Here is a 144,179-nt window from a genome sequence, read left to right as displayed (position 1 = left end):
GTTGCTTCCATCTTTTTACTATTGTAAACAGTCCTGCTATGAACATAGGTGTGCGTATATCTGTGCAAGGGCTCTTATTTCTCTAGGATATATTCCAAAAAGTGGGATTGCTGGATTGTATGGTACTTCTATATCTGGGGCCTCTGTCTCTTCCATGTGAAGTTGGTGATTTATTTCTCCATCTTATTTTTAAAAAGCCATTGGTATTTGGATAGGGATCGCATTGTATCTATAGATCACTTTGGGTAGAATAGAAATTTTTACGATGTTGAGTCTTCCTATCCATGAGCCAGGTATGTTTTTCCACTTATGTAGGTCTCTTTTGTTTTTTTTGCAGTGGTGTCTTGTAGTTTTCTTTGTACAAGTCTTTTACATCTCTGGTTAGATTTATTCCTAAGTATTCTATCTTCTTGGGGGCTATTGTAAATGGTACTGATTTGGTTATTTCCTTTTTGACATTTTCTTTGTTGGTGTAGAGGAACCCAACTGATTTTTGTATGTTTATCTTGTATGGTGATACAAGATATGTTTATCTTGAATCCTGATACAAGATATGTTTATCTTGTATCCTGAACTCTTCTATTAGTTTCAGTAGTTTACTTGAGGATTCTTTAGAGTTTTCTGTGTATAAGATCATGTTATCTGAAAATAGAGATACTTTTATTTCTTCTTTGCCAATTTCAATGCCTTTTATTTCTTTATCTAGCCTAATTGCTCTGGCTGGGACCTCCAGCACAATGTTGAATAAGAGTGGTGATAAAGGGCATCTTTGTCTGGTTCCCGTTCTCAAGGGGAATGCTTTCAGACTCTCTCCGTTTAGGGTGATGTTGGCTGTTGGCTTTGTATAAATGCCCTTTATTATGTTGAGGAATTTTCCTTCTATTCCTATTTTGCTGAGAATTTTTATAATGAATGGGTGTTGGACTTTGTCAAATGCCTTTTCTGCACCAATTGATAAGATCATGTGGTTCTTGTCTTTTGTTTTATTTATATGATGGGTTACACTGATTGTTTTTCTAGTGTTGAACCATCCCTGTATACCTAGTATGAATCCCACTTGGTCATGGTGAATTACTTTTTTGATACATTGTTGAATTCTATTGGCTAGAATTTTGTTAAGGGTTTTTGCGTTTAAGTTCATGAGGGATATAGGTCTGTAATTTTCTTTTTTTGTGGTGTGGTTAACTGGCTTTGGTATCAGGGATATGCTGGCTTCATAGAACAAGTTGAGGAGTAGTCCCTCCTTTTCTATGCTCTGAAATACCTTTAATAGTAGTGGTGTTACCTCTTCTCTGAAAGCTTGGTAGAAATCTCCAGTGAAGCCATCAGGGCCAGGGATTTTTTTTTGCTGGGAGTTTTTAAATTACCTTTCCTATCTCTTCTTTTGTTATAGCTGTATTTAGTTGTTCTACCTCTGTTTGTGTTAGTTTAGGTAGGTAGTGTGTTTCTAGAAATTCATCCATTTCTTCTAGGTTTTCAAATTTGTTAGAGTACAATTTTTCATAGTAATCTGATATGATTCTTTTCATTTCAGTTGGTTCTGTTATGATATTGCCCATTTCATTCCTTATTTGGGTTATTTGCTTCCTCTCCTGTTTTTCTTTTGTCAGCCTGGCCAGTGGTTTATAGATTTTGTTAATCTTTTCAAAGAATCAGCTTTAGGCCTTGTTAACTCTTAAACAATTGTTTTTCTATTCTCTATTTCACTTAATTCTGCTCTAATTTTTATTATTTGCTTTCTTCTGGTGCCTGAGGGTTTCTTTTTTTGCTCTCTTTCTATTTGTTCATGTTGTAGGGATAATTCTTGTATTTTGGCCCTTTCTTCTTTTTGGATGTGTGTATTTATTGCTATAAATTGACCTCTCACCACTACTTTAGCTGTATCCCAAAGGTTCTGATAGGAAGCGTTTTCATTCTCATTGGATTCTGTGAATTTCTTTATCCCGTCTTTAATTTCTTCTGTGACCCAGTCATTTTCGAACAAGGTGTTGTCCAGTTTCCAAGTGTTTGATTTCTTTTCCCTGCTTTTTATGTTACTGATTTCTACTTTTATGGCTATATGGTCAGAGAAGATGCTTTGTAGTATTTTAATGTTTTGGATTCTGTTAAGGCTTGGTTTTTTGACCTAATATGTGGTCTATTCTGGAGAATGTTCCATGTGCACTGGAAAAGAAAGTATACTTTGTCTGCTTCTGGGTGGTGTCTTAGTCATCTAGTGCTTCTATAACAGAAATACGACAAGTGGATGGCTTTAACAAAGCAAAATTTATTTTCTCATGTTTTAGTAGATTACAAGCCTAAATTCAGGGTGTCGGCTCCAGGGGAATGCTTTCTCTCTCTGTTGGCTCTGGAGGAAGGTCCTTGTCCTCAATCTTCCCCTGGTTGAGGAGCTTCTCAGGTGCAGGGACCCCCTGTCCAAAGGGCGTTCTGTGCTCCTGGTGCTGATTTCTTGGTATTATGAGGTCCCATACTCTCTGCTTGCTTTCCTATCCTGTCATCTCTTGAGAGACAAACAGTGGTGAAGGCCACATCCCAGGGAAACCCCTTTACATTGGATCAGAGAGATGACCTGAGTAAGGGTGGTTTTACAATCCCACCCTAATCCTCTTAACATAAAATTACAATCACAAAATGGAGGACAATGACAGAATACTGGGAATCATGTCCTAACCAACTTGATACACACATTTTTGGGGGGACATAATTCAATCCATGACAGGTGGAGTATTCTGTACATGTCTTTGAGGTCAAGTTGGTTGATTGTGGCATTTAGATCTTCAGTGTCTTTACTGAGCTTCTTTCTGGATGTTCTGTCCATCACCGAAAGTGGTGTGTTGAAGTCTCCTACTATTATTGTGGAGCCGCCTATCTTGCTTTTCAGTGCTGTTAGAGTTTATTTTATGTATCTTGAAGCCCTGTTGTTGGCTGCGTAAATATTTAATATGGGTATATCCTCCTGGTACATTCTCCCTTTAATCATTATATAGTGGCCTTCCTTATCTTTTGTGGTGGATTTTACTTTAAAGTCTATTTTATCAGAAATTAATATTGCCACTCCTTTTTTATTGTTGTTCATTTGATATATTTTTTCCATCCTTTGAATTTTAGTTTGTTTGTGTCTTTAAGTCTCAGGTATGTCTCTTTTAGGCAGTACATAGACGGACCTTTTTTTTCTTTAAATCCATTCTGCCACTCTCTGTCTCTTTATTGGTGCGTTTAGTCCATTTACATTCAGCATAATTATGGATAGGTATGAGTTTAGTGCTGTCATTTTGATGTGTTTTTTTTTTTTTTTTTTTGCGTGTTGTTGACAGTTTCTTTTTTCTACTTAATTTTTTGTGCTGAGTACTTTTTCTTTATAAATTGTCTTTTCCTCTTTTTCATTGTTGTTAATTTTGTTTTTGCTGGGTCTTTATGTTTTTACTGTATTTTATTTTGAAGTGTAGGATTGTTAGTCTCCTTTGTGGTTACCTTAATATTTACCCCTATTTTTCTAAGATTAAACCAAACTTTTATCTCTCTACATCACCTTGACTTCCTCTCCATATGAAAGATCTATGACTACATTTTTTATCCCTCTTTATTGATTTAATTTTGTCATCTTTTACATAATGATATCACTGTTTCCCTGTTTTGAGCGTGTTTTTCATCTTGATTTATTTTTGTGATTTCCCTGTCTGAGTTGATATCTGGCTGCTCTGTCCTGTGTTCTAATCTTGGGTTGTTACCTGAAGTTATTGATTTTCTAACCAGAGGACTCCGTTTAGTATTTCTTTTAGTTTTAGTTTGGTTTTTACAAATTCCCTAAATTTCTGTTTATCTGGAAATGTCCTAATTTTGCCTTCATATTTAGAGACAGTTTTGTTGGATATATGATTTTTGGTTGGCAATTTTTTTCCTTCAAGGCTTTGTATATGTCATCCCATTGGCTTCTTGCTTGCATGGTTTCTGCTGAGTAGTCTGAGTTTATTCTTATAGACTCTGATTTGTAGGTGACTTTTCGTTTATATCTAAAAAAAAAAAAAGTTTATATCTAGCCACTCTTAAAATTCTCTCTTTATCTTTGGTTTTGGCAAGTATGATTATAATATGTCTTGGTGACTTTCTTTAGGGATCTACCTTGCATGGGGTTTGATGAGCTTCTTGAATTGATATCTTCTCATCTTTCATGATTTCAGGGAAGTTTTCTGCCAGCAAATCTTCAACTATTCTCTCTGTATTTTCTGTTTTTCCTCCCTGTTCTGGTACTCAATCACACGTAGGTTATTTCTCTTGATAGAGTCTCACATGATTCTCAGAGATTCTTCATTTTTTAAAAAATTCTTTTATCTGATTTTTCTTTGACTATATTGGTGCCAAGTGTTTTATCTTCTATCTCACTAATTCTGACTTCCACTTCCTCAATTCTGCTCCTCTCATTTTCTATTGAGTTGTCTAATTCTGTAATTTTAGTGTTAATCTTCTGAATTCCTCATTGTGATCTCTCTATGGATTCTTGCAGCCTATTAAACTTTTCATTGTACCCTTGAGTAACCTTCTTAATTTCGTTGACTGCTTTATCTGTGTGTTCCTTGGCTTGTTCTGCATTTTGCCTAATTTCCTTCCTGATCTCTTGAAGAGTTCTGTATATTAATCTTTTGTATTCTACCTCTGGTAATGCCCAGAATATCTGTTTGTCCGGAAGATTCCTTGATCCTTTGATGGCTTGTTGAAGCCATCATGGTTTGCTTCCTTATGTGATGTGATATTGACTGTTGTCTCTGAGCCATCTATAAGTTATTGTATTAATTTATTTTATGTTTGCTTACTGTGTCCTAGCTTGTTGCTTTGTTTGGTGTGATATACCCAAATAGGCTGCTCGAGTGACCTAGCTGGATTATTAGTGCCTCTGAAGCTCTAATGTCCTGTCACCAGATGGCTAGAGCTGTTACCAGGTGTATGAGCCTAGGAGTCCATTCACTTTTCTTGTATGGATTCAGTGCAGGTGTCCAGGTAGTCACTCACCAAGTGTGTGGTGCAGGCTCTCACCTATGGTCTTAGAGGAGCAGTGGTGATTGGTGTAGGCACAGGTATCTGGTTGCATCACAGGGTCACACTTTGGGCAAGGCAGGGGGCTGACAACTGACCCCCGAATGTCTGTGAGAAATGTGCATCTCTGTTTCCTAGAGCACACAGGTGGGTGGGCTCTGCAGCCAGACCATGGGCACCCAATGCTTTTAGCTGTGAGGGCTGGGAGGCACCACTTATCCGTGGACCCCTGCTGTGGGTGGCTAGGTGGCATGGGTGGTGCCACCAGCCCCCAGGCCCCTGATGTGAGTAGGTGAGGACCCTGCTTAATAGGCAGCATGTTGTCAAATGTCAAAAACCCACCTCTCCACTGCACAGCTAAAACAGCTCAAGACAGACCTCAGGCACATCCTTGCACCTTGCCAACAAAGGCCTAGCTGCTGAAATGGGCCCGCACAGGTCCATGCGGGATGAAGGGCATTCAAAGCCCGTGGACCGCTTATGTCTGGACTGCAGCCACTTGTGCCCTGAGTTCTCAGGTTAGGGGACCCAGCAGATTATTTTTTCCCCTTTTGTTAATTTGGTCCTTCTCCAAGGCCAGGAGAATGGCTCAGAGCGTGCAGTAGAACCTGTCTCAGGCCCAGGGATATTGACTTCCACTGAAGCTGGCTCAGGGCCTAGGGCAGATGGAGGGGGGATCAGATAAATGGGGGAGAGTTCTTTCGAAAGGGGTGCTTTTAGATCCACATGGTAAATTAGACGCAAGCACCTAACTTTTGCTGAGAGCGCTGTTCTTCGCTGATTCTGGAGGTGTGAGTAGACTCTGCCACTCTCTCTCTGTGGCTGAGAAAACCACATCCAGAACGCTACTGTCAGCCCTGCCACGGTTGCACCAGAGAATTGTGGCTGTGGGGCACCAGTCCCTGCTGAGTCAGGTCCAGCGACTCCTCGCTGCTTCCAAACTGTCTCTTCCTACCCTGCCACTCAGTCTGGTTTCTTAACATTGCCTTTGTTGTTCAGGGCTCCTAGCTTGTCATATACATAATTGATTCACTTGTTTTTTCAGGTCTTTGTTGTAAGAGGGACCACCAGAAGCATCTGACTACTCTGCCGTCTTGGCCCTGCCTCCATGGTGGTCAATCTTATGTGTCAGCTTGGCTGAGCTATGGTGCTGGTTGCGAGTCAAACACCAGTCAGACTGTTGCTGTGAAGGTATTTTGCAGATGTGATTGCGGATGCAATCAGCTGACTCTAAGTAAAGGACACTACCCTCAGTGACGTGGATGGGGAGCCCTGGTGGCACACTGGTTAAGAGCTCACCTGCTGACCAAAAGATCAACAGTTTGAATCTACCAGCCACTCCTTGGAAACTTTATGGGGCAGTTCTACTCTTTCCTACAGGGTCGTTATGAGTCAGAATAGGCCCAACAGCAATGGAGATTTTTTTTTTTTCTTTTAATGTGGGTGGAAGGAGCCTTGGTGGTGCCATGGTTAAGCACACTGCTGCTAATGTAAAAGTGGGCGGTTCAAATCCACCAGCTGCTCCATGGGAGAAAGGTATGGCCGTCTGCTTCTGTAAAGATTTGAAACCTTATGGGGCAGTTCCACCCTGTCCTATAGGATCACTATGTGTTGGAATTGATTTGAAAGCAGTGGGTTTGGTTCTGGAATGTTGGTAGACCTCATCTAATCAGTTGCAGTCCTTAAGAGCAAAAACTTTGGGAGAAATTCTTAGAAATTCTGCCTGTGTTTCCAGCCTACTGGCCTGCCCTACAAGTTTCGGACTTAAGACTACAACATTAACTCTTGACTGAGTTTCCAGTCCTGGCCTGCCCTATGGATTTTGGATTTGCCAGCCCCACAGTCACATATGCCAATTCCTTAGCATAAATCACGTTTGTATGCTTATAGATACATCGATCTGTTTCTCTGGAGCACCCTGACTGACACAGCCAGCCAGTCAGTCCACCAGCATTCTGCCAGCACCTCCCATATGCACCCTGCCTGGGGCACTGAGGATACAGTGATAAGCAAGCACACCATGTCCCTGCCCTCCCAGAGCTTACAGTCTTGTGAAGAGACACCAATAAATAGGCTGTGTTACATGGTGGGACAGGAACAGAACAGGTAACTTGGGGACACATAGCTAGAACCCCTCCTCTAGCATCCCTTCCATGATCCCCCAAGACTCCATTCAGTGTCCATCGCCCTCATCACAGTCCTCATATCATCATTCTCGCTTGCTTGCCTGTCCCTTCCACTAGACTGTAAGCTCCTTGATGTGTTCACAGTGCAGTTAACACCTTGCTCTGGAGTCAAACCAACAAGGTTAACATCGTGACTCTCCTACTTTTAGCTGTATACCTGTGCAAGTTTCTTTACCACCCTGCATCTCAGTTTTCTCATCTGTGAAAGGGGATAGTAACAGTACCTCCAGCCTCACAGGAATGCTGTGAGGATTAAATGAGTACGTGTAAAGTGCTCGGTGCCATGCTGGCACGCAGTAGATCTTCAGACAGTAGCCTCTGTTACCACCACTCACTGTGGAAGCTCCAGGGCTGAGCATACTTCTGGGCACGTGGCAGGCTCTCGTGAATGCGAACTGGGTATCCCAGGGCCTCTGGACTCTATGACTTCTACTATACCACCCTGAGTCCTGTTTCCTGTCCTGCCGGTAGCTGGATTTGTCTGTGCCCAACAGCGTCTCAGGACCCTGCCCTTCCAGAACCTTCCTAGTATTGCGCAGTCCCATCAGCAGACTTATTGGGGAGGGAAAGTGCCGACCATCTCAGAAAGAAGGTGTGACAAGGTAGGTAGATATTGTGGAAAGCTGTGGAGTGTCCAGAGCAGGTGGACCAAGACCTATTCCCAACAGGTAATGAATATCTTAGGAGTCCCTCGATGGCTCAAGTGGTTAAGTGCTCAGTTACTAACCACAAGTTTGACTGTTTGAACCCACCCAGACACACCTCAGAAGAAAGACTTGCCAATCTGCTTCCAAAAGATCACAGACTGCTCTATGGAGCAGTTCTACTCTGCACACACGGGGTCACCATGAGTCGGAATTGACTTGACCCTCAACAGGTAACGCGCACCTTATCTTTAGTGGTCCACACAGTCTGTTTGACATTAGTTAATGATAAGACCGACTTCAATCAAGGAATTGATTTTGGGCCAGTCAATTTTAAAAGGAGGAGACCTCCAGGCAACTCATTATTAACGCTTCCATATTCATTTCAAGAAGAAACAGTCCCCAGCGGATGAACTGCCATTGGGCAATTTCATTCTTTACCATCTTAAGAGTTTTCCGGTCTTCTCTGTGCAACTTTAGGGGCAGTTCATCGTGCAGTCTGAGCTCAGACATGAAAGGGTCTCATCGTTCTCCTTCCGAGGGCTTCCACCTGAGGCCATGGAATGAGCCCTGCAGTGGGATTTCTGTTCTACCTCCCTGTATCTTACTCACCTCACTTGTAAAGTAGTGACAATCACCTTCCCTGTAGACTTGATGAGGATCACAGAGGTGATACTGGTGAAACTGTATGGGAGAGTATGCACAGCAGTGAAATTAAAAAGCGAAAAGAAAAAAAAAAAAAAGCCTTTGAGCCAATTCTGATTTATAGCGACCCTATAAGATATAGTAGAACTCCCCATGGTGTTTCCAAGGCTGTAAATCTTTGGGGCAAGAGACTGCCACATCTTTCTCCCACAGACTGGCTGGTGAGTTCAACCTACCAATCTTTCTGTTAGCAGTCAAGCACTGCACCACCAGGGCTCTTTTTTTTGAATTTTGGTAGGATGTCTATTTATAGTCTGGAGACAGAATCCTCCCTCAGGGAACCTTTTTTTTTTTTTTTTTTGCTCATAAGGCCTTAAGGCTTCAATGGATTGGATGAGGCCCACTAATCTGCTTTACTTAAAAAGGCCAGCTAATTTAAATGCTAATCATATGTAAATACTTCATAGCAGCGGCGTCTAGACTAGCATTTGACCAACCAACTGGACAAGTTGGAATAACAAATTGACTCTCATAGCCTTGTATAACCCCAAACAATGCGAAGTGGGTGGATGTCTTCTCAGAGCATCTAAATCCACAACCAGGTAATAATCCTTTCAAAATTATGTCAGCATGGTCTCTCCTATTTCACTGAGTTCTTTCTCCTCTGAAGTTCATAGCATGGCGTATCATGGTGTTTATCTTTTGTTTCTGTTTTTCATTCTACACAATTGATGTGGGCACACCTTTCAGCACTAACACCACCAACTAAAATGAGTGCTTATTGTAAGATAGAAGAAAGGTGTTAAAATAGAATCAAACCAAAAAACCAAAACCGTTGCCATAAAGTTAATTCTGACTTGTAGCAACCCTATAGGACAGGGTAGAACTGCTCCATAAGGCTTTCAAGGCTATAAATCTTTATGAAAGCAGACTGCCACATCTTTCTCCCACTGAGGGGCTGGTGGGTTCTAACTGCCAACCTTCTGGTTAGTAGCTGAGCAGTTAACCACTGTACCACCAGGGCTTCTTAAAATACAACCACCAACCAAAAAAAGCAAACCCATCACCGCTGAGTCAAGTCCCACTCATAGTGTAACCTGACCCTATGAATGCCAGTAAATTTCCATTAGTCCTTAAACTAGCCCAAGCCAGATTTGGCCCACCCACATGCACAGAAGGGCCAGCCGTGACCACTAATTGACTTCAACAGAGGACGCAGCAACAGATGGAATGAATCAGAAGGAAGTTCATCACCTGCACCCTATTCTGAAGCAAGAGGTGCGACAAGAACCACACCACCTCCTGTTTCCTGGCTGCCTTCTAGGATCCTCCCTCCACCCACCACCCCCCCGACCCTCCACCCCCCCCACAATTGGCAAGCCTGAGTTGGAATCAACTTGACAACAAAGGCTTTTTTTGTTTGTTTTTTATGGAGAAGGGTCCCAACTAGGATGTCAACATAAGCCCTACTTTCCTGTAGCTCGGGGAGTCGGATCTGAAGAACTTACTCCCAGCTCCTTATTCTGCGCATTGCAATAAAATTACTTTCTCTTTCTCAAAGACTGGTGTCCAGATAATTGGCAAGCCTGACTATGCCAGACAAGGACCCACCTTCCCGGGTTCTGTAGCAATAGCAACACTATAAGACAAAATAGAACTGCCCACAAGGTTTCCAGACTACAAACTTTAAGGAAGCAGACTGCCACATCTTTTTCCTGTGGAGCGGTTGGTGGGTTCAAGCCTCCAACCTTTCAATTAGCGGCTGAGCGTTTACCCACTGCGCTGTCAGGGTTCCTTTAAAATGCAACCACTGCGAATGTTAAAATCGCAGCACAACAACCCACAGGATCCTGCTGAGATTGCCCTGCACCCGACCACGGTGTGGTTTGGAATGGGGTATTTGCTTGTCAGCTGAGGGGCACTGACACATAAGTATGAACACTGGGCTCCTCCTGATTGTTTTTAATTGGGGGAATTCTCTGTCATACAGTAACATCTGACTGACGGCTTAGATACCACACTGCCTCCAATAGGCACAATTCATATTTCTGTAACATGCACTCTGCAAGCATAGCAGAGTATTTTGGCCTGAAAGGAAAGAACACAGACATTCCTAGACAGAGGATCATGAGAACTAGTCCATTTGCCCTCGGGGTTGGGGTTTTGCATAAAGGAGAGGTTGGATGGTGCCCCCTAAACACACATGCTTGTACATGCACACACTCACATACACACCCCTACGGACCTGCAGCTACAGATTTACATAGGGGCTGAGGAATCCCTTTTCAAATCCCATCCCCACCTTTATCCCCTAAAAGGATGAAACTCTAACTGCCAATGAAGTTTAAGGAGGAAAAAAAAAAAGGCCTGGAGGGGTCCCAGAGCCCTGACGGCACACTGGTTAAGAGCTTGGCTACGAACCAAAAGTCGACAGTTTGAGTCCACCAGCCACTGCTCAGATATCCTAGGGGCAGTTCTACTCTGTCCTGTAGGGTCACTATGAGTCAGAATCAACTCGACAGCAATGGTGTTTTTTGGAGCCCTAGTGGCACAGTGGTTAAGAGCTTGGCTGTTATCCAAAACGTAGACAATTTGAATCCACCAGCTACTCCTTGGAAACCCCATGGGGCAGTTCTACTGTCTTACAGGGTCATTGTGAGTTGGAATCAACTTGACAACAAAGGCTTTTTTTGTTTGTTTTTTATGGAGAAGGGTCCCATCTAGGATGTCAACATCTAGGAGGGGATGCCTGGCCCACTTAGTCTATGGCTGAGGGCATTGCAAACCATCCAGCATATTCTCATGCCTATGTGTGCACGTGCGTATGTGTGTTGTGTGTGTGTGCACATGTACATGTCTGTGCATGTTCATGTGTACGTGTGTGTGCATGTGTGTGAATGGGAAGAGCTATAACCACTGGATATCAGGGACTGGCTGAGGCACTCTCCTATTGCAACATGCACGGGGAGGGGGCATTCTCCCTCACATTCCACCAGAGCATCATTGTCTGGGGAACTCGGGGGAGGCCGTGCAAAAGCCAGCAGGAGCAGCTGGTTCCCTGAGTCTGAGAGGATATGGGCTACCAAATCCTGGTGTTGCTACAGAAATGACAGAATGGCCTGCATTCTCCAACCAGCTCATCTCCAGGTCCCAGGCAACAGTATTAGCATTGGTGATGGAGGAGTCTAGGAAATGTTTGAGGAAGAAGAATCTGCAGAAGTCTGGACTTTCTACAGGTGAACAATGTGGGGCTCAGAGCCAAAGAATTAAGGGCATATGTGTAACACTAACAGAAGTAAAAAAAAAAAAAAATTAATAGCTAGTATTTATTGGGAATTTCTATGTGCCAGGCATGGAATTAAACCTTTCACATGCATTAGCTCATTTAATCCACACAACAACCTTTACAGTAATTACAATTTTCAAACGAGGAAAATGGGGCACAGAGAGATTTGGCTACTTGCCTATGGTGGCACAGCTAGTGGGGGGCGGGGGGAGAAAGCTGTGCTTTAATCTCAGGAAGTCAGGCGTCAGAGTTCAATTCCTATGGCTGGAAAGACCTGGAATCTACCAGCTTTACAAGTTTAATCCCATGATCAGCATCTCTGAGCTAAGGAGGTTGGCTCACATACATACCTTCAACACATACTTACTGATGACCTGCTGGGATGGTTTGTTTTATGTCCAATCACTAGTCTAGTTGCTGTCATGGGGTGCCTTGGGTAGCGCAAGTTATCTTCTGTAATATAATCCAGTCTAATGTAATCTACTTACCTTGCAGCTAATGTAACGTAATTTAATCACCTTCCTACTACAATCTAATGTAATGGAATCAGTCCATCAGCTGAGCTGGGACCAGTGTAAGGTGGATCCTAAACCTAATCACTTCTAAGTTATAAAAAAGACCAGAACAGACAAAGGAAGGATCTCCAGCAAACAGCAAAACTAGGAGAGAGGTCCACAGAAGGAATCGACTCAGCCAAGACCCTGGTTTGGACTTCTAGCATCCAGAACTGTGAGAAAATCAATATCTGTATGTTAAAGCCGCCCATCTGTGGCGTTTCTGTTACAGCAGCCCCTACCATTCCCAGGCATTGTGCTCAGGACCCAGAGCTGAACTGGAGGCAGACCTTGCCTTTACAGGACACATGGTATGTGAACACAAGGTCATTATGGAATTCTTCAGTTTCCTGTGCATCCCTCTATGTGCCAGTTTTCAGCTCCGCCTGTCACAAGACTAAGACTTGTATTAGTGGCATTTCTAGGACACAGCCCAGCCGAAAGATCACAGGACTGAGTTGAAGATTTGGGTGTGAGCCCCAGATCCATCATGTACCAGCTCTGGGAGCTTCAGAAATCCTCTCCAAACTTTAAATTCCTCGTCTATAAAGTGACGGTAAAAAAAAAAAAAATTGAGAAATAACAATACTCAACTGCTTCATAGAGTTGCGTATGTTCACATCAAACAACACAGATGAAAAAACTTTAAAATGCCACACTGATATCAGTTATTACATTCCAAGCATGTGTTTCTTACATATGAGAACCAACTATTCCCTTTTTTTTTTCCAGGAGTTTCAAAACTGGCTTCAAGGCTGCACAGTTGAAAGAGGGTGCTCCCACTGCAGCACTGTTCACAACAGCCAAGAGGTAAAAAACCAAACTCACTGCCGCCAAGTTGATTCCGACTCACAGCGACCCTATAGGACAGAGTAGAACTGCCCCATAGGGTTTCCAAGGCTGTAATCTATAGAAGCCGACTCCCACATCTTTATTCCGAGGAGTGGCTGGTGGGTCCGAATCACCAACCTTTTGGTTAGCAGCTGAGTGCTTAACCAGTGTACCGCCAGGGCTCTAGCCAAGAGGTGAAAACAGCCTAAAAGTCCATCAACAGATGAACGGATAAACAAAATGTGGTATATACATACAATGGAGCATTACTCAGCCATGAAGAGAAACGAAGTCCTGGTACAGGCTGTAACATGGATAAACCTTGAAAACATGATGCTGAGTGAAGTATTTCAGTCATAAAAGGGCAAATAATGTATGATCTCACTTATATGAAATATCTAGATTAGGTAAATACATAGAGAACCAAGTTTGTCAGCAGTTACCTGGGTCAGAAGGAAGGGACCACCGGGGCTCATTCTTTGGAGGGCACTGAGCTCCCACTAAGGGTGATGAAAATTAGGAAATTGACAGTAGTGATGGTGACACGGCGTGATGGGCGTAATTAATGTCATGGAATTGTATGTGTAAAAAGTGCTGAAATGGTAACTTTTTGTTATTTATATTTTTGCTACAATTATTATTTAAAGAAGGTGCTCAGCTTCACTGGAATGATTAAAAACCAACCCCAGGCTTGAGGTCACCACAAATCAGTTCAAGGAGATAATCGATACACTGCCACCACAGGCTGTCCTTGCCCTGGGCACGTGGGAGCCGAGGAAGGTAGATGCGGAGCTTGTTTCTATAAGCTCACTGTTGGCATGGAGACAAAGAAGGAAGGTGTTTGCCCTCCATCCGCCTTGCAATCTCCGTAGGAGATGTGTGAGGCCAGGGAAATGAATAGCAGCGTGGCCAGCCCTCAGCTCTGCGGGGCATCTGCTGTCCCGCAGCCTGGCTCAGCAGAACTTGGTCTGGGCCATCCCTAAGCACAGACTGAGTGGCCACTGTGTGATTTGGGACGCAAGAGGGAACCACCTGACCTTCCCCTGACACAGGCCTTCCAAAGATAGGCGTGCCGTTTGTGCACTTAGGCACGATGTCACCTGAGAGGAGTGACACCTCAGCTGGTGCCTCCTTGCCGACCAGCAGAAGTGGGAAAGGCAGAGACAGATCCAAGCGTGGAACGGCAGCAGAACCAGGGGGTGCGCTGTGGCAGGGCTAGGGTTGCAGAAAGCAGCTGTGACATGTCAAACAGCCCCCCTCAAGGCTGAGTCTGGGGCTGGCTCCAGTTATCTCCCTGTTTGCAGGATGTGGTGGCCCAACACGGTTGTCCTGAATTCCTGCAGGTCCTCGAGGTGACTTTCTTCTATTACATTCAGGACTGGGAGCTCAGCAGTTGTCACCTCTCTGAAGGGTTCCTGGCCAGCAGCCTCCACCCTTCTCTTCATACATCCTTAATGAAGCCAACAAGTCCCCAGGTGGTGCAAAAGGTTAACATGCTCAGTTGCCAACAGGAAAGTTGGAAGTACAAGTTCACCCAGAGGCACCTCACAAGGAAGTCCTCGTGATCTACTCCTGAAAAGTCCGCCACCGAAAACCCTGTAGAGCGCAGTTCTGCTCTGGCATACGTGAGGTCATCATGAGTCAGAACTGTCTGGATGGCAACTGGCTGATGAAGCCAAATGATGTACCTCCAGGACCACTGAGTCTGTATCGTTTCCCTCCTCTTCCAGGATGCCAGGTTTTATCCAAGCCAACAAATTCATTCTGGTAACAAAATGCTTTCTTCTTAAACCCAGGCAGAACTAATTTATTCCTCTAATCTTAGAATTCTACCTTAAAACATTATCAAGTGTGACCAGCATTAGCTTGTTCGAAAGCCCACACCCACAACCTGGGATCCCCTAATGCTGCAAAACCCCCTTACCACATGATTGTCATTTCATACGCACCCTCTCACTTTTCTTTTGTATTTTCAAGACTGTCCTAGGTTAAGATTTTCTTTGTCTTCCAGGATTACCTCCATTCCCATATTTTTTCCTCTCAGATAATCATAAAAAATCAAATGCCTTGCTTAGTACCCACCATTAAATATCCCAAGAAATTCAAGCGTATCAGTGGTACGTGTGTAATGAGAACTACTTATCATATTTGTCCCCATTAGTGGTGTCTGTTCTACAGCTCAAGCTCCTGGGACAGGAAACAGGTGCCACACTGTACCGCTAGACTAGGCCACACACGTTCTAGAACTGGGGATAAGCCTCGTTCTATACGAATTGTATATAACTAGAGTGACTGGCACTCTGCTCCTCAAATGTAATCAATAGCCAGCTGAGTTCAAGCCAGGAGTCCTTGTACTATAAAGAAGCGATCAATAGAATGTGCAAGGTGCCCCCAGTAGATATTCCAGAAAGCCAAATTCTTTTGGAGTTGATATGTGGATCACGAGGAACCCTGGTGCACAGTGGTTAAAGCACTCGGCTGCTAACCAGAGGTTGGCAGTTCAAACACACCAACCGCTCGTGGGAGAAAGGTGTGACAGTCTGCTCATGTAAAGATTTACAGCCTTGGAAACTTTGTGGGCAGTTCTACTCCACCCTGTAGGGTCGCTGTGAGTCAGAATTGACTCAACAGCAATGGGTTGGATGTGGATCATGTGAAAAAAAATCCCATTTTCTGGTCCTTTTAAAATAATTAATTTGCCAAGTGATAGAGATTTTAAAAATCCACCCATTCCCTCAGCACTTGAGGGGAAAGGGTAAGCAGGGAGATGTCAGGTGCAGGAGGCTCCTCCGCACCTTCTCCTGGATGTCCTTGAACGCTTCAGCTCCTCTGGCTGCAGGTGGGACCTCTGCCTCCACAAGCTTCTTTCTGAAAGCTGCAGGGAAATGCTGGCCAGCATCTTTATTAAAATACTGTGGACGGGTGGAGACAGAGTCAGAAAAAGCTGGTGTTGCCAGTGGGGTGGTTATCTGCAGGGAGGGTGGTTTAGGAGATGGAGCAGGCTCTGCCCTGAGCCGCACTCACAACAACAAAGACACGTTGGGAAAGAAAAAGAACAACAGACGATGCTTCCAGGGAGAAGCAAAAAGACTGGAGCAATCAGAGAACGGCCAGACCTGCAAATAGAGCCCAAGGCTAGGAGGAAGGATTCTGTTAATTGGAATGTATAATTTAAAAGGTGAACGCAGCGTAAAACCTGGGGGACCGTCTGCAGGTTTAATTAAAAACGAACTTCCATAGCATCGAACTTCCATAGCCTCGTCCTTGATTCAGAAAACATCGGCCCTGAGAAAAGCTTGAAAAAACTTCTGTGTCATTTAGGTGGATTTCTTGTTCTTGATTCGTAGATAGACAGGCCATTTTTCCCACCTGTAGTTTGGCCCACTGGGATGGCTGTTGGATATAGGATTCTTGCTCAGCTGACAACCTCCCACCCCAGCCAAACAGGACCTCAAGGGGGAAAAAGTGATACAAATAGCATTTCAAAAGTAAAAAGTGTAACAGAGAAAACAAAGATCAGTTGTTGTTTTCAGATCCTCCAAGCTTCTAACTATGGAATTTAAGAGCTTAAAAACTCTGGGGTGCAGACACTTGTCCCTCGGGGCAAGGGCTCCAGTCCAGCTTCCAGAGGCATCTTCTGTTGATTGTGAACTCACAGACTCAAGCCGTGCTGTCGGCCTCACTGAGCTTCCCCAATTTCCCACTTCTGGCTTAGCAGAGACAGGCAGGGGAGAGCAACAGACCAAGAGGGAAGAAGGAGGAGAAAAATTATTACTTTTAAAACTGGAAATGAGCAAGATAAGTGTGATGGGTTAATGTTGTTGTTGTTAGGTGCCATCGAATTGGTTCTGATTCATAGCAACCTTACGTACAACAGAACGAAACGCTGCGCCATCCCTACCATTGTTGTTATGCTTGAGCCCATTGTTGTAGCCACTGCGTCAGTCCGTCTCAGTGAGGGTCTTCCTCTTTTTCGATAACCCTCTACCAAGCATGGTATCCTTCTCCAGGGACTGATCCCTCCTGACAACATGTCCCACCATCCTTGCTTCTAAGGAGCATTCTGGTTGTACTTCTTCCGAGACAGATTATTGAAAACCCTATGGAGCGCATGGGGCCACCATGAGTCAGGGTCAACTTGACAGCAACTGGTCTATACATGGCTTAGCAGAATTGGCTTTGTTATTAGACAGCCTGCCTTGAAATGGAAGCTTTATCATTTACTGGCTGTATGACCTCAGGCTAGTTAATCTATATAATGGGGACACAACAAGCTCGTGAAGTCTGTGAGGAGTCCGTGGGTAATGCATTCAAATTCATGACACTTGGCATGGTAAGCACTTAATAAAAGGGAACTGACATCCTCACGACTTGCTCAGGGATGATGACAGCAACCCTGAGTGACAGCAACTCAAGCTTAGGAAGGATTTCTCTACAAGCACAGGCATAGCCAGGTCAGGGACAGGCAGAGCACACGGAAGCTGGGTGGAGGCTGCATGGGCTCATCCAAGATTAACAGTTGACAGGAGAACATCCTGGGTCTGTTCTCACCACGAGGCTTTGAATTATCCCTGGGGAAAAATAAACCTACCCTTAAAAAAAAAAAAAAAACTCTTATAGGAGGAAATCCTCTTAATTGTTTATGGGTATATTATTCTCCTATCTTTATGGGATATGGTTGCCACCCTGTACTTTCCAGAAGTTCTACCCTGGTCCCGCCTGCTGGAGTTGGATACTATTTTTGTCCTGTTTTAGTCACATTTCCCACAGTGCCCTTTGAGGACCTGGGCACGGAGCACCCATTGACTGCCAGCCTTTTCTCCCCGAGGGACAAGTCCTCTGGCTAACCCTCCTCTGCCAGGCCCCCTTGGAAATCTTCCTGACTTCTCAGTGTGCTCACCTGGGCCCAAATGCACAGGCTGGCTGAGCTGACCACCCTCCACCGGCCTTGGACACAGTGTGAAGTTAACAGAGCCACAGACTCGTGAGCTGTGTGAGCTTCAGCAAAGGTGTCCTGTTTTTAAAACTTTGCTTCCTTGTTAAAAGGGTAAATATATTCTTATTGTAAAAGAATTCTAATACACACAAATGTAATAGACAATGAATAGCCACCAGACTCCCAACCCCATATTCTCACCCCAAGATAATTGCTGATGACCACTAGGAGACTGTTCTTTGAGATTCTTTTGAATGTATATAATCGTATGTATATGTTATCATTGTTATACACCGTGGAGTCTGCCCCAGCTAAATGCTACAGGGCTCTGGACTATGCCCAGGATCAATGATGGACTGGGTCAGACTGTTGTGATCCATAGGGTTTTCGCTGGCTGATTTTCCCAAGTAGATCCTAGTCCATCCTAGTCTGGAAGCTTCGTGAAACATGTTCGGCATCATAACAACACACCAGCCTGAACTGACGGACGGCTGGTGGCTGTGTAGGATGTGTACTGGCTGGAAGTAGAACCTGGGTCTCCCACATGGAAGGCAAGAATTCTACCACTGAAGCACCACTGCCCCCTGAATGGATCTACTTTTCTTTTTTAAATACGATTACATGAAATCCTCCCCTGTAATTTCCTTTTCTGACTTAATAATGTACCATGTTAGTACCTCCTTCTTTTAATGGGTGTGGGTTGTTTTACGTCATAGTATTCTATTGGTGGGCACGGGTTGCTTCCATTTTTTCCTGTTATAAACAATGCTGAAATAAAGAGCCTTTTACGTACGTATATATTTGCACAATCACACAACTACCGGGTACATTTTTAAAAGTGTAATTGCTGGATCATAGGGTATTCACATTTACATTTTAATAGATATTTCCAAGTTGCCCTCCAAAAATACGGCTCCAATATATGCACCTACTCTGTTCTGTCTTCGGGCAAAGGGTTCAGTCTTTTCCAGTTTCAGCTCCTAATTGTAAATGGAGATATTATGCTGCCCACATCACAAGGTTGACGTAAATGATAACCTAAGTGTTTTGCTAACAGTCTAGTGCCATTCACTAGCCCCAGCCCTCATGGCCCTCAGACCTGCCCTCTGAATAAGGAATTTGTCAAAGGCAAAACTGATCAGACTTAAGACTTCTAGCAGGAGTACGCGCAGGTGAACCTGAAGGAGAATGGGTGTCTGATTGTGGGATTTCAGCCACTAATATGCTAGGGAAAGGAAGGCAGGAAGGCAAGAAACCTCCTGTGGCTGCTGAAATTTCACCCTAGGTGTTTTTGTGAGTTGCTGTTGAGTCAGCTCCAAGTCCTGGTGACCTTTTGTATAACAGAATGGAACCTTGCACAGTCCTGTGCCATCTTCGTGATCGTCGGCGTATGCGAATCCATTGTCGCTGCTATTGTGTCAATCCATTTCATGGAAGGTTTCCCTTGTTTTCACAGACCCTCTGCTTTGCCCAACCCTGATGTCCTTTTCTAGCGATTGGTTTTTCCTGGTGATGTGCCTGATGTCAGAGAGTCCAAGTCTCATCACCCTCACTTCTAAGGAGCATTTTGGTTGCTTGCTAACTCCACCACTCGTAATAACCTCAGCCAATTTCATGAGATTCTTTTCTTTTAAAATTGGTGGCACTATAGTTGGCAGGGAAACCTTGGTGGGGTAGTGGTTAAGTGCTACAGCTGCTAACCAATGGGCTGGCAGTTCAAATCTGCCAGGTGCTCCACGGAGACTTTATGGGGGCAGTTCTACTCTGTCCTATAGGGTGGCTATGAGTCGGAATTGACTTGATGGCAAAGGGTTTGGGTTTTTTTGTTTGTTTTTTATAGTTGGCAGGGGCATTGATGTTTCTGTGGTAGAATCTTCGCCTTCCATGCGGGAGACCCAGGTTTGATTTCCAGCCAATGCACCGCAAGCCCAGCCACCAGCCATCTGCCAGTGGAGGCTGTGTGTTGCTATGACGCCGAACATGTTTCATGGAGCTTCCAGACTAAGATGGACTAGGAAAATAAGCCTGGCGATCTGTTTCCAAAAATCAGCCAGTGAAAAGCCTATGGGTCTCAATGGTCTGATCCAATCCTCAACCAACCATGGGGATGGACAGGACGTGGCAGTGTTTTGTTACATTGTGCATGGGGTCACCATGAGTCAGGGGCCAACTAGACGGCAACTAATAACGACAACATAGTTGGCTTCAAGCCACAATTTAAAAAGAAGGAGCAGGGGAATGTAGCAAAATTACTTTAAAAACCTGAACTGCAGTATAGTGGGTAAGCTTCATCCACTTTCTTGAGGCAACTATTCCCTGTCATAGCTGCAGGTAATTTAAAACACTTTATGAAGTCTTGGGTGGAAAACCAATGAAATTTCCAAATTCAGGCAATTCAATATGACCATCTGAACAGCTAGTCATAAAACATTCTTTCCTAATCCACAGCGGATATTAACACGTACTTTCCCAATTATCAGTCAATTACCCCCAAGAACTTCCCCCTAAAACTCTGACAACACAAAAATAATTACCCCTTTAATAACGAAGTGGGTATCTGAGGGAAGTGATTGGATTTATGCTTGGTTATGATTTTAAACCCCCTTCGCTTCTGCCTGGTTTTCCCTGGACAATCATAATGGAATGAACGTTAAGTTTTATATTTGTTGTTGACAACAAAATGGGAATTTCAACTCTTAAAGAGTTTCTGCCTTCAGGCTCTGGAGCTTATTAGAAATATGGTTTTGCTTCTGTTCTACCTCCTGCATCATTGCATAGTGCTTGAGGTCTTAAAAGCTTGCAAGCAGCCACTCAAGGCACAACAATTGGTCTCTATTCACCTGGAGTCAGGAATAGAGGGGGGATATGGTATGTGTGGTTAATTGCCTCCATGAACAACTAACTGCCTCCTTTGCCATGAGATCAGAACTTGATTGTACCTGGCTAACATTACTCAACATTTTGATTAAAAATTCCATAGGTGAATCCTGATCAAAAGGGGTAAAATTTAGAACAGAATCTCAAATTCTTATGGACTCTAGACTTTCTGGAACCATGGAGGGTGGATGAACCCCTGAAACTATTGCCCTGAGACAATCTTTGAACCTTAAACCAAAAATATCCGCTGAAATCTCCTTAAAACCAAATAATAGTTTATCTTAACTAGTAACAAAGGTCTGTCTTGAGTATTATGCTCTTTTAAGAGCTATCTATATGGGATCAAATTGACAGCAACAATGCAAAAGATTAGACAGGAACCTTAGGGTGCAGCGAGTTTTTGTTAATGAAGCAGGAACAATTCAGGAAAGAAGGGTGAGTGGCTGTATAACTTGAATGTAATCAATGTCACTGAATTGTTCCTGCAGAAACTGTTGGAATGGTTTGTTTTGCTGTGTATATTCTCAACAACAAAATAAATAAAATTTAGAAAAAAAAGGAAAACAAAAAAATGAATGAGACAAATTTCATGCGGTGATAGGGAACAATTTCTAAGATAGGGATTTTTAACTCAAAAAAAGCAAGGTGCAGAACTGTGCATGTAGTTTGCTATTTTCTTTTTAATACTATTATACATATGCATAGAATATCTCTGAAGTAATAACAAGCAGCTAGTAACAGTGGTTGCCTCTGGGTTGCTGGAGGACCAAGGGGAAAGAGACTTAAATTTCACTGTACAGGCAGTCCCCGAATTATGAATGAGTTCTGTTCCTACGTCTGTCTTTAAGCTGAATTTAACAGAGTTTAGAATAGTTAGGTATGGTTCGTATCTAACGTCACTTAGCCAAATGTTTATCTTAATATGTATATAGTGTACCTTTCTGTGCATGAATAAAAACATCGGAAAAAAAACTTCCAGGTACAATAAAGTATCTTTAATACAGTAATAATAATAATAATGCTTTGGTGTGAGTCCAAAGAAAAGCCCATTTGTTATTAGGAACCATTGTCTGTACCTCAGATTTTTAATACAATAGACTTTACAGGGGTTGGCTCATAACTACGGGTTGTACGTAAAGTTGGACCTTCGTAACCGAGGGACTGCCTGTATATATTTTTGCCACTCTTGTAACTCTTATAATATTTTTCCTCTTAAATTTTCACCTTCTGAGTATTCTGTACAATGTGTATGAATTAGCTGTTCCATAACAAATTAAAAAATTAGATATGGCCAAAAAAGAAGTACAGTTTTGTCTGGTTGATCACACAGTTGAGTCCTTCTTAATCTCAGGTGGTAGAAGGGTAAGCAAGCTGTCTAAGCAAGGGAAGTTTCTCTTTCTAACATTGCATGTACAGCCTATTTTCTCTGCACAACAGCACTAAAAGGATTCTTTAGCATCTCTTCCACAAAAAGTCATAAATTAATTAGCAGTACTGTCGATTAAATAAGACTTGTGATAAAACCTGAGCAAAAACAGCAATTAAGGGCTTGCTTCCCCCTAGAAGTTATAGTTCATGGAATTTAAATTCCCAGACCTAATATAATGCAGAGCTTTGTTTCATTGTACAGCCACGAAAGAACAAAAGAATACAGGAAAAAGTGGTTTGTCAAGTGACAAACCACTCATTTTTCCCAAGGACAAGTTGACAAAGTGTGAACTTTTCTTCCATCCACTGCTCTGTATCGTACACCAGTATTCACACTTCTGCCTTCATTTTTCTGTTTGTTTGCTTGATAACCTAACAAGATGATGGAAGGGGATGGGGGTAGGGGGTGGGGTAAATAAAGCTATTTCTACAGATGGTTTATCAGCACTCACTGTGCACTGGGTACTGGCAATGGAAGTGGACATGTGAAGCTGAGTGTGTTGGTGGTGAATATGCACCAAGAGCTTATAGTCATGAGAAGCAATAGGCCATGATGGAACAAAGAAGAGGAAAGAGAGACCTGGAACCCACCGCATGGAACAAGCGTGTGAGGGGTTGTGGGATGAGCCACTTCCCAGGGCTCTTTGCCAGGCAGGCTATTACTGGGATGTGGTGGCATCATGGGGGAGGAGCCATAATCTATGGAAGGGATTCAGCAGACTGGATCATATGGGTATAAAGTCGGACAGAAGGAGACCAGGAAATCCAATCAGGGAGAGGTCTGAAGATGAGAAATGAGAGGGAGAGCCTGACAACAGCTATTCCTGGCATGCCCAGCAGCCCTGGCTTCCTCTGTGGCTATGGCCTCAGGTGGGCCTGGGCTCCAAGACTCTGGGCTCTGGATCTTCTCCTGTTCCAGTGATGGAAACATGGACCCTCTCCTCACCAATATGTTAATGTCTCTGCTGTTTTCTCTCTGCCACTCTCTGTGTCTCTCTTCTTCCTGACACTCTTTCTAGTGTGCAGTTTCTCGGTCACTCCGTGTGGCTCTGTCTCAATCTGTCTACACACACACACACACACACACACACACACACACACTCCCACACGTCTCAGAGATTTTCAGGAACCCCTTAAGCCTGCATGAACTGTGACTTTAAGAGCTCCTAGCTTAAAGAGTTTCTAGCTTGAAGAGTAGCACAGCTGTTTGAAATAAAACAAAACAGGATTAAGAGAAAAATAAATAACTACCCCAGAAAATATAAACTGTTCGAGAGGTTTTTTTCAACTCCTCGCCGGTTACCAGTTTTAGAAAGAATTGATTCTCTAGGGCTTTGGGGATATTGTGTTAAGATGATACAAACCTGCATTATAGATTGTACATATTGTTCTACCATGTTGGGATTATGGCCAAAAACAGCAAAAAAAAAAAAAAAAACCTCATTGCTGTTGGGTTGACTCCAACTCACGACGCCCTATAGAACAGAGTAGAACTGCCGCATAGAGTTTCCGAGGAGTGGCTGGTGGATTCGAACTGCTAACATTTTGGTTAGCAGCCAAGCTCGTAACCACTGCCCCACCAGCAAAGCACTGTGTTAATGCATCAAAAAGATATTCTGGAAGAGACAAATAATATTATTTGTACCCTTATTCAGGAGCGTTAGAAAGGCAGTTTGAATCAATAATTTCTCCCTTTGAAAAATCTAATTAGCGCCAAGGGAGTAACTTTCTGCTTCTAACAATAGAAAAACCAAAAAGTAAATCATTTGCCCTCCAGCACCCCGTGGCCCAGAACGGTGCTCTGGGCTACAGCTTTATACAGATCTTTTTGTGACCTGACAAGAACCAGTCTGAGAGCACCCGATAGTCCGTGAGCCCATTTTCTATTACCGGTTTCAGTAACCACTGGGTGGACCATGATACAGTAAATAAATTACAGTCACAAATTTGCCATTGGAGTTTCACTTGAGAACTTCAGAACAGCAGTGATAATGTGCTCTTCATAATATTTAGGCACATATTTTAAAGGGAAGGAGCACTGGTGGCTCAGCGATTAAAGAGCTCGGCTGCTAACCGAGAGGTCCAGCAGTTCGAAGCCACCAGCCGCTCTGTGGGAGAAAGATGTGGCAGTCTGCTTCTGTAATTACAGTCTTGGAAGCCCTGTGGGGCAGTTCTACTGTGGTCTGCAGGGTCAGTAGGAGTCAGAAACAAGGCAGTGGCAATGGGTTTGGGTTTGTTTTTTTTTTTTGAAGCATGCCTACTTTTTGCTCTAGAGGGAGACATTATCTCTGTCTTCCAAGACTTTTCACTGTGCAAGTATTCTTGAAAAGATTGTTCAGAACAAAGGCAGTTGGGGTCTCTGCTCACAAGATTTGCAGAAACTCAGGAACATGAGAGAAGCATGGAGAACCGTAATACTGAATTAATAATATGTACATAAATGTGATCAAGTATATACAGCAAGTATGCTGATTGCAATTGTAAGCTTTACCCCCACATGCTTGCCAGGACTATCTCCCTTTAGAACCCACCAGAACAAGGTGAACTGGCCACTCAGCCAGTTTATTTAACACCTTACCGAAGAGTCTGAAGCTGAAGGGAGTATGTACCAGAGACAAACCTGGCCTTGTTTACCCAACTGGCCCAAAAAAAACACCAGAGAACCAGATTTCCAGGATCTAATTTGTAGTTGTTTTAATGTCAGTGACCTATTGAAATGCAAGTCTGGGGTGTTGTGGCGGAACACCCACAGAGCCAAGAGAGAGGGAGAAGAATCAAGTCTTCAAAAAACAATTTATCCCCAGGCAAGATGCACCAGTCAACTTGAGGCCTATTCAGCATCCATGGTGGCTTAGGAACCCTTTGAAAAAGTGAAGCATCTCCACATTTGTTTCTGAGTGGTAGTGAGAGGGAACTCCACGGAGCCTGGATAGTTCTTGCTCACAGGAAACTGTGAGAAGCCACCCAATTTTTCACAAAGTACAAGCACAGTGTTATACCTCAAGCCCCAAAGAAAACGGCACTAATTTTTTTGTAATAGCCCTCCAGGATCGCTTGGTTGGAAAAAACTAAAGCAAATTCAAGTAAGAAGGAGAAACGCTAGTGGGGGACAACGCTGGTCTCCTTGTCTGTGTCTAGTTTGAAAATGGCTTTTACAAAGTTCTGACCACCAAAGACTTTGACTTCTTCTGGTTTTTCAGGCAAATTACAAACAAGGGATCCCCCCACCCACAGCACTGCAACGATGCCTTCTTAGGCCATTAAAAGGCCCTGTGTCTAGCACACAGAGAGGGGAGTCAGAGGGGCAAGGTGACAGACAGAGCAACACTCCCTGAATGGCTGGATCCTAGGAAGTTTTACAGAAAAAGGGCATCCCTGGATCTTTGACTCAGACACAAAGACGGTGCAGGGGTGGGGCTGTGTCTCTTGGGTGTGAGGCCTGCCATCCTCTAAGCTGTCAGATACATTAAAGGCTGGCCCTGAGCCTGGGTGCCTTGCTAAGCAACACTGGAGGGACAACAATGGAGCTGAAAACTCAGTCCTACGAATGGGAACCTCATTTATTGTGTAAACTTTCACCAAAAACGCAGTAAAACATTATTTAAAAACAAACTCAATCCTAGAGAGCTGGGGTGGGGGCAGTGGTGGCTTAGTGGGAGAATCCTCGCCTTCCATGTGGGAGACCTGGGTTCGACTCCCCGCCAACGCACTTCGTGCACAGCCACCACCCATCTGTCAGTGAAGGCTTGCCTGCTCCTATGATATAATGGAGCTTCCAGACTAAGAGGTACTAGGAGGAAAGACCTGGTAATCTACCTCCAAAAATCAACCAATGAAAACCCAGTGGATCACAATAGTCTGATCCACAGCAGATCATGGGGATGGTGCAGGACGGGCAGCATTTTGTTTGGTTGTGCATGGGGTTGCCATCAGTCAGGGGTGACTCAAGGGCAGCCAATAACAACCAGAGAGGGTTTGAGATGGCCCAGTGCCCCAGCACAGAACTAAGCTGTCAGGCAAATTTGTGGCTCCCACTGCAGCCTCTGCTGTAACATGAAAGGGGGAGGGCTACCTCCCAGATGTTCCTCCACCTGCTTCTCCAGGTGGGCTGAGCACCTGGGTGGGGCTGGAGCCCCTTCAGCCAATATCCCTTGTTGAACGTAGTCTTGGCTCAAAGAGAAAACATGCTCCCAACTACCACGTCTTCTTGGCGAGAACCTGGTATAATCACACGCTCTTCCATTGTTGATATATTGATTCCGCACAGCACACAATCTTTTACAGGAGCTTTGGATGCTAAATGAAAATCAGATATCCATGTGTCCCTGGAATTGGAAATTATCTTACCCTGAGCTGCTGTTTCTCCCAATTTTACCTTCTAGGAAACCGACAGAGGGATACTCCGCGCTCAGCTGCTAAGCCCAAGACCAGGAGCTGTATGTCAGAGGAAAGGTAAGAAGAGCCTGGAAACAGAGGGGCAGCAGCAGGGGCCTGGCTGTGCTGCAGGCTAGGCTCAGGCAGCCCTCAGTTCCAGGGAGTGAAGAGGAGCCCTGCAGGCACCTGAGGACACCCCAACCACAAAGCCTTCCACCACCCCACTGGCTCACTTTAGATGCAGCTCCTCTTGTACCCCCCTACAAAAGGCAGAGTATTCAATGGTCAAGGGGCTTTGGAGTCAAACAGGCTTGGGTAGCTGTGTGACCTCAGGTAAGCTGCTTAACTTCTCTGAGTTTATTTCCTCATCCGTAAAATGAAGATAATATAATCTACCACAAAATATTAATGTTAGGACTAAATGAGATAAGGCACGCAAAGCATTTAACACAGTGGTCAGTAAATGCTAGCTATTATTATCACTGGAGCCCTGGTGGCACAGTGTATGAGAGCTCAGCTGCTAACCAAAAGGTCAGCAGTTTGAATCTACCAGCTGCTCCTTGGAAACCCTACGGGGCAGTGCTACTCTGTCCTATAGGGTCACTACGAGTCAGAATCGACTCAACGGCAATGGGTCTGGTTTGGTATTGTTATGACTGTTGTAAATGGAAGCCATCCCATAGGTTTAAACTTAGATTCTCCACTGTTCAAATGAGTGCTGAACTGGGAGTTGGATATTTTAAAGTCTTTCCCCAAGTGCTGAGCCCTGTCTGTACTTTAATTCCTCCCCAGTAGAAAATAAAATGAGAAATAGCCAATGTGCTGATGTCGTAATTGCCACAAGCTGCCATAGCATAAAAACAGCGAGATGAGATCACAAACCAGAGCAACAGGCTGCACGTGAATGCACCAACGGCCAGGGGTGCTCAATCTTGGGGAGCTTGAGAAAGATGCCCCACCTCTGCCTCTAGAAACTCGGATTTCACTGGTCAAGATGGGGGTTCAGGTGTCAGTTGTCTTTAAAGCTTCCCAGAGGATTCAAATGTGCATTCAAGTTTAAGAACCACCATCCTAGCCTGGGGGCCCTGGTGGTCCAGTGGTTAAGAGCTTGGCTGCTAAAATGTCAGCAATTCGAACCCACCAGCCGCTCCTCGGAAACCCTATGTGGCAGTTCTACTCTGTCCTATAGGGTTGCTACGAGGCGGAACCAACTCAACTGCAATGGTTTTTGGTAATAATCAACTCAATGGCAATGGGTTTGGTTTGGGTTTATCCTAGCCTGTGGAGTCCCTGGGTGGTGGAAATGGTTAACATGCTTGCTGATAACCACCCAAAAGCACCTCAGAAGAAAGGTCTGACGATCAACTTAAAAAAAAATCAGCCACCGAGCAGTTCTACTTTGATACACACGGGGTTGCCATGGTCAGAGTCAACTCAACAGCAACCGGTTGGACATTAAAAAAAAAAAACCAAACCCGTGGCTTTCAAGTCGATTCCGACTCACAGTGACCCTATAGGACAGAGTAGGACTGCCCAATAGGGTCTCCAAGGAGCGCCTGGTGGATTTGAACTGCCAACTTTTTGGTTAAGCAGCTGTAGCTATTAACCACTATGCCACCAGGGTTTCCCACAGAAGGCTAAATGACGGAATCAAAGAGGAAACGATCAGTTCCTTGTAAGGAAGTTCCTTGTAAGACCAGTTCCTTAAAAGGAAGTTCCTTGTAAGACCAGTCCCTTGTAAGGTTTGAGTTTTAAGCAGAGGGTGATCACATCTGCCTGTCAGAAAGATCATCTGGAGGGCGGCATGGGGGAGGGGGGGCAATTCAAAGATGGTTGGAGGAATCAAGGCAAGATATAACATGGAACAGATATACGAGGTAGTTGCAGAGGGAAGAGCTTGGTGGCTGGGGACATGTAAGGAGGGGTGGGGAGTCCGGGGTGCAATCTGGGCATCTGGCTTGAGCACTCAGGAGGTAGTGACACCAGGTCCTAAGCAAGGGAAGGCAGGCAGGGAGTGTGTGCCACGTAGTGGGACCAAGGGCTTTGGAGAAAAAGGTAATTCTTGCTTCACTTGAAGACGATAACCTGGCCCAGTCCAGCCTAGCAGAAATCCTGCAAATTCTGTGCTTTTCTGTGTTTCTATGGTGCATGCATTCTACCAATAATTGGAATGTCTGATTCATTTGAAACCATCTTGAGATATTTATATTAGATCAGTCAAAGAGACACTGAATAAAAGTAAGGTGTCATGGCTGAGGAGAGGGTTGGGGTAGAAGCGGGGCAGGGTGGTGTGCACAGAGTTCGTCCCCTTTCCTTCTCAGCCCAGGAATGTGTCATGGCCCCTTTGCTTTCACCACGAGATCTGAAGGTGCCTCAGGAGAGGTCCAGAGTTAAATACCTAAAAACACCCGGGAAATGAGAAGCTGGATACAGGTGCTGGGTGCTTTCAACTACAGACGGCGTGACAAAGTAAAATCACAACGGTACTATGTTTTGGAAGGCGCGTGTGTAAGCAGAGTTTTAAGCAGCTCCATTTATTTGAGTAAATAGCTTGTAAATAAATCATTGGTAAACATTACAAAATTAAATACATTTTCAAAAGCTTGCCAGTATACGCAAAAGTCACAAACATAGTTCTTTTAAAAAATAAAATATGTTCAGAGCACCCTTGATATAAAATGCCTGACCCCCGTCCTCTCTGACAGGGCCACCTAGAGACATTCCCCACTAGGTGGGGCTTCTGTGGGGAGGCATCGGGCCTCCTGGAGGGAAAAAGCAGTTTCTACCCTTACCTTTTACCCCACCCGTATCCTATCTGAATGTTGATCCCTCTCCAAGGAGCTGGTATGTAACTGAGAGGGGAAGGGCAGGTACCCCTGACCCAACTCCTGGCAAGGGCATAGAGATATGCAACTAGGGCCAAGAGCATGATGGAGGCTCCAGGGTCCTCACCACATCCCACTGAGAGGAGCCAGAAATGCAGTCTCAGGCATCTAAACCACCAAATGCTCCAGTCATCAATCGTCCTGAAGAACGGTTGACTGGGGGGTGAGGGATGGGGTAGGTTGTGCCCTATTCCCACCTCTGCACTTGCTCCAACACTCAATTCACCCCCTTCTGCAGAGGCAGATTACCCAATAAGCAAGGTAAGCATGGGATTACTCCTGCGTATTTACTAATCTGTAGTGAACAATTTCATCTAGATGTGGTGAAACCCATGTGAAACTGTTCACTACAGATGTGTAAATAAGCACAAGTAAGCCGTCATTTGTCCCCGTCATTTGAAAAGAGGCTTTGATTCTGTAAGAAGGTGCTGTGGGGTTGGGAGAGGGACAGTATCTTTGATGTGGTAAAAACTGATCTGGTAAGCAAGGTAAGCATTGTGTTTACCTTGTCTGTTGGCTAAATCCGCCCTTGCCCACTGGTCTGATGCTTCCCCAGGTACAGAAGCAACCAGAATCTTCTTCTAAGGAGGACGATTCTTAATCTGCTAACTTCCTTTTGACCTGCTTTCATGGACAGAGAATACACAGTATTTGGTGGAAAGCAGAGAATTAGATGCTATACAGTGCTTCCTTTATCCACTGCAAAACACTGCTCAGAAAACATGGGCATTTCTCTAGAAATCTGATGAGTTCTTCTAATGAAGGGTCCACACACGTTTAAAACACCACAAATAAGGCAATAAGTACATGACCTGGCAAAGCATTCCAACCAATGAAATAATATGAAGTCCATGAATTCAGCCCTTGACCAACTCAACTTTTTTGTAGCATAGCTCATCAAATAACGGATACACTGAATTTTTTCACTTTGGTGCATCAAGTGAATTTTGAAGGTCAGCAGCACTCACATGAAGAATGCTGAGTGGTCTCTTGAAAACACACATGCTGTGACCTTCGATGAAAGAACAACCACACGTTTATTCTATCAATGTGAAAACAAAAAACCTTACCTCTACAGTTTAACTTAGGTGTGTGCAAATATATACAAGAAATTTGACATCTGAGTCAAAGGTACAACTTAAGAAAAAAGTATTACCAAACTCGTTGTAAGAAAACCATCTTCCCTGTACAGTAAGGCCCTAAACATCTGATCCGTTGCAGAAAATGCTGCCTGGTACAGCCCATTCTGATGTCCACCTGCTTTAATAATCCTTGGTTGAGCTGCAGCCAGAGTTGTGATATTTCCACTATTAAAATGTTACACTAACAAAAACCTTTAAAAACAGAAAAGGAACACTCTTGAATAAATGTCTAATACAATCATTCCCCCCACCCTCAAAAAAAAAAAAAGTTGTTCAAAAGGACATTTATTCTTTAATATATGTCTTCTTGTAGTCCAAATCCCAGGACCCTTTCTTCTTCTCCAGGAGAGTTCCACCCTGGGCCAGAGTCATACAGTCTTCTTCTGCGGGGGGCTCAGTTTCCTCATGCCTCTTATCCGGGAGAGCAGCTCTTTGATAAATTCCTAAAAGAGATCAGAAGATGTTGAATGGGAGGGAGTTACTCTATTAAAATGTATGTTTAAAATCTGCTTAAACAGCCATCGACTGCAGTTAGCCTTAGTTGATGAATTTGGTTGAATGTTCTAACCCAAACGTGGAAGATTCTTAAACAAGAGTTCTTCAACTTCACACCTCAAAGCCTTTCTACTGCTGTACTCTCTTTAGGGAGAAAACCAGGTTCCCTTCCCTCGTTTCCCTTGCCTCTCTGGCCCCTAAAAGCATATGTGGTTTAGATCAGTGTCTCTTAGCCTTTAATAAGTATATTCGATCACCTGGGGATCTTATTAAAATGTTGATCCCTGTACTACCCTGTACATTCTGATTCCATTGATCTGGGTTGGGGCCTGAGAGTCTGCATTTCCAACAAACTCCCAGGTGATGCCAGTGTTGGCATCACACAGTCCAGTGTTGGCATCACACGGTCCAGTGTTGGCATCACACGGTCCAGTGTTGGCATCACATGGTCCAGTGTTGAGCCCAGTTGTGGTCCAGGGATCAACACTGGCATCACCTGGGAGTTTTTTGGAAACGCAGAATCTCAGACCCCAACCCAGATCAATGGAATCAGAGCATACAGTGTGGTACAGGGATCAACAGTGGCATAGCAAGGCTAGACCCATTTGTCAGGGATCTGTTAAAACACAGATTGCTGGGCCCTACTCCCAGAGTGTCTGATTCACTAGGTCTGACAATCTGCATTTCTAACAAGCTCCCAGGTGATAACGCTGGTGGTTCCAGAATCACAGAGAACCACTGGTCTCGATCGCAGTAAAAGTCTTTTGGCTTTGAGCGAAAACCATAGTTTAAAAACACACACACACACACACACAACTTTTTTTTTTTTTTTAACATTAAGCCCAGTAAATATGAACACACCTGAAATAAAAATTTAAAGAATAGTTACTACATGCTATGCACTCTGGTATTTTCTGAAATGAAGAGAGAGGTATTTTCTAGTCTGTTCTAATTCCGTTAAAAAAAAATGCTGGAGGAGACCCACTAAAAGAATTCCATCACCTATTAACGGATCAGGACCCAATGACAGGAAACCAATCTAGAATGATGCCCACTTTATACCATCAGGAATTTTTCATTGTTGTCTCATGTTGCAAGATGATGGGCTATCAAACAAGTCATATCTCTTGGGTAATAATCAACTTGTCTTCCTATTTTATATTTGCCAAAGATAATGTTGATAGCCAGTCAGACTCTCTGATCAGCAAGTGGCTGCCAGTGAAGGATAGCCCAGACGTGAGCACATCATGGATCATCCAAGAGTAAAACAACCAAGAAACTCTATTCTCCATTAGACCGGTTGCCATGGAGTGGATTTCAACTCATGGCAACCCCATGTGTGTCAGAGTAGACGTGTGCTCCATGGTGTTTTCAATGGCTGATTTTTTGGAAGAAGATCCCCAGATCTTTCTTCCCAGGTGCCTCTGTATGGACTAGAACCTCCAATTTTTCAGTTACTAGCCAAGCACGTTAACCATTTGTACTATTCTCTTTTATGACCCCCAGAAAAACTGAGACAAAACTCAGACAACTCCCTCCACCAATGACAATCCTCGGTCATGAGGTCTCACGCTAAATGGTCCCTGTGGTTCTCACCAGCTCTAAGACACAACACTCTCAGATATTTAATGTCTTATTAGCTGCCATGATTTTTTTTTTTAATAATCTTTTTGCTATTTTAAAAGTAATATGTGCTTTTTCTAGGAAAACTTGGAAAATACAAATCAGTAACAATGCACTCCCCCCAAGTTAACTACTGCTAATATATTTTCTTCTATGCATATTGTTTTACCTAGTTATGACCACCCTGTATAAATATATCCTTTTTGCACTCAGTACTGTATCAGAAGCTTTTTCCCACATTAAATATTCTTCCTAAAAATTAATTTTAATGGTTATATACTCCTTCATTGTATGGATGTTTTACAGTTTGCCTAATTCCCCCATCACTATGTATATGAGTGGTTCCTGGATTTTCCAAATTACAAACAATGCCACAACTAACATTTCTGTGCATAAATCTTCACCTGTATTTGGATTATTCCCTTTGGGTTGTGTTATGGATTGAATTGTATCCCCCAAAAATATGTGTTGTAAATTCTAACCTCAATACCCTGTGGTTATAATCCTATTTGGGAATGGGTTACCTTTGTTATGTTAATTAGGCAGGATTAGTGTAGGGTATATCTTGAGTCAATCTCTTTTGAGATACAAAAGAGATTAAACAAGTGAAAGAAGCAGAGATGGGAGAAGAAGGATGTCAAATCACATGAAGATGGACCAGGAGAAGAAACTCAGAGACAAGGACCTTTCTTCAGAACTGACAGAGAGAGAAAGCCTTCTCCTACAGCCGGCACCCTGAATTCAGACTTCTCGCCTCCTAAACTGTGAGAAAATAAATTTGTTTGTTAAAGCCACCCGCTTGTGGTATTTCTGTTATAGCAGCACTAGATAACTAAGATAGCTAGCCCAGAAGTGTGGGTCAAAGAACATAAACATTTTAATCACTACCATTTCTGAACCTTGGACAGAAGGGGATACATGTTAAGTAAAAAGGAGGCCCTATTTTAATTTTCTGAACATAGTCTCTTTTATCCAATTTAAAGAATTTTCTAGGATGAAATAATATCACATTTTCCCATTTATTTTCAGTTTTCATTTTGAAAAGCTAAGTGTGCTTCCTATTGGTCCTTTACTATGTGGTTTAAACAGTACATAGTATTCTGCATATACAGTTTTAATTTAATTGTTTCTGGAAACTGTTTCTCAAATGGCTGCTACAAGGAGTTTCATTCAGCATTTGAATATAGATTTCCTTCTTTTTAAGGCAAAAGTCAGAATCACAAACCCTGTAATTTATCTTGTTGATAACTCTGATAATTTTTGTACCCTGTTTTAATAAAAATATTTTTCACAAAGATCATTTTAAAAGTAAAGATTAAAACCACATAAGGAATAATGTTCCCCCAACCACAGACCTTTCTTCAAAACAAAAATAATTTGGTAACTGAAACTAAACTCAAAGTTTGCCAGAAAACTGATCATGCTGTGCATAGGTCTCAGTAACTAAAAAGTTTAAATGAATGATGCAACTTATTATCTTAAACGATATAACATTATTGCTTTATGTGTATGATATATTAATGAAAACCACTAATTTCAAATTTCATATTAACACAATTTTTATGTCTATATCTTAATTGTACACTACATATTTTAAACCTTATTATCCATGTAGTTCCCATTCCTTTGGGTAGACCCATTTTCCATCTGGTTTTAAGAAAATTCATTATGATGCACCTTTTGGTAGTTTATTTCATTTTTCTCGTGCTTGGGCTTGTTCGGCCTCTTAGATATGTAAGTTTATAGTTTTCAGTGAATTTGGAAAAGTGTTGGTCATTATTTATTTTTTTTCTATCACTGTTTTTTTTAGGATTCCAATTACTCATATATCAGGCCACTTGAAGTTGTCCTGTAACTCGCTGATAATCTGTTCATTCTTCTTCTGTGTCTTTTTTTTTCTGCGTACCTCATTTTGAATTGTTTTTAAGGCTATGTCTTCATGTTCTCTACTCTTTTCTTTTGCAGTATCTTATCTGCTGTTAATCCCATTTGGTGTCTTTTTCATCTAGACGTTGTAACTTTCATCTCCAGAAGTTTAATTCTCGTCTTTTTATTTATACCTTCCATGTCTTTACTTAACACGTTCAGTCTTTCCTCTAGCTTTGAATATATGGAATATAGTTGCAATAACTGTTTTAATGTCCTTGTATGCTTATTCTAATATCTGTGTCAGTTCTGAGTTGGTTTCAATTGGCTCATTTAGCTCATTATAGGTTTTTTTTTTTGCTTTTTTGTGTAATTGGTAATTTTTTATTGGATGCCAGACATCGTGAATTTATCTTGTTGGGTGGGGCATATTTTGTACTCTTATAAGTATTCTTGACCTTTTGATGCAACACAACTAAGTTATCTGAAAACAGCTTGATCCTTTCAAGTTTTGCTTTTAAGATTTGCTACGTGTGACCATGAGAGGATTTAGTGCAGGGCTACTTATTCCCCAGTACTGACCCTTCTGAGTACCTGACCCAGTATCTGTGAATGATGAGGTTTTCCAATCTGGCTGGTGAGAACAAACACTTTTCCTGGCTCTGTGTGAATGCTGAGCACTATTCGAATCTTTTCGGGTCATTCTTTCCCATGCTCTGATTAGTTCTCTGTGGTATACACAATGGGACCCTCTGCAGAGAATTTCCCATAGATGTCCAGATATCCAGCTTCAATTTAAAAGCTGGGAGGAGTTACAACTCTAGACCTGCATTCTCCCATGGCAACTATCAGCTGCACATGCCTATTCTCTTCAGATGAGACAATGTTTACCACAGTCCCTACCTCTCCCTACTGTTGGCACCTGTCCACTTTATTCATTTATGTTACCTGCCTGGCCCCTATGGATGCCTATAAACCCCCAAGTTTGCAATGACTGCTAACGTAGGGTCCCGATGGTGCACAGAGAAGCTTGTTGAGAAGAGAGAGAGAGACAAAGAGTGAGTGCTCAGAATGAGCAAAAACTCAGAGCATAAAGAACTAAGGCATGGCAGGAAGCTTCAAGGTGTTCTAAACTGTTGTTGTTAGCTGCCTTTGGATTGGCCCTGACTCATGGCCACCCCACGCACAATGAAACAAAATGCTGACTGGTCCTGCACTATTCCCATAACTGGCTGTGGATTGGACTGCTGTTATCCACAGGGTTTTCATTAGCTGATTTTCAGAAATAGATCACCAGGCCGTTGTTCCTAGTCTGTCTTAGTCTGGAAACTCCACAGAAACCTATGGGGCATAGCAACACACAACTCTACATTGATAGGTGGCTGTGCTTGAGGTACACTGGCCAGAAATTGAACTTGGGTCTCCTGCATGGAAGGTGAATATTCTAATACTGAACACCAATGCCCTCACTTTTTAAACTATTGTTGTTTTGTGTGCTGACGAGTCAGTTCTGACTCATAGTGACCTTATAGGACAGAGGAGAACTGCCCTATGGGGTTTCTTAGGCTGCAATCTTTACAAAAGCAGATCACCAGCTCTTTTCTCCCAGAGAGTGGCTGGTGGGTCCAAACTGCCAATCTTTCAGTTAGCGGCCAAGCTCTTAACCACTGCACCACTAGGGCTCCTTTTCTAAACTGTAAAAGAAAAAACCCACTGCCATCAAGTCAATTCCGACTCATAGTGACCCTTTAGGACAGACTGGAACTGCCCCATAGGGTTTCCAAGGAGCTGCTGGTGGATTGGAACTGCCAACCTTTTGGTTAGCAGCCATAGCTCTTAACCACTGTCCCACCAGGTCTCCTTTTCAACTCTAAAAAAACCAAACCAAACCCAGTGCTGTTGAGTCGATTCTAACTCATAGCGACCCTATAGGACAGAGCAGAACTGTCCCATAGAGCTTCCAAGGAGCGCCTGGTGGATTCGAACTGCCGACCCTTTGGTTAGCAGCCATAGCACTTAACCACTATGCCACCAGGGCTTCCTACTATAGTGAGGGTATAATATGAGAAGCCGGTGGAAGCCATGTAAGGCTTTAATTAAGAAGGTGATTTAGGGTCAAGCTCCTCTCTCGTTGGCTCCCACCTGCTCATTCCCCCCCAGTCGGTGACACCACTGCACCTCAGCAGTAATAGAATTTACTGAGTGCTGTTACTCAGCACTTTGCACATATTAACTCATTTACCCTCCCAACAACTTTCTGTTGTAGGTACTATCCAGGGCTTTGAACTGGTTCTTTCCAGTTCAAACCCCTGCCCAAGACTCACCTGGGGATCTTGTTAAAATGTAGGTTCCGATTCAGAATATCTGGAGATGGAAATGCAAATTCTCAGCAGATGTTGGAACCGGAATGAACCAGTTCGAAGCCCTGGTGTTACCTTAGCACCTCTTTAGAGACAGGAAATGCAGCTCGGCTCAGAGAGGTTCAGTTATTTGCCCAAGGCCTTTCAGGTGATGACTGGGGAGGCTAGGACTGCAGCCAGGCTGACTCCACCTGGGCATTCAGCACAGCCTTCACAGCCCTCCCCCCGGCCCACGCAGCTCACACACCCACTAAACACAAGCCCAGCTGCAGAACTGCTAAGTGAAAAATAAGTTAAGGCAATTCTCTAACACCAAAGGGCACGATCTTTTGAGATGCTCAGAAAAGGGCACTCTTGTCTCTTTTGACCTTTCAAACCCCACCTGAAAGGACAGGTGAGGACTGATGAGAAACTCCCTGGTGGATATAGGTTCCATATTGAGATCTGGAACTGGTTATGTCCAACCTCAAGAAAGAGAAGGACGTTTGTCGAAGGCTTTCTCTGTGTAGCCTCCTTATACATCATCATATTGAATCCAACACAGCGGGTTTCTTCATCTCCATTTTACAGATCAGAAAAATGGATGCTCTAGCTCATTACAAGTCATTTGTCCAAGGTCACAAAGCAAATACTTGAATCCAGGTCTCTTGATTCCAACTGAGTTCAATAAACGTACACTGACTGCCCACTATATGTCAGACTCAACCCTAAACGTTGAGATGCAAAGAAGGGGCAGAGCCCTGCTTTAACGGAGCTCCCAGGCCAGCTGGGAAGAAGACACAGCCCGCAGGCTGAGGGACTTGGCACGCGGCCCAGACCAGGACTGGGGCTGCTCCTGCCCCTCCCCACTCTGCCTCTCACAGTGGATAGCAGGCTAAAAGAAGGCCACAGCTCCAGGAGACTTGGAAAGACTGTTTCGTGAACTGCTGTTAAGTCGGCCCCCGACTCATGGTGACCCCATGCACAAGGGAACAGAACACTGCCCGGTCCTGTTCCCCTTCCATGATCAACTGCAGATCAGATTGTTGTGATCCATGGGGTTTTCACAGGCTGATTTTTTTGCCAGGCCTTTCTTCCTAGCCTGTCTTTGTCTGGAAGCTCCACTAAAACCTGTTTAGCATGGTGACAACATGCAAGATTCCACTGACAAACAGGTGGTGGCTATGCATAAGGTGCCTCGGCTGGGAATCAAAACTGGGTCTCCCACGTGGAAGGTGAGAATTCTACCACTGAACTACCACTACCCCTTTTTGAAAGATTTAAAAGATTAGAAGCTCTATATTAACATAAAACCAAAAACAAACCCATTGCCCTCAAGTTTATTCTGACTTATAGCAACCCTACAGGACAGAGTAGAACTGCCCCATAGGGTTTCCGAGGAGTGGCTGGTGGGTTCAAACTGCTGACCTTTTGGTTAGCAGCCAAATTCTTAAAGACTGACATAAGGGCTACAGAATCCAGAATCAGTGCCCTGGAGTGGAGGGTCCAACTTACTCTCTCTTTCCCTCCTCCCTTCTTCTCCTGCCCCTCCCCCAGCCACTTCTTAAAGGCAAACATTCTACTAGCTGAACACCTCTCCACCAGTTCTGGCCATCCTGGTATCCTAACATTTGAAATGCTACTTCAGCAATCCCCATACTTTTAAAAAGGCAAACAAACCTTTGCCCTAACACATCATTTCAGGACAAGCGGCACCTATTTTTCAGACAGCCTCAGCACCCTTTTTTTCTAAATGCTCAGACCCTGCCTCCTCCTGTGATTCTGCCTCCTGCTGCAACGCTTACTGAGGGCTGCTGGGGGCCTGGGCTGTGCTCAGTCCTGGGGCGGCAGCGGGACTGCAGCTGGACAAATCACCTCTCCTACCTATGTTTAACAACAGGCTTATTGTCTCTCAGTTCTGGAGGCTACAAGTCTGAATTCAGAGAATCTGCAGGGCTCTGCTCTCTCTGACCACTCTAGGGGAAGATCTTCCCGGGCAGCTTCTGGTAGCCCCAGGTGTCCCTTGCTGTTCTGTGGTTTATAGACAGAGCTTCAGAAGGTGTCTGCAGCCCATGTGACTGTCTCCCTGTCTGTTCTCTCCTTTTATAAGACACCACTCAGAAAACATTAGGACCCACCCTACTCTGGTATGAAGCCATTAAATGATAACATCTTCAAAGAAAAGCCCTATTTCCATATAAAGTCACATTCACAGGTACAGAAGTTAAGATTTCAACATATCAACTCAATCCATAACAGATGGGTTTGTTCCTATGTGGAAGGAGTCACCCTAAGTGCACAGACTAAAAGGCTGTGTAGCCACAATGGTTAAGCACAGAGACTCTGCAGCCATAGGGCCTGGGTTCAAACCTCTGCTCCACCACTTGAGGGCTATTTTCTCTATGCCTTGATTCTCCTCACCTGTGAAATGAGAGTGATGACGGTAACACCGACCCACAGGGCTGCTTTGGGATTGAATGATTCAATAAACAAATGTATGTAAGCTGCTGGGGAAAGTGCTTTGGTGGCAGTGAGTGCTGTGCAGGTGTTTGCTTACACCACCATCGTCAACACTGAGGCTATACTGAACTTCAGGCTAAGAACATGTGTAGTCTGTACAAATTCATATCAAGAGCACGCTACTTTGACTTCACTAAGAACAACATAACCCATCTCCGCCCACAGCCCTGTGGAAAAGGTTTGACACTTAGGGCAGGTGAGAAGTATGATATACGACACCCAGCAAAACCTCAGGTGTGAAGGTCAGGCTGTGAGCAACACAGACAAGCTTCTTGTACAGAAGCTGTCAGTGCCCCGGCTGCGCCAACATCAATGCCCCCAGCTCCAGGCCACAGAGGCTGTAGGTGCTGAGAAATTCCTCCCTAGCTTCTTGGTTGTGCCTGGTTGAGGGCTACAGTTGCTACAAAAAAAAAAAAAAAAAAAGGCCAAACCAGTTGCCACCGAATGATGCTAACCCATGGTGACCCCATGTGTGCTGAGTAGAACTGCACCCCATAGGGTTCTCAGTGGCTGATTTTTTCAGAAATCACCAGGACTTTCTCCCAAGGTGCCCCTGGGGTGGACTCAAACCTCCCATCTTTCTGTTAGCAGCTGAGCATGTTAACCCTTTGCACCACCCAGGGCCTCCCACAGCATCATTGTTGCCAGATTCCCTCCCTGCCTTTGATCTATCCTCCCTGCAGTCTGGGCTACAGCCAACAACCAAAACCAGGCACTCCTGAGCCACTTCTCCTGCATAACTTCCCCTCTCAAAGGGCTACAGGTAAAGAATATTTGCTCTTCCCATCATGAAGTGTTGGAAATGAACTAGAAAGCATTCCTTTGGAGGTATTTCCCAATCTCCTTACCTTCCACAACCCCCCTACACACACAGAGCACAGCAAACCTGGCCACCTCCTGCCTCCTTTAGCTCTTCCCCCTCCTCCTTCTTCCTCCTGTCCCTCTGAACTTTGAACATGGCCTCCATCACCCTGCAAGTGAGGTCTTTACCCTCCACTCCCCCAACTATTCTCCCTTAAAACAAATGAACATATCCCCTCTTCCAAAAACCCTCTAGAACACACCTGGGTACTTTTTTTAAGTATGGGGGGGAAATGGTCAGATGTGCAAAGGACTGTGTTCTGTAGGTGGACTGGAAAGCATTTCCAGGGCATGAACCTTTCCCTCTGGTTCTGTCCACAGCCTCTTCCCAGAGTGCCCATAAAAATCTCAAGAACCCTAAATAACTTGGTCCTACGCTAGCTAAGTTACAAAAGAAGAAAAAAAGGAGGAGAAGGAGGAAGGGAAAGAGTAGGGAGGAGGAGGGGAAGAGAAGGAGGGGGAGGAAGTGAAGAGAGTGAGGAAGGAGAACAAAGGAGGGGAGAGGAAAAGGGGGGAAGGATTGTTATGTATTAAATTGTGTCCCCCCAAAAGATATGTTGAAGTCCTAACCCCTGCACTGGTGAATGAGATCTTGTTTGTGGAAATAGGATTTTCCTTTGCAGATATTATCAGTTACATTAATGAAGTCTTACAGAGTAGAGTGGGCTCTAATCTTAGTCCCTTCTAAGTGACATTTTATAAAAGAGAAGGACAGACCCAGAGTTACACAGAAGGAAGGGACCACGTGAAGATGCACCTATAAGCAGCAAAGGAACACCAAGGATGGCCGGGAGCCACCAGGAGCAGGAGAGAGGCATGGAATAGTTCCTCTCTCAAAGCCCTCAGAAGGAATCAACATGGCTGATAGCCCGATTTGGACTTCCAAGCCTCCAGAACTGTGAGACAATAAATTACAATTCTTTAAAGCTAACCACTTTGTGGTATTTTTGTTATGCCACACCAAGAAACTAAGAAGAAAGAGGGGAAGGGGAGGATGAGGGGGAAGTAGAAGGGGGGAAAACAGAGAGTTAACTTTTACCCACTGCAACCTAGAGTCTACCCAACCATTGTTTTCTGCATCACCCAGGACCTCCTCATTGCCAAGCCCATTGCCACTGCCCAGGTCTATTCATTTGACACTGCTAAGGATACCTTTTGTTCTTCTTTTCTTTTAAGTTGTCAACTTTATTGAGGAATAAGTTTCAAAGAATAAACTATATACAGTGTATCATTCACGAGTTTTGACAACTGGTTACACCCATGAAACCACCATCACAATCAAGATGCAGAAAGTTTCCGTCACCCCCAAAGGAGTTTTCATCTCCTCTTACGGTTCATTTTCCCTCCATCCCAAACCCCAGTTTTTGTCTGTAAGTAAGTTTGTATTTTATAGAAATGAAATCATTTATTTTTTACTATTTTTCCCCGGCTTATTTCACCCAACTTACTGTTTCTGAAGATTCATCAATATTGTTGAACACGTCAGCAGTCTGATCCTTTATATTACTGAGCATTGTTCCATTTTATGAATATACCACAATTTGGTATGGAAGAAGGTTCTAGAGGTTCTTTTAGCACTGGAAAACTATTCAGACTTGGGGGAGTTAGGGAAGACAAGACGCACTTGAGGAAGAGGGGGGCCTGGGATGCTGCTTTACACGTATGCACACACAGACACACACACATGCATACAGATACACACATAGACACATACGTATACAGAGACACACACATATACTCAGATACACATGCACACACAGTCACATGCATGAACACATACACACACGTACATGTCCCCAAACACACATGCACGGACACACAGACACACATGTACACAAGACACAGGAGACAGATTAAAGTAGCAATAGAAAGAAAAGAAACAATATTTCCAGTGAGCTTGGAAAACAGACTTTATATAACAAGTAGCCACCTGATTTATGAGAGACTTTTTTTTTAAGATAGAAAGACAACAAAGATGGATACTTCTTTATTACTTTCTTCTTTTTCGCTCCCTGAACTGCTAGAGCAGGCTCCGAGGGCATTGGCAGCAGCCCTAAAGACAGAAGGCTCCTCGCTCTGGAGCTCGGGCCAAGGGGCACTGTCACAGGGGCATGGCACTGCGGCTTGGCTCAGAGCCCCTGCCTTGCCCCCACCCCTCCTGGGCCGTAGCTTTCAGCTTCCACGCTCCTCGTGCCTGCTCTGGCCTGCACCAGAGATGGTGGCAGATGGACACACATTTTGTAATTACCACCATAGCCAGGCATCTGGTCCCCTTCCCAAGGCATCCAAAATAATTAATCTGTTGTACTCATTGATAATAACCCACTGCCTAGAAAAAGATGGGTCCACTGGAAACCAGGAAAAGGAGAAATCGCAGCCTCATTGCAAGTCACTGATTTGTGCATAATTACACCGCACTTACGTCATTCTGCAAACATTTCAAATCATTTAAAAAGATAAATAAGCTACTTGGTTATCATGTGGTACCCATTTGATCAGAATTATTTTCTGACGGAAGGACATTTAAAAGCAATGCTTAGAATCACTGCTCAGGGAGCGGTTTCACCAACCACAGTAGCTCTGTAAGTCATGTTAGCTCCTACGAAGGGTGTCCAGCAGAACTCTGGGTGCTGAAGCTGCTTTTCTAGAAAGTTTATCACACACCTTTTAAGCAGCGTTCAGGAGTGGGATGATGAGAGAAACATCGGGCGAGAATTCCAGGTGAGGAATATCTGCACTGTGTTCTGTGGCCTCAGCTATCATGGACCACAGGGGTCATACAACTGCCCTGTGTGCCTTCTCCTCTTTGTCTCCCAGTGAATACACTCCAAAACTCAAACCCACTGTCGCTGAGTTGGTTCTGATTCATAGTAACCCCATAAGACAGAGTAGAACTGCCCCACAGGGTCTCCAAGGCTGTAAATCTTTATGGAAATAGACTGTCACATCTTTCTCCCATGGAGAGGCTGGTGGGTTCAAAGTGCCAACCTTTGGTTAGCAGCCAAGTGCTTAACCCCTGCACCACCAGGGCTCCTTAATGAATACGCCAGTCACTTCCTTAACATGCATATTCATAGGTGCCATCTGCTCCTGGCCCTGAGCCTCACTGCCAAATGACAGCAAATGGAGTCAGCTCATGGAAGCTTCAAGAAGCTACCTGGCACTTCGTCCCAAAACCCTGAAACTCAACATGCGAATCAGGCAAGGTGTGAATGCGGATGGATGATCTCCAGATCCACAAAAGTTTAGATAAGTGAGGAAAAAGGAGGTAGAAGGTACCACTTTGAGAAGGTGAGGATAACACCTGGAAAATGTTCCAAATGACCAAATGGCTTCACCCAAAGAACCAACTACACGTTTAAGGATCACACTGTAAACCAACTGACTGTACGGGTCACACAGGAGGCCAAACAGGCAAGCGACAAATCAGTACTGATGAGCATTCTTTGGGGGTGTCCCCCAGCCCAGGGTGATGCTGAGATTTGCTCCCCACAGTCACGGTCATGAATCAGCCCCAAGAGCACGTCATCATCACGCATCATTGGAATATTCCATTCCCCTTTTTTCGGGGGAAGGGAGAAGGGAATGTTGTTTCACTTTGGGGGTTGGTTTGCTGACGGGCCACACCAGACCTCATTCCATTTTTCATTATCTGAAAAGAGGCTTATGAATCTGGTATGGCTAAGGGCTTGTTGCTGCTGCTGTTATAATGGCTTGTGCCAACAAATATTCCTGAAGGTCATAACTGCATCCTGGTTATTCTTCCTCCTTGAACTTAAAACTACTGACACTATTGAACTTAAAACTACTGACACTACATTGTCCATTTGTTTTCTCGTCAATCCGCCTCTAAAGATTAATTTGTTCTGGTGGTGAGAGCAGCCACATTCACTTATTTTAGAGATTCAGACCATTGCCCTAAGACTAATTTATTTTTTACCCAAATCCTAACCTTTATTTGTATGCAGCAAAACAGTTCACGTGCCCTCATCCCATTCAAACTTACTGGCAATTAATTCTTTCCTCATTCACTAATAGGTTTCTCAAAATCTGCCCACTTACAACTCAGACAATATAAAATAAAATAAAAATCCAACCACAGCAGATAATAAATGGGGTAAATTCAGCACAATTATAATCTCCCACTTTATAATCGCTAAGGAACATAAGTTGATTTCACCAAGGTTCTCATTATCAACAAAGGAGAATAATATTTGCTACAAATACCTGAATCTTTTCTCAATAAAAGAAACTCACATCCAAACATTTTGAAATTTGTTTTTGGTTGTGACTTCCATTGTTATGGATACAGAAATCCAAAAGTCATGTTTCAAATTGTCTTCCAATCATAGTAAATCACATTCACTCCTCTGTCCAGATAATTTGTGACACAAGATGGGACTGTGAAGCTGTTAATGCAGAGCTGATCAGCTTTTCAAACATGATCATTCATTCTGAATTTCATGGAAAAAAAGAAAAAGCCATAAAATCGCAATCAAGCATTTGAAAATGTCAAGCTGATCCAATGAACTTTAAAACCTGTGACTCCTCCACGTAATCCTTAACATGGTTAACACTCTGGGCTCCTAACCGAAAGGTTGCCAGTTTGAGTCCATCCAGAGGTACCTCAGAAGAACAGCCTGGTGATCTACTTCCACTAATCAACCATTGAATCTAGGGAGCACAGTTCTACTTCAACACACATGGGTTGCCACGAGTTGGAAATGACATGACGATAAAACAACAATTAATGGGAAGAATGGCACCTCCTTCTTTTTCATCCTCCTCCTTATATCACCATCATTGTTATCTTCACCATTATCATCAATACTGTGGTCTTCCTGCTTCTAAGGGGGCTGTGTAAATGTCAGGAAACACATTCAGTTTTGTTCCATGACTGCATGTCCTTGGCAAGCTTCCCTAACATTTCTGGGTTGATTTTCCTCGATGGAGACAATCTTAATCAGCTTTGTAAGTATTACACAGAGGGGCTTGTGCTCACCTAGTGAGATTTTGGAGGAAAGCCATGAGAAATAGACAGCGCACAGGATTTAGACTCAAACTTAGACCAAATGGCAGCTCCACCACTCACTGGTTCTTTTTCCTGGGCATGTTGTTATTGTTAGGTGCCACCCAGTCAGTTCTGGCTCATAGCGACCCTATGTACAACAGAATGAAACACTGGTCCTGCACCATCCTCACAATCGTTGCAATGTTGGAGCCTACCATTGTAGCCACTGTGTCAATCCATCTCGTTGAGGGTCTTCCTCTTTTTCATTAACCCTCTACTTTACCAAGCATGATGTCCTTCTCCAGGGACTGGTCCATCCTGATAACATGTCTAAAGTATGTGAGACAAAGTCTTACCATCCTCACTTTTATGCAGCATTCTGGCTGTATTTCTTCCAAAACTAGTTTGTTCATTCTTCTGGCAGTCCATGAATATTCTTCGCCAACACCATAATTCAAATTCATGTAACTGGGCATACAGAGCCCTAATGAAAGTGTGGCATTAAAACAAACAAACAAACAAAATACCTTTGCCATCGAGTTGATTCTGACTCATCACAACCTTATAGGATGGAGTAGAACTGCCCCATAGGGTTTCCAAAGAGCAGCTGGTGGAATTGAACTTCCAACCTTTTGGTAAGCAGCTGAGGTCTTTAACCACTGCACCACCAGGGCTCCTTGGACCAGAATCTCTTTGCCTACTAGTGTAAAAGGAGCCCTGGAGGTGCAAACAGTTAAGCGATCAGCTCCTAATCAAAAGCTTGGTGGTTCAAACCCAGCCAGCTCCTGAACAAGAGAAAGACCCTGGTGATCTGCTCCCATAAAGATTACAGCCATAAAACCCTATGGTACAGTTCTACTCTGTTACATTGGGCAGCTGTGAGTCAAAAATCGACTCAATGACACCCAAAAATAACAACTAGGGTAAAACTAAGTATACTTAAGGTATAAACCAAAAAAAAAAAAAAAACTTGTTGCCATGGAGTCAATTTCAACTCATAGCAACCCTTTAAGACAGAGTAGAGTTGCCCCACTGGGTTTCCAAGGCTGTAAATCTTTACAGAAGCAGGCTGCCACATCCTTCTCCCTCAGAGAAGCTGGTGGGTTCAAACAGCCAACCTTTTGGTTAGCAGCCGATGTTTAACCACTGCGCCACCAGAGCTCCAAAGTTATAGATGTCCTAAAGCCACATTCTGTTAAGCAATTTGCTTCCTAATTCAGAGAACCATTGAATAACCTAACACTGTGGCATTTCTATCCTTTTATTACTACCTTAATATTTTTTTGGCACTTAAAATTCTTACCACTATTAACTGCGGCCTTACCCCTGACCAGATAAGGGATTGTTTTAAAAACGGACATAATGTTCACTGCTGAGCCTCAGCCCCTGGATTAGTTACAGGCACATAGATGTTCAAAAAACATTTGTTGAACAAAGGCATAAAAAGAACATAGCAAAATGCCAGCTGTGTCTCCCCCAGTCACCCATGGGGCTTTTGTATGTCGTAAACACCCAGCTTATACTTTCTCTCCACGGCAATCAGCTCATTGAACAGGGACGTAAGTGTGTCCATGTACTTTGGTGTAGGCATAAGCTGAGTAATAATTTTAAATGATAGGCTAAAATGCTAAATGGACAGAGATCTAACATGAACAGCATGAGTTGACAACAGTCACCACCAAATTTCTCAGAAATGAAGTCACCAAGACACCTTCCTAACACCAACACAGAGTAACAGAGCAGTCCTGGCTTCAGAAAACACGGTCAATTTCTATTTACAAACCAGCATCAGACATCCCTTTCCTTCACCAATACATGACCTTGGCACTTCCATGGCCCAGCAGAGGACTGGGACCTGGAAAGGGCTCCCACCACCTACTTGCAGACTTAGTCATCCTGGATGAAGCCCTGATGCATATCAACTTAGAGGCTTTGATTTTTAAATGATAGGTAATGCCACAACCGCTATTTTATAAAAAAAAAAAAAAAACGCACGGAAAGAAAAATCTGATGTTTATCAGAGAACAACGGTGCAGCCACCTTCAACTATAAAAACAGATTTTTCAAAGCCCATTAGCTGGGCTGACACCTCCCCTAGCAGATGGTTGGGCAGATGCCCTCAAGCTCATATTAAATGCAATTTCTGTCCATCGTCCCAATACAATGTGGGTGCCATTATGTGAGCCAAAGACTTGAAAACTGTGCAAAGAGTGAGACTTAGGGAAAGAAAGCATTTAAGAATTTCCAGAGAGATAAAAGACTATCATAGGGGTTACAAATACCAGTCTGTGGTCAAAATTCACTCCAATAGCACCTCTTCTTAGCTTACCTTCCACTGTACCAGTGTCCGAGGGACTTCCTGCCCCTCCATTTCACTACCTAGGATTGGTTCTGTTAACTGCCAATCAAGCAGCCAGACGGTCAACAAGGTGGTCGTATAGCTCCTCCCGGCTAGCTGGCCCCAACACTCCACCCTGATTTTTACCATGCCCGTTAGATTATTACTACTACTGATCACTCAAATCCAAATGAAAATTATTCCTTTTCTTCTTGCATTATGTAGAAGGAACTATCCTTTTTTCCACCCTTAAGTGAGCCCTATTTTAACATCAGCTCTATCAGAAATGGTAACTGGGGAAAAAATTTATTCAACAGGGGAAAAAAATTAAAACACCATTCTTTGCAATTACTAACACATTAGTGTGGTCACCACAATTATATTAGCTAAGGCTACTGTGTTTTGCAGGGTTCAAATCAGAAAAAACACAGATGTCAAGAGTCCACGGTTTTGGAATATGAATAAAAATGGGAAAGGGGAAGCACAAGTCCTTTCCTTATTAACCTGCAACCCACAGATGGTAACACCATGGACCCAAAGTATATGACAGAAGGTGACACACCAAAAACATGATCACTTCTGGGTAATTAGCACCACTAACCACCCCCGCCAGTGCCACTGAGTCTACTCCAACTCATGGAGACTCCGTGCACATCAAAGTTTTCAGTGGCTGATGTGTTGAAGTAGATCACCAGGCCTTTCTTTGAAGGCACTGCTGGGTGGACTTGAACCTCCAAACTTTTGGATGGCATCCCAGCTTGTTAACCATTTGCACCACCCTGGGACTCCTTGGATAATCGGCAAATTATTTAAAGTCTACTCTTCTTCATATTTAATAATTCAAGAATATTGTTATTGATGAATTTGGGCTTTTTGCATATTAACATTTCCTGAGTTAGAACTGGCTCAACAGCAACTAAAAACAACAACAAATGTAATGGAGCATTTCCTCATATAGAATCAGGTTCAACAAACATGTTAAGGACCTACTACGCGGCCAAGTTTACACTATGTGCTTTCAAACCTATGTGGACTTCTCCACTTATTAACTGTCTGAACTTTGGCAAATTATACAGTCTTTCTATGCTTTAATTATCTGATAACAGCAGTATTAACCTCATGTCATTGTCAAGATGAAATAAGTTAATTGGTGTAATGTGATTAATTGATGCCTGACATATATTAAGTTCCTCTTGGGCTGTATACAGGCTCCACAGGAGCACAATTAAGTGTTCTGGAGGTATATAGACTGAGAGCCAGTTGTTTGAACAGAACAAGGGGATGATACATGGTCTAAAATCAGGAAAGGTGTGTGTCAGGGTTATATCCTTCCACCATACTTATTCAATCTGTATTTGTTGTTGTTAGGTGCTGTCAAGTCAGCTCCGACTTATGGTGACCCTGTGTACAACAGAACGAAACACTGCCTGGTCCTGTGCCACGCTTACAATCATTGTTATGCTTGAGCCCACTGTTGCAGTCACTGTGTCAATCCATCTTGTTGAGGGTCTTCCTCTTTTTCGCTGACCCTCTACTTTACCAAGCATAATGTCCTTCTCCAGGGACTAACCCTTCCTGTTAATATGTCTAAAGTATGTGAGATGCAGTTTTGCCATCCTTGCTTCTAAGGAGCACACTGGTTGTACTTCTTCCAAGACAGATTTGTTCGTTCTTTCAGCCGTCCATACTATATTCAATATTCTTCGCCAATACTACAATAAAAGCGTCAGTTCCTCTCCAGTCTTCCTTATTCATTGTCCAGCTTTTGCATGCACATGAGGCAATTGAAAACACCATGGCTTCGGTCAGGTGCACCTTAGTCTTCAAGGTGACATCTTTGCTTTTCAACACCTTAAACAGGTCTTTTGTGGCAGATTTGCCCAACACAACGCGTCTTTTGATTTCTTGACTGCTGCTTCCATGGGTGTTGATTGTGGATCCAAGTAAAATGAAATCCTTGACAACTTCTATCTTTTTTTCTGTTTATCATGATGTTGCTTATTGGTCCAGTTGTGAGATTTTTGTTTATGTTGAGGTGTAATCCATACTGAAGGCTGTGGTCTTTGATCTTCATTAGTAAGTGCTTCATGTCGTCTTCACTTTCAGCGAGCAAGGTTGAATCATCTGCATGTGGAAAGTTGTTAATGAGTCTTCCTCCAATCCTGATGCCCCATTCTTCTTCATATTGTGCAGCTTCTCAGATTATTTGCTCAGCATACAGATTAAATAAGTATGGTGAAAGAATACAACCCTGATGCACACCTTTCCTGACTTTAAACCAATCAGTACTCCCTAGTTCTCTTCGAATGACTGCCTCTTGATCCATGTACATATTTCTCATGAGCACAGTTTCGTGTTCTGGAATTCCCATTTTTCACAACATTATTCATAATTTGTTATGATCCACACAGTCCAGTGCTTTTGCATAACCAATAAAGCACAGGTAAACATCTTTCTGATATTCTCTGCTTTCAACCAGGATCCATCTCACATCACCTATGATATCCATGGTTCCACATCCTCTTCTGAATCTAGCCTGAATTTCTGACAGTTCCCTGTCGATATACTGCTGCAGCTGTTTTTTAATGATCTTCAGCAAAATTTTACTTGTATGTAATATTAATGATACCCAAACCCAAACCAAACCCACTGCCATTGAGTCGATTCCAACTCATAGCGACCCTATAGGACAGAGTAGAACTGCCCCATAGAGTTTCCAAGGAGCACCTCGTGGATTCGAGCTGCCAACCTCTTGGTTAGCAGCCATAGCACTTAACCACTATGCCACCAGGGTTTCCAAAGTTAATGATATTGTTCAATAATTTCCGCATTCGGTTGGATCACCTTATTTGGAATAGGCATAAATACACATCTCTTCCAGTCATTTGGCCAGGTAGCTATCTTTTAAATTTCTTGGCATAAACAAGTGAGCACTTCCAGAGCTGCTTCCATTTGTTGAAACATCTCAACTGGTATTCCATCAATTCCCAGAGCTTTGTTTTTTTTTTTTTTTTTACCAATGTCTTCAGTGCAGCTTGGACTTCTTCCTTCAGTACCATTGGTTTCTGATTATACGCTACCTCCTGAAATGGTTGAACATCGACCAATTATTTTTGGTAGAGAGATTCTGTGTATTCCTTCCATCTTCTTTTGATGCTTCCTTTGTCATTTAATATGTTCCCCGTAGAATCCTTCACTATTGCAACTCAAGGCTTGAGTTTTTTCTTCAGTTCTTTCAGCTTGATATGGTATGTTTGAGCATACAGGAAATATACCGACAATATATATTGTTTGACAAGATACTGGGGAGTTCAACAAAGAATAGCAATAGGTACTAGACAAAACGAAAAACAAGGTAGTCATCAACTCCAGAAAAATAAAGGCCTTTTCCAACATAGCAGCGATTGTGAGGAGGGTGCAGGACTGGGCAGCGTTTTGTTCCGTTCTTTTTTTTTTTTTTACATAAGGTGGCTATGAGCCAGAACTGACCTGATGGCACCGAACAAAAACAACAACAATACAAGAAAGGAGTTACTGCCATATTTCACTGTTTGGTTCAGGATTCAAAAGTATTTGTTTAAATCATAATATTATAAACGTCAACTACTGATTTAACAAAATACTGTTACATAACTTTGTTGAGGGGGTGGAGGGAAGGAAATCATAAAAGTATACTTAGAAATACTACGGTAACTAGCAGAGAAACAGCTAAAAGTGCTGCATAATATATAAATAATATAAATATAACATTAATATAAAATATATACCTCTAAGGAGGACTGAAAGGTGGGATAAGACATTAATATTAAAAATCTCTATGACTACAAGGTATAAGCAACGTAGGGGAAAAATGGAGAATGTAAGACTAAAGCTCAAATGAGTAACTAGCCTCAAACCAAATGACCGTGAACAGCTCAGTCACCGAAACTTCACATTCCATAAAAACACGTTTCCCTCTCATTTTGTAATTACGCCGCTTAAAATTCAGAAGTCCTCCCACTAATGCTTTGATGTTATAAATAGACTCCCAAGGATATGAGGGAATGTCTATTTTCTCTGATTTATCACCAACACCCATGGAAAATACTTCTTTTGCTAATATTTTTATTTTCAATCAAAACCTGAATTCTACACAGTTTGTGCTTTCAGTCATTAGAGTCTACGGTAAATGCTTTGGTCTAATCAGAGTGATATTCATTGCTTTCCACACATTTGATAAATATCCAAACAAAGTATAAAATTTCTTCTCCCAATAAAGCTAATTCTATTGAAAGAAAGAACCAGCTTTAAGCTTTTTAAAATGTATTATCCAGGTATAAACTTAAATAAAACTTTTACTAAAAGAATTCCAAATCCTTTTACAATTACCTTTGAGGTTTGGCTTTGATATAAAAGCAAGCGACACACCCTATCCCGTTAGGCTTTAGTCTTCCTGAACCAAACATGGTTAGGCTTAGAAATAATGAAATTAGTACCATTCAAACATACGCAGTTACGACTAATAATTTACTTAGAGTACACATAATCAAGCCCACTTATTGTGGTTTAGCTTTAAAAATAGACCAAATGATTTAATAAAGAACAAATTCAAACATGACATTTAGAAAAAGATTTGTTTACCTCTGTTGGTTTGTAGCAGTCTACAAGAGCTTCCTAAGATTAAATACAGAGAAGGATGGTTTCATTAGTTAAAATTAAACATAATTTTTAAAATGAAACTAAAAATCATTTCATCCTTATAGTATTATTTTAAACATGGTAAATCATGGTTTCTTATTGACTATCTAGAATCACACTTTTTTATTCTAGTACCAGTCGGTCATTTGAACATATAAAAAGTTGTATCTTTAATATGAAGGAATGCCTTGTTCTTCAGAACATGCATACACACACACACACACGCAACCTACCACAAAAAATTTTTTTTTAATAGGAGATTTATATTTTTGTATTACCATAGCACTGAAGACTAAATCTCACCTTTGTCAATCAGGTTATGAATATCTCACGGATTAAAAAAAAAAAGGGCCTATGTTAAGGCAAGATGGGAGCTATCAGAGTCTCTGTTAGGTTGTAGGAGTCCTCACGTGGTGCAAACAGTTTAATGTGCTCAGCTGCTAACTGAAAGGCTGACGGTTCGAGTCCACCCAGAATAAAAAGAAAGGCCTGGCAATCTACTTTCAAAAGATCACAGCCATTGGATACCCCACAGAGCACACTTCTACTCTGACACACATGGGGTCACCATGAGTCAGAGTCCACTAGACGACAACTGGCTTGGTTTTGGTCTGACTTAGGTTGTTGTTTGCGGGGAGATAGGGACTAGCTGGCTCCATAAGCTCACACTGAGGACAGCCTTCCACAGTGCTCAGCCCCACCACTCCGATTTTCTTTTTATTAACTGAACGCAACCTACCAAAAACCTAAAACCAAACCTGTTGCTGTTGAGTCGATTCCAACTCATAGCGACCTTATGGGACAGAACAGAACAGCCCGATAGAATTTCCAAGGAACACCTGGTGGATTCAAACTGCCAACCTTTTGGTTAGCAACCATAGCTCTTAACCATTATGCCACCAGCATTTCTGAATGCAACCTAGAGGGATCCAAATGGTTTCAAGCCCACCCATCTGGTCAGTGACTTTTTACCCCCTCTTCATGCACGTGTGTGCACGCGCGCACACACACACACACATCTTTCCTTTTAGCTGCCAACTTGGTTAATATTAACCTAAAGTTTCAACAGTATGTGAGAAGTGGTGACAATTATGCTGGCCGTGGTGAGGGGGGTCTGGCCAGGGTTCGGCCACGCTCCAGCTGTGACACAGCCTCTGCAAGCCTCTGTGTTCTCACCTCAGAATCAGGGCACCATGACCTGAGGACAGCCGAAGCCTCTTTCAAGTTCTAAATTTTAACAAAGCTTTTTCTGTCACTGTATTTCCTACAGAACTAAAAAATAAAATAAAACCATTGCCGTCAAGTTGATTCCAACTCATAGTGACCCTACAGGACAGGGTAGAGCTGCCCCATAGGGTTTCCTAGGCTGTAATCTTCATGAAAGCAGACTGCCACATCTTTCTCCTGTGGAGTGACTGGTGGGTTCAAACTTCTAGCATTCGGTTAGCTGCTGAGGGCTTAACCGCTACACCACCAGGGCTCCTTTCTACAGAACTACTGCCTGTTTTATCTTATTGTTTTATAACTAGGTTACTATTGTCTCCCAGATAATCCTACCACACACACAAAAAATCAGTAAACTAAGTGTTCACCACTCCAGGGACACCAGTAATCATTAACACATTAAACATACTCATACATTAAAACGTGCCTTTTGATAGCTTTTACTGATTTATTTGCCACTGGTGATAGCCAACTGCCATTAACAGTATCATCGGTGAACGCTAAGGATAGCAGCAGGTCAAAGGTCAACTAATTTTAGAAACTCCCAACTGCAGATTTTAAAAATTATGGATTTGACCTCCTCTGGAAAGGGTATTACTTCACTACTCTAGACTAAGGAAACATGAGACATCTCAATGTCCATCGTACTAGAATGCTATAAGGTGAGTAGAAAATAGTTTATTAAATAGAATTATGCTCTAAGCAAGCTGATCTAAAACTTAATTTCATGAATGATACAATCCACAACTGGTAAACGGGTCTTTGGGGGCAGAACCAGCTGTCTCTCCCAAGAGAGGCTGGAGAAACCCATGTTCGTATGGTGTTCTGACAACTGACAGGAGTCAAGAACTGCCTTATCACCAGGGACCGTTATGAATGTATACTCAGCACCTCAGTGCTCTCCTCCGTGAGCGGCCAGTGCCTGGGCCCTGAGCTGACTCGGCCGCAGGGCAGAATCCACTCACGCCAAGCTCCAGAGACCCAAGTGTACGCAAGCATTGCTTGTCAGAAGGTTGTAGATTTTGGAGGCTGCTTACCTGTAATTTTACAGCTCTCTCCTCTTCACTGTCTGCATCAAGAAGATCGTCAATGTCAATTTCTACTTCTGGCATTTCTTCTTCCTGGGGAGGAGGCAAGAAGGTATTTTATTAGTGAGAAAGTAAATTGTACTGAACTAATTTAAAAACTAACTTAGATGAGTTAAATAAATGCCTGGATCATCAACTGAAGGGGGATGACAGAGTAAAGAAGGATCCCCGGTGGCACAGTGCTTAAAGCACTCAACTGCTAATGGAAGTCGGTGGTTCAAAACCTCCAGTGGCTCCATGGGAGAAAGATATCACGGCCTTAGAAACTCTGTGGGGTAGCTAAGAGCGAGGACGGACTTGCCGGCGGTGGGTTTGGTTGGTGGGGCAGAGTAAGTTGGGGGGAAGGATGGACTAGGGGGAAGAGGGGAGAGAGAAAGGGGGGATAAGAGGAAAAGACAAAGAGGGGAGAAGAGGGAAGGCAAGAGGAGAAAAATGGCAGAAGGAAGGAAAAGAAGGAGGCAGGAGAAAGGAGAAAAGAGGGAGCAGAAGGGAGACAGGGAAGGAGGAGCAAACGAGATTTAAGTGACAACAGTAGTAAAAAATAATTTCTACTTTTTAGCAGAAAACTGACTTGTGAGTATAGAAAGGAGCACTGGCAGATTATGGGAAGAGCAGTGAGATATGCAGTTGGTAACGACCCAGCTGTTTATTTGGGGCCCACATCTCTCCTCACAGCCCTGGGTCTGGGGAAAACCAATCCCACCACGGGACTCCTGAGGCAGAGCACTCGGCTCAGGCCTGGGCATCAGCATCGCCCCATCAGGCACTGATGCCAGAGAGGGCACGAGAGCCACCTGAAGCCAGGGGGCGGGGAGCTTCAGGAAAAGAAGGTCTTTCATCAGAAGAACCTCTGCCCTGAACTGAGAGCTGGCTAAGGAAGAACAAAGCCCTGGCAGCCACCTTCCAACCACTAAGAGAAGCAAAGTTTAGGATAAGTCTGACCCCATGGTGGGCAGAGCAGGGAGAAATATGAACACAGGGCTCTTGATAACAGTATCGAGCCACTGAGTGAAACCACCCTGAAGCCCACCCTGCCTGTGAGCCAGTGATTCCCTTTTACTGTTTCAGCAGGAGTCCCTGGGTGATGCAAAAGGTTAATGCAATTTTCTGCTAACCAAAAGGCTGAAGGTTCCAGTCCACTCTGAAGTGCCTCAGAAGAGAGGCCTGGCAATCTACTCCAAAAACGTCACAACCATTGAAAACCCTACGGAGTACAGTTCTACTCTGACACACATGCGGTCGCCATAAATCGGAATCGATTTGACAGCAACCGTTTTATTGTTTCAGCCACTTTGAGTTCAGCTTTCTATTCCTGCAACCAAACATACCCAGTACAGAAAAGCGAGTGAGAAAATCTAACTGGAGTTGGGTGAAAAACTGCACTAATTGGGAATTTCTACTTCCAGTACGAAGTAGGTCTTTGCTACCTCTCACCTCCTCTGTCATCTGAGTCTTCTCTCTACCTCTCAGAACAGGACTTTAAATGTCAAATTAAAGCAGTATTGAAGAGAGTCCTGAAATTTTGCATTTATCTTTCCCAGGGCTTCAAACCAGTTCATTCTGGTTCAAACTCCTGCTGAGAATTTGCGTTTCCACCCCAGATACACTGAATCAGAATCTACATTTTAACAAGATCCCCAGGTAATTCTTACGTATGACACATTTTGAGAACCACCACTCTGCTAGTGGTTCTCAGAATTGGTCCCTAAGCAGCAGCACTAGCATTGCCTGGGAACCTGTTAGAAACGAAAATTGTCAGCAGGGGTTCGAACCCAGAACAAATGGGTTTAAAGACCTGATCTTTCCATTAGGAGCCACCTGCACCCCAGCTCCTCCTAGCCACAAGGAATGGCTGAGGGGTGTCTGTGAAACAGAGGGAGAGGCGTTGTCTTCACTGGTCTGCAGAAGCTCTCACTGTCTGGTCTCCCTGTGCAAGCCTGGTTTCCTGAGTATCTCCTTTCTAGTTACGTTCATTTATTAAGGTAACAGCTCTCAATCTTTTTTTTTTTTTTTTCCTGCCCCACCACAAACCTGGGAAATATGACACACTACCCTGACCCTGAGGAACACTTGCTCCTGTGGGCAGGTCCTCCTTGGGCAGGAATCATTCCAGAAACAACCCTCTCCTAAGACCCCATAATAATGAGTCAGAACTTGACAGCAACAGGTAGTGGTTTATGCCTGCTTCTGTGGAGAATTTCTGTTTAGCTCCTTTTGCTCAGGTGTTAAGCATATATAACTCTCTTCAAAACCAGCATTTACCAAAGTGAATATTTTAGGTCTCATCTGCAAGGTTTTATATTCCTCAACATAATTTTCACATTGGTACTTAGTGATCATTTATTCACCTATTAACAGGAGCTGATACTATAGAAATCGGAAGTTTTATTGCTTCAACCAGGATAAGGCTAAAGGACGACCACCTTTCTACTGCCAGGAGCAAGAGCTCTGGAGCCGGGGACATCCTGGGTCAAAGGCCAGCTCTGCTGCTAACTCGCTGTGTGACTCTGGGCAAGTTTCTTAACCTCTCTGGCCTCAGTTTCCTCATCTATAAAAATGGGAAAGGAAATAACTACTTCATAAGGTTGATGTTGGGATTAAGTTAGTGAATTGATATCAATTTCTTAGAATAGTACCAGGCCCAGAGTTAACACTTCTGAGCACTGATTGTTATTTCTATACTGGAAGAGATACGATCCATACTGAAAAGCTCAGATAAAACAGAAGTATAATTCTTACTAGGGTCAAAATCTCTTTAAAAAAAAAATAATAATATGAACGAAAGATGAAAAGGATTATCTCCTTAGAAAATTCTAATGACCTCAGAACTAGAAACCAGTGCTTCTTACTGGACAATAGTGATTAAAAAAAAAAAAATTGTGGTTGATTTGATTCTGACTCATAGCAATCCTATAGGACAGAGCACAGCTGCCCCATAGAGTTTCCAAGGAGCAACTGGTGGATTCGAACTGCCAATCTTTTGGTTAGCAGCCATAGCTCTTAACAACTGCACCACCTGAGCTCTGGACGATAGTGATGGGGGGGTGTGGCGCGGAATTAAAACATAATCACCTGGCCTCTGAGATGTCAGGAAAGCTGTACAGGGGTGGGATGGGCGTCTGGCCAGCAAATATCTGTGGGTGCCTGACATGCCCTAGGAGCTCAGCCTGCATCCGGAATGAATGGAGGCGCCCTGCCCTCCCAGTAGATGTTTCTGGGCCTGTGGCTTTTTCATCCTTCACCAGAGTCCATCCTGTGCTTGTACCCAGCCAGGATGACTCTCAGACTGGGACAGAGCAGCTGCTTAAAATGAGATGCCATTTTTTAAGCCCACCATGGGCAGGGCAGAAGGCAGTGGTGCCTCAGTGGAAGAATTATCGCCTCATGTGTAGCCACCACCCATCTGCCAGTGAGGGTTACGTATTGCTGTGAGGCTGAACAGGTTTCAGAGGAGCTTAAGAAAGGCCTGGTGATCTGCTTCTGAAAATCAGCCAGTGACAACCCTGTGAATCACAATGGTCCAATCCTGATGTGCTTGGGGTCTCCATACAGGGCTGACTCGACAGTAGCGAACAACCACAACAACGGAAGGCAGGGATGTGGGGACAGATGGGGCTCTGTCAGGGAAGAGGACGCCAAGAGGAATCTGTGGCTACTCTGTTGTCAGAGCACAGGAACCCAAAGCAGAAGTGTGGGCCGCCTCCCTCTCTGGGCACCAGCCTCCCTGGCTGCCACCCCTGACCTCCAGCGTGACCTGTGCCCAACCTCCTGATTTTGTGTATATTTAAAATCACAGTGGAAGAAACACTGGTGAGGGAGGAGGGTTGTTTAAACGAGCCATAGGTAGACAGCTGTGTAGCTTTCGAGGGTTTGCCAGGCTTTCCATGGCAAAGGGACCAGTGGGGACTAAACCACCAACGGAGAAACTCACCAGATTACAAAGCAGTTAACCGCTGGTAGGAAGCCACAGTGCAGATAAATCACCCAGGGTCCCCCATCGGGCCAATGAATGGTTAAAGCGATAGCAAAAGGGCTGTGAAGAAGAGCCGAGCAAATACTGCTGTTCTGGCAAGGATGCCTGTGATTAATTCAACAGTGTCCATTGCACTAGCCGCTTTAAGAACGACCATATAAGGTCAAAACACCCAGAGCCAGTTTCGGCTGACTGTATTCAAGAAAAGCCAAGCAAAACCAATAAACCCAGAAGTTTCAATCTGTGTGGCAATCTATACAGCCTCCCTCTTTTCTGCCCCCACCCCAATAAAAACAACAGTCATTTGGGTTCAGTATTCACACTTCACGTGGGCACACAGCATACACTGATGTCATGGTTTAATGGAATAGCTCATCGAGCAGAGGATGCAGGATACAGAAACTTCTGGAGGAATCACACAGCTAAGGGGAGCTCAGCAACTGCTATTCTTACAGGAAATAAAAGAACAGTAAGTGAATAACATCCTCCAAGAACAGCGCAGCAATGGGTGTCCCTGCAGACATCACCCACGCAGCGGTGATACCCTGCCAAGTACGGCACAACGGGCTGTGGCTTGTGCAGCCGTCCGGACTGCCACCCACACGGGAGGCATCCTCAGTGCTTGCTCTCCTTAGGATTGCATGGGCTTGCCTTCAAGTGCTGCGTCTGACCCATTTTCCCCAGCCCTCAAGATCTGTGCTGTCCAACATGGTAGCCATGTGCAGCATTTAAATCTAAACTCATGAAAATTAAATAAAGAATTCAGTTCCTCAGTGGCACTAACCACATTTCAAGGGCTCAATAGCCGTAGGGGGCGAGTGGCTACTGCACTGGGCAGTGCAGACACAGAACATCATCACAGAAGGTTCTACGGGACAGGGTCACTTTAGGTTTCACTCACTCACTAGCCCAGAAGCTGGGAAGCAAAGCACCTTTGCCTCTCTAAGGAATTCGACACGAGTGAAGATAATACGCAGCCTCTCGACGTCATTACCATTACCTACCACCACTTGTCTGTTGGTTTACGGTACTCTGGTAGCCTTGTGTGTGGCTGTGATGCTGGAAGCCATGCCACCAGTATTTCACATACCAGCAGGGTCACCCATGCTGTACAGGTGGTTTCAGCAGAGCTTCTAGACTAAGACAAACTAGGAAGAAATGTCTGGCAATCTACTTCCAAAAATCAGCCAGTGAAAACCCTATGGATCACAAGAGAAATTGTCCGATATAGTGCTAAAAGGTGAACCCCCTAGGTTGGAAGGTACTCAGAATATACAGGGGCCACATCAATGGGCTCAAACTTACGAACAATCATGAAGGTAACACAGGACTGGGCAACGTTCCTTCTGTTATTCATAAGGTTGCCATGAGTCGGAGCTGATACAAATGGCAACTACCACCACCACCATTACCCAAGGGGATGTGGCTGGGTAACTCTGAGCTCAGTTTCCCAAGAGAGAAAGCTGATGTAAACCAAGTATTTGCTGACTAATTATAACAATCATTAGACTCAGGCACTTTCTACCAACCTATGATTCTTCTTGTTACCCCCACCCACACTTAGAAGACCATTCTTTCCCCTTCTCCTCCTGCTCACATTACCGGTTTAAGAGGCTGCTGGGGGCTGCTATAACCTATCACAGAAGGTGAACTCACAAGCACAGGGCTATGTTTAAGGTCTCAAGGGCCCCCACCAGGATGCAGGCCTCAGGCCCCCTTTATTGTTCGGTGAACCTAAGGCCTATGATTGCACAATGTATAGGACTCCAGGTTCAGCGTACAGGTGGGAATGTGGAGTAAATGCCGATGACGCAGAAGCAAATCCTGGGTGAGAAGGACAGAGAGAAGTGGGAAGTGGAGGTCGACGTGGGAGAGTCTTATAAAGTAAAGACTGTATCTAGTATTGAGTACCAAAACCACCAAACCCATTGCCATCCAGTAATTCCCACTCATGGTGAGGTGGTGCAAATGGTTTGCACTTGACTACTAACCCTGGTGGTGCAGTGGTTAAGATCTCGGCTGTTAACCAAAGGGTCCGCAATTTGAATCTACCAGGCGCTCCTTGGAAACCCTATGGAGCAGTTCTACTCTGTCACACATAGGGTCGTCATGAGTATCAAATACAGACTCCTGTATCTACTCGGGATGTAATCATTTTAATGAGGAGTGTCGACGTATTCTAAATTCAGTTGAAGTTCTACTTAGCTCTGTCTTTTGTATGTCTGTCTTAAGAGCAGCCTCAGTAAACAGCTTTGGTAAGATGTCATATCTCAAACAAGGGAATGGGTACACCCACAGCCCACTGTGGTTTACCAGACTTTAGTTGTGTTTCAGTGTTTTCCCACAGTAAATATCCACCCCCAAGCACCAGCTCTGCTGACAAGAAGTGAAAGCCGTCTTCATGGTCCCTGGAGTAAATCACCACCTAACACATCCCCACATTAGTCAGAGGTCCTCCTGCGATACCCACAGAACGAGGCCCTGGATCATGTCTACGCACCGCGCTGGTCACGCATCTGTTGAGAACCCGCTATGTGCTGAAAACTCACTGTGTGTCAGACACTGTGAGCCCTGCCCTGGAGGGGCTCTCTGTCTAAGCACGCTCCAGCAAACAAAACAACATACGAGGACATCCAGTGAGAGCCGCAAGCCCCAGTGTGTTAGGAACCCAAGGAGGGCAAAAACAGCCACCTGGGGCAGAATGGAGGGTGCCACAGAGGAGAAGCATATAACTGGCCTTGTGGAAGGACAAGGAAGACTTGGGCAGGGTTTAAACAGGGAGAGAGTATCCATAAGGGGCAAATGGTACACAGGAGGCCAAAATGCAGGGCTGGAAAGGTCCTTGGCCTGGGAGTCAGACAGCTCTGGGCTAAAAATATCAATGCATAATGAGACTAGGAGCCCTGGTGGTGCAGTGGTTAAGCATTTGGCTGCTAACCAAAAGGTCAGCAGTTTGAATCCACCAGCCGCTCCTTGAAAACGCTATAGGCAGTTCTACGCTATAGAATCATTATGAGTCAGAACAGGAATTGACTCGATGGCAGTAGGTTTGGTTTTGGGGGTTTATGGAGACCAGACAGGTAACAGAAATGAGAACAGGTGGGTGTGCTATAAGGAGTAGTGGGGAGTGTGGCAAACTGGAAAAAACATGCCCCAATGTGTGTTTGGGGCACATATTGCTAACAGGTGGCAGCAGGCAGCAAGCACTCCATGCCTGCCCACTGTCACCTGTTAGCAATATGTGCTCAGTGCTGCCAGATATTTCAAGGTCTTTGGAAAAGCTCAAAATATAGGTTTTTTTAATGCAAAAATACCCCAATTTCTAAAAGTTGTCTAACGATTCCTTAAAATATCGTTGTTATTGTGTGCTGTTGAGTCAATTCCAACAAGTGTAGAGGCCCACGAAATCCATCAACCCACAGGCTGCCAGTCACCTTAGCCTGCAGAGATGGCAGCCACAGGGGCCGGGGAGCGAAGGCTGTGAATGACAGGAGAGGTAGCTGGGCTGCAGGGCCCAGACAAACGGAGGAGGCAGGGAGGCTGCTGAGGCTGGGTACACTCATTCAGGGAGCGGTAACAGGGCTTGAACGCGAGCTGTGGCTAGAATGAAAAGAAAAATTTTTTTAAATGTGATGGATAGGGAGGGAAAAACGGAATGTGGAGAAGAATTGGATGTTGGCTGAGAGAGAAAGATGACAACGATAGAAAGCACACCCAGGATCCTGAAGACATTTCACGAAGCAATAAGCGGTCCAGACTTAAGCTATCTCCAGCTATCCCCTTCCCCATCCCTCTCTTAAGCAGAAGCAGGGTCCCTGCTGCCACCATATAGGTACACACAGCTGGGTTAGTCACAGAGACACAGCCACGTGCAGCCAGAACCTGCCACCTGCAACCAGGTCTGCAATGGTGGAGAGCTGGGTAATGCAGGATGCAGGAACACAACCAAAGCAGAGTCCAACCCAGCAGGACCTACAGTGAAAACACACACACACTCAACTCACACACACATGCACACACACACACTCTCCCTCTCTCTCTTCTAGTTAGCTGGAAAATACATCCTGTGAATCCTGTCAAGTGTTATGCCACCTTTTAAAAAATATAAATGGCCACCCCTATCCACCACTGTGAAGGGGTGAGCAGGAACACTCAAGCTAAAACTTGGCCTGAAACTGGATTAGGTTTTCAAGCTCTGGGATACAGGGCTTAACAGCTCCTGAAAGTGACGCGGTCCTCAGCAATCTCCATCTCAAAGGAGGATGGCAAAGTACCAGAGGATGGAAGGACTGGGGCAATCGTGGCAGCTGGGTGGCAGGAGGCAGGGCAGGGGACTGGCAAACATCAGCCTATCAGGACCTTTCGGAACATTCACCTGGGGAACACGCGAATCTCTGCTACCTCGCCTTTCTCTGAACCTGCTGGGGGAAAAGGACACAGGAAAAAGAGAGAAAGAATTGAGGCAAATGGAATCCTCGGGATTATGTGAGCTCTCTATGAAAATATTTAAATTTCATGTTTTCACTTTGATGACAATCCAAAAAAACTGTCTGTAAGCAAACATGCTGGGAGAACCATCTGGATGACCATCGCATAACCAAGTCACACCAGGCTTAGTTCTGGGCTTACATACTGGCATCAAGGGGACTTCTGTTAATCATCACGGGCTAATGAGAAAACAGGACAAAGGGCAGGCTTAGTGTTCACACCGAGTGAAACAGAGGACGTCACTCAAAGATGGGGAGCTGCTGACTCTGTAGCTCATAAAAACCAAAAACCAAAACCCACTGCCATCGAGTCAATTCTGACTCATAGCGACCCTATAGGACAGAGTAGAACTGCCACATAGAGTTTCCAAGGGGCACCTGGCGGATTTGAACTGCCAATCTCTTGGTTAACAGCCACAGCACTTAACCACTACACCACCGGGGTTTCCCCATAGCTCATGGCTACTGCAAAAGCAATGAAATCAGCCATCACAGCGAACTGGTGCTGTGCATTTGATTTTTGTTGTTTGTGCAGTTTATGCTTAATTTGCTACTTCGATTTGATTTGATAATTGGAAGAACCATAATCATAAGGAGTTTATACCTGATTTGGATGTTCACCATTATAATATTATTTTAAATACGTACTACTTACTTGGTGCTAACGACAAGGTGGTGTATATTTAAATATTATAACGTTAAAAATCTAAATCAGCCCTGGCACCTGTGAGAAACTTTTTTCACTTAATAATGGGTCTAGAAACCCTGGTGGTGTAATGGTTAAGAGTTCGGCTGCTAACCAAAAGGTCAGCAGTTCAAATCCACCAGGCACTCCTTGGAAACCTCATGGGGCAGTTCTACTCTGTCCTATAGGGTTGCTATGAGTTGGAATCGACTCGATGGCAATGGGTTTGCTTTTGGTTTTAAAGGGTTCCAGTCTACCCTTAGGCATATCACTGTGAAATATCCAAACATCAGAAATGAAGGGAAGATTCTGGAAGCTTTCAGAAGCAAATGGGTCACAGATAGAAGGAGAGAAAAATAGATGTCACCCAGCTTCTCAACAGCAACACCAATAGCTGGAAGCTAAGGGAATGATGAATCCAAAATCCCGGGGGGAGTGAGTCCCAGCCTTGATGCCTCTATCACCCCAAACTGTCAATCAAGGGTTAGAGAACAGATATTTTAAGACACGTCAGGTCTTATATCTTAATATATTTACTTCCCATTTAAGGACGATGCACTCCAATGAAACAAGGAAAGAAACCAAAGAAAGCCATCTGTAGTTGTGGTTCATGAAGGCCAGAGGGCATACAATACTAAAATCAAGACTGAGGAAGGATTCCTGGGATGCCAGGAAGCAGGGACGTATTATCCAATAAGTAAGGCTCAATAGTGCTTACTTACTAATCTGTAGTGCACATTTTCACCACATCTTTGGGAAATTCTGCACTACAGATTGGTAGGTAAGCACAATTAAGCCCGTGTGCACGTTGCTCTCTGTAAGCCAGCACACACAGTGCTTACTGGTTAATTCGCCCCTGCCAGAAAGTGACAAAAAAGGGAAACTGAAGCTTGAAGAACCTGGAAGAGAGGAGTGGAGGACAATTCTAATTAACAATAGACACAGGGCTCAGTGCTTGAGGGCTACGTAGATGGGCGGGGTCATTTAATGGGGTTAGGGTAGGATGGCCTCCAATGAGGCCTTAACAGGAACTAAAATGAAATAAACGTGTGGCATTTCAGTTCCGGCACAGCATGCGCTCGTGTGCGTTAGTTTCCCACCGCTGCCGGAACAAAGAACTACAAACTGGGGGGCTTAAAACAACCGAAATTTGTTCTCTCCAAGGTCAGAAAGCTGAAAGTCCAAAATCAGGGTGGCAGCAGGCCCATGCTCTCTCTGGAGGCTCTAGGAAAGAATCCTTCTTGCCTCCTCCAGCTTTTGGTGGCCTCTGAGGTGCTCCTTGGCTTGTAGCTGCATCACTCCTCCTACCTTTTCTCACTGGACTTAGGGCCCACCCTAGTCCAGTATGATCTCATCTCAACTAAAGTGACATCTGCAAAGGCCCTATGAGGTTATATTCTGAGGGTCTGGGTGGATATGAATTTTTAGGGGGCGACACAATTCAACTTAGTATACCCTATTACTACTGTTATTGTTAGGAGCTGTCAAGTCGGTTCTGACTCATAGCGACCCCATGTACAATAGAACCAAGCACTGCCTGGTCCTGCACCATCCTCACAATTGTTGCTATGTTTGAGCTCATGGTTGCAGCCACTGTGTCAATCCATCTCATTGAGGGTCCTCCTCTTTTTTGCTATTATTACCTTATTTTGCAATTATTTCTACAAAATACATCTGTTTTAAAAGGTAAACAACCTCCAACGGCTGAAACTTGCTCAGAGCCAAAGAGTAACCCCACCCCAGCTCCCCATTTAAAAAAATCAAAATAGCCTGACCAAACTCCATTCTGTGATGAAGCAAAGGGATATTTTAAATCGGATTTGACTCGACAGCAACAGGAGGTTAAGAGAAGTCATTGTTCTCACCACTAGGGGAGAAGGTCTTGACCAACCTTTTCCCACACCGCCCCCCCATCGCCCCAACACACGGATGGGGACATTTCTGGAAAACAAGGCAGATACCAATGACAGCTGCAGCAGAGAGGAGACAAGTCACAGGGCACGCACCACCCTGGACATAACGCCACCCCTCTCCTACTGAAGAAAGCACATGTGGTACAAGTGAGCAAGAGTGACATGATTTTAGATAACAGTTCACAAACTTTATTCAGGATGTTCACTATTATTAATTAACAAACTACTTGTCACACATCCATGTATCACAGCAACCCACTTGAGAACTGCTGCTCTCAAAGTCAACAATGTAAAATGAATACCAGCTTGTCTACATCAGGGTCTATGGGAGGTATCAATGGTTCAATGATACAATTCTCACCTCCCATGCGGGAGACATGGGTTCGATTCCCAGCCAATGCACCTCAAGTGCAGCCACCACCCTCTGTCAGTGGACGTTTGCATGTTGCTATGATGCTGAATAGATTCCAGCAGAGTTTCCAGCTTAAGATAGACTAGGAAGAAAGGCCTGGTGGTCTCCTTCCAAAAATGAAAACTCTGTGGATCACAATGGTCCAATCCACAGCCAGTCACAGGGATGGTGCAAGGCCAGGCAGTTTCATTCCGTTGTGCATGGGGTCACCAGGGGAAGGCAGCCCACTGGGCAGCAGCTAACAACCACAGCAGTATCAGGGTCTAAGAGCATCAGCCAAACCCAAGCAACGCGAGTCACACTGAGCTCCTACTACCTGCCAGGTAGATGCCGGGGCAAAGACTGAATAACACCGAGCAGAAATACTTTCCCTCATGGAGATTAGACCCTGACAGGGCAATACAGGCAACAAACTAGTAAGTACAACATGATGTTCTTAGGTGCTGTCGAGTCGGTTCTGACTTTTAGTGACCCCACGTACAACAGATCAAAACACTGCCCGATCCTGCGATATCTCACAATTGTTGTTGTGCTTGAGCCCATTGTTGCAACCACTGTGGCAGTCCATCTTGTTGAGGGTCTTTCTCTTTTTCACTCGCCCTCTACTTTACCAAGCATGATGTCCTTCTCCAGTGTTTCGCTGCTATTCATAAGGTTTTCACTGGATAAGTCTTTTCAGAAGTAGACTGCTGGGTCCTTCTTCCTAGTCTGTCTTAGTCTGGAAGCTCAGCTGAAACCTGTCCCCCATGGGTGACCCTGCTGGTATTTGAATACCACTGGCACAGCTTCCAGCATCGCAGCAACACGCAAGCCCCCGCAGTAAGACAAACTGACAGATACGTGGGGGGAGAGTGCCATATATAGTGTAGCAAAAGGTGATAGATATTTTGGAGAAAAACTAAGCAGAGGAGAGGAACAGGGAGGAGGAGGGTTGGAATTTTATAAAGGACAGTCAGGGCAGGGGGCTCAGTGAGAGAGGATGTCTGAGTAAAAGATTTGAAGGAGGTGAGGGAGAAAGCCAGGTCAATGTCTGGGAAAGAACATCAGGGAAGGAACAGCAAGTGCCAAGGTGTGTTTGGGAGGCTGCCAGGGGCTCAAGGTCACTATGGTGGAGTAGGGGGATGGGGAGGTAAGGGACAGGGGATGGAGAGAACAAAGTAGTGGAAACTCAGAGGCCCTGGTGAAGACTCCGTCTGCACCCTGAATGAGAGAAGGACCATTGGGGTTGAGGGGAAATGCCGTGATCTGAACTATCTTTTAGGCATCACCCTGGCTCCTTTGTGAAGAACAGACACAGGGAGGCAAGGGTGTAAGCAGAGAGGCCATAGAAATAACCTGGGAATAGCTGACTCAGACTAGGGCAGCAGCAAAATATATATTCCGTTCTTACAAACAAGCTCTTATCTGGGTCACTGCTAATCCAAACCTCAAAGAGCAGACTGATACCAGAAGCTCCACAGCTAATGAGATCCGCTAAGGCCAAAGCATTTTGTAAGCTGGCAGGTGTCAAAGGCACACCTACCATACAGGCGCAGCAGGTTTGTGCAGATGGTGGCTGTGGGTGATGGCGGTGCAGACACCTGCCGTGAGGAGGGGGACTTGGGCATGGGTCCCCAGTTAGAGAAATGAGACAAGGCTACCTAGCGGCTGACTAAGTCATGGAGGAACCATAAGGGCAAGCGGCAGGACAACATGGGACCAAACAAGGAGCTGCTTCCTACGTCTGACACCCGTTCTTCACACCCATCGTGTAGGTTGTTTCCCCTCTGAGGGCTTGCCCAGGCATGACCTATACCTCGGGCCAGGTGGGATTGGAAGGCCTCCAGCCCCCAAGTCTCTCCCCTTCCTAAAACCCTACATTTAGCAACTGGTTATCTCTGGAAAGACAATCAGCTCACCAGACAATGGTTAAAAATTTTTAAAAATGCGTCAGAGTGGGCAGCAATGGTGTCACGTGTCCCGCCCTTGGTCTTAAATCCTTCGTGAGGCCGCTTCCTTCTGGGATAAAAAAAACTTCCTTTTGGGAGTCGGAGAGAACCTGGCATAGACTGGGAATCAAGCGACCAAACCCTCTACCTTCCCCCAGGTGCCCCAGGCTGCTCAGGAAGAGACCCCTTGGTTGGGCCCATGTGGGATGTGCCCAGAGTTTGGCATTTGGAGTGAGCAGCCCAGGTTCATTTCCTTCTCTGCCACTTACAAGCTGTGTGAGCTGGGTGAGATAACTCATCCTCCTAACCCTTATTCCCCATGACTATACAGTGGGAACTACTGTCCAGTTCTCAGGGTTGTGTATTTATAACATAAAATTGATAAAAAGCTGGCATGGCTGTGCCCAGACACATAGTATAAACTCAACACACAGTAATGTCACCTTGGTGTGTGCCAAGTGACCCCAGGGCATATGATCAGTTGACGCCCCTTAAAAAAAAAGTTCAACATAATTTGTCTCTTCCAGGGAATCTTTCACATCTCGTGATTAAAAATTGCAAGTAAAGACCTAACACATTACCAACTTGTTCAAAATCATAAGGATAAAAAGGAAAAATGAAAGAGAAAAAAGAAAAATGTAAGCAAAAATGCCTAGATGCAGCGCTTTCTGGAAAATCATACTTTGCATATCAGCACTAAATGTGCACAGCTGGTCATTAACAATGCCAAAACGACAAGAACACCACCAACTGTTCCTAATAAGGTACTGTGAAAATCAGTGACAGCTATGACAGTTCATAAAGATGGCAAGGCCAACCTTCCCGCCATAGCATCAATGAGGACAACCAGGGCCTCCTGAAAGCTTTGGCTATGGCAGACGCACAGCCCTGCCCTCAGGACCACTGTGCTGAGTTACAGCAGAGCCTCCCTTCGAGGTCGCAAACTCCCCTGTGGCAGCACATAGATCAACGTCCCAGAGGGAGGTGAATACCAAGGAAATGAACCGCTTCCAAGCATGTTGTGAGGCAGCCGGCAGGTACGGACATTAGGAAGTACAACAGAAAAAGGGACTCTTCATTCTCATTCAGGTGGGCCTAGGAGGCTCAAGCACAGGGATGAGGCAACACATCAATAAGCTCAAATTGGTTTGGGGCTACTGGCAAGAGATAAAGGTATAGGGATGGAATAAGGTGTGTCCTTAAAGAAAGGGTCTGGTGTCACCCAAGCAGGGCAAGAGGTGATGGCAGTCCAGCCTGTCTCTAGGAAGCCACACCTGGCTGTGTTCCAGTGCCCACTGATTCAGAGTTCTGGTAGAAGGTGGTTCATACCCACCTCATTAGTGGAACTGCTTAAGGCCAAGCTGAATTCTCTTGGGCTGGAAATACTCATGTTACGCCAGTGTGCCACCAAGGCACCGTGGGTTCGAAGCCCGCTACAGCCCAGTTCTTGGAGAGAAGACACCTTCACCTACACTGACCAGACCTCTCAACTCACTATTCATGACTGAGTACTTCCAGGGGTAATCCGGGGTCATCGCTGTGGGAGATTTCCTAAACACAGACACCAAGTCCAGACATCTTCCAGTTCCCCTGGTGGCACAGTGGTCAAGAGCTTGGTTGCTAACCAAAAGGTCAGCAGTTCGAACCCACCAGCCATTCCTTGGAAATCCTACGGGGCGGTTCTACTCTGTTCTATAGGGTTGCTGTGAGTCAGAATCAAGTCGACAGCTGTGAGTTTGGATCTGGGGAAGTCTCCTAAGTCAGCTACGGCCAAACGTGGTCAGGATTGACAGGTGCTAGAAGAAGAAGAAGAAGACAGACAAGATGATGTGGAAATGCTACTTGGAAGAGATGGCAGGTGTGGAAAGGAAGCTGTGAATCCTGTGCAGAGGCCTGCGGGTAGTAAACAGGCCCACTGCAATGTGGCCTCTAAAGGACCATCATTTTGATGGGAAAATCTTAAACGCATATTGCTAAGTGAAAGAAACCAGCAGAAAAAAGCTACATACTGTACGAGTCCAACTACATGGCATTCTGGAAAAGGCAAAATTATAGATAGGAACAAGATCAGTGGTTTCCAGGGGGCTGGGGGTGGCAGAAGGGGTGAACAGGTGGAGCACAGGGCATTTTTAGGGCATCAAAACTATTCTGCATGATACTGTAATGGTGAACATATGACATTATGCATTTATCAAAACCCTAGGGCTGTTCAGCACACAGAGTGAACCCTAACGTAAGCTACTCACTTCAGTTCATAATAATGCCTCAGTATTGGTTCAACGTAACACACGTACCACAGGGATGGAAGATGTTAATAACGGGAGAAAATGTGCGAGGAGCGGGGAAGGCAGGGGTACCTCCTGTACAATTTTTCTATAAATCTAAAACTCCTCTGAAAAATAAAGACTTTTTTTTCTTTTTTTAAATAAAAGACTAATGTTTTGTTGGTAGCCATGCAGAGCGAGATGAGTGACTGGGCCTCCTGTTAATGGCTGTGCTAATGATTATTTCAAAACACACATGTGTGAAAAGGCCCCAAGGGTGAGTCAAACTACTACATTCAGCCACTTGAGCATATACAGGAACGAAGATCCGCCTTCGAAACTGGGAAAGCTCTGTGGACAGGTGCAATCGGGGGTCTGTCCCAGCAAGAAAGACACTGCTGAGTCCACCAATGCTGGCCCTGCCCAAATGGACACGCAGACTCCGTGCTAAAAGAAGCCAGGGTTACAGCTGACAAGACAACAGCATGGGCCAAACCTAGGAGCAGATGAGAATGTAAATGAAGGCACAGAAGCAAAGCTGAGGCCAAGAGTCTACAGATGGATTTCCATTCCCTGTTTAAAGGAAGCTATCATTCATTCAACGTTTACTTAGTGCCTACTGTGGGCTGGCCTTTGGGGTGTAAGACAAAGTGTAAACAAATAATGACGACATAGGCGGACTGCTGCTGTACAAAGGGGCAGAGATCAGCACTGTGAGTGAGATCAGCTGTGATGCCCTGATAAATCAGGGGGCCCAATGTGACAGATAGTTTTATGGGTCAACTTGGCTACCAAAAAACCAAGTCCACTGCCTTCGAGTTGCTTCCAAATTATGGCAACCCTACAGGACAGAGGAGAACGGCCCCATAGGGTTTCCAAGGCTGAAAATCTTTATGGAAACAGACTACCACATCTTTCTCCCACAGAGTCACCAATGGGTGAGAACTACTGACCTTTTGGTTAGCAGCCAGGCTCTTACCACGGTACCACCAACTTGGCTAGGACAGCTATTTAGTCAAACACTAGTCTAAAAACCAAACCAAACCTGTTGCCATTGAGTTGTTCCGGCCAAGTCATTTCTGACTCATAGTGACCCTATAAGACAGAGTAGAACTGCCCCCATAGGGTTTCCAAGGAGGGACTGGTAGACTCAAACTGCTAACATTTTGGTTTGCAGCCATAACTATTAACCACTGCGCAACCAAGGCATAGTTAGTATTTTGTAGCTGTAGTTAACATCTGCATTCAGTTGACTTTAAATAAAGGAGATTGTCCTCAGTAATGTGGGTGGGCCTCATCCAATCAGTTGAAAGTCTTAGAAGCAAAAAAAAAAAAAAAAAAAAATGGAGGTTTCCCAGAAAAGGAGGATTTCAGCCTCAAGGCTGTACGTGGAAATTTTGCCAGGGCTGCCTGTCTGCCAGCCTGCTCTGGGGACTGCAGACTCAAGACTGCCACATCAACTCTTTCCTGAGCTTCCAGCTTGCTGGCCTGCCCTAAAGATTTCGGACTTGCCAGCCTCACAATCGCAGTCAATTCCTTAAATACATCTCTTTTTATGGTTGTTTTTGTTAGGTGCTGTTGATTCTATTCCAACTCATGGTGACCCCATGTGACAGAGTAGAGCTGCCCCACAAGGTTTTCTTGGCTGTCATCTCTATGGGGAAGCAAATAACCCGTTGCCGTCGATTCCGACTCATAGCAACCCTACAGGACAGAGTAGAACTGCCCTATAGAGTTTCCAAGGAGCACCCGGTGAATTAGAACTGCCGACTATTTGGTTAGCAGCTGTGGCTCTTAACCACTATGCCACCAGGGTTTCCGGGGAAGCATATAGCCAGGTCTTTCTCCCGGCGGAACTGCTGGGCAGGTTCACACTGTCAACCTTTTGGTTAGCAGCCAGCACTCAGGCATTTGTGCCACCAGGGCTCCTATCTCTTCTATGGAGATAGATATATTTCTCTTGAGAACCCTGACTGATACTCCATACTAGGTTCTCTCCTGACCAAGTCCACCTTTGCTCTGACACTGCTCATCTGGGTTCCTCCCAAGACCCTCTGAGAACAGGTGGCATTGCTGAGGGTCATCTTAGTTTCTCAACCCTACCGGGACCTCCTTTTGAAAAATGAACTGAAAAAACCATCTTCCACAGCTTTTGTAATCATACCAGTCTTAAACACAAGATGAGCGAGATCCACAAAAATGACAAGGAAAGAGGAAGTCCTAGCAGGGGAATCAAGCTATTCTTACACCCTCTTGTCATCTGACAAGCATGCAGCCAGACGAGGGGTATGCAAAGCTAGTTCACCAGGTCCTCTACCTCGTCAATGGTGGCAGCCAGAGGACAGATGTCATGGCCAGATTGCCTCCACATTGGAAAGTGAAAGGATCTTTTCTCTGTCCTACTTCAATGACCTGGATACCCACCAGCAGACACCCATTAAAGTTTGGAAACCAGCCATTTGTCCACCTATAAAAGCAGCCCTTTACCTTGTGGGCCACCTGCCCCCTTCTCCCTGATCCCAGGCAAGCAGTGAACATTCAATTCAATTTCAAGAACAGATTGCCTTCTACATACAAGGCAAGGTGACCTCCAGAGCCGGAGAGCTGTTGGTGAACCTTCTGGGGGTTACTGCTGGTGGTAGGAGGCCCACGGTTTAGCTTCCTAGAGAGACTGCAGGAACAAGATGCTCCATCTTCCAGTGTGTTGCTGAATTCACATGAGCTGGACTGCAGTAGGTCCAGGTGAAACTCATCAGGCAAGCACTAATCCTTACACTGGCTGCTTTTAGCTTTTTCCTCTCCTGCAAAAATACTCCCCTATTCTCTACTTCTCCAAGGTCAGAGGAAGGACAGTTCAGCTGATAATCTTTGTAACCTGTTGTCTCAGTCATCTAGTGCTGCTATTACAGAAATACCGCAAGTGGATGGCTTTAACAAAAAGAAATTTAGTTTCTCACACTCTGTTAGGCTAGAAGTCCAAATTCAGGGCATCAGCTCCAGGGGAAGGCTTTCTCTCTCTGTTGGCTCTGGAGGAAGGTCCTTGTCATCAATCTTACCCTGGACTAGGAGCTTTTCTGCACACGGGACCCCAGGTCCAAAGGACACCTGAACTCCCAGCACTGTTTTTTTGGTGGTATGAGGTCCCCCCTCTCTGCTTGCTTCCCTGTCATCTCTTGTGGTTAAAAGCTCGGCTACTAACCAAAAGGTCAGCAGTTCAAATCTATCAGGTGCTCCTTGGAAACCCTATGGGGTAGTTCTACTCTGTCCTATAGGGTCGCTATGAGTTAGATTCAACTCGACTGCAATGGGTTTGGTTCTTCTGGTTTTTGAAGATAAAAGGTGGTGCAGGTCACATTCCAGGGAAACTCCCTTTACGTTGGATCAGGGATGTAACCTCAGTAAGGGTATTACAATCCCACCCTAATCCTCTTTAACACAAAATTGCAATCACAAAATGGAGGAAAACCACACAATACAGGAAATCATGGCCTAACCAAGTTGACACATATTTTGGGGGGATACAATTCAATCCATGACACCTGCCTTAGCCTTTTTTTTTTTTTTTTTAAATAAAAGACTAATTTCTTTGGTAGCCAAACATCATTCTTCTGTCTTAGTCTTCTAGGGCTGCCATAAATAAATAAATAAAATATATATACACACGCATATGTATACATATGTATATACATATATATACACACACACACACATATATATACAAAAACACCCATACACACAACAAAGTGGGTGGCTGGTAAGAATAGAAATTTATTTTCTCACAATTCTAGGCCCTAGAAGTCCAAATCAACACAGTTGTCAGGCCACGCACCCTCCAAAGGTTCTAGGGGAAGACCCTTCCTGCCTCTCCCAGCTTCTGGTGGCCCCGGGTGTTCTTGGCTTGTAGATCCATCTCCACATAGCTGTCCTTCTCTGTCTGCCTCTCGGTGTCTTTTCTCTTTTGTAAGGACACCAGTCATATGGATTAGGACCCATCCTACTATAGAATAATCCCATGTTGACTGATAACATTTTCAAAGACCTTATTTCCAAACAAGGTCATGTTCACAAGTATCAAGAGTTAAGACTTCAACATAAATTTTGGAGGGTTACAATTCAATCCATAGCATCGTTGTTGTTGCTAGCTGCCATTGAATTGGTCCCCACCTCATGGCGACCCTGTGCACAACTAAATAAAATGCTACCCGGTCCTGCACCAGCCCCATGATCAGTTACAGATTGTTGTGATCTACAAGATTTTCCTTGGCTGATTTTTGGAAGTAGATTGTCAGGCCTTTCTTCCTAGTCTGTCTTAGTTTGGATACTTCACTGAAACCTGTTCAGCAACAGAGCAACATTACAAGCTTCCACTGAGAGATGGGTGGTAGCTGTGCATGAGGTACACTGGCTGGGAATTGAACCTGAGTCTCTGGCATGGAAGACCACAGTTCTACCACTGAACCACTAATGCCCCCTTATTCAAACCACAAGCCTCAATAGTCCTGCAAGGATTGAGGTTGGAGTCATCACCCAAGGTTACATGTCAGAGAACTACAGGGTCGAAGCAAGCGGCAGAAGTATTAGTCAGTAGAGGGTGAAAGTTTACGTTTATGTGAGAGGGTGGGCAGGGGAGCGGAAAGGAAGAATATCCAATCCTGATACCTGGGAAATTCTGGTCTTCCACAAATGTCATCAGCCCTGATTACAATAGTTTCACCTTCACAGTAACAGTTTTGTAGCTTAGACTCCAAGCAAATAGCATATAATAATGTTCTAATTTCAAAAACTCTGATTTTGTTATTCTAATTCAGTCATAAAGTAAATTTCAACTACTCATTCAGTAAGTTGTTATTTCACCTATACCTGTTACTTTTGCTACTGGAACAGCCATCTTAGATTCCAGGCAATGGCAGATGGGAAGGGAGGAGGGAATACCACACTCTTATCTAGAATCTTCACAAATGAATTGATTAAACTATATATTTATTTCTCACAGGAAAAAAAAATGGTGGCAAATACGAAGCGGGCAAATTCCTTACACCACTCTAGGGCTTTGTTCACCAAAAGACATGTCGAATGGTCCAATCTTTCCCCGAATCTTTATTTTCTCCTGAGCAGGACACAATACGGATTGGAGATGATACACTCAATACAACCGTACAGATTAAAAGAGAAGAAAAGTCCTTGGAACAGGAAATAGATTTGAGACTCTTATGTCTTGCTCCTACTCCTGCAAATAATGACATAAAAGACGGGGGAAACAGCGTGCTTCACACCTAGTCGTCCTCAGTAATTATCTGCTAAGTGGCTGACTAGATAATTTATTCTGAGTCCCAATGGCTGTTTGCTCTAGCAAGCTCACTCAGTTGCTATAAAGGCAAGCAGGGTTCAAGATTTATGATCACCTCGTTGACCCTGATGACCATAAATCTTTGCTGGCCTCTAGGCAGTTCCAAGTGGCCCAGCTAATAGTTCAGCCGGCAAACGGGCAGTATATTTAGTGAATCCCTTCTGAAGGCCCTCTTGGTGCTCCTACTTAGGAACAGTCTACTAAGACTAGAGTTCTCAGTCTCTACAACACCAATACCAGATGTCATCAAGTCGATTCCAACGCAAGGTGACCTCACGTGTGTCAGAGCAGAACTGTGCTCCATAGAGTTTTCAATGGCTGATTTTTCGGAAGTAGATTGCCAGGCCTTTCTTTCGAGGCACCTCTGGGTGGACTCAAGCCACAACATTTTGGTTATCAGCTGAGCGTGTTAACCATTTGTTCCACCCAGGAGAGAATCTCAGCACTCCACTCATTGAGACAGATTCTTCAGCCCAGACGCTCAGCGACCAGGCTGACACGTCTCAGGTCTTCTGGCCTAAGTGTTCTGTATACATCAGGAGATGAGGTGATGGCCATTCAGGATGACCACTGCCCTGACCTGACACTGCATTAGCACCAGGAGTTTCCTGGCCTCTAGCCTTTTACAGCTCCGTGGTCAGTAGTGTTAAATCACATCATAGTTATCAGCACATTAAAACCCATCAAGATAGGAAACTTCAACTTGGATAGTTATTTAATCAATCAAGAATCTAGGTATAGGAGCCCTGGTGGCACAGTGGTTAAGAGTTCGGCTGCTAACCAAAAGGTTGGCAGTTCAAATCTACCAGATGCTCCTTGGAAACCCTATGGGGCAGTTCTACTCTGTCCTATAGGGTCACTATGAGTTGGAATAGATTCAACGGCAACGGGTTTGGTTTGGTTTTTTGGGTTAATCTAGATATGGATGCCCTGGGTGGTGCACACAGATCCTGAATGTGCCCTCAGCTGCTAACGGAAAAGTTGGAGGTTTGAATCCACCCCGAGGTGCCTCTGAAGAAAACTCTGGAGATCTATTTCCAAAAAAGCAGCCATCAGAAATGCTATGGAGCGGTTCTACTCTACCACACATGGGGTCGCCATGAGTCCGAATTCACCAGGCGACAGCTGGGTTTTGATCTAGGTGCTGCCGTGAAGGCTTTTGGTAGATGTGGTTAACATTATAACCAGTTAAGTAAGAGATTACTCTTGATAATGTGGGTGGGCCTCATCCAATCAGTTGACGGCTTAAAAAGACCTGTGTTCTCAGTCTATCAGCAAACTAAGAGCTTCCTGAGGTAGGGATCATGTCTTACTTTTGTAACCCCCATACGTACCATGGTACCCCACACACACAACAGTGAACTTTTTCACTGAGTGCATAAATTAAAGCTGTCTCTCAAATAAAATGCTTGGGCTTGAAACTGCCAGGAAGCACATTTTCTAGAATATTGAGGTAAGAATAACAGTAACCCATAACAATTGCATAGGTACTTATTTCCTCTTAAAACTGACCCATAATTGGAGACAAGATGATCACGTAAGCTATTTAAGACAGACTGGAGACAGCAGCTGCTCCAGGTATGTAAGTAAAGAAAGTCCAAAAGGATAGTAGACATATATTCTTTTTATAATTCTTGCCTTCATTGATCGATTCATCCCAGACAGAGAACCTTTTGGATCAATTGCTATATTTATGAACTGGCTCAATCTCACATTTTAATTCCATGTCAACAGCTGTAGTCAAAATACGTAAGTACTTAAACAAGAAGACTTCCCATTTTACTCACTGAAACGTTAAAGAACAGCAAATATCTACCACCAACTAGTTGAAATAGACAAAACAGGGTCCTGAATTATATGATAAATTGTAAAATAATATTTTACATTTTATGGCAGGCAGAGAAGGCATTTTATCAGGTTAACAAATGACAGAGCTGTTTGTGCTCAAGGCAAGAGTGGTGAGTCTTTCATGTAGTAAAACTGTTAGAGTAAAATCATTCGTACTTTCCGTGTGAGGAGGAGAAGCCACTGTGATGTAGTGAAATGTAAATTATTTTAAATGAAAAGCTATTTCATGAATGCTTCAAAGGTCAGCGGAGCAAGGGCGAGGGTTTGGGGACCATGGTTTAAGGGGACTTCTAAGTCAATTGGCAAAATAATTCTATTATGAAAACATTCTGCATCCCACTTTGAAATGTGGCATCTGGGGTCTTAAATGCTAACAAGCGGCCATCTAAGATGCATCAATTGGTCTCAACCCACCTGGAGCAAAGGAGAATGAAGAACACCAAGGTCACACGACAACTAAGAGCCCAAGAGACAGAAAGGGCCACATGAACCAGAGACTTACATCATCCTGAGACCAGAAGAACTAGTTGGTGCCTGGCCACAACCGATGACTGCCCTGACAGGGAGCACAACAGAGAACCCCTGAGGGAGCAGGAGATCGGTAGGATGCAGACCCCAAATTCTCATAAAAAGACCATACTTAATGGTCTGACTGAGACTAGAAGAATCCTGGCGGTCATGGTCCTCAAACCTTCTGTTGGCACAGGACAGGAACCATCCTCGAAGACAACTCATCAGACATGAAAGGGACTGGACAGTGGGTGGGAGAGAGATGCTGATGAAGAGTGAGCTAATAATATCAGGTGGACACTTGGGACTGTGTTGGCATCTCCTGTCTGGAGAGGGGATGGGAGGATAGAGAAGAGTGGGAAGCTGGCAAAATTGTCACGAAAGGAGAGACTGGAAGGGCTGACTCATTAGGGCGAGAGCAAGTGGGAGTACGGAGTAAGATGTATGTAAACTTATATGTGACAGACTGACTTGAATTGTAAACGTTCACTTGAAGCTCAATAAAAGTTAATAAAAAAGAAAGAAAAGCTATTTCATTTCAAAGCAACATTAAAAAACCATCCTAGGGAACCAAATTGTTGCTGGATCAACAATGAACAGTTCTTTTAATTAATGGAAAGGAACAGTTTATAATTGACATACAAATTATGGTAGAACATTACTTGGTTCTGGTAAGTAAATTACACACCCTGCTTCAAATCCTGTTTACACTATCATTTTGTACACACTCTTAAAAAATAAAACAAACAGGGGTTTGAAATACAAGGATAAATCTTGGTTAACACTGTGTCCAAGTCCTTATAAGGGCTATGAATTAGCTGAGTGACCATTTCCTGGGATAAGGGGAAATTAACAGAAATGGAAGAGGGATTTGAAGAAAAAAGGATAAGAGAACCACGCCCACGTTAAAATAAAAAACTGAACCAATGGCCGTCGAATTGATTTCGACTCATGGCAGCCCCACGTGTTATAGACTAGAACTGAGCTCCAGGTGGTTCTACTGACTGCAGTCTTTATGGAAGCAGATCACCAGGGCTTTCTCTTGCCGTGCCACAGGGTGGGTATGAACCGCCAACATTTTGGCTACTAGTCGAGCATAAACCGTTTGTGCCACCCAGGGACAGTATGCCCACATTAGGCATTTAGTAATGTCTGCTGAGGAATTGATGAGAGCTCGATTAAGGCGTTAAAGACACTGGGGTTCAGGGGCTACATTGTATGAATGACAGTTCGAGGAAATGGGGAATGAGCTATTATCAAGAACAGCTGTTCAACATCAGAATGGACTGACTTGAAGGACATTCCAGATCTGAGTGACCCAGCAGAGGCTGATGGAGGTCCCCTCCCATGTCCAGATCTATACGCCTACCTATCATCCTTCCCTGCCCTGTTCTCTTGGGCCTGGTCCCTCACTGCGCCCATCGTTTATTAATCATCTACAATGTGTCGGTCAATCTCATCTCTTCATTCCCTGCCTCTTGTCCTTGTTTCCCACCTTGCTTCTCTTCTCCTTCATTTTCCTCATCTCTTATTTGCTCCTGGAAACCTTTTTGAAAATGCAGACTCTGAAGCAACAAAAGAAGATGGAAGGAATGCACAGAGTCACTACCCCAAAAAGAATTGGTCAATGTTCAACCATTTCAGGAGGTAGCATCTGACCAAGAGCCAAAGGTACTGAAGGAAGAGGTCCAAGCTGCACTGAAACCACTGGCAAAAAAAAAAAACAAGGCTCCAGGAATTGAGGGAAGACCAAATGAGATGTTTCAACAAATGGGTGCCGTGCTGGAAGCACCCACTCATCTATGCCAAGATATCTGGAAGACAGCTACCTGGCCAACCAGCTGGAAGAGATCCATATATGTGCCCATTCCAAAGAAATGTGATCAAACAGAATTTGGAAATTATAAAACAATATCATTAATATCTCACATCGGTAAAATTTTGCTGACGATCATTCAAAAGCAGTTGCAGCAGTACCTCCACAGAGAACTGACAGAAATTCAAACCGGATTCAGGAGAGGACATGGAACCAGGGATATCACTGCTGATGTCAGATGGATCCTGGCTGAAAGCAGACAATACCAGAAGGATGTTTACCTGTGTTTTATTGACTACGCAAAGTCATTCCACTATGTGGATCATAATAAATTACGGATAACATTGGGCAGAATGGGAATTCCAGAACACTTAATTGTGCTCATGAGGAACCTGTACATAGATCAAGAGGCAGTCATTCGAATAAAGCAAGGGGGATGCGGTGTAGTTTAAAGTCAGGAAAGGTGTGTGTCAGCGTTGTATCCTTTCACCATACGTATTCAATCTGTATGCTGAGCAAATAATCTGAGAAGCTGGACTATATGAAGAAGAACAGGGTACCAGGGTTGGAGGAAAACTCATTAACAACCTGCGTCACGCAGATGACACAATCTTGCTTGCTGAAAGTAAAGAGGACTTGAAGCACTTACTGATGAAGATCAAAGACCACAGCCTTCAGTATGGATTACACCTCAACATAAAGAAAACAAAAATCCTCACAACTGGACCAATGAGCAACATCAAGATAAATGGAAAAAAGATTGAAGTTGTCAAGGATTTCATTTTACTTGGATCCACAATCAACACCCAATGGAAGCAGCAGTCAAGAAATCAAAAGACTCATTCCATTGGGCAAATCTGCTACAAAGGACCTCTTGGAAGTTTTAAAAAGCAAAGATGTCACCATGAAGACTAAGTTGTGCCTGACCCAAACCATAGTGTTTCCAGCTGCCTCATATGCATGTGAAGGCTGAAGAATGAATAAGGAAGACCAATGAAGAATTGACTCCTTTGAATTGTGGTGTTGGCAAAGAATAGTGAATATACCATGGAGTGCCAAAAGAACGAACAAATCTGACTTGGAAGAAGTGCAATCAGAATGCTCCTCAGAAGCTAGGATGGTGAGACTGTGTCTTACATACTTTGGACATGTTATCAGGAGGGATCAGTCCCTGGAGAAGGACATCATGCTTGGTAAAGTAAAGGGTCAGCAAAAAAGAGGAAGACCCTCAACAAGATGGATTGACATGGTGGCTACAAAAATGGGCTCAAGCATAACAACAATAGTGAGGATGGCACAAGACCGGGCAGTGTTTCGTTCTGTTGTATATAGATAGGGTCACTATGAGTTGGAACTGACTCAACAGCACTTAGCAACAACTCCTTTCTCATGTTTTCCTGTGTAGTACGGCATTTGGGGACCACTGATAGCTAGTCTTCCACCTGGTATAACAATCTCTGACATGTTCCTATATACTGAGGCATCATATGTGTTCTTTTGTTTTTTTTTCATGTTGATTCTAGTTACCATCCTGTGGATATGCTGAGTAACTAGGTCTGGAGTGGCTTTTAAAGCTCACCAGATGATTCTAACAATCAGTGGGTTTGGGAAACACTGGACCAGCTAACCTATAATTTTCCTTCTTCCCAGGAATCAAAGCCTGGCCCACACCCTCCTGTGGCAACCTATTTAAGCAATTTTCACTCTGTACAAGAGATTAAAAAAAGGAACGTGTGGAAAAAGTGACCTGTTCATTCAGAATATTCCCGGGCCTTGCTCCTTCCCACTAAAAAGCCAACCAAGTGTGCAATCCCCTAGCACACTCAAGTACAGTATGGATAACCTGGGCCAGGGTTAAAAAAAAAAAAAAAAAAAAAACCTTGCCGTTGAGTCAATTCTGTTGAGTCATAGTGACCCTACAGGACAGAGTGGAACTACCCCATAGAGTTTCCAAGGAGAGCCTGGTGGATTCGAACTGCCGACCTTTTGGCTAGCAGCCATAGCTCTTAACCACTATGCCACGAGGGTTTCCAAGAGCCAAGATTAGAGACAATTAAATAACTACACAGAGTGGCCATCATCCAAATCAAGTCCACAAATGGACAGCAAAAGTCAAATGAGCCAGCCTGTAATCTATAGCCAATCAAGTGTCAACCATGGAGTGTCAAGAATGCAGCTACCACATGCTTTGTGAGGACTCAGTGTGGAGCATTCAGAACCATTCAAGGGAGACATTGCAGGATAAAAAACATACAAACCAAGTGGAATTGCCGACCCAAGTTACTCATCCCCCATGCTGAGTCTAAAAGTTTCTGCCTCCGTGTACGTGGTCATCTGCACCTGCAATGCTCTTCCATCCCCACCTGCACTTCCAATCCCAGTTCAGAGACCATAGGGGTCCCCAAAACCATTTTCTTTTTGAACGATCTGCAGGGTAAGGTCTCTCTCTCTTCAAGCCTCATGTCACTTATGACATATAAATAATGATTCTTAAAAGTAGGTGTTACTATTGCTTCTCAGCCTTTTGGCTGACATCAGCCGTAGAAGTAGGTGTTATGCACATGTTTCTTTGCTCTCATACTATAGAGAACACTCGGGGAGCGTGATAAATGTCTGATTTATTTTTGTGTCCCCCCTAATTCCAAGTACGGTTCTTTAAGTAGAGTAAATGATAAATAAACATCAAGTGATAAATTCATTCCACAGATATATATTAGTTCCTCCTATACGCCAGGCATTGTTCTAGGTGCTGGATGATAGAAGAATTAAAACAAAATAGACAAAAATTTCTGACCTCCTGGAACTTGCCCATAACCCAGAGGAACCAAAAAAACTAAACCCGTCACTGTCAAGTTGATTCTGACTCGTAGAGTACTGCAAAGAAAATTGAAGCAGAAAGGAAGATGGGAAGGGTTATTGTTGTTAGGTGCTGTCGAGTGGATTTCGACTCATAGCGACCCCATGTGACAGAGTAGAACTGTGCCACAGGGTTTTCTAGGCTGAAATCTTTACGGGAAGGAGCCCTGGTAGAGCAATGGTTAAGGGGTCAGCTACTAACCTAAACATAGTTTAAAGGCTGGTAATTCAAGCCCAGCAGCCACGCCGCAGGACAAAGCCCTGGCGATCTGCCCCTGTAAAGATTACAGCCTAGAAAACGTTATGGGGCAGCTCTACTCTGTCACGTGGAGTCACTATGAGTCAAAATTGACTCAATGGCACCCAGCAACAGCAACAACAATCTTTATGGGAGCAGATCGCCAGGGCTTTCTCCTGAAAAGCCACTGGGTGGGTTCAAACAGCCTACCTTTCAATTAGTAGCCAAGCGCTTAATTGCTGCACCAGTGGGGCTACCACCAGAAGTGTTGAGGGTTTTGCAATTTCAAAAAATTGATCAGGGAAGGTTCACAGAGAGATTGATAGATGAGTGAAGCCCTGAAGGAGATGAAGGAGTGAGCCATGCAGGCATCTAGGGGAAGAATATTCCAGGCAGAAGAAATGGCAAGTTGGAAAGTCCTAAGGAGGAAGCATGCCTGGTGTGTTCAAGGAATGAGGAGGCCAGCGCGGTGGGAGCAGAGTGAGTGAAGGGAAAGGAAGTGGAAGGTGAAATCAGAGAAGTAGTGGGGTGGGGGTCAGATCACACAGGCTTGTAGATCATTGTAGAGACACATAATTTGACTTACATTTTAATAAGATCACTGTAGATTCTGTGTTAAAAATAGAATAAAGAAGTAGAATAAAGGCAAGAGAGGCAGTAGGGATACCAGTGAGAGGCTATTACAATAATCCAAGCAGGAGAAGTTGGGAGCATGGACCCAGGTAGTGGAGGTCAGGCTCTGGGTATACTGTGAAGGTAGGGTGAATGGGATTTGCTGACAGGCTGAATATAGGATGCAAAATAAAGACAGGGGTCAAGTTTGACCCCAAGGTTTGTGACTTGAGGATGCAGTTACCATTACTGAGATAAGCAAGAGGGAAAGAAAGAGCAGGTTGGGGGAAGGACAAGGCGGAGGATCAGGAGCTTGGTTTGGGGCATGTTAAGGTGGAGCTGCCTACTAGGCATCCAAGTGGAGATGTCAAGAAGGTGGCTGGATATAGAAGAATGAAGTTTTGGTGGAAAGGCCCAGGCTAGAGGTATAGCTTTGGGATACATCAGTGTATAGATGGCATGTTATGTCATGAGACCAAATAAGAACCCTGAGAATGGAATGTGGAGAGAGGACTGAGAGCTAATCCCTGAAACCTCCCATGTGTGCAAACTGGAAAGATGTGGAGAAGCAGCAAGGTTACTGGGATATCAGGTGAAGAAGGAGGTTTTCAGGAGGAACAGATGGTCCACCGTGTCAGATCTTGCAAGCGAGATGAGGTCTGAGAATTGGCCACTGGATTTTAGCAACAGGAAGTCACTGATCACCTAAGAAGAACAGCTCTGGTGTAGCACCGGCAGCAATAATCTGACCAGAGACAGTTTAAGATACAAAGGGGGGTTGAGATTAGATTTTCCATTCAGGAATATGGAAAACTTTTTCAAGGAATTTTGTTCTTGTTTTGAAAGAAAGGAGAGAAAGAGAGTGCTAACTAGAGGGGGAAGTAAGGTCAAGAAAGAATTTTATGTTTTTTTTTTTTTTTTAAGAAAAAAGAAATAATGTTGTTGTTGTTAGATGCCATAGTCAATTTCAACCCCAAGTAACAGAGTAAAACTGCCCCATAGGGTGTTCTAGGCTGTAATCTTTATAGGAGCAGACTGCCAGGTCTTTCTCCAGTGAAGCCACAGGGTGAGTTCGAACTGACATCTTTGGGTTAGCAGCCGAGTGCTTAACTCTTGCACTACCAGGGCTCCTTAGAAAAAAAATAATAACATGCTTATATTCTGATAGGAATGATTCAGGATACAGGGAAATTGTTATGGTGCAGGAATTGCTAGAGTAATACCCTTAAGAGCGCAAGAGGGATGAAGTCTAGTTCAAGATCAAGGGCTTGGCCTCTGGGTTCAAACACAGTAACACGAGGGAAGCAGGGTGGAGGCACAGACGCTGGCAGACACTTGTGGGAGCTCAGGAGAGTTCCCTCCTGATTGCTCCTATTTTTCTCAATGCAACAAGAAGCAAGGTCATCAGGCTGGCAATGGAGATGTTAGAGAATGAAAGAGAAAAGAATGAAATGAATGTGTCATCTAGGAAAATGGGCAAGTGAATGGACAAGATAAATGTAGTGTAATCGCTAGGCAACGTGAAGGGCCCACTTGTAGGTAGCAATCATGCATTAAAAGGGAGTCCAGGCAGAGTGGTAAGAATGAATGAGTGAGTGAATAAATCTTTGGACGAGATCAACGAAGAACCTAGAGAAAAGTCCGGCTAACTTTTTCTCCCCTCTAAACAAATGATGGTAACACTGGGGACAATATGTAAATAAATCTCATTAAAGTAGATTTTTTAGTGGACCTTACATGTTTCCTTGCACGCTGTTGACACTCAGTTAAATATTGGCTGTTGAAGGAGTATTTCCCAAACCCGCCATCTCCTTTACCTTCAACAGTCTTTAGAGCCGCACACCTGGGTTTAGTGCTGACTCTGCTGTTTACTAGCTGTATGACCTTACCTTTCTGAGCCTCAACTTCCTCATCCATAAAATGGGAATGAATAATAGTACCTACTTCACTGGGCTGTTTCAAGGATTAAATAAGATGTATTTAGCCTAACACAGTGCCTGACTTAGAGTTTAAAAAAAAAAAAATGGTTGCTGTGGAGTCGGTTCCAACTCATGGTGACCCCACCTGTGTCAGAGAAGAACTGTGCTTCACAGGGTTTTCAATGGCTGATTTTTTGGAAGTAGATTGCCAGGACTTTCTTCCCAGGTGCCTCTGGGTAGACTTAAACATCTAACCTTTTTGTTAACAGCTGAACACTTAACATCTGCACCACCCAGGGACTCCACCTTATGGTGAAAACCCAAAACCCACTGCCGTCGAGTGGTAAGTGCCCCACAAATGTGAACTGTTATTAGTCTGAGGACAAAAACAGTGGACACAGGCCAGAGAAAAGATGGGTCTTCATTCAAGCTCTTTAGCGTGTCTTCATGATGCCTTTGTTTATAGAGCTCAAAACAAAAGTTTTATGATGGAGTTTTTAAGAATTACTGGCCTCTGTCTTGAAGGCTCTCTCAGCAGTCACCCTCTAAACATCAGTAAAGCCTCAGAGTAGAGACTATTATGTCTATTGATTAATAATAAAAAGGCAGACTCCTGAGCCATAAGTCAGCTGTGACTCAAGAGCCAACGTGGGTGCTTGTTATGGATTGAATTGTGTCCTTCCAAGACATGTGTTGGAATGCTAACCCCTATACCTGTGAATGTCATCCTTTTTGGGAACAGGGTTTTCTCTGTTATGTTAATAAGGCCATAGCAGTGTAGGGTGTATCTTAGGCCAATCACTTTTGAGACATGAAAAGAACAGATTAGACACAGAAGCACACATGGGGCAAGACAGATGCCGGGTGGAGATGACCAAGGAACTGAGGAACACCGGGGCTACAGAAGCTGAAAGACAAGGAACTTCCCCCCAGAGCCGACAGAGAGAGAGGGAAGGAGAGAGAGCCTTCCCCTAGAGCCAGTTCCTTGAATTTGGACTTCTTGCATCCTAAACTGAGAAATAAATGTTTATTCTTTAAAGCCACTTACTTGCGGTTATTTCTGTTACAGCAGCACTAGCTATTATTTGTGCTATTATTACAAAGAAGGAAAAGAAGACTTAGCGAGGTTACACAGTTGCCTGAGGTCAGGCAGCTAGGCTGTCTGACCAATATCATCTCCACCTAGGGAATCGAGGCCAGGCTGAGAGCCCGGAAGGCCCTGCTGGACAGTGACTGTCTTCTTGGCCTGCACCTTTCTGTAGACTAGTGGAGGGTCTGTGTTAGGGGGTGGGATGGGTTGCAACCCAGATCGGGTCTGCCTGACCCAATTCAGAAGAATAGAGGGAAGGGAGATGGTAGGTGCTGAATTCAGTACAGAACCAGCAGGGTCAAGACTCCAAACTGTAGTGGGTGATTTTAAGGGGTCTATGGCTTTCACATTTTTATGGCTTTCACATTCTATCCAGAGGTGTGCTTGATAAGAAGGGAAATCAGAAGATTGATTGTTGTGCGGCCAAGAACAAAGGAAGTTACCTTACAGGATATTTTAAATAGCCCTTGATAGAGTCGCTATGAGTTGGAATCGACTCAACCGCGGCGGGTTTTTTTTTTTTTTTTTTAGGGCTCAACTGGTAACCAAAAGGTTGATGGTTCAAATCCACCCAGAAGGGCCTTGGAAGAAAGGCCTGGCGATACTTGCAAAAAGAATCAGCCATTGAAAACGCTACGGAGCACAGTCCTACTCTGACACACATGGGGTCGTCATGAGTCAGAATCTACACAACGGCAGCTGGCTGATGTCAGTCTGAAGGCAGTTTTTAAAGGTTTCAAAAGAAGCAATCCTAGAATCGGAGGTCAGAAAAGATTCCTACTTAAAGAAAAGCCAAAGCAATCCATCTCAAAGTGGCGAGATAAGCTGTCTCCAGCAATCCCTCCAACATGTAAGATGGTCTGATAATATATTGCAGATAAGACTCAGGTATTTCCCCAATCCTCCACAGAGACCAGAATGTTTACCAAATTCAATCAAGGACACCAAAGTGGCTTCCTTATCTAATCAAGGGACCAGAGTGTCCCTCAAATCCAGTAAGGGTGACCATGAAAAATGGGACTGGGATGTAACTGAAGTCAGCAAAGAACACGGAAATCTACTTTATTGCATTACGACCTCTGTCTGAGGTGGCACTGTGTCGACAGAAAGAAACATATTAAAAATCACACAGAGTGGAGGGTGAACATTTTAAATGTATCGCTGTTCATCTGTCACTGTCCACAGAAAAAGGATTGCACAGACTCTCAAGGAGTGATTTTACTTATATCCAGAAAAAAGATCTTACGAGAAGGGGGAATTTAGTGAGTGAACAAAGGTTATTTAAAAAATCCTATAAGGAGGTAACTTCCTTTGTTCTGATCGTCCAAAAATCAGTCTTCTGAGTTCCCTTCTCCTTTCCCAGGTGGACCTGCCCCAGGACAGTGTACTCTCAGCAAATGACACTGTCTGCTTCCTGCCCCACCCACTAGCAAACCCTGTCCATTCCACCTCCACAAGTACCTCCATCCCCCCACCATTGCCTGGTCTGTGGTGCATGGTCCTCTCCTGGTTGTCTGTGAGGCCTCCAAATGACCTCTTGACGCTGGCACTGCCCACTACAGCCCAGAGTCCCTGGGTATCACAAATGATTAAGCACTCAACTACTAGCTAAAAGGTTGGCAGTTGAAACCCACCCAGAGGCACCTTAGAAGACAGTCCTGGCAATCTGTTTCTGAAAGGTCACAGCCTTAAAAACCCTATGGAACAGTTCTTCTCTACCCACATGGGGTCACCATGAGTCAGAATTGACTGGATGGTAACTAACAACAATAACGCCCAGTCTCCACACAGCAGCCAAAGGGATCATTTTAAAATTCAAACCTGACCACTTCACTCTCCCACCAAGACCTTCAGTGGATTGTCACAAAAGCCATAAAATTCAGATGCCCTGATTTGGCCCACAAGGACCTCATGGTCTCCTTCATCCTTTGTCCTTTGTCTCCCGTCTCACTGCAACCACGCTGGCCTTGGAACCATTCCTGACCTTGCTGCTCCTTCCTGCCTCAGAGCCTTCGAGCTTTCCTTCCTCCCTTCCTGAAACCGATTAGGTGTCTCTTCACACAGCTGGCTGGCTTCTCAGCCTTCCTGTCAGAGACGTGCTACCTCACGTGGCTTAACCCTCTCCTTACTCTCCAGCACTGCACTGTCTCTTTGCTTCTTCTCCTTCTCTCAAGCTGCTATTATTTTGTTTGTTAACGACTTTACCATCTAATGGTCCTTGGGTAGCGCAAATGGTCTACACTCAGCTATTAACAGAGAGGTTGGTGGTTTGAGCCTACCTAACAATGCCATGAAAGAAAGGCCTGATAATCTAATTCAGCAAAGATTACAGCCAAGAAAACCCTATGGAGCAGTTCTACTCTGAAACACATGCGGTCGTCATGAGTCAGAATTGACTCGATGGCAATGGATTTGGTTTTTTGGTTTTCTACCGCCCAGCCATAGAGCCCAAACTCTAGCAGAATGCTGAACACACAAGGCTTACTCCCCAAATGTGTACGTTTTGTGTTGCAGATTTTCAAATCAGATCTACTTGACATTGGGCTTATTCACACAGTGACAGCCCAGGTATGACTCAGGATTACCCCGAGCACATGAAGGGGTCTAGCAATAGCGTGATAAAATAATTGAGGTGACTGAAGGGCTTGTGTTGAAAAAGCCTCCCCATTGAGGCCTAGCTCTAGATTACAGAGGCCATTAGCTGGTCAGAGAGACAATAGGATGATTTCCTTCAGAGTGGATGGGAAAACCACTCCTGAGCGCTTGTGGAGACTATCACAAAGGAAAAGCCTATTTGCTGAACTGTTGTGGTTTGAATTGTGTCCCCCCAAAATTTGTATATCAGTTTGTTTGGGCCATGATTCCCAGTATTATGTGGTTGTCTTCCATTTTGTGACTGATACAGTTTCCCTATGTGTTGTATATCCTAATCTCTGCCTGTAGTTAATGAGGCAAGATTAAAATGAGGCAAGATTAGATTATATTAAAGAAGATTAGGATGGAATGTAATACCCTTGCTCAGATCACATCCCTGATGCAATGTAAAGGGAGTTTCCCTGGAGTGTGGCCTGCACCACCTTTTATTTTACAAGAGATAAAAGGAAAGGGAAGCGAGCAAAGAGAGGGGACCTCATACCACCAAGAAAACAACACTGGAAGTAGGGCTTGGGGATCCTGTGCAGAGAAACTCCTATTCCAGGGAAGATTGATGACAGGGACCTTCCTCCAGAGCTGACAGAGAAGGCCTTCCTCTGGAGTTGACACCCTGAATTTGGACTTCTAGCTTCCTAGACTGTAACAGAATAAACTTTTTGTTGAACCCTACACCTGTGGTACTTCTGTTATAGCAGCACTAGATGACTAAGACAACACCTTTTCTTCCTAACTAAATAAAACAGCAATTATTTAAAACGAGAGTGGAGAGTGGCAAGGAACAATCTTTTCAGGAAGTGATAGCAACAACTAGGCCAAAGCCAAAAACCAAACAGTTACCATCAAGTCACTTCTGACTCATGGTGATGCCCTGTGTGTCAGAGTAGGACTGAGATCCATACGGTTTTCAATGCCTATGACCTTTCAGAAGTAGATCAGCACCAATTGTCACGGACTGAATTACGTCCTCCAAAAATGTGTGTCAATTTCTCTAGACCATGATTCTCAGTACTGAGTGATTGTCCTCCATTTTGTCATCTGATGTGATTTTCCTATGTGTTGTAAATCCTACCTCTATGATGTTAATGAGGCAGGATTAGAGGCAGTTATGTTAATGAGGCAGGACTCAATCTACAAGATTAGGTTGTGTTTTAAGTCAATCTCTTTTGAGATATAAAAAGAGAGAAGTTAGCAAAGAGATAGGGGGAACTTATTAACACCAAACAAGAAGAGCCAGGAAAGAACATCTTAGGACCTGAGGTCCCTGCACTGAAAAGCTCCTAGACCAGGGGAAGATTGACAACGAGGGCCTTCCCCCAGAGCCGAGAAAGAGAAAAGCCTGGAGCTGGCACCCTGAATTCCAGCTTCTAGCCTCCTAGACTGTGAGAGAATAAATATCTCTTTGTTAAAACCATCCACTTGTGGTATTTCTATTATAGCAGCACTAGATAACTAAAACAGTCATCGACAACATCCTTATTTACCATGTGGTGGCTAGATGTACCCATCCGAAGGAAGTCAGGCTTGCCTGTGTCAAGAGGAGGTGGCAGTGAATGAGATAGCCCTCCACAATCTACATAAGCTCCACCTCAGCTCCAAGACAGGACCAGCCAAATGCTGAGCCGCACCTGTGTGAGCATCTCACACGACCTGGGGTACCTGCTCCCACTACAGTGGACACTGTACTCGGATGTGTAACCACGCCTGCAAATTAGCGACCGGAGAGCCCACACATGAACTTCAGAGTCACCTATGTCCAAGAAGAAAGAAACACGTCTACCTGACCAATTTAGTTCTCAGGCTTTAACAACGAATCCTTTTCAAAGCCAAAAGAACCACTGAGATGACATCAAAAGCGACCACTCAAGGCAGACATTTGTTACTGTCTGCCTTGAGCATTATGCTCTTTTAAGAACTATCTATATGGGATCAAACTCACAACCACAACTTAAAAGATTAGATAAAAAGTTACGGGGCAGTGAGTTTATGTTAAAGGCGAAGGGACAACTAAGAAAAGGAGGGTGAGAATGGCTGCACAACTCACAGGATGTAATCAATGTCACTGAATTGTACACGTAGAAACTGCTGAACTGGTGTATGTTTTGCTGTGTATATTCTCAACAACAGCAACAAAATAAATAATTTTTTTAAGGGACTACTCAAAACTTGAGAAATACATAAACAGTCAAAAAATAAGCTCTACATCAAAGCGGGGGCAGTGGTATGTCAGTGGTGAAATTCTCACCTTCCGTGGGGGAGACCAGGGTTCCATTCCCAGCCAAGGCACTTCATGTGCAGCCACCACCTGTCTGTCAGCAGAGGCTTGTGTGTTGCTACAATGCTGTTCACCTGTTCAGTGAACAGGTGTCAGGCTAAGACAAACGAGGAAGAAAGGACTGATGGTCTCCTTCCAAAAAAATCAATCAGTGAAAACCCTATAGATCACAACAGTCTGGTCCCATTGTGCATGGGGTCGCCACGAGTAGGGGACCGACTTGACAGCATCTAACAAGAATAGCACACCAATAGAAGTCTCCTCTGCTTTTCTCAGATGTTTCAAATAAAAATGCTTATAAACATTTGCACCAACATGAGACTTGACATAAATCACTGGAACTTTCCTGTTTTATTCATCTTAAGAAATTTCTCAGTTGGTGATTCAGGTTAGAACCAACACTAAGATGGTAAGCAGGAGCTTCATGATGATTATCCATTTGTTGTGACGTTGAAAGCATTTTTCTGGACACTGATTCCCCTGAAGTCCTGAGACAAAATACATTTCATTTTTCATTCTACTTCCTTTCTGTAGAGGTAGAGAGATAAGGTTGAATTCATAAGCCCATTTTCACCAACTATTTTCCTTCTTAGAATTCCGGGGCTAACTGGACTATGGAAAATTCTATACACACAAACCAATTCGGTGAAAATGGCTGAATTTAGTCAAACGGCAAGATTAAGTGTTATTTTTCTTTAATATCATTTGGACCCAAGTTGGCCAGCTACACAGCCTATTTCTAACTCAGCACTTCCCAAAACACTCTTACTCAGCCCTGCATCCTTTTTTCCACTTCAACTAGCAGCTGCTACAGAAGAAGAAAAGAGAAATTAACATACCACAAACGGTTTACTACAGAGAGAAATATTATGCCACGTCATATGCAGGAGCAATGAAAACCTGTCATGGCCCCAAATCAAGTCACAGTTGTGAAAGATCTTAGCAAAGACACACAAAAAGTGTGCTCTGTTTGTCAGAAGGATGGCTCACACCCACTCACGGCAAACCGGGTGGCTTAGTTCTCCAGGACAGCACAATTACAGCCAAGGACAAAGTGTTTCGCTATGTTTAGAAACAAGAAGGCTAGATTCATGTGCAACTTTTTTCTTAATTACAGCAAATGCAAGAAAACCATTATGTGCAAGAATTTTTTCTTTTTGAGAAGCAGCTACCTGTGGAAACAGGAAGGGAGTACAAGAGATGAGCTGGGGTAACAGAAAAGAAAATGGACAACTTACAGTTAAATATTCAAGACTGGGGATTTTTCTTAAAGTTTCTATCATACTATTAGCATTTCTCTTCTAAGAACAACTCAAATCCTAAACCAGAAGTGCCCACCAATACCCCCGGCCCTGGAAAGCACCCTTGAACAACAAGCCCCGAGACAAGGTTGATTCCATACCAGACCAGCCATTCCTTATCAAAAATACCACATAAAGTGCCTGCCTCACAGGAAGCAGGCAGCCACTTACTGATAAGTAGACCAAAGTAAAGAGCAGATACAACTTCAGGCTTTCTGAAGACACTTCTACTTAGTTTCACCTTTTAAAACAATGTATCACTTACTACTAAATTTAAATCTTAGTTCCTGAGAAAGACACTGCAATCTCTTTACTTTCCTCTTACCCAAGTTAACCTTAAACTTTGACACTGTGCCCTTATTTCAGACGCACTGTAAAAGAATATGGACGCTGGGTAGTTTTCTAGTAATGATACAACTCTGCACTGAGTCATCTCTTGCCTCCATCCAGGGCTCGTCTTCCAAAACCAAAACACCAAACCAGTTACCATCGCATCAGTTCTAACTCATGGCAACCCCATGTGTGTCTGCGTAGAACTGAGCTCCCTAGGGTTTTCAATAGCTGATATTTTGGAAGTAGACTGCCAGGACTTTCTTCCGAGGCTCCTCTAGGTAGACTCTTAACTTCCAGCCTTTCAGTTAATAGCTGAGCACTTAGCCATTTGCACCACTCAGGGACTCTGGGTCCCTATTAAGACCTGATGATATGGTCCAGGATCATTACTCAGCAATAAAAAATTAAAAACATTACTCCAAACAAATTGTGGTTTTCATATTTCACTCACCCCTGCCCCCAGCCACATTGTTAATTCTCACAACATCCTTTTTTAATCTCCAGTTTACAGATGAGGAAACCAAAGAACAGAGAAGCTAAGTAACTTTTCCAGATCACACAGTCAGCATGTGGCAGAGCCGGGACCCGAACCCTTGTCTATCTCACTCATTCTATATATAAACCAAACCAACCCATTGCCATCGATTTGATTCCAACTCATAGCAACCCTATAGGACAGAGTAGGACTGCCCCATAGGGTTTCCAAGGAGTGCCTGATGGATTCGAACTGCTGACCTTTTGGTTAGCAGCAGTAGCTCTTAACTACTGTACCACAGGGTTTCCTGTTCTATATATAGGCATTTGTAAAAGGCTGGGATTAGCAATAGTAGCATCAGTACCTGTCTAACTTCGAGAGTGGGTAAGGGGTAGAGGGGGAGAGAATTTGAATCAAAATCAGCCCAAGGCTGATCCCTATGAGGTGGAGATCAGACATACCTCCACTTCCCAACCTTTTTGTCAGTTCTGACACCAGCCATCTCTCCCATGGCACTCTCTACTTCTCTTCTGGGTTCAATGATCCATTACAATGGCCACACAGAACTCACAAACTGTACTTACAGTTAAGTGGTTTATTAAGGAAGTAACAGGGTACAACTCTCAGTCAGGATCAGGAAGCATGTAGGCCAAGTCTCCTTTCTTCAATGCAGGACAGCTCTCTCAGCGCCTCTCAGCCGTGCAGGCTTCCTCTCAGCCCCCCCCCCGAGGACAAGCTTCTCTTGGCCCTCTCATAGGTCACTGTCAACTCTGCTGCAGGGCCCCTTCCAGGCCTGCAGCCGCAGGCTCTGCCACTGAGCCTCTTCTGGTTTTTGCTGTCTTCAGTGTTACAGCCCTTGACCGGTGTTACAGCTGTTTTAGGAGGTTCCTTGCCTCCTTTGTCTCTCTGTTTCTTCTCTTTTTTTCTTCCTGCTTCTTTTTGTCTGAAAAACCTCTGTGGGGTTTTGGTTGCTTATGTACACAAACTCCTCATCAATTTCAAACCATGGCCCCTTCCAGTGTGGGGCCACAAACTGACCAATTCCCTCTTGGTAGGCCACAGACACTTGATGTGCATAGTCGGTTAACTAATCCCTGCAAGGTGCATACCAATCACAGGACAGGCTGCAGCCCAGGGCCAGCAAAAAGTATCAGCACCAAGTTGTTTGCAGCTTGCCCAGGAAATGTCAATCAAACTTGGCAAAAGTGACAGACCCTCTGAGGTAGAAAACTAGGGCAAAGGTAACTCCTCAGGTTTAGGGGGAAAACCTCTAAAGCTGTTTCTCCAAAGAACCAAGGCAAAAGTCCCCGTAAGGGAACTCGCTTAAACCACAGCATTATTTTTCAGTTTTGTCACCAAACCCAAACCAAACCCAGTGCCATTGAGTCGATCCCGACTCATAGCGACCCTATAGGACAGAGTAGAACTGCCCCACAGAGTTTCTAAGGAACGCCTGGCGGATTTGAACTGCCGACCCTTTGATTAGCAGCCGTAGCATTTAACCACTACCCCACCAGCGTTTCCAGTTTTGTCACAGACCTATTTAAATAAGTTTTTTTAAAAAACATGATTTCATCTCATGTATAAAAGAGGGTTGTCATCTATAGTATCAGTTCCTGTTTTTAGTAGCCCATGAACCAATGACCCATGAACCCACGCAGGTGAAGGCCTCCAAAGCTGCACAGTCTTGCTCCTCCCTGCGGTCTCCCCGCCTCACCACGCTGGTTCTGATCTCAGGGCAGGCAGACACCACAGGCCTCCCTCCCCACTAGGAGGAAGTGGGTTGGTAGGGTATTTTAGGAAGTAGAATAAAGCTTCAAAAAGGACTTTTGAACTCATTTGACAAAGTCTAAAAAGCTAAAAAGTGCAGCTGTCTGACTTTCCCTAGAGAGCGAGCTTTGTCTATAGCCTCCGCATTCTAAGCCAGCCATCCACAAGGTCCCTGGCTCTCTCCTTCTCTCCTTCCCTGTGTATGAGAAGTCCCCAGGTAGCGCAAATGGTTAAGTGCTCAATTACTGGCTGGAAGGTTGGTGGTTCTAGCCTATCCAGGGGTACCTCAAAAGAAAGGTCTGTCAATCAGCTTCTATAAAGATTACAGCCAAGAAAGCCCTATGGAGTTGTTCCACTTTGCACACGTGGGGTCTCCATGAATCAGAATCTACTGGGCAGCAACTGACAACCTGTGGATGAGGATATCAGTCACCTGTGAGACTTGAAATCCTCGTATCAGAGAAATATACCCAGATGCCTCCATAGCTCTTTGTCTTAGTCATCTAGTGCTGCTGTAACAGAAGTACCACAAGTGGATGACTTCGACAAACAGAAATTTACTCTCTCAAAGTTTAGGAGACTAGAAGCCTGAAATCAGGGCGCCAGCTCTAGGGGAAGGCTTTCTCTCTCTTTTGGTTCTGGAGGAAAGTTCTTGTCTCTTTCCCACATCCGTGGGCCCACCGTTCCTTGGAGATCTCCATGTGTCTTGGCATCAGTCTTGCCCTGGGTCTAGGGCTTTCTCAGGGCAAGGACCCCCAGTCCAAAAGATGCGCTCCACTTCCAGCTCTTCTTTCTTGGTGGTAATGAGGTCCCTTCTCTTTCCGCTCACTTCTTTCTTTTAAATCTCAAAAGACACTGACTCAAGATACAACCTAATCCTTTAGATTGTGTCCTGCCTCATTAAGATAACTGCCCCTAATCCTGCCTCATTAGCATCACAGTGGCTAGAATTTACAACACATAGGATAATTACATCAGATCACAAAATGGAGGACTATGACATAATTCTGGGAATCATGGCCTAGCCAACTTGACACCCATTTGGGGGGAACACGATTCAATCTATACCACTGTTCAACCTTGGAGTTGAGGATAATATTTGAGACAAACCAAAGCCATCTCTCTCTTCATTTTAGATTACCATTTCCATTCACAGTAACAAAGTAACCAAGAGCATAAAACCCTTTTTTGTATTTCTATACAGTATTTTGTATCACCATGACAATTTTGAAAGCCAGGGGTAGTTTTATCTTTACTGTTTCCAAAAAGGGAAAGAAGAAAGAAAGCAGTAAAAGCAACATACGTACTATATGCTAAGGGTAGAGAGAACATCTCTTTAGCTGGGATACTTTGTGAGTCTATCAGTCAATCATATTGGCTTTACTTAAACTGAGGAACCGAACTTTGTTATGGATTGAATTGTACCCCCCCCACCCCCAAATATGGGAACCCTGGTGGTGAAGTGGTTAAGCTAAGCTTTTAGCTGCTAACCAAAATGTCAGCCATTGGAACCCACTAGACACTCCGCAGGAGAAAGATGTAGCACTCTGTTCTGTAAAGATTACAGCCTTGGAAACCCCACAGGGCAGTTCTATCCTGTCCTATAGGGTCACTATGAGTCATAATCAACTTGATGACAACAAGTTTGGTTTGATTTGGGTTTCCCCCAAATATATGTTGAAATCCTAACCCCTGTACCTGTGGATGTGATCCTGAATGGAAATAGGAGTTTTCTTTTGCTGTTAATGAGGTTATAGCAGTCTAGGGTGGATTTTAAACCTAATCACTTCTGAGCAGAGACACACACAAGGGAGATGACAGACACCAAGTGAGGATCGCCTACAAGCCAAGGAACCAAGAAACACCTGAACCTACCAACAAGGAAGGAATCAACACAGCCAGACCCTGATTTAGACTGTGAGCCTCCAGAACTGTGAGCAAATAATGTCTGTTCTTTAAAGCTACCCACTTGTGATGTTCTGTTATAGCAGCACTCGGAAACTAAGACAGACTTAAAGGGCTGGTCCTCATATTAGAATAACAAATCTCCACGGCCCTCACCCCTTCCCTCTCAATCGTAATCCTGAGATGCTTGGGCTGGCTTGGCTCCTCTTGGTCAGTCCTTGTAGGCAGCTACCCCATGGCCACCCCAATGGACTCCTTGGCCTGCACTTGGGGTTCCCTCCAGCCTCCACGTGGGCTGGGTGATCAGACAGACCAGCCGAAGCCGTGCTATGTCCAGAGCTCCCACAGTCACCGTAAATCCTTATGATGTGGTGTCCAGCCACCGACCACAGGAGGCAGGTGTCCTAGGAGGGGACAAACAACAGAGCAAGTCTCCATACGAAAGGCCTCGTGAGCACCTGCATGTGGTGGTGAGTGGCTGACTGCGATCCCAGGGTACACGCACACAAGGCACTTCGGAGCTTGTGGTCACAAAGCATGGTAACCTGAGAAAGCACATGAACCATCCATGAGCAAGATCAAACACCAAACCAATGGGCAACCAGACATATTTATCCCATCACACACATACCTGGTGTTAGTTGTATAGTAATGAGGCGGGGGGGGGGGAACACACACACAAAAAGCAAAAAAGTAAAGGTGAGCCCTTCTTTATCGCCTATAGCCCAGGCTCAGGCGGAGAGGTTGGCCCAGCCTACTCACTGGGAGAGTCACTGGGAAGACCCAGCCCCTGGGGTTTTGATCCAGTTCCAGTTGGCCCAATTAAATAAAGTCGTCTCCCCACCCACTCTCTAAAAACCTCTCCTGAAATCTGTCATGAAACCAAAAATAAATAAATAAAACCATTGCCACTGAGTTGATTCCAACTCATGGCGACTCCCTGTGTTTCAGGGCAGAACTGCACTCCACAGGGTTTTCAATGGCTGTAATCTTATAGAAGCAGATTGCCAGGACTTTCTTCCATGGCACCAATAGGTGAATTTGAAGCGTCAACCTTTTGGTTAGTAGTCAAGCGCGAACTGCTTGCACCATGAGTTGAGCCGAAACCCTCAGAGTACTAGATCAAACTGGTCTCCAGAAAGAATGGGGGGACTGTGGGAACATTGGGGCAGGAAGAAGCAAAAGGAAACTATCATCCAGAGCTCAGGTATTTGCACCCACTGGCACATGTATGCCTCACCCTACTGGAAAGAAAAAAACAGGGAAGAAGTATGGGAAGGGGAAGGCATGGCTAAGTGTGAAATTGCTGGATCCTCATAATAGCTCCGTAGCCCCACTGGCCAGGTCCTAGAACACTCTACACACAGCCTTTGTTGACTTCCTTTGCTGCCAACAGACAGGTGCCAGCCCTCAGCCATACTGACAAGACTGTTGATGTCTTATCTGCTGAGATAGCTCCCTTCCCAACATAAACCTGGCCCTAAAGCTCCATCAAGTGTGACCCACATATGGGCCCAAACCTATTGCTTCATTTCTTTCTCTCTTCTCCTCCAGATCCTTTCAGAAGGTAACAGCAACAACCACAGATAGAGAAGTGCACTATCTTCGTTGTCGAAATTGTCAAGATGCATCTCTTGAAGCAGAAACTCATTCCCTTTCCGATGGACACAGAGTGTAGGGGGGAGGCCTGCATCCTTCTGCTGGGTGTTTTGTGTTCGGAAGGCAGGACAGTGTCAAGAATACCCAAAACAAAACTACCCAGCAAGGCATCTGTCGGGTGCTAGGGTCAGGCTTCCAGACTGGGAAGCAAGGAAATTAGAGTTTCTGGTCAAGGGAAGGAACACAGGAAGTCAGAAGCTAAAGAGGGACAGGCTAGTGGACATAGAGGGCAAGGCCAGAGTACTTTCCAGGTGGGAACTGCCTTAAATAATTGGCTAGTCCTAGTGATCTCTCCTCCCACTTCCTTGAGTGCCCTCTTATCTGATTACCTTCAAGATAAACCTTGTCTCCTCATTCACAGAATCCTGTTTTCAAGTGACTCTTCCAAGTCCTCAGCTAAACCCAGAGCCCTGTGGCAATGTCAGGGCCCTTCCCTTTCATGGGCTTCACTCCCGATAATAGTTTAAATGAAAATGTCATATCTGTGATCTGAAAAAGGATTTGTGTGAATGTGGAGAAGTTGAAGGTGATTATAAAAGTTCTACTTGTCCTGGAAACTCCAGTCCACCAAGATATCAGTAGAAAGCAGACCTTGAATTAGACCAAGGACAATTACCTCAAATGAAGTAAAAAAGTTTACGCACTCATGGAGCCCTGAAAGTATTTGGTGTTTGAAATAAGAGAGCATAGATAGCCACCTATCTGTCAGTTTGTTGTTATGTGGTGGCATGCATGTTGCTGTGATGCTGGAAGCTACGCCACTGGCATTTCAAATACCAATAGGGTCACCCACGGTGGGCAGTTTCCAGCGGAGCTTCCAGGCAAAGACATACTAAGAAGAAAAGCCTGGAAATCTACTTTAGAAAATTAGCCAGTGAAAACCCTACGGATCACAACAGATCATTGTCCAATTACCAACGATCATGATGATGACAACGGGCAATGTTTTGTTCTGCTATACATAAGGTCGCCATGAGTGGGAACCAACTTCACAGCAACTAGCAATAACAACACAGATAGAAACAGGATGTGGCTTCTATTGCCCCTCTGTCTTCCCTTTGGCACTGAGACACACAGTTAAGGGGAAAGTTCAATTTAAATCGAAAGGAATTTCCTTGAAGCAGGAAACAGCAGCACAAGGTAGCTGCCAAGGAAGTCAAACTCAAATTGTATCAGAGGCATCCTGCCTCGAGCTTGATTCTTAGGAGCAATTCCTGGTTTGATAACTCAAGGAGGTCATAAGCCCCCTGTAAAGAAGGTGCTCCTGGTTTGATAACTCAAGGAGGTCATAAGCCCCCTGTAAAGAAGGTGCTCACCAAGACGGCTGGCTTCAAGGACTCGCAGGCTATACCCCCATCACCCCACCCTCCCTCACTTAGTGGTGCGCAACAGGGTTCACCTCAATCATAAGAGTCCCTCCCTTCCCCCCCAAACAGTAAGAGATCAAGGGATAAAACCACAAGAACAGGGGAAAAGAGAACACAAGGCCAAGGTCACGTGCTGAGGGTTCTAAATACCCCAACAGCGTTCTGCATTCTTTAGCACAGTGACTTATGACTTAGATGTGGCAGGTATAGAGATCTTGTTACCAGAGGGACAACATTGGAAAGTTCAAGACCCGCTGCAGCAAATAAACTAGCAAACCAATCACCATTTTAAAATACCCCAGGTCTTCTCTGCTTGCGGTTCAAACGCATCTTCCAAAACAGGCCAGGGCTATGACATCCAGGTTTTATTTTAACCAGTCCTGCTGAGAAAAATACCAGCCTTAAACCAAGCACAGTCAAAAGCCTGGTGCCATGGTTACCCAATGACACACAGTGAGATGCTGTAAAATGATTAAGCAGTTGGACAGGGAAAGCACGCAAAACAAGGCTTCCCGTAATGACCTACCCATTGTACCAGGGGCCACAAAACTACCACCCGGGAGGTGTCTAGCAACTTCCTTGCACTTAGAAATGACCTCCCGAGCTCTACACTCAGGACTTCGTCTTTATTTGTGCTTTTTTATTTTATAAAGGAAACAAGTAATATTTTATAAAGGAAATCACTACCCGGTCATAAAAAGCACTGAGTTAAGTATTTGTAAAGAGTCACAATGTTAACCAACTCGCCTGAACATGCTCAACATATCAAAGTTCTGCCTCCTAACAAATGACACCTCTGACTTCACAAAAATTGGAGGTAGGTCTTGTGTCCATTTATAACCTCACCCAGCAGACATCCCACTGAAACAAACCTGAGGACCAGGCTCACAGTGGGAGCCCTCCTGTTCCTCCACCTCCTGTGTGGCTTTGGGTAAGTTATGACCCTCTCTGTGCCTGGTTTCCATCTCTATAAATGGGACTAGTAAGAGCACCCAGTTCATAGGATAAAGTGAGCGGCTGTGCAAAAGGCCTTAGAATAGAACTCCACATACAGTGAGCACTATGTGAGTTATGGCTGCTGTTGTTGGTGGTGGTTTTATTATTTGGTCGACAATGATTAAATTGCATAGCAATACTGTAATCAATATTAAAGCTATTGACGGCATGTGATACAAGACAATTTTGGAAGGTTAGTGAAAAGGGCCATTGGGCACTCAGATATCACTCAGGGAGGGGTCTGAACCACTTGAGAAGAGTCATGTTTGTGATGGTTCACCTGGCAGCTCTGGGCAGCTCCCCACAAGGTGGGGGAGTCTGGAGACAGAAGTCCCATAACAATGTCAGAGGAGGTTGGGTGAAGGGCATACGAGAAAACTTTGTCCTATCTTTACAACCCTTCTGTAAATCTAAAAGCATTTCAAAATATAAAAACAAAACTTCAGATCTTCTTGAATGACTCATTACATCATCACCAAATAGAAAGAGGAAAGCCAGGGCAAGCACCAGTTTGGAGTTAAGGGGATGAGTTGATGGAGCGTCTCAGAAAGCAATATGGCTGACAGGAAGGCCAAGGAGACCACACTGATCTCTCATGTTACCGTCCCCAAATTCCTTGTCATAAGCCCTTCTCCCACCCCCTCACAGTGCCCCATACATCCTCTGCTTCCTGTTACAGCACCTTTGTCCACCAAGAGAGGTGCCAGATGGCATTTCCAAAGAACTTTATCTTCAGGCGAAGGAGCTTCTATTTTGAGACCCATAATCAACCAAGGCTTCTTAAGGAAAGAAAAAGTACCCTTAACGTCAGCTCTTAATAGTCCAAACGAAGAGTAATCACACAACTAGGGAGCAGCAGAGCTGGGGATGGGAATCAGCCTGCCTTGCCCTGCAAGCTGTGTTCTTCCCGCCAGATCGTGGGGCCTCAAACATTAGGTACAAGGCCTACTGCATGCTCTACTGTATCATAGGTAGCTCTGGTGGTACACAACGATAAGCGCTTGGCTGCTAACTGAAAGACTGACAGTTGAAACCCATCCAGAGGCTCTACGGGAGAAAGACCTGACCATCTGCTTCCATAAAGATTACAGCCCAGAAAACCCCTATGGGGCAGTTCTACTCTGTCACGTGGGGTTGCAGTAAGTCAGAATCAACTCAACGGCACCCAACAATAACACTGTATCATCCGCAGGTCTATTGTATGATCAATGGCATTAACAGACACCCACAAAAGCACAGCTTCGCACTACAACACGGATGAACCTTGAAAACATTATGCTAAAAGAAATCTACCAGGTGCAAAAGGACAAATATTGTATGATTTCACTTACAGGAAATATTTAAAATAGGCAAATGCATAGAGACAAAGGTAGACGAGTGGTTACCAGGAGCTGGGGGAAGGGTGGAACTGGAGTTATTGCTTAATGGGTACTGAGTTTCTGTTTGGGATGATGAAAAAGCTGGAATATAGAGCGTGGTGATGGTTGCACAACACGGTGAACGCAATTATTGTTACCGAGTTGTACACTTACAAACAGTTAAGATGGATAATTTTTTGTAATATATATACCCCAACCCGACCTGTTGGCCATCGAGTCAATTCCAACTCATAGCAACCCTATAGGACAGAGTAGACCTGCCCTCGTAAGGTTTCCAAGGAGCAGCTGGTGGATTCAAACTACTGGCCTCTTGGTTAGCAGCCAAGCTCTTAACTACTGCGCTACCAGGGCTCCTGTTATTTGAGAGCTTGGCTGCTAACCAAAAGGTGAGCAGTTCGAATCCACCAGCCACTCCTTGGAAACCCTATGGGGGCAGTTCTACTCTATCCCGTAGGGTCGTTATAAGTCGGAATCAACTCGACAGCAACAGTATTTATATATATATATATATACACATAAATTTATATTTATATGTATATATACAGTATATATTTACCACAATAAAATTTATAAAAAATAAAAGCTTTACAAAATAAAGCTTCACCTTATCTTAAAAGCACCAATGCCTGGAGCTTAGAGAGATCTGCTAGAAAGGTGTCTAGTCTCGCTGGCCTGAGGGAGCCAAATTTTGTGTTCAGTGGTAGAATTCCGGCCTCCCGTGCAGAAGATCTGGGTTCAGTTCTTGGCCAATGTACCTCATATGCAGCCAGCACTCATCTGTCAGTAGAGGCTTTCATGCTGCCATGATGCTGAATAGGTTTCTGTAGAGCTTCCAGACTAAGACTAGGAAGAAAGGACCGGCAATCTGCATCCAAATATCAGCCAATGAAAACCCTCTGGGCCACAATGGTCTGATCTCATTGTGCATGGAGTTGCCATGAGTCAGGGGCCGCCTCGATGGCAGCTAACAATAACGACAACAACATAGCAAGTTGAGACTTATAGCATTCTATTGGATCTGAATGTCACAGTACGTAATCAAACCCGTAAAACAAATGTCCATTTATAGACAGATTGATGAATCAGTAGATAAATTCTTCAGCAAAAAATAGGAGAGATACTGAACACCTACCACATTATAAGTGCAAATAAACACTTGCTGATTTTACATATTGACATGGTTTTACGGTCTTTAAATTAATCCCTACAAAGATGTCATGAGCTGAATTATGAAATCAGGGATCAGGTTGTTTTCATGAGAATAAAATTAGAGAGGAACAAGAGAAAGAGATTAAATTCCAGCCCTGGTTTGGAGCCTAAAGAAAGTCCCTTAGCTTTCAAATGTGTCTGTCAATCAAGGACTCTGTATTGGGACATGAGAAATCTGAGGATCAGAAGCCTTGCAATATCCTTTTACCAGACTGCAGATGGGATTAATGCATCAGGCCCGGAGGTCAGAAGAGATCATCTCTAGGGTCTCTTTTAACTATGAGCTTCCGGGATTCTCTCACAGAGTTAGGATGTATTAGGCTCATATAAGATTACCAAGGCCTCTTTAACTCCAAGACGTTAGGTGCGGACAATGGTGTGCTGGAGCTGGCTCCTACCAGCTCATGAGGGCCGACTGGTAAATCTTCAGGAGTTGTTCAAGCCAGCTGTAAAACACAGCCATTACTAAAAGTTAAACGATATAAATGTATAAGCAAATTAACTATTTTAAGAGCAAAGGTAATAAATACTCGAAACACATCACTTTCTAATTATTTTATTTCATTTTACTGTTATCATGCTGTTGGCATTGTTTGTGCCTGTTGTATCTGTATAAAAAAAAAAATACCTGTATGGAGAAGGAAATACTTCTCCCTGCTCCATGTTTAGTAACTTCACAACTGTAGCTTGAAACCAACCATGGTGGAAATATTTACACCAGGGAAATGGGCAAATGCTATCAATCAGGGATTTTTTTTTTCTCCTTACAGCGGTTATTAAACATTTACCAGCACCTCACTGGATATGTGTTCTCAGAAGACAAAGAAAAATGGGAAACTGTATTGTGTTGGGGAGGTGAGCAGGAGGGGAGAGGAGAAAGCATAAGGAGGAAGAGAAGCTGGGAAAGAGAGTATCCAGGTGGGGAGGAAACTGGAGTGGAGGAGAGTCAGAAGGAGAAGGTGTAGAAAAAGGGAAGGAAAAGGGAAGAGAGGAAAGTCAGAGAAAAGGGAGGCAAACAGAGAAAAGGAGATTATTATTATTATTCCAGGTAACCAACTCTTAAGCTTTTTGTCTGAGCACTTCTCTAAACGTATTACTCATGGCCGAGGCTACCACTGTAACTCAGTGCTTTCCTAACGACTCAGGTCAGCCTGTGATCAGATGTCCCATTGCACTGCGTTGCAGAGATAACCTCCAGGCTCCCAGCATACACAGGGCTCTTCCTGCCTTACACAAAATGGCTCCAGTCTCCTGAGCTTTTTATAGATTCTCTGTCTCCTCCCTTGCTGTCAGGCTGTCAGCTGTCACTTCTAGATGTTTTCCCGGCACTTTATATATCTAGCAGCCTGGTTTGTTGTTTCTAAATCGCTGTGAACAAAGAAGTCAGAAAGCCAAGCATGTTAGAATTGTGGCTAAAGGAGGAGTAAAGAAGCCCTAAGGGAAAGCCTAAGGCTATTGCCAATAAATTTAAAATAAAAATTGCTGTCAAGTCAGCACTGACTCACGGTGGCCCCATGTGTTCAAGTAGGACTGTGCTCCACAGCGTTTTCAATGGCTGGTTTTTTTAAAGTAGATCACCAGACCTTCCTTCCAAGGCACCTCTGGATGGTTTGAACCAACAAACTTGAGTTAGTAGCCAAGTGCGTTAACTGTTTGTACCACCCAGGGACACAAATTCTACGGCATCTCTCTAGGTCCTCTACGTTACCCATTCTGCTTTTTTCTAGGTTCTTCTCTGTGTTCCAGATGGTTGAGGTTTCCAAATTAGTGACTGCCAGATAGGTGAGGGTTCACTAAACATACAAAACATGCAATTGAAACACACTAAAAAATACAGAACACAGAGATTATATTAACACCTCACAGTCAACGGCCCCACACGCCCTGTTCCCTTGGCCATCTATATTTTTCCCAGGGCAGAGGCAGCCACTGGCCCAGCTCCATAGCTGCTGCTCCCAGTAACCACAAAGGGCTTCTGAGCTGCTGAAACTGTAAGCCATCAGAAACAAGCAGGGGAGGACAAGGAAGTGCTGGCAGACCTGTCCCACCTTCCAATGGCTAATGCCGCAGGCTAGCCCCAGCGTTGGGCATCTGCCCATTCCCTGTCACTCCTCATCACATTCCTGGAGGAAGGCAGGGAGCAGAGAGGCCCTGTGACATGAACCCAAGCCCTGGTATAAATGAGCAAGGGGCCAACCACGGGAACAGCGAGCAAGGGGCCAACCATGGGAACAGCCACCAAGGCTCTTATAACCCAGGATGGACAGTTACCAGGGGCAACCGCAGCCCTGGCAAACGAGCCCCTTGCCATGCAATCTGTTGTCACAGAACAGACTAGCACCTCTAGGGCATGCCACCAACCTTTCAAAAATGCATTTCTCTAAGTCTCTGAACATGCACTGTGTTCTGGGACTAAATTTTGAAAACAAGAAAAATACTTAACTGCTTGCTGAATTCACTGGATGCAGTACTATGCTTTAAAAGAAAAAAAAAAAAAGACCTGCTTTCTCTTGTAGGGTTTTGTTTGTTTTAAAATATTCTGATAGCAACATAAAGGCTCTAATTCTTAGGCCTGCTGCCTGTTTACCCAGACTGTCACACAAGAAAATTTAAATAACTATAATGGAACAACAAAGCTATCCCAGAAATAGAAGAAAATTCTTAAAATTACCCTTCTTGCACTGGGTGTTTAACTTGTAAAGAAAGAAAAAACAACTATTCTAAAATTAAAAATAGAAAACTCTGGAAGAGATCCCATTATTTGATAGTTCTGCTTTATGCCTGGAACACAGTAGGCCTATGTGGATGTTGTTAGGTGCCCTTGAGTCGATTCTGACTCATAGCGACCCTATGCACAACAGAATGAAACACTGCCTGGTCCTGCGCCATCCTCACAATTGTTGTTATGCTTGAGCCCATTGTTGCAGCCACTGTCTCAATCCATCTCATCAAGGGTCTTCATCTTTTTCACTGACCCTCTACTTTACCAAGCATGATGTCCTTCTCCAGGGACTGATCCCTCCTAAAAACACGTCCAAAGTATGTGAGATGTAGTCTCGCCATCCTTGCTTCTAAAGAGCATTCTGTTTGTACTTTTTCCAAGACAGATTTGTCCGTTCTTTTGGCAGTCCATGGTATATTCAACATTCTTCGTCAACATCACAATTCAAAGGCATCAATTCTTCTTCGCTCTTCCATATTCATTGTCCACCTTTCACATGCCTATGAGGTCTATAATGAACATTTGTTTGGTGGCTAGTGAGTGGGTTGATGAGATAGTTGAGCAGATGCAATGTTACCAACCAGAGAGTCTAAAGTCAACTGGCCTTCTCTAGGACTTTGGCCAGCAGGATTGGTCCAAAACCATATTTGGACCTACTGAAAAAATATAATAAATTAGTAAAGTCAACTCTTGCCTAAAATAAAATCTGATGATTTTTTTCTTTGCATCTGAGCCTAGGGATTTTAAATACTCTTGCTTCCAGGTAAGTTCAGACCTGTCCATTAACCAGCTGGTATTTGCTGAATGTCTACAGCCCATGAGGGGCAGTGGTGGTTCACTGGTAGAATTCTCACCTTCCATGTGGGAGACTAGGGTTTGATTTCCAGCTAATGCACCTCAGGTACAGCCACCACCCATCTGTCAGTGACAACATGCGTGTTGCTATGATGTTGAAAAAGTTTCAGCAGAGCTTCCAGACTTAGATGGACTAGGAAGAAAGGCCTGGAAATCAACTTCTAAAAATCAGGCAATGAAAACCCAAAGGATCACAACAGTCCAATCCACAACTGATCATGGGGATGGTGCAGGACTGGGCAGTGTTTCCTCTGGTTGTGTATGGGATCACCATGAGTTAGGAGCCAACCCAACAGTAGTTAACAACAATGACAACACCCCATGGGCCATTGTGCCAGAAAATAGAGATGGACTAGGGAACAAAACAGGAAGGCCCACCCAACATTAAAACACTCACACTAGAATCTAGAAACAGACCCACCCGTACAAGGTCCCTGATTTGTGGCTACAGCACAGTAGGCAGAGGGGATGATCTGTCCCATGAATGGTGCTGGGTCAATGGGATGTTCCAAGTGGGAAAAAAAGAACCTTCATCACTACATTACACCACACACAAAATTCAATTCCAAAAGATTACAAACCGAAATATAAAAGGCAAAGCAATGAAAATCCAAAGATAACATAGGAAAACATCTTCATGATCTTGGAACAGGCAAAGATCTCTTGTACTAGCCATAGAGGAAAAAATGAATAAACTGGACTATGTTAAGATTAAGAGCTTCTGTTCATCAAAAGACACCACTAAGAAAGTGAAAAAGGCAACCCACAAAGTGGGAGATGATCCTTATGACACATATTTCTGTCAAAGGACTCGTATCCAGGATGTACAAAGAACTTTTATAAATTAATAAGAAAAAAAAGAGACAATCCAAACTTTCGGTAAATGGGCGAAAAGGTGAACAGGCACTTCACAAAGAGGATATCCAAATGCCCAGTAAACATACGAAAAGGGGCTCAACTTCATTAGTCAGCAGGTAAATGCAAATTAAAACCACAATGCTACATACCACACTCAACAGATGGCTAAAAGGAAAAAGAAAATGCCAAGTGTGGGTGAGGATGTGAAAACAACTGGAACTTTCATATACTGCTGGTGGAAATCTATATTGGTACAGTTACTTTGGAAAATCATCTGGGAATATCTACCGAAGTTTAGCATATGCAGACCCTATAAACCAGTGATTTCACTGCTAAATATATAACCCAACAGAAATGCAGGCATCTGTTCACCTGCAGACATGAGCAATAATGTTCACAGTAGTTCAATTCAGAATAGCCTCAAACTGGAAACTTCTCAAACACCCATCAAATGTAGAATGGGCTAAAAGAAAAACTGTGGTATATTCACACAATGGAATACTATATGGCAACTAAAACGAACAAATCTCAATGGCATGCAGTGATATGTGTGAACTTCACAAACCTAACGCTGAACAAAAGAAACAAACATAAAAGATCTTATAAAGGTGAAACTCTTTAGGTTACCTTGAAGTGGAGCAGGGGGTTAATGATGGGAAGAGGGCACGAGAAAACTCCTGTGGGGCTGGCAGTGTTCCATCCCATGATCTGGATGGTGGTTACGTGATGGCTTCAGTTTGAGAAAATTCATCAACCCGTATAATTAGGATTTGTATACTCGTATGTTATTACCAATTGCCATCAAGTTGACAAGCCACACAGCAGTTGCCATCAATTTGACTCCCACTCTTGGTGACCGCATGTGTGTCAGAGTGGAACTCTACTCCATAAGTTCTCAATGGTTTTATTTTTTGGAAGTAGATCGCGAGGCCTTTCTTCTAAGGCATCTCTGGGTGCATTTGAGTTGCCAACTTTTCAGTTAGTAGCCAAGTGCCTAACCATTCGCACCACCCAAGGACTCTATTTGTATGTCACAGTACAATAAAAAGTTAAAAAGAAAAAACTCACTCTCATGTTGACGACCTCTCCTTATATTTCTTTCTGTCCCTGGTCCTTCGACCATGCCAAGGTCCACCCTGCTTCAGAGTCTTTGCACTGAGCCCACTGTCAGAAGGCTGGTCCCCGAGGTCCTGGCACAGTTGGCACCCTCTCTCATGATACAGCCCAAGCTCAAATGCAACAAGCTTCTCTACAGAGGCCTTTCCGGCCCCACCCACCTGGCCACAGTCACTCATTCTTCATCCGTTACCCTGTTTTATTTTCTTCAAAGTTAACAGCACTTCTCATGAGTGGAAATCACTTTGATTTACCCATTCCTGTGTGTTTCTCTCTCCTCGACAGCACAAGGGACTTGCCTCTCTGATTCATGGCTGTGTCTCTAACACCTGAGAGTGTGTCTGACAAAAGGGGGATAGAAGGATAGCTGTGCGGACACTGGAGGGACAGATGGACGGCACGATGGCTGATGGACAGACAGATGGACATGGGGTGGCTGATGGATGGATAACAGTGGGAAGGGCTCTGGAAAGCAGGGCAGTCAAACACTGCTGGAAAAGACTCTTGGAATTTAGCCACATGGAGGTCCTGGGCCTCCTTGGGGAGAGCAAGGACAAACCACACAGCAGTGGATTGAGTGACAACATCACCAAACCTTGCTTTGCCGCACTGAGATGCACCACAGCAAATGCGCATGGTTAGCCCAGAATTGTATCTTTTTAACCCTGTTAACAAACATCAGGCTTCAGTGGGGGTGGGTTGTTCTGAAGCCTAGATGCCAGCAGCAGGGAGGGGGATGGGGAAAACCATGGCTGCCCGGCTTGCCCAAAGCACTGCCACCTCACAGGGTTGAAAGAGGAGCAGAAGGTGAGAAAATGGGAACCCAGTGTAAACAACCTCTGTCAAGACTGGCTGGAGAGGGTAAGAGAAAGATGGAGGTTTTGTGTGTATTCTAGTATTTTGCTGCAGTATAACTTACAGACCATAAAATGCACAGATCTTAAGTGTACACCTCAATGACTCTAGAAAAGCAGGAAGGACTGAAGCTGCAGGAGAAGAAAACCCCAGAGAAGGCGAAGGGGTCGGGCCCAGAATACAGGTAGAAGGCAACAGCACCTTCCTTGCTAATGTCCCTTCTGCTCTCACAACTTAAACTGTAGTTCACAGGATGTCACTGTGGCGGCCCGTCCTCACCAGAGCTGTGTCTCCACCTAACGTGATGAAGATGCCCCAATTACCAAAAGTGTTATCACTGCTTATTCTGAAAATGCAACGAATCTAATAAGAGCAAACTTGCTGGCTTATTTTTCCTTAATTACGCATAATTTAGAATAAAAAACCTACTTTCTTCAAAAAGAGAACATCACCCCAAGTGCTCTTAACCTTATAAAGCCTGTGGCAAGAGCAGACCTGTGTCTTTAACTGAGCAGGGGGCCCTTCTCTTACCCCCGTGAACAACAAAAATAGTTTTAAAAGCCTACCCCTTTTAAAAAATAACTTTAGAGTCCTTCTCTTATAAAGTTAATGCATGTTCATTTTATAAATAAAACAAAAATTCCACACATGATACTGCAAAAAGCAGTGCTACTACTTATTATGTATCTTTCCAGTCCTTTTTCAAGGCACGTACAAAAGATATCCTATAAAAAAGATTTTTATCCAGAACATATGTGTCTTGGTTATCTAGTGCTGCTATAACAGAAATACCACAAGGGGGTGGCTTTAACAAACAGAAATCTATTCTCTCACAGTTTAGGACACTAAAAGTTCAAATTCAGGGTGCCAGCTCTAGGGGAAGGCATTCTCTTTCTGTTGGCTCTGAGGGAAGGTTCTTATCTCCTTTCAACACCTGTGGGCTTGGTGTTCCTTGGAGATCTCCACATGTCTTGGCATCAGTCTTCCCCTGAGTCTAGGAGGTTCTCAGTGCAGGGACCCAGATCCAAAAGACATTCTTCGCTCCTGGCTCTTCTTTCTTGGTGGTAGTGGGCCCTCCCTCTCTGCTTGTTTCTCTCTCCTTTCATCTGTTGTAAGACAGAAGGTGTGACTCAAGCAAGGGTGTGACCTGAGTAAGGCCATGACTTGAGTAAGGCAGTGCAACTTAAGATATGTCCCACCCTAATCCCACCTCATAGAGGTTTTAGGATTTACAGCACATAAAATGGAGGATAGTTACGTAAGATCACAAAATGGAGGAAAATTACAACAGAACACAAAATGCAGAATTACATACTGCTGGGAATCATGGCCTAGCCAAGTTGACACATATTTTGGGGAGCACACAATTCATTCCACAACAGCACGTTATTATCATTTAACGCAAATGTGATATAACTCATTCTGGGAGGGTAAATCTTGAAGCAACCTAACAAAAAGATTTTTCCTTCTGAGGTACTGGCTATATTATTTCATATTCATAAATTTCAGTATGTGACCAAAATTTGCAATCAAGGCAGAAGACCCATCAAAAAATTTCAAAATCAAAAACTCCATAAGCCTTTGCTTCCTTTTCGATCAAAGAAAGTACCTTTAATTTGAATACATGTATTAACAAGGCGGAATTAATTATGGCAAAAAGAGAATAGATGTTGTTAATGGTGCTTTTTATAAATATCCTGGGCCTTTGTTAGAATGACTTTTAACATTATTAATCCTCAAAACATCCCTGACAGGGTTATATTTAAAAGGGGAAATTAAAGTAAGCCAAGGATGATAACTCAAAAGCAGTCTGTGAATTAAAGGTGGATGGGGGATTCCTGTTTCATTCTTCCTGGCAGACGAAGTGACTCTCTCCACAGCCAGGGTAATGGGAGGGTCTATCTTCTAATGGCCAGTCTGTCTATTTGTCTGTCAGTTTGTCGTACTGTGGTAGCCTGCATGTTGCTATGATGCTGGGATTTATGCCACCAGTATTTCAAATATCAGCAGGGTTACCCATAGCGAACAGGTTTCAGTAGAGCTCCCAGACTAAAACAGACTCAGAAGAAGGGCTGGGTAATCTACTTCCAAAAATCAGCCAATGAAAACCTTACAGATCGAAACAATATTATCCAATAGAGAGCTGGAAGATGAGCCCCTAGTTGGAAGGCACTACGCGATAGATACAACAATGGACTCAAACATACCAATGATTATGAAGATGGCGCAGGACCAGGACCAGGCAACTTATCGTTCTGTTATACACAAGGTGGTCATGAGTTGGAATCAACTTGACGGCAACCAACAACATCTTTTTTTTTTCCAAATCAACAATTTCTACATGTAAAATTCAGTGACGTTGATTACATTCTTTATGTCATGTACCCATTCTAATTATCCTTTTCCAAATTATCCCACTACCATTAACATAAACTCAATGTCTCCCCAAGTAAAAACTCTCTCTCCCCGCCCCTCCCACCATGCCTGGTAACCACTAATAAGCTTTGGTTACTACATATTTGCTTATTCCATATAAGTGAGGCCATACAGGATTTGTCCTTTTGGGACTGGCTTATTGTGCTCAGCATGATGATTTCGAGATACATCTATGCTGTAGCATGTGTCAGGACTTCATTTCTGCTTATAGCTGAGTTCTGTTTCATTGTGTGGATACACCACATTTTGTTTCTTCATTCATCTAACATCTTATAATGACAGAAGGTCCTCTCACCCTGGCATAAAGGATGTAAAAAGAACCTTTGATCATAACCACTAGGGATCTCTGAAATGAGGAGGAAAAAATTCCTACAACCAGTTAGGAAGCCATATTTAGGGATTTTTCTGGGTTTTTTTAATTTTTTTATTTTTTAAAGTGGGGTCAGAAGGAGGAAGATATTAATGAGACGGAATTCCTTGAGAGCAAGGCCAAGGCCCATGCCATACCCCACCATGGCCTGCACTGAATGCGTTGCTTTGCACATGCCAAGTAGGAGGTGGGCAAATGCCTTAGTTGTAATGTTGGCATGAGAATCTTAATAAATGTTTCATATGTTAACTGTATTTCATTCTTTGCGCCCCTTCAGAGTTTTGAGTTGTTTTATCCAAGGCAATTTATAGTAAGGTGTCAATGCTAACTAAACTAGTTCTTTATTTTGTTCTTCTTTAGAGTAATGTGTGAACTCAACCTTGGCATTTCACTCATTAAACGTTGCACCATCATCCCACTTCCAAGTTTAATACTCAAGGGGTTTTACACTAATGCTCTCAGCTGCTAACTGAAAGGTTCGAGGCTCAAGTCCACCCAGAGATTCTGCAGTAGAAAAGCCTGGCAACCTACTTCCCCCCCAACACAATAACCATTGAAAACCCTATGGAGCACAGTTCTACTACTCTGACATACATGGGATCACCGTGAGTGGAACTGGCTTGATGGAAAACAGTTTAGGTTTGGTTTGGTTTGGTTTGGTTTTTGGCTGTTAAATGATTTCACAGCCTCAGACTAGTTTAGGCAATAGCCTGCCTGTTTACCTAGATATATGCAGGTTTTCCTTATTCAAACATCCTGGTGGCGTAGTGGTTAAGTGCTATGGCTGCTAACCAAAGGGTCAGCAGTTTGAATCTGCCAGGTGGAAACTCTTTGGGGCAGTTCTACTCTGTCCTATAGGGTCGCTATGAGTTAGAATCGACTCGACGGCACTGGGTTTGGTTTTTTGTGTTTTAAACATCCATTCATATAACTGCTTCTGGTATAAGATTACTAAATGCTGAGTTATCTGGGATTTAATGAAGAAATGGAATATTTTAGCTTAACAAAAGGCACTTCTCTACCAAAGGGTACATTTTTCCCCCTATATTTGTAGGGTGTTTTCACTGTAGCAAGCATAATCATGCTTTAGCACCAAATCTATGACTCATTTTCTTTTGCCTTGTCAGAGAGCTGCCACACCCCATCACAAACATGAGAAAAAACAGTTGACTAATTAGAATTGTTATGTAGAGTATTAGCTCACAAGAAGTGATTATAAAAGCCATCTTTGCCAGTCAGAAAACTCAACACTTTACCTACTTGGCTTATACCTTAGTTAAGTAGTGCTGCAATAACAGAAATAGCACAACTGGATGGCCTTAACAAACAGAGATTTATTCTCTCACAGCCAGGAAGCTAGAAGTGCAAATTCAGGGTGCCAGCTCCAGGTGAAATCTTCCTCTCTCTGTCTGCTCTGGGGGAACATCCTTGTCATCAATCTTCCCCTGGTCTAGGAGCTTCTCAGTGCATAGGATACAACACAGGATAAATACATCAGGTCACAAAACAGAGGACAACCACACAATACTGGGAATCATGGCCTAGTCAAGTTGACTTATATTTTGGCAGACAAAATTCAATTCATAACAATCTAACTTTTGGCTCCCAAAACTTCACATCCTTGCCACATGTAAAACAGATTCACCCCATCATATCATAGCAAAAGTCTTAAATCAGCTCCAAGTCCAAAATCTAAAAATTTCTCTTCATCTGTGAGTGAAATGTAGAATATAAGTTATCTGCTTCCAAAGTACAAATGTGGAACAAGCACAAGGTAGACATTTCCATTATAAATGGGAGAAACTGGAGGGAAAGAAGGGATAACAGGAACCAAGCAAGTCAATAGACCACATTACAGTAGCTCTCAAGGCTTGAAAATAATCCTCTGTTCTCTGAAACCATTTAGGCAATGGCCCTGCCCTCCAGACTCTGGGTGTTGGCTACACTGTTGGCCATACTTTCAACATTCTGGGTGGAGGCCCTTTGGGCCTGGGCATCAGCTCCACCTTCCAGGCCCACTGGAATGGCAACTCTGCTCCCTCGGCTTTATCGGCACCATTCTCCTAGTCCACCTGAGTGGTGACCACACCCCTTCAGCCCCATTCTTTTGCCCCTTGGGCATGGCAGCCCTCCCCCTTCAGCTTTGGGCAGCAGATCCGGCCTCAGCCCCCTGGCAGCCCCAAACTCTGGAACAAGTTGGTGAAAACTCTTTGAAACCTAGGAGGCTGTGGCCCCACCCTTTGAGATCTAGCAGGCCATGGTCCCATCCATTGAGACCCCAGAGGTTGTGTGGTCCTACCCTTTGAGACTGAGGCAGCTCTGCTTCCTGTGTTCCTTGTCTCTTCAGTTTCTGCTTCCTAGTTCCTTTTTTTCTTGGCCCCTTGGGCCTTGCCACCTGCATCTGCACTGCTGGGGCAAGTGTTCCAAAGCTCCGTAGCTCCACCAGTTAGTGCCTGGAGGTACACCACTCTACAAGTAAATTTCAGTCAGAAGGCACTCAGCAATCTTGCTCCATGGGTCAGCAAGCCTAGCTCTGCCAATAAGTGCCTGGTGGCACCCTACTTTGCCAGGAAGCCTCCTGTGTAAAGGCACGCACCTCGCTCACTCTGTAGGTCTGTTCCAGAGCTGTCTAGCTCTGGTCTCCTGGTTTTGCTGCTTCTCACTGTTTGTGCCATCTCCAGTGTAATGGTTGTCCTTATTTCCTTCTGAGTCCTTACCAGAACTGTCTTTGATGCCCATAATTCCACCAACAGTCTCTTTAAGAAATCTAGGCTTTTACTATTAGGCACTTTAAAACTCTTCCAGCCTCTACCCATTACTCAATTCCAAAACCACTTCCACATTGTAGGTATCTGTTACACCAGCACCCCGCTCCTGGTACCAAATTCTGTCTTAGTTATCTAATGCTGTTATAATAGAAATACCACAAGTGGATGGCTTCAATAAACAGAGATTTATTCTCCAACAGTTTAGGAGGATAGAAGTCCAAATTAAGGGTGTCAGCTTCAGGGGAAGGCTTTCTCTCTCTGTTGGTTCTGGGGGAATGTTCTTGTCATCAATTTTCTCCTGGCCTAGGAGCTTCTCAGCACAGGGACCCTGGGGTCCAAAGGACGTGCTCTGCTCTCAGCTCTGTTTTCTTGGTGGTGGGAGGTCCTTCTCCTCGATACTTGCTTCTCTCTTTTACATCTCAAAAGAGGCTGACTCAAGATATGAAACAATCCTGTAGATTGTTTCATATCCTGCCCCATTAACATAACTGCCTCTAATCCTGCCTTACTAACATCATTAAAAAAAAAAAAAAAAAAAAAAAAAACCCAGTGCCGTCGAGTCAATTCTGACTCATAGCGAAGGATTTACAACACATAGGATAAATACATCAGTTCACAAAATGGAGGATGACCACACAATACTGGAAATGATGGCCTAGCCAAGTTGACACACATTTTGGGGGGACATAATTCAATCCATAACAGCTTGATACGGATGTGATTCAACTAATATTAGCAGAAGTAAATGAAGCATCTATGTCAGTTGCACTACTGACATATATAAAATATTAGAGAAGAGACATTAACAGATGAATTCACCAAAGCAGCTTAGGACTTCAGCAAGAACACCCTTCTGCATAAGCAAATCAAGCTGTTAAGGAATTTTTACATTTTATTTAGAGGAAGCATTGCTTCTTTACTTCCATCATATCCAAGGGCAAATCCAGTACTTTCAAACATATAGGATAAAACACACGCTCTTTATCCTATTTAAAGTCAATTTCTAACATTTACCCTCCAAAGAGGTTGAACACGTAGCCAATTCCACCTATAAGGCGAGATGGAGAGGTTGAGGACTCCATTACTAACAGCTTGTGCAAACCTGGAGATCAAAGACATGAACAGCATGCTCACTGTGATACACACTCAAACTAATGGATTTGGATTTTTCTAAAGAAATAGCTGAATCCTATAAATAATTCTTCTAAGAAATAGCTGCATCCTGTAAATGGTTCAACTAAAATGAGGCATATTTGACAATGTAGCAAATAAATGAAGCAGAAAAGGCTGGAGTGGTGTATTCAGCAAACACGCTACAATACGTGGGCTGGCCATGATCAGGGGAATAAGGATAAACCTGATTTTCACTGCTTCCAAGAGCTAAGTCTGAGTCTTCCTCTTCTTCTCACTGGTCATTTTAACTTTTATTCACTTGATTTGGATACATAAACAGAAAAGACCAATTGCTAGAAAAGGACATCAGGGTTAGTAAAGCAGGGAGTGAGTGAAAATGAAGGAAACCTTTCATGAAATGGAGTGACAAAATAGCCTCAATGATGGGCTTAGACCATGAAGACAGTACAGAACTGGGCCATGTTTCTTACTGTTATATATAAGGTCATCATGAGTAGGAGCCAACCCCACAGCAGCTAACAACAACCCATGTGTAATGGATTGAACTATGTTCCCCAAAAAGATACATTACAGTCCAAACCCCTGATACCTTTGACCATGGCCTCTTTTGGAAACAGGGTCTTTGAAGATGCTATCAGTTAACAGGAGGTCATACTGGAGTAGGGGGAATATGATCCAATATGAATGATGTCCTTACATAAGAGGAGAAGAGACACAAAGGAAAGGTGACCATGTGGAGCTGCATGTACACACCAAGGAACACCTGGGGCTACCAGAAGCTGAGAGACAAGAAAGGCTCTCCCCCTAGAGCCTTCAGAGAGAATATGGCCTTACTGACACCCTGAATTTAGACAACTAGCCTCCAGAGCTGTAAGACAATAAATTTCTGTTCTTACAAACCAGCCAGTGTGTTATGTGTTGTTAAGGCATCTCTAGGAAACTAATACAGCATGTGACTACGCCCCACTGAGCCTCAATTTTCTCATCTTTACAACAGGATAATTATATACATCACAAAGTATAGTTCTGTGTGGATTGAGTGGGATTATCTAGTGGTGCTTTATGAGTTTATCATTATAAAAATAAGCAAATATTTTTAAAAGCAATAAACTTTGTTGCCACTTCCTATCAGATCTATCCATGAAAAGTTTTTCTCTCTTTTTTCAATCCTGTCATTTCAATTCTAAAACGAACTATAAAGTGACATCCAGGAATAAATCTCCAAGTGAAAATTAATTTGTTTATTACAGGTTTATTCGTCCTCTGATTTAGGCAAATCTGTACACTTCACAGGGAAACTCTGGTGGTGTAGTAGTTAAGAGCTACAGCTGCTAACAAAATGATCGGCAGTTCAAATCCACCAGGTGCTCCTTGGAAACACTATCGGGCAGTTCTACTCTATCCTATAGGGTCACTATGAGTCGGAATCGACTCAACAGCAATGGGTTTTGTTTTTTTGGTACACTTCACGGAAACCCTGGTGGCGTAGTGGTTAAGTGATATGGCTGCTAACCAAAAGTTCAGCAGTTTGAATCTACCAGGTGCTCCTTGGAAACTCTACCCTGTCCTATAGGGTCTCTGTGAGACAGAATCGACTCAACAGCAACAGGTTTGGTTTTGTTGTTTTTTTTTTTTTTGTACACTTCGTCTTCGTCTTTTTTAAAATTTTATTCCCTAAGTTCCTGTGATTTTCCTTCTCAAATGCTCATTTTATATCTCAACCCAAACGTTCCTCAAGTTAAGATAAATACTACCATCAGTTAATTATGAGCTGACAAGATAAAGGACAAATAGCAAGCGCAGAAAGCGCCCCGCAACAGCTAATATTTCAAATAATATGCCTGAAATCTTTAAGTCAAACATGTCAGCTCTTCTTAAAGGTTAACCTCATTAAGTGTAAAAAAGCAGAAAGTGTATCTATGAGTATCTGTACTGTCAGATTTCAAAGCTAACTTGGAAGCCAATAGTTGTGGGGAGGAAGGCAGGAGATTAAAAAAAAACAACAACAACACACAAATATTATCCCAAGTGAAGGCTGGACATGCTCCCACCTTAGCTGTAGGAAATCAGCTACGTAAATTAGATGATGCTCTTGTGATTCTTGTCTCAGATGTGCCTTGAAAGGGAGAGATACTCCTTCCATTTCTACTTTCAATATCACTTTCTCTTTACTAAATCTCATTTTCTCCAAGGCAGGACCAGCATTAACACAGCATCTCTGATGATTAGCCCTTGAAAGCCCTCAACCTCACTCAGTTTTTCAGATGAGAAGAGGAAACCCTACCATGACTGTGACTTGCCAAGATCGTATGGCTGGTAAGTAACAGCCAGGCTAGGACAGCACGACATAGGCCAGGGCCCTTTCCATCACGTCATATTGGGAACAACCAACATGTTTTGATTTCATCAATGCCAACAAGGTCTTCTAGTCCACAAATAGTACATTTTTTAATTCTCGAAGTTCAACTGTGAAGAGATTACTTTCTCTTACTTAAGACTTTACTTCTTATTAAAATGAAAAAATAATTAAATTGTTTTTAGTTGTTTACATTATAATACCAATCTATTTATCATATCCTTTCCTGAAAACAGGCTTTGAGTAAAGAAAGAGCTATCTGACCATACATTTAAACAGCAGAGGAAAAAGAGGGAAAGATGAGGGGGGTACATAGGGTGTATCAGTTGGGGCAGGTTAGGTTATAAGGCAGTAAGAAGTGATCCCCCAGATCTTAGAGCTTTAAAATAACGTTGCTACATGTCACATGCAGGCTGGCAGGGGGCATGCCCATCCTAATTATGCAGGGGCCCAAGCTGGTAGAGGTTATATTACCTTAGGGTACTGCCATCTCTACACAAGTTTTCAGGGCTCACCCCAGCAGGGGAAAAGGAAGCTGAAGAGTTGAGCACCAACAATTAACTACTTTGGCTGAGAAATGATCTGTCACTTCTACCCACATATCATGGGTCAGAACAAGTGGCATGCCATGTGTAACTTCAAGGACATCAGGTATATAATCCTCTGTGTACTCAGAAGTAGAGCCAAATCAGATATTGTTGAACATGTATGTCAATGACAAAAAAGAAAGAAACCGAAGACAAACTCGGCCTATTTCTTATCGACCGTATTCTCAATAAATCACCATTTGTTATGGGTTGAGTCGTGTCCTCCAAAAAGACATGCTGAAGTCCTAACTCCTGGTACCCGTGAATGTGACTTTATTTGGAAGTAGGGCCTCAAGATGAGGTAATTTGTGTTGGTCTTAATCCAATATGACTGGTGACCTTATAAGAGAAAAGAAGACACACAGACACAAAGAGAAAACACCATGTGGCAACAAAGACAGAGATTGGAGTGAGGGGTCTACTAGCCAAGGACTGCCAGGAACCACCAGACACTAAGAGAAAGGCACGGGACAGAGTCTCCCCTACAGCCCTGAGAAGGCCCATGGCCCTGCCGACACCTTAATTTCAGACTTCCAGCCACCACAACAGTGAGAGAATAAACTTTCATTGTTCTCAGCAACCCAGTCTGTAGTAATTTGTCACGGCTACCCCAGGAAACTAACACAGCATCTTAATCCAAACTCAGAGGTCTCTGGGTGGTACAAACGGTTTGCACTCAACCATTAGCCTAAAGGTTGGCAATTCAAACCCACACAAGCAGCTCCGTGAAAGAAAGGCCTCGCAATATGCATCCGAAAGGTCACAGCCCTGAAAATCCTACAGAGCATAGTTCTACTCTAGTACTTAGGGTCACCACAAATCAGAATCGGCTGGACAGCAACGGGTTTGGTTTTTTCAACCTCACATAACTGCCATCTTTAATTTTCCACGTTTTTCTCTCCCTCTTTTATTAGACGCTACAATAAATCATCATTTGTGTTTTCCTTATCCTTCACACAGATACTTATAGAGTACCAACAAGAAGTGAAACTCTCTCCTAGGCACTGGAGAATCAGAATTTAAAACAACAAAAGCAGGGATGTAAGCTGGCCCCTTCATACCTGTATCCCCAGCGCCTAGAACCATGCTTGGCCCACAGTATGCATGAAATGAATTTACTGAACACACTAACACAACTGTGAACAGGGCTGCATCTGCCCTCAAAGGGCTTTCAGTAGTATGGACTTCTCCACTCCTTTCCTACAATGGGGAAACCCTGGTGGCGTAGTGCTATGGCTGTTAACCAAGAGGTCAGCAGTTCCAATCTGCCAGGAGCCCCTTGGAAACTCTATGGGGCAGTTCTACTCTGTCTTATAGGGTTGCTATGAGTTGGAATTGACTCATTGGCAGTGGGTTTCCTATAATGGAGAAGGGTTTATTTATTCCTTTATTTTTGTTCTTACACAGTTTAAAAGGATGAAGGTTTCTTAGCCCCTTTACCCTATCTATGTAAGTATCTGTTGAATGAATGCATGAATATTTCCGCCCTCTACAGTCCCTTCTTCAGTTCCCCCAAGGATCCTTTCAAAAAGGAAAGCCCCTCTTTAATCATTTTTCCCCATCCATAAAGTGATAATTTAGAGACAAATCCACACTCTAGTCTCTTCCTCTTCCTAAGCTTTTACACAGCGGAACAGATTTCCAAAATGCCAGTGCTGACTAAGAAAAACCTGGTGATCATTTCTTGGCTAGAACGTGTGAAAGGCAGGAATCTTGGCTCTGGTTCCTCGTTCTATGGAGACTTGTGTGAGCCTGCCGCCCTGAGTCTTATATACAGATGGAACAGCACTCACCATTTCCTAGCACATGCAGGCAGTCCCACTCCCAGAGAAATGAACAGTTACTGTGCAAATAAAGTAGTGTCCTTGTACAGACAGAAAAATTAAAATTACAGAGGAGAATGGCAGGAACTTGGGATGGCTTCCTTTTAAGGCTTTCATCACCCATGCATCCATGTTTTCTACTATGACACCTTCCTTTTCACTCAAAGATTCAAAGGATTGCACGGACATAATTCATAATCATGAAAAAGAACCATAACTTCAAGTCAACAATGGAAAAGCAGATTCTAAATGCAGGCGGAACCAAGTGGCATTAAAACCCAGTGCCCTCGAGTCGACTCCGACTCATAGTGACCCTATAGGATGGAGTAGAACTGCCCCATAGAGTTTCCAAGGAGCGCCTGGCGGATTTGAGCTGCCGACCCTTTGGTTAGCAGCCGTGGCACTTAACCACTATGCCACCAATGGCATTAGAGCAGTTAATATTGAGTGTGTCTCCTAAAATACACAGCTCTGAACGGGAAGGTGTTGCCAGTGTCTGGGACACCAAGTGTGGCCAAGCCTGTAAGAGGCACTGGCGCTGCAAAGACACACAAGATTCTGCCCTCAGACAGAGGTGACCTCACAAAGTCTAGAAAGGGGTCAGCACAAGCCAGGGGTCAACAAGCCTGGAGGTGAGGAGACAAGACCCAAGAGGCTCCCTGAAGAGATGCCACAAAGCGGGAGCCTGCAAAACAGGTAAGAGGTAGACAGGTAGCAAGGCGGGGAGTAGGGAGCCTAGATGATTCTGGCAGAGGAAGAAGCAAGTGTGAAAGGATACTGCTTGACTCTCAGAAGGAGCTCAGCTGATAACTGGAGAAGCGGGGTGGAGACAGCGGCAGGAGATGAGGCTCCAGGGGTGGGAGGGCGAGCCCCCAGAGCGCTTGGTGCCCTGCTTTATCCTGAAGGCAGGATGAGGGCATAACAAGATCAGATCTGGATTGTAGAAAGTTCACTCCGGAGGCGGCACCATGAGGTGCCACAGAGGCTCCATGGCAAGGAGGACAGAGGAAGAGGTCCCAGCCAAGAAACCAGGCACAAGGCTCCATGTCTGATTCAGCCACTGAGGTGCTCTGCAGCTTCCAACAAGGGCCTGTGGCAGAATTCTCTGAACCTCAGTTTCCTTGCCTATCTTGGGGGTCACGATGAAGGTTAAAGGAGAGCTCATGAAGGATGGGGCATAAAGGAAGAACTTCATATATGTAGCTGCCAGGAGCAATGCAGCCCAGTGGGTAAGCGGGGAGGCGGGGGGGACTTTGAAGTCTGTGTGACCTTGGACAAGGACAAGTAGCAATTTCTCTGACCTCAGTGTCTTCCCCTGTAAAATGATGACAATAGCACCCACCTCATAAAGCTACTGTGAGGACTGAGATAAATGTGTAAACCACCTGGTCCTCAACAGACAGCTGTATTCGTGGGAGAAGTAGCAGCAATAATAGCAGCAGTAGTAGGGGAGGCAGGGGAGGAGCGGCAGTTGTAGCGGTAGTGGTAATTGTTGTCGTTAGTGGTCGTTGAGTTGATTCTGACTCATGGCAACCCCAAGTGGGCAGAGTAGAACCACACTCCATAGGGTTTTTAAGGCTGTGACTTTTTGGAAGCAGATTACCAGGCCTGTCTTCCCAAGCACCTCTGGGTCGGTTCGAACCACCAACCTTTCAGCTAGTAATTGAGCGCTTAACCGTTTGCACCACCCAGGGATTCCTAGTAACGGTAATTTGAGAAAACTAGACTAAGATGGCTATTGCCATAATACAGGTGAGAAATTATAAGGTCCTGGACTAAAGAGGCAGCAGTGACAAGTCAAGGAATCAGACTCAGAGCTCTAAGAAGCAAGTGGAGTCCCTGGGTGGTAGAAACAGTTAACACCCAACTGCTAACCAAAAGGCTGGAGGTCTGAGTCCACCCAGAGGTGCCTCAGAAGAGAGGCTTGGCAATCCACTTCTGAAAAAGTTGGCCACTGAAAACCCTACGGAACATAGTTCTACTCTGACACACACGGGGTCGCCATGAGGCAGAACCAACACCACAGCAACTGGTTTTACGAGTAAGAAGCAAGCCGCACCAGGCCTTCATGACCGATTGGGTGGGACAGGTGAGGGAGAGGCCAGAGATAAGGATGCCACGTCGTCTTCGGTTAGGCCAGCTGAGGAGAGCAGAGTCTGCCACTCACTGAAGAGGAATAGGTTTGCAGAGGGAGATAAGAAACTCATTCTCAGACCAGCTGAATTGGAAGTTCCCATGGGGCACTGAAATGGAGTTGTCGATTTTAAAGCTGTCTATATAGGCCTGGCACTCAGAAGACAGAGCTGGGCTAAAAATACAGATTGAGAAGCTGTCAGTAACATACGGATAGCAACTGAAGTCCTGAATAATCACATCACCAGAAAGAGCATGCAGGAGTGAAAAGAACAGACAAGAGCAGAGCAGGGGCCCACAGACCCCTGCCTCACAGAGACAGGCAGAACGGGAGACCCACCAAGGAGACTGGAAGCACAGCTGAGCAGTAGGATGCAAACCAGGAGAGAGGACTGGCTTAGACACCGATGAATAAACAAGCTTCAGATGGAAACAGTCAAATAGAGACCAAGCCCACTGCATGGAGAAACAAGAAGGTTCTAGGGCAGTGTGGTGGGAGTGGACCTCAGACGGTGGTGGATAAAGGAGGTGTGTGTAATGGGTGAGGAAAGCTCTTCTGGAAAGTACACATCGTAAGAGAAGAGAGAGGTAGGGTGGCAGCCAGAGGGAATACAGGATTGAGGAAAGGAAGGTTTTTTTTGTGGCAGTGGGTTATGTTGTTGTTGTTATCAAAAAAGACTTGAATTTCTGTATATACTGAGATGAGAGGGCCAGTATAAAGGGAGAGGTTGAAAATGCAGCCAAGAAAGGAGGGTGATTTCTGGAAACATACAATCACGAAGATGGTGGAGGGCCAGGCAATGCTTCCTTCTGTTATACATAAGATCGCCATGAGTCGGAGCTGACTTGATGGTAACTAACAACGACAACAAGTGCCTGGGGTGGTTTTAAACAGCAAGAGACTGTGAGGACATCAGCTGAGGGGAAAGGTGCCTTGAAGACAGGAAAAAACCAGCTGCCGTCGAGCTGACTGTGATTCATGGCGACCCCACGTGTGTCAGAGTAGACTTGTGCTCCATAAGGTTTTCAATGGATGGTTTTTTCAGAAGTAAATTGCCAGGCCTTTCTTCCAGGGCACCGCTGGGTTGACTCGACCCTCCAACCTTGCTGTTAGCAGCTGAGCGCATTAACCATTTACACTACCCAGGGACTCCTTGAAGACAGAAGGTTTCAAATAACCGATGCAGGAAATGAGACCAGCCAGTAGAATACAAAATAAAAGCACACATACAATGCACACACCACAAGGAAAACAAAACAATTCAGATGTAATTCCACCCTCTGTCTAGAAAGAGAAGACTTCTTTGAGAAAAACTGTGAGCTAGGCAAGAAAATGCTGGGTGTGCCATGTGGAGCCAGGTTGTTCCAAGGCTGGGAGAGAAACAGCAGACACAAGGAGCAAACATGTATCAGAGATGAGAATGGCAGATAGAACTACATGCCAGGGGCACAGGAGAAGGAAAGGACAGGAGAATGGGAGGCAGATGCAGAGAAGATTAAATTTTCAAGGAATTCTCTCAATCTAAGTTTAAAATCAATTGGCAGCCACCACCCTCCTTTAAATTCCTCTTTACAGCAAGTAAGTCAATAGCGGTGGGTGTATTTTTCAACAATGCTGAGATAAAACAACAATGATGCAAGAGCACAGTGCCAATTACAGTAATAAAACCACAGATGAGTGTGTTTTTTCCCAGTTATGCCCCTGACAAAGAGACATCCCCACTAATTCAAACGGTAAAGCATCACTGACTTTTAAAAGGTTTTCTGAGGGTTGGCCCTTTTTCATTCATTGAAACAAGTGTTTAATGACTGAAAAACTGTGCTCTACTAGGGATATATACAATGAAATTACAACAGTCCTTGCCGTCAAGTTATGTGTGAGGCCTAACTTCCCTACACATACACGAAAATCTGAAGAACTTTTAGAATGAGGACTGCACTAGGTAAAAGGGGAATAATACAGAGACTCCCGGCCATCTTCAAGTTCAAATTCACTCCAATACCTCTGACCTCAAAGCACCCATGCATCCTTCCCCAAATTCAACCACCGAATAGATATGAATGTCTTGTAAAACATCATAGAGAATAGCAATATTTAGTGGTTGGTTATAGGACAAGTAATAGCACTGACTGCACACCAACTCTGTTCCAGGAACCGTGCCCCATGTCTTACCCATTTGGCCCTCACAACAACCCTGCAAAGGGGCTAGGATGGTTCCCCTTAGACATATGGGGAAACTGAGGTTCGGAGAGATTAAGTACCTTATCTCAAACACCTACTAAATGATAAACCAAAAAAAAAAAAAATTTGTTGCCATTGAGTCGATTCCAACTCATAGTGACCCTAGAGGACAGACAGAACTGCCCCATAGGGTTTCCAAGGAGCAGCTGGTGGATTCGAACTGCCAATCTTTTGGTTCGCAGCCATAGCTCTTAACCACTAAATTCATGCAGCTTCAAAGCTTATACTCTTTTCATCACTTTCCTCACACCAAATTTCCCTATCCTTGTTCTACCACTAACACAGTTGAGCTAAGCAACAATGATGACACATAAGTACTAAAATGATATTAGGATGAGTTTAAAGTAGTCTTAGGAGTCCCTGAGTGGCATAAGCAGTCAACACGCTCAGTTGCTAACGGAAAGGGTAGAGGTTCAGGCCCACCCAGAGACGCCTTAGAAGGAAGGCTTAGTGATCTACTTCTGAAAAATCAGCCACTGAAAACTCTATGGAGCACAGTTCTACTGTGATACACATGGGGTCGCTATGAGTCAGAACTGATCGAAGGCAACTGGTGTGGTTTAGAAAGCTTTGGCTGTGAGTTCACTAAGATGCACGGCCACCCAGCTCTGTGGGTAGTACCCTGGCTGCCTAAGGAGCAGAGGACAGGAGGGTGTGCCCTGCACTGCCCACACTAGGGCCCAGAATCACTGCTGGGATTGAGTTATTTATAACGGAAAAGCCCACGGTTCTAGCCTGTGGGCACAGAGCAGATGTGGATAATCAATCTTAACAGCCTTCACGTTGTGATGTCTTATTTTGGTTTGGTTTGGTTTGGTGTTTTCCAAAAAAAAAAAACCCAGACCCGATGCCGTTGAGTTGATTCCGACTCATAGCAGCCCTATAGGACAGGGTAGAACTGTCCCATACAGTTTCCAAGGAGCACCTGTTAGATTTGAACTGCCGACCTTTTTGGTTAGCAGTTGTAGCTCTTAACCACTACGCCACCAGGGTTTCCTTGGTGTTTTCCAAGACAAATCAGTCGAATTTAGGCTAATGTGTAAGAAATCAAGGCTTAAAAAAAAGACTCCAAAGAGTTATTTCAAAATTCTTGCGAATACCTCCTGAAGGCAGGCGGACTGAAAGCCGCAGCTGTCGGTCTGTGTCAACACTGCAAGGAGGCCCCGAGGGAAATGTGTTAGCACAGCTTTGTTTTCTTCTTTTGGCAATATAGAATTCTTTTATCCATAGAGGTCTAACATTTTTGTTGTATTCAGTAATATTTTACAGACTGAGTTTGTGGAGAGGGGGAAAAAAAAGGCAGTTTTGTTTAAAAGCCTGTTCTCAAATCCATAAGCAAATGGGGATTCACCACATCACCCCAAAGCCAAGTTCTAAGCAGCAGCTTCTAACTTCAGCGGAGCTACTAACAAAGGGCAGAGTAGGCTAACTTGATGTTGAAGGGCGAGAATCTACCTACCAAACAAGGACCTGAATTTAAATGTTGTTGTTCTCGTTGCCATGAAGTTGGCTCCAACTCCTGGCAACTTCATATGTGTCAAAGTAGAACTGTGCTAGCAGATTGCTAGGCCTGACTTCCAAGGTGCCTCTGGGTGGATTCAAACCACCAACCTCTCGGTTAGTAGCCAAGTGCTTAACCATTTGCATCACTACATACCAAACAAAGATCTGAATTTAAAATGATAGGTCTTGTCCAGGTACAAGAACAAACCCACCGACAGCCTGTCCCCTACATTCAATACCAATCAACTGGGAAGCTATAACAGCTTCAGCCAGGGACTAGGCAAGATGCAGGGTTCACAGAAGGTACCAGGCTTTCTCCTGCCTCAGGAAGCAGCATGGTGCCATAGTTGAAGTGCACCTGACTTCCTGGCCACAGCCCTGGTCTACCAAGGCCCAGCGGAGGGGCTCCTGGACAGCTAATTGACTTCTCTGTGCCTTAGTTTCCTCGTCTGTAAGATGGGAGTACCAGAGGTTGTTACTGGCGTTACATGACGTGTGCCTAATACATAGAAAGCATTCAATAAATATCAACAACTTCCATTATTTATGTATAGATTTTTCTCTTTCTGGAGCAGCACTTTTTTTAAAATTGTAGGTCACAACGCATTAATGTGCTCTGATATCAATTTAGAGGGTCACAACCAGCATTCTTGGAAAATGAAACAGACTAGAATGTTGTATTTAAACATGAATGAAGTCATGTTGTATATTGCTTTTGTAATATTTTCTATAGCCTACATAGTAACCTTAAGGATTGCTTTGTGAAGGTCTGTTTTCATACATCCGTGTGCCTGCATATGTATCAGGCCGTAACAGAGAGTATTTCCTTCTGTGGGTCACCATCAGAAACTCTGAAAAACATTGTTTTCCAGGATGGGATGATAGGAAGTTGGAGAAGAGTGAGAACATGTAATATGCCAGAAATCTTTTTTTAAGCAGACTGTTGAAGCACAGCAAAAGACCTCCTACACGGATGGTTGGGATAACCCAGCAGTTACCCGAGGCACACCAGTCTGGCTAGGCTGCTATTGGCATTTCAGTGACGTGAGGTTAGCAACATGCTTTCATTTCCAAAACAAACCATATTGCAAAACTGAAAGTATAGATGTTATCTCGATGCCGGGCAAGGCTGGAAAAATTGACATGGTTTAGCTGGTAAGTGTACAAGAAGACACTACGCCAGACTTCAAACGCTCTTAAAAACCATCATGGTTGGAAAAGATATGAAAATGTCCTGAAACAGAAATCCTTAAGCACGGTTGTAGATTTAACCTAACAATGTCCACTGTAGCCAAATTCCCAGTTGAAAATGTAACTACCTGTAGAAGCATTCCTTGGAGAAGAAGTAATGGAAAATAACTATAAACACATAATTAATCATTTTGTTGTCGTTGTTGTTAGTTGCCGCTGAGTTGCTTCTGACTCAGGGCGACCCCACATGTATCAAAGTAGAACTGTACGCCATAGGGTTTTCAAGGCTGTGACCCTTCAGAAGCAGATAGCCAGGTCTTTTTTCAGAGGTGCCTCTGGGTGGGTTCCAACTGTCAACCTTTCAGCTAGTAGTCGAGTGCTTTGCACCACCCAGGGACTCCGTTTTAGAGTCTAAAAAATATCTATCTATTCATCCAAAAGGCTGAATGATGTGGTGCTTAACAATCCCACTCTTAGGCCAGTTAAGAAGGCCCATAGCCCTGGGTCCCACTCCTCCCACCACGGAGTTAATTGTCCCTGGGAACAAGCTGACCTGCCCATCCAGACCCTCTGTCCCTCCACCTACTTTTAGGCTATACTCTGTCCTTGTCATTGTTGTTGTATGCTGTCAACCCAATTCCGACTCATAGATACCCTATAGGATAGAGCAGAACAGCTCTGTAGGATTTCCTAGGCCATAATCTTTCCCGGAGCAGATCGCTAGGTCTTTTCTGACGCAGAGCTGCTGACGGGTTCAAACTGCCAACGTTCTGATTAACAGCCAAGTACTTAACCACTGTGCCACGAGGGCTCCTTTCCGGATCCCTAAGACCCCAGAATTCCCTCATCATATACCAAGCCACTTGCAGGGCAGGAACAGACTCCTCCCGTATCTGTCCTCCTAAGGGGACCTTTTGCCACCAGTGGAGGCTGAGGCTGAGCCCATGGATGGAGGCTGGACATGCAGGCTGGGGTGTTCAACACAGTGCCCTTCAGGAGGTGGAAATGCACCAGGGGTGGAAAGAAAAGGGAAGCAGACCCTGGGCCAGGGAAAGTTTCTCCCCAAAACATCCCAGCTCAGAACTCTGGCAAGTTTGAGAACACTAAATCCAAACTGAGGCTTCCAGGTATTTATGAAGGTGGGTGGAGAGAACCAATTTTATATAAACACTTGCTAGCTTCATTCATAACTTTTAACTGTTTAGACATATGCCATGTGGGGTTCCATGTGTTTACGCACATGGAACCCTGCAAAATTACAGGTGGGTCTGGTGGTTAGAATGTGAACTCAGAGCCTGGGTTTATACCCCTCCTCTGCCACTCACCAGCTCTGTGAGCTTGGGAAAGCCTTTTGATCTCTGTGTCTCAGTTTTCCCATCTGTAAAACAGGGATGATAACAGCATCCTCCTCACAGGGTTGTCGTGAAGACTAAATGAATGAGTGCATTCGAAATGCCTAGAGCGGCAGCTGGTACATAATAAAAACCAGCTGCCATTGAGTCAACTCCCACTCATGGCGACCCCATGTGTGTCAGAGTAGAACTACGCTCCATAGGTACTTACCAGGTGCTCCACAGATGTTGGCTTTTATTATTCTCCATACAAAACCGGTTGGTCACTGCAGACTTCTAGATGAGACCACAGCCACACTGTTCTGTGTATTTCTTCTTTCCCATTCCTTTCTAATTTTAAATATCATGCTTTGTGCCACTCCAAAAGATGATTATTTTCTATTCTGAAAAGGCCAAGTCATTTAACAGCTGGCCTGCCTGGTATAAGTTCTTCTGAAATTAAATACGTGTTCATCTACCCCAGCTCAGCAGATAACTCAGGCCTGTGGCCAGTTGGAAGTTTGGCAAATTGGTTTTCTATGTCAATTGCATACGATAAATATTAAAAAGCACTACCAATTTTAAATGTAAAAAGGACATGTCCTAAGGTTCATATTCATGAGGTTCAGAGCTATAATCCAGGGCAGGTCTTTCTAGATTTTCGATTTGCTATAAGCAGAGACTAACAGACAAGAAAAACTAACGCTAAAAATTGAGCCTATCAATGGAGACTAGATGGAAGGAGAAAATCCTTTATTTGGGTACTTGGTAATCCACATGTTTTTATTATTAAATGAAATGATTAATATCAACATATTGATGATCTGCTGACAACCTTCCCCATGATTTCTATCCTTTCAGCCTAAAACGACAGAACAAACATCTGGAAGAGACATCCTTGCCACACTTCAGTGACATGCCGGCAGGATTGGATAGTGCCCTTCTCATGTTATTACACCACGAAGCCCTCTTTCAAGTCTCTAGCTGCTTGCTATGGGTGGAAGGGCTAAAGCCCATGGGGGGAAAAAAAAGACAAGGAAAAAATTCAAGGTCATATTTGCCCTTCAAAATATGCATATAATCTGCTCAATACAGTGAAAATTCCAACATCCAATTTTTCCCAATTAGTCTGAAGAATTTTTAAAATAGATGATTTGCCAACCTGCTGAGAAACTGCAACTCTTTCTAGTCTCCCAAGCTACATCTGATGAGTCTCCCAGAAAATGAGCCATACTAAAGCATCATTAATTTCAGCAATAGTTTTTCCATTAACAAAAACCTTCTCCAAACCCAAAATGGAGTATAAAGGTCGGTATGAAGTAAATGCCAGAACCTTGCTTAATTGGATTCTAGGGAGGCAAGACTGAGCACATCCATCCACCCTGCCATCGTCCCATCTAAATCAAACACATTGTTTCTTTAGAGAGTTTTGCCAACTTCCTCTAAAAATTCCAGAAACATCTCCTATTTCTGCCAGTTTTTATTTATACAGTTAAACTGGCTTTTTCCTAAGAGCTGGGCTGGAGAAAACAATATATTTGTACAAGCCCATCATTCAGACCGTCAGGCTTCATTATATCATAACCATTCATCAGGAGTCCATAATGAGAATGCTGTTTCCCTCTGCGACCATGAGAATGTGCAAAAAAATATGTATTCACGATAGGCCATAAAAGGTGTGAAACAGAGAAACCCTTTAATACTGAAACCCAGTGATAAAGTCAGTTCCTCTGGCTTTCATTTTCTGCCAAAGAGCATGAGGGTTGGATGAACACAAATTCACCTTTAACTTCAAGAAGCCAAATCCTTAATTATTAATCTCCTATACGCTTCCACCCTTTCCAAGCTGCACGCCCTTAAGAGAAGTAAAACACTTCATTCAGAATTGCTGTTATTAAAGACTCCCATGGGAGAGCATTTTTCTAGCTTACCTTACCGCTTACTCTAAATATTTCTGGCAGCACATCGCTGCCAGTCAGATTGGTGTCAATCCTGAGCCCCTGAACTGTGGAAAGTCACGATGTGGTGGCGGAAGGGGGAGCCTGGGGCTGGCAGACTCCCGCGCATCCGAACGCCACCCGTAGGGCTACCTTGTTTCCACCTGGACGCCTTCAAGGCTGCCCCAGGCTCTGGTTCTGCACGTATCAGAGGGGGTAACTGGGCTCGGGAAGTGAAAAAGCAAGCCCCTTTCAACAAAGCGCAACGTGTGCGGCTTGGGTAATACGAGGACGAATAATGGGGACACGCGTCGAGGCTGGCTGGAAAAAGGAGGCGCTCATCTCATGATTCTGACGGAGATTTAAGGAACCAAGGGAGCCTCTGAGATCCCCATAACCTCTCCCCTGGGTTGGGCGGGTTTCAGGTCTCCTTTCCTTCCCCTCCCCCCAAATCTGGGCAACCGGGATCCCAGCAATGAATGCCATTTCCCCCAACCGCTGCCTGGGCGCAGCAGGGGTGAGCCACCTCCAAGCCCCGATTCCTTTGGCTGTAGCTGGGGCCGAGAAGCGCCTGGGGCTCCGAGACCAGCGATGCGCTTCGCAGTATCTGTCCCTCCGCGCCGCCATCAAGGGGGCTCACCGCTCTCGGAGCACCCGGCAGCTGAACCCAGGAAGGGGCACCCAACCACTGCGCCCCGGCACCAGAGGGCACCCCGGGGAGAGAGTGCGCCGCGCCTCGCCCCCAGGGCTCAGTCCCGGGGGCTAGGCTTGAGTCCCGGTCAGCTGGCGCTCGGAGAACCCCTGAGTGGGCAGAACTGGGGGAGAGAGGCCCCCGACCCTCCCGGCTCCGCGCCCCGGTACCTCGCAGCCGTACAGCTGACCCAGCTGCTCCACGATCCACTCCTCCAGCACCAGCCGCTTCCGCAGCTCTTTCCGATCGTATTTCACCGTCACTTTTCCCTGCTGGTGGCGCCGCTGCTGCTGCTGCTGCTGGAGCTGCCCGCCGGCGGCCGCTGGGGCTACGGGCGCCGAGTCCTCCCGGGAGGAGCCCGCGCTGCGGCTCGAGCCTGGGCTGCCGCCGGCGCCGCCCCGGGGGCTCTGGAAGAAGACTCGAGCGCCGCCGCCACCGGCCCCGCCGGCCGCGTCGCTGCTGCCCGTGGCCACCGACATGTCCCCGCGCGCCCGGAGCGCGCCCGGCGCCGCTACCACCCCCGGTGGGGCCGCGACATGCGCGGGGTCCCGCACCTGCTCCGCGAGCCGCCTGCTCTCCAGCGAGTCGGGAGGAGCCGGGCGGGCGGAGGAGGGAGGAGGTAGGGGCGGGGACCGCCGCCTTAAAGACGCCGCCGAGGACCTGCGCGGGCCAGGGCCCAGCGCCCCCGGCACCGGGCGGGGGAGCTGCGCTCCGAGGAGGTGGTGTGCGCGTAGACGCGGGCGGCCGCTTGCGTGTAGGCACCGGAGGGGGCTGGCGTGGGTCTAGGTGCGAGGGGATGGTGCTCTGCGCGAGTGTCCCTGTCCTCTCCTCTCGGTGACCGGGAATTGTGCTTCCCGCCTCCGCCTGCGCCGCCCGGACTTGCCAGGAAGGGGACTTGGGAAGTGACCGCGTCGCCGGTCTCACACTGAGGCTTTTCTCGCCCCCACGGTCTCCTCCGGTGGCAAGGATGTGTCTCCGCTTCTCACGGCCCCACCCGGCGGCGCCAAACACATTCCTATTCAATGCCCAATGTGTGTGTGCCTTTTTCTCCCCCGCTATGGGTTTTTGTATGTGTGTGTGTTGTGTATAGGGTCGCTATGAGTCGGAATCGACTCGACAGCAACGGGTTCGTTTGTTGTTTTTTATCGTGAGAAAAATCGACGAGGTGAGGTTTGTGCAACTGGGTTATCGCTGCTCCTGAAAGATTGTTTTCAGACCAGTTTTTCTTTTCTTACAGAACGTATGTCTGATCATAGGCAGAGCATTAAGACATCTGTATAGCTAAAGCGCTGAAGACTTGATCATCGCGGGAGCTAGGTGGCTGGAGACATCATAAACACGTCTCTAAAAGAATCAGAGACGGTTTTCTCTACTTTTATGTTTTGGGTATCGCGTTCCCTTCATAGCCAACTCTCTCCCTCCAAATAATCTCTTTTCAGCCCGGGGAAGCAACTGCAACGACTAGTATACTTTTTAAACATCATATAGCCCAGAAGAGTTACACATGAATGGGCTTATTATAAGGTTGAGGGCAAAGAGACGGGAGGGAGCTTATAAACAGAAGACTGCGTGTGTAGGTGTGTAAAATTATAGGGAGACACTAGTACATTTCTGTTGTACATAACAATACACTTCTGTTCCAGCAACAGAAACCACAAAGATGTTTAAATGCCAGTAGTAGCTTTTATGAACGTTACAAAAAAAAAAAAAAAAGGCCGGTAAAGATTACTGGCAGCTACTCAAGGAAGCTCTCAGGGATAAATAAGTAGCCACCTTAGTTGTCTCTGGAAACTTTCTAGATGGAGCGGATTCTGCTCGGGATTCCAGACTGACAGCTACGGAGCAGAGGCATCCACAGTTAAACAAATCGCCAGGACCTTTCTACTGTCTTTTCTGGCTCTGCAGCCAAGGGAGGCAAGGTCTGTTCTCCCAGATTTATGATCCTTTGTTCCTCTCCAGTTTGGGGCTTTCCAGCAAGAGCCCGAGTAGGGATTTTCCCAAGGTGTTTAATGCCCAGAGCTCATCATCTGGACGGCTTGGAAGAGTGAAAGGGAAGAATCCAGTGGGGGATTGTGTGAAAGAGGGCTGGCTGGAGTGGGCCTGGGACCCCTGTCATAACATCAGAAGGGGTTCAAGGCTGAAAGATCACTGCCACATGAAGGAGGACAGCTGTCACTCTAGAAAGTGAGTTTCTCACCAAACCCGTCCCAGACATACCAAAAAATCCAAACATGCTGCCCTCAAGTAGATTCCGACTCATGGCAACCCCATGTGTTACAGAGTAGAGCTGAGCTCTGTGGTGGCCCAGTGGTTAAGTGCTGGGCTGCTGATTGAGAGGTTGGAGTTCCAACCCACCAGCGGCTCTGAGGGAACAAAGACCTAGCTATCTGCTCTGGTAAAGATTACAGCCTGGGAAACCCTATGGGGTGGGTCTACTCCGTCCTATAGGGTCACTGTGAGTCAGAATCTACTCCATGGCAACAGGTTTGGCAGACGCAGACTGCCACATCTTTCTCCTACAGGGAGACTGGTGAGTTGGAACCACAAACCTTTTGGTTAGCAGCCAAGCTCTTAACCACTGTGCCACCAGGGCCCCTTCCACAAAGGTTACAGTTAGTAGTCGGGTGCAAACGGTTTGCACTGCCTAGGGCCTTCATCGCTGACAAGGCAGATGAAATTTCCTTGGTTGGCCCCTAGAGACGGATGACCACTGGACTCATCACCTCCACCCCTGTTCTGTCCTGGAGGGTTTCTTGTGAGTTACCTTTGAGTCGGCTCTGACTCATGGTGACCTTATGTACAACAGAACAAAACATTGCCCAGTCCTGTGCCATCTTTATGATCAGCCTTGGAGAGTAGATCATTGTAAAGTCTAAATACACAGCCAAGAAGGTGAACACCTCAACAAAATGACTGTGAAAGGAGGAAGAGGAGGGAGGGGCAGCAATCAAGCACGTGCCTCCTTGCACGTAACCAACCTTCTCTCTCTCTCTTTCTCTCTCTCTCTCTCTCTCCCTCCCCAGACATCTGGCCCATAACCACTTTAGTTAGCGCTAGCTTTAACCAACTGAACAACCAGGAAGATTTCAACCAAACGAAAAACAACTAAAATTTTAGTTAATGAAGGAGAAACTATGTAAAATGTCTGCCCCACCCTCATGCTGGGATGTGGCAACACCAATTATTTTGAGAATTATGCCTGTGATCCAGCAGTATGACAGAGAGTGGGAAATTCCAACTCTCTAGAGTCTTTGACAATGAATTCAGTCATTCAAGAATAACTTCAAAGAATCCATAAAAATTTACTAAGTTCTTTCAGAGAAATTCTTCAGTCAATTTTTTTCTTCCTAAGGAGAATGCTTTTTCCTTTGTGCTTGAGACATGACTTCCACTCAACAAGTTCAAAAATGACATTTTTTTTTTAAGTTTATGGTTTTAGGCATCTTAACTTGTAGAAAACTAACCAGCGAGGAATCGGTCTCTTTACACTGGTGTGTTGTGTGTTGGCCTTCAGGATACCCAAATAAGTCTACATGACTTTGCAATTAGGAGCTGAATGAACAGTGAGAGTTCCTCTCCCTATAAATCTACTTGTTCCACCCAGGATAAATTTACACTTGAAGAGAACACCTTAATACCTTGCTTCTTATACACATGCTCTCACACACACATGCTCTCTCACACACACACACTTACACACTTAATTCCGTGTTTGAATAATTAAAACTTAATGTTCAAATCTTGACAGACAATAGAAATACTATTTTTGCAAATTGAAAACAAAATATCTGGGAATAATGGAATTATTTACATAGATGACTATTTAAATTCAGCAAAACCAAATACATCTCTCATCTACAAGAATATATAGCGAGAGAGACTCAGTCAGTCAGTCAGTCCTTGGGTGGTGCAAATGGATAGGTAGTGCACACAGCTTCTAACTGAATGTTTGTTTGGTGGTTCAAGTCCACCCAGAGGTACCTTGGAAGAAAGACTGGGTGATCTATTTCCAAAAAATCAGCCACTGAAAACCCTATGGAACACAGTTCTACTCTGACACACATGGGGTTCCCATGAGTCAGAATCAACTCAATGGCAACTGGCACGTGTGCATGTGTATACATATACTGGGATGGTTAATGTTATGTGTCAACTTGGCTAGGCCATGGTTCTCAGTTCTATGTAATTATCTTCCATTTTGTGATATGATGTAATTTCCTCCATTTTGTGATCTTCCGTAAGTAATACAATGTAATCACTTCCGAAATGTGATCTGATGCGATCAGCCAATCAGCTGTAAGAGGAGTTTCCTTGGGGGTGTGGCCTGTACTCCATGTATGTAGGGACACTAAGGCAAAGCTATGTGGCTTGCTCTGGATCTTGTTTCTGGCTTGTCATCATCTGACTTCTGGTCCTTGAGACTTGAGCCAGCACCTTGTCATCTGACCTGCCGAATTTGGGATTCACCAGCTCAGGAGCCCTGCGAGCCAGCAGCCTTCCATCTGACCTGCTGATTCTGGGTTCGTCAGCCCCTGCAACCATCTGAGTCAGGAGAATCCTCCAGCTGACACCTGACCCACAGACTTTGGGACATGCCAGCCTTCACAACCATGTGAGCCATTTCCTTGATATAAGTCTCTCTCCCTCTCCTTCTCTCTATACATATATATATATACAGAGAGAGAGCTGTGGTGGTACAGTGGTTAAGTGTTTAGCTGCTAACCAAAAAGTCGGCAGTACATGGAGAAATAGTTGAAGCAGAGAAGAAAATATCCTTTGATGGTTCCTAGAGGGGGAAGGGAGGGAGAGGGGTTTTCACTAATTAGATATTAGATAAGTTTCATTCTAGGTGAAGGGAAAGACAATACACAATATAGGAGAGGTCAACACAAATGGACTAAACCAAAAACAAAGAAGTTTCCTTAATAAACTGAACACTTCAAAGGCCAGCATAGCAGGGGCGGGGATTTGAGGATCATGGTTTCAGGGGACATCTAAGTCAATTGGCATAATAAAATCTCTTAAGATAACATTCTGCATCACTCTTTGGTGAGTGGCATCTGGGGTCTTAAACGCTAGCAAGCAACCATCTAAAGACGTATCAATTGGTCTCAACCCACCTGGAACAAGGAAGAATGAAGAACACCAAAGACACAAAGTAATTATGAGCCTAAGAGACAGAAAGGACCACATAAACCAGAGACTACATTAGACTGAGACCAGAAAAGCTAGATGGTGCCCGGCCATAACTGATGACTGCCCTGACAGGGAACTCAACAGAGAAATCCTGAGGGAGCAGGATAGCAGTGGGATGCAGACCCCAAATTCTCATAAAAAGACCAGACTTAATGGTCAGACTGGGACTGGAGGGACCCTGGAGGCCATGGACCCCAGACCTTCTGTTAGCCCAGGGCAGGAACCATTCCCAAAGCCAACTCTTCAGGCAGGGATTGGAATAGAGGATGGAAAATGATACTGGTGAAGAACGAGCTTCTTGGATCAAGTGGACACATGAGACTATGTTGGCATCTCCTGTCTGGAGGGGAGGTGAGAGGGCAGAGGGGGCCAGAAGCTACCCGAATGGACACAAGGAGAGAGAGTGGAGGGAAGTACCGTGCTATCTCATTAGAGGGAGAGCAATTAGGAGTGTATAGCAAGGTATATGTAAATTTTTGTACAAGAGACTGACCTGATTTGTAAACTTTCACTTAAAGCACAATAAAAATTAAAAAAAAAAAAAAAAGATTACACCAAAAAATATATATATATATGGAAAAAAAAAGTCGGCAGTTCTAATCCAACAGCCACTCTTTGGAAACCCTACAGGGACAGTTCTACTCTGTCCTACAGGGTTGCTATGAGTCTAGATCAGCTCAGTGGCAAACCAAAACCCATTGCCATCAAGTCAATTCCAACATATGTGTATTTCACTAGTTTTACTTCTCTAGAGAACCCAGCCTAAGACGTATACATACAAGGCAAATGCTATCATTTTTAACCCATTTAGACAATTTTCTTAAATGCTGTTTAATCAAAAACCTAATAAATAGCTTTTAGTGAACTGAATGACCTAGAAGGCAGGAGGATGAGTTTCTACCTGAAAGCAGTTACTCCCAGCTGTGAGAGGAGCCTAAGGAAGGTTAGTTTGTGGATATCCTTTCTTCATAGCTCTGTGGCTTTTTCTAACTGGGATATATTTTACTTGCTCACTGGTTTAGGAAAAGGGTTTTTTTTTTTTTTTTTAGGAATTATATGTGACCTTTACCTAAGAATATGATCTTTATGCCTAAAATGTTTTAAAAGAAGATGACTTGATCAGGCATCCTAGGGATTTTGTTCATCACACCCCAAACAAGAACTAAATACAAATGTTTATACTTGCAGCTGCAAATTGCCTTACACCTTAAAGACTATGTGTCATAATAATTGTGTAACACCTGGTTATCTACTCTGGAAATTTGATCAATTATAGCCCTGAGACCCACAAATCTGAACATAAAATTCTTACCCTGAGCAATAACCTCTAATGATAAGGTGCCTATCTCCAAATTCTCTCAAAGATTTGATAAACGGCAAAAAGCAAATCAAAAGTAATGTTAAGCCTAGTTTTCATCGTATTTGTAAAAGAACTTAATCTTTTGTTGGGGATTCTATCAGTTACCCACAGCATTTTCAGTTTTCTGAATACAGTTCATCACTTCATTGTTCTTTAGGGACTGATAATGGCAATGTTGGTAACAGTGTATCAATGTAAGTTTTCTTCTGGCTACTCTCCTCTTCTTTTTTTTTTTCTTTCCCCCTCCTAATTTTGAACCTTTGAATCATGCACTACAATTTGGAATCATAATCCCAAAATAAACTTAGCCATTCCTTGCGTAAGTAACCAGAGCAACAGCAGTCATGGTCACAGTTCTAAAATCTTGTCTCAGCAATCAACAGAAAGTCTTACCTGACCTTTCAGACATGATGAAAGTGAAAAAAAAAAAAAAATCTGTAGCTTTATCCCATCCCCTTTAACGAAGATCAGATGTCCCTGACTTCTTTTGAAAAGCCTAGCTTGTGGAATACTGTCTCTTTCTATAAAACTAGGGTCAAATTTGTGTTGAGAGGAGCAAGCTGCCCTCCCTTCTAGCCAATGGCCTCTTGCCCTTTCACTGCCATCCTGTTTCAAAAGAGCTGGCCACATACCCCATGTCTTTGTGTCTTCCCCCCCTCACTCAGCCTGGCTTCCACCAGACTGTAAGTAAGGTTACCAAGGCCACCAGGGAGCCATGTTGCTCAACTCAGCCCTTATCTAAGCTCTCCTGCTTGTTTAAACTCTTTCCTCTCCTGGCTCCCATGCCAACACCTTGTTAGCTTTCCTCCTACCTTTTTGTCTCCTCCTTCTCCTACATCCCTGCCTGAAAGTTAGGTGCTTCTCCAGGGTTTACACTCTCTCCAGGTGGGTGGGTGGGTAGGTGCTGTGTGTAGAGATTACATATATTTGGGTCATGACATAAAATGCATTTCTTATCGTGGTTCCTGGCTTAAAAATGTGTGACCATTAACAGATGAACCGATAAACAAAATGTGTTTATCCACATGCAATGGGAAATTACTCAGACATAAGGAGAAATGAAGTCCTGATGCATGTCACGACATGGATGAACCTTAAAGACATTAAACTGAGCAAAATAAGTCAGCCTTGAAAGGACAAATATTGTGTGACCTTACTTATATAAAATAAGCAAATATATAGGAAGCAAAGCTTATTAGTGGTTACCAGAGGTGGGCGGAAGGAAAAAAGGGGGAGTTTTGGCTTAGGGGGCATTGAATTTATGTTAATCGTGGTGGAATAATTTGGAAAAGCATAGTGAGAATGGTTGCACAACTTGAAGAATGTAATCAATGCTACTGAATTATACATGTAGAAATTGTTGAATCGGCATGTGTTTTGCTGTGTATGTTTTCACCACAATAAGAAAATCATAAGCAAAAATCACACACACTCAAAATAACATTTGAAAAATGCTGGGCTAGAGCACTTTTTACTGTGCTGGTCATCTGTGGTGAAAATATTCACTGTACTGTTTTATTCTCAAATGAATGGGTGTAGGTGTATATTTACATAGTTTAAATATAAACATATTTGCATAGTACATTGGCACCAAACGTGGCATGACTGTAGATCTGAAGCTTGTAACAGAAATCTGCCTAAGGTCCTGAGCTTGGGAATGTGTGGAAGGTGCTAAATTGTTGGAGCCCAAGCTGCCGCAGGAGAGAAAAATCACCCAAAGAGAGATTTCTAAAAGCAAATGGGATCATGACCCTCCTCTGAAATCATGCTTAAAATTCCCTCCCTGGTCTCATTCCCTTCAGGCTAAGTCCAAACACCTTAGAGTTGCAGACGAGGCTGTTCTTAGTCTGGCCTTTGCCTTCCACTCCAGTCTGTCTTCAAACACTCACCACCCCTCACCCACCACCCATACATCCATCCATTCCTCTCTCTGCCCAGTGGCACCCTGGTGGCGTGGTGGTTAAGAGCTCAGTTGTTAACCAAAATGTTGGCAGTTCAAATTCACCAGCTGCTCCTTGAACACCCTATGGAGCAGTTCCACTCTCTCCTATAGGGTCGCTATGAGTCGGAATCCACTCTACTTTAACAGGTTTGCTTGTTTTCCTCTTCCCAATAGGTAATGGTCCGGCCTTACTGACTTAACCCATTGCCATCGAGTCAATTCCAACTCATAGTGACCCTATAGGACAAAGTAAAACTGCCCTAGTAGGGTTTCCAAGACGGTGAATCTTTACACAAGCAGACTGCCACATCATTCTCCCGCAGAGCAGCTGATGGATTTGAACCACCAGCCTTTCGGTTAGCAGCCGAGCACTTAACCACTGTGCCACCAGGGCTCCTTTCACTGAACTTGCAGTTGCCAAATACAAAACACTCCCAGTCTACTTTTGCCTGGGCCTACAACCTCCTCTCCCAGTTCCTCATGGCGCCAGGCGAAGCCTCATACCCCTTCAGGATCGACTAGGATCTCACCTCATTAGGTAAGCTTTTCATAGCCTCCTTAGTCTTGGCTAGCTGTGGCTGTCATGTTTGTCCATCGGCCCCCATCTATATCTTATCACATCACCCATCAAACCTTACTGCAATCAGGTCTCTCATCTCCAAATCTCCTCCTCAGTCAGGCCCTCTCCAAGCACTCTCTTTCCCCTTCATTTTTCTTTCTAATTTTTACAACTACCTGAAAATTGTATGTATGTATGTGTTTATTGTCTCCCTCCCTATCAGAATGTAAACGTTGTGAGGGCAGGGGCTTTATCCTTATTGTCCACCTCAGTGTCTTCAATTCCTAAAACAGCATGAGGCCCGTGGCACTAGGTGTCTTATTGTTGATGGACTCTGTTGTTTTGTCTGTCCCTCCCACTAGATTGTGAACTCCTGAAGACAAAGAGCATGGCCAAATGGAGTTTTCATTCTTAGGGTTGAGAAGAGTGTTCAATACATGGTCGTTGTTGTTGTTGTTAGCTGCTGTTGATCAGCCTGATTCATGGGGACCCCATGAACAACAGGACTGGACTCCATAGGGTTACATGGGATGACTTTTTGGAAGTAGATATGCAGACCTTTCCTTCTACTCCTTCTTAGTCTGGAAGCGCCGCTGAAACCTGTTCAGCATCATATAAACACACAAACCACCAATGGCTGATGGATGGTGGCTGTGCATGAGACACATTGGCTAGGAATCATAGTTGCCCCAAAACAGTGAATAAATGACACTGTTTCCACTTCTGGCTGAAGACATTTTTTTTTCCTTGATTCTCCAATACAATTATACAAACACATAGATCTGTCTAATCTCTACACAGTACAACCCCAAGCCGGTCGTGGTTGTCATTTTAAATAATAGGAAGTCACACTTCTCTACAGAGTTGCTCACATGGGTTGGTACTATGTTTCCTAGCAGAAACAACTGTCACCCAGTCTCCCAGGGTTCTACACATGAACTGAATGCCTAATCGCCTTTGATTCAGTTCAAAGCCCCAATATATGTAGTTTCAGCTTTTCAATACCTTGTTTGTTGAGCCACCATGTTGAGAGAGTGGCTGAGGAGTCAGGGGTAAAGTCAAATTTTAATTCCAACTCTACTCTCATCTGGCTATATATCTTAGTTATCTAGTGCTGCTATAACAGAAATACCACAAACGAATGGCTTTAACAAGGAGAAATTTATTCTCTTACAGATTAGGAGGCTAGAAGTTTGAATTCAGGGTGCCAGCTCCAGAGAAATTCTCTCTTTCTGTCAGCTCTGGGAGAAGGTTCTTGAATCCATCTTCCCCTGGTCTAGAAGTGTCTCAGCGCAGGGACCGCAGGTCTAAAGAACACACTAACCCCTGGCTCTGCTTTCTTGGTGGTAGTAGGAGATCCCTGTCTTCTCTGCTTGCTTCTCTCTTTCGTATCTCGAGAGAGATAGGCTCAAGATACAACCTAATCCTGTAGATTGAGTTCTGCCTCATGAACATAACTGCCTCTAATCCTGCCTCATTCACATCACAGAGGTTAGAATTTACAACACATAGGATAATCACATCAAACCACAAAATGGTGGTTAACCACATACTACTGGAAGTCATGGCCTAGCCACATTGATACACATTTTGGGAGGACACAATTCAATCCATAACACTGTAACACTAGCAGGTCATATTCTCTCCCAGCATTGTTTTCTCATTTGAAAAAGTAGGACGGCTTCTGAAGTCTACCACCTAAGGCCATTTGTGGTGAAGGACTGATTTCTCTTTCCCAGCTCATTGCAGACCAAGGTGTGGTCCTACAGGGAACTAATACCCAATGGTGTCCCCTGCAACTCACCATGTGAGTCTAACAACACTCCGGGCTGCTCTATACCCTGTTCAATGAAACTAGCCTACACAAGCGGTTATGTGGCAATGTCATATTTCTCTAGTACTTCCTAAACATTTACTCTCATTCTCTGTGCTTGTCTCACTGTGGACCAGTGACAAACAGTTCACCAACTGACACCAGAGCAGGGACCACACTCTGAGAAGCGTGGAGTTAGAGAACTCATTTTGTAATTACGAATGGCTTATAAACCTTAATAACTATAATAATAGCAGTAATAATTGGGCACTGCCCTTCAGCTGAAAGAAAGAGACACTGAATTTAATTTCCTCCCCTGGAAAG

General features: G+C 44.3%; 1 protein-coding gene across 2 annotated transcripts; it reads right to left on the bottom strand.

The window, feature by feature from the left end:
* Positions 1-29,290: 29,290 nt before the first annotated feature.
* Positions 29,291-133,555, bottom strand: PPP1R14C (protein phosphatase 1 regulatory inhibitor subunit 14C). 2 transcript variants are annotated; one of them, XM_049903466.1, is made up of 4 exons: positions 133,156-133,555; positions 54,808-54,891; positions 52,490-52,522; positions 29,291-31,259 (listed from the first exon to the last, which is right to left on the bottom strand). In XM_049903466.1, the coding sequence occupies exons 1-4, from the start codon at positions 133,462-133,464 to the stop codon at positions 31,185-31,187; spliced, it is 501 nt and encodes a 166-aa protein (XP_049759423.1). In that variant the 5' UTR covers positions 133,465-133,555; the 3' UTR covers positions 29,291-31,184. The 2 variants fall into 2 exon arrangements, with proteins under 2 accessions (XP_049759423.1, XP_049759429.1); XM_049903472.1 differs by lacking the exon at positions 52,490-52,522.
* Positions 133,556-144,179: the final 10,624 nt, after the last annotated feature.

This window comes from Elephas maximus, chromosome 1 (assembly GCF_024166365.1).
Source record: "Elephas maximus indicus isolate mEleMax1 chromosome 1, mEleMax1 primary haplotype, whole genome shotgun sequence".
NCBI lineage: Eukaryota > Metazoa > Chordata > Mammalia > Proboscidea > Elephantidae > Elephas > Elephas maximus.
Note: the sequence above shows the minus strand (reverse complement) of the source record. Positions and strands in the feature narration are given on the sequence as shown.

Excerpts from the sequence above, each read along its gene's own strand:
- PPP1R14C (XM_049903466.1), bottom strand. The coding sequence starts at position 133,464 with ATGTCGGTGGCCACGGGCAGCAGCGACGCGGCCGGCGGGGCCGGTGGC. Across the intron at positions 52,523-54,807 it reads AGAGAGCTGTAAAATTACAG|GAAGCTCTTGTAGACTGCTA; the intron begins GTAAGCAGCCTC and ends ATTTAATCTTAG. Across the intron at positions 31,260-52,489 it reads ACTGCTACAAACCAACAGAG|GAATTTATCAAAGAGCTGCT; the intron begins GTAAACAAATCT and ends GATCTCTTTTAG.